The 144,179-nt window shown below is 40.6% G+C and overlaps 1 protein-coding gene across 3 annotated transcripts; it reads left to right on the top strand.

The window, feature by feature from the left end:
• The first annotated feature begins 24,820 nt into the window (after window positions 1-24,820).
• LCLAT1 (lysocardiolipin acyltransferase 1) lies at window positions 24,821-142,790 on the top strand. Of its 3 annotated transcripts, XM_005151856.3 has the most exons (7): window positions 24,821-24,960; window positions 25,089-25,200; window positions 66,093-66,261; window positions 69,103-69,301; window positions 80,664-80,810; window positions 89,548-89,664; window positions 138,724-142,790. In XM_005151856.3, exons 3-7 carry the CDS (start codon window positions 66,097-66,099, stop codon window positions 139,230-139,232), a joined length of 1,137 nt encoding a protein of 378 aa, XP_005151913.2. In that variant the 5' UTR covers window positions 24,821-24,960; window positions 25,089-25,200; window positions 66,093-66,096; the 3' UTR covers window positions 139,233-142,790. The 3 variants fall into 3 exon arrangements, with proteins under 3 accessions (XP_005151913.2, XP_030907456.2, XP_030907457.2); XM_031051596.2 differs by lacking the exon at window positions 80,664-80,810; XM_031051597.2 differs by lacking the exons at window positions 24,821-24,960; window positions 25,089-25,200; window positions 66,093-66,261 and adding an exon at window positions 69,403-69,526 and having other exon boundaries at window positions 69,183-69,301.
• The last annotated feature ends 1,389 nt before the right edge of the window (window positions 142,791-144,179 follow it).

The following is a 144,179-nucleotide window of genomic DNA, read 5'->3' as shown; positions in this document are numbered from 1 at the left end:
ATCGCTTAATGGGAGTCTGTTGTATTTAGCCACATGCTTTCTTGGAACAGCATTTTTCCATGGCATCATAGTTAAAGAAGTGGCTGTTAGCACATTCACTAATTCATGCGGCCTGAACAACTTTTCTTAATGGAAAAATAGCCTTATGTGTTGATTCTCTTTGCTATTGTTCCTTCAAGTCATAGTTTGCTGTTTGTGATAATTCTATATCCTTGAATTCACAGAGCCTGAAAAAGGGGGCAAAGGGGAGATGTTGGTGTGGTTGTAACTTCCTACACAGACATGGCTAAACTTAAGGAAGGGCTTGGAGCTCCTTAGTACACTATGGAAGTAGTGTGGCATGTGGAAGTAGTGTGGTACACTATGGAAGTAGTGTGCTATGTGGAAGTAATGTGGTACACTGTGGAAGTACAAAAGGCTATCATACACAAAGGGTGTTTGTGTAGTGTCTTTCTGCAGTGATCACGTCATGTATCAGCAGATGAAGTGATGTGCATTATCAGGTGTTAATTTTCCCCAGAGTGACAATATGCTCACTGCAAATAAAGACTGAAAGGAGCCTTCATGCCGTAACTCCTCTTTCTCTGTACCAAGAGTGTATTGAAAGGACTACAGTATTATCTCTCCTTGTGAAGTCTTAATTAGGCTGTTACATCAGTATCTGTTCAGAGATCCTGGCCTCTGTATTTATAGGACTATGTTGTCTTGAAACGTGTGGATCATGACTGTGGGGAGCCCTGAGCAGTCCTAGAGAGAGGTTTTAATCAAAGCCCATTGAAGTCTTTGGAATTCTTTGTACTAATGTGGATGGGTTTTAGACTGAGGTCTCAAAACCCAGCAGGTTTAGGTAAACTGGCATGAGTAACAAGATGCTTCTCAAAAGCTCATTTTGTCGTCAACAGGGAAAATGCACTGCAGATGCACAATTCAAACAATTCAAGAAGTTGGGTTTTTTCCTTTTAAACAGAGAAATACTTTTTCTCAAAAATACTGGAACTGTGAGGGTTCTTATCAACTTCAAGCAAAGCTGTCTCCACTTCCTCATCTCTCTTCTGACTGAAAGCTACTTTTTACTCAGTATTTAAAGTAGAAGGAGATATACTGCTAGCACAGCGCAGGAAGATCTGCTCTGAAGGGGGTAAAACCCTGTAAATATGGGCTAGACTGGAGGTCAACATGTAACTGGCAAGTAATCAGCCTGTTCTTTAGTGTAGGTTCAAAGTTATCCTCTAGTTGGGCTCTTATGTTTGATTTTATTAACATTCCCATCAAGCAACACTGATGGGCTAGAGAGCAGCCAAAATATCCTGCCTGAACACCTGCAGACCTTGGACCTGGAAGCACAGAGGGCTTTGGCACTGGCTCTGTGCTGGCGTGATGGGTGAGATCGCAGTCAGGTCTGTGTGGTTTTCAGGGGGGTTGGGTCTCAACCTGGCACTGAACTTTGTCTTTTGGGAAAGGCCAGCTCTTCCCTGCTGTCCCACCACGTGCCGGCCGGTGGGATGAGCCAGGCGACGGGGACAAAGCGTCATACAACACAATGAAGAGTGTTAATATGAGTAATTGTTGCAGTATGTCACTGTGCTATTTTAAGGCTGCTTGCTGCATGCCAAAGAGTGCTCTGGGCAGGGTTTTCATTACAAAATCCTGCCAAAGCACTTCCTGAGGGGATCATGATAAATATAGATAGCAGAGCCAGTCTGAATCCATTGCAGCGAATAGCAGTGGTTCACATGCCTTAGGGTCCTCAAGGCCCATAAAGCAGAAGATACTTGAATTGGCTGATGTCCCTGAATAATTTGGCTGACTCCAGTGAGGGATTTTCAGGTAGCCTTTTGATATGGTATATAAGAAGCACAGGGGAATCATCTCCCAGCTCTCCCTACCAGTGCTGTGGGGGTCACTTTTATTTCTGGCTCTTGATTAATCGTGATGGAGCCTTGTCTGATGTTTTAGGCCAACCGCCTTTCTCTTTTGTTACACAGCTTCATTGCTGACCATCTGTATGACATTGCTCTTTGCGTCATGTCATGGCAGAAAAATAAAGAACAAAGGGGAAATGTCTGGCTGTTTTTAAACTCTCCCTTTATAGCAAGATGATTCCCAGTTGCACATGTATATGAGCAGCACTGCCCCTTATTTTGCAAGCAGCTTTTTGTTCTCCTCGCTCTCCCTGAGGCTGCCAAAGGTGCCTAACCCAGCTGTTGTATCTACAGTGTTGTCTAGGGATTACTGAGAGACTGTTCATCTCCCAAGGCTGACAGACCGTAACGTTTTATTCAAGTAATGCAAAGTAATGACTGCATTGAAGAACCTATATGTGGGGGTCTGAGCAGGTTCATCTCACCTGGACCAATTGGTGCTGCTACAGTGGGACTGCTGTTAACCAGTGACCCCATATGTGCAGTGAAGGCTATGATGGCTTTGGCCTCTCTGAGAGCACTTCTGTAGCACAATGGCATGACTCATGGGATCTATATGCATTTCATGAAGGCTGATTTTCACCACCAGTCCTGCAACACTCAGATGTGCCAAGAGGTGTTTTGTGTCTCAGTGGGGTAGTGGAGTTGAGGAGCAGAAGCACCCCCTTGGTGATGTGGGAGTGGAGATGTGACTATGCTAACTTCTGCCTGGAAACCTGTAGTCCTTTCTTCATGCTCTGTCTCTAGTGACTGGTGTAACTTGTTTCCCCATATTGTTGTAGATTGTGGGCTGTTGCCAGTGTGTGAGACTGACATTCTATGAGCTTGTCCTGGGTTTCTGCTCCTGTTTGGCACCAGCGTACCCTTTGCTGAGCTCTCTCCTGTTCCAGACCTGGTGCCTGAGGCTGTTGTGGACTCTAACTTCAGGAGGTCTTACACATTCCCTAAACTGAATGTTGATTTAGTTGAAACTTTCTTGTCTCTGTGTCTGTTGGAGTCTCCTGTGGAATGTTCCTCCAAGAGATTCTTTTGAATCCTCCTCCCATCCCAGCCTCAAAAGTGACTTCATCTCCTCTCCCAACAGAAACCGAGAAGCTTACTCAACACATGAAGTCATGAGGAGCAGTAGGGAAAGCTAACAAAGCGGGCCTATTCCTCCTGCAGGACAAAAGCCATTCCATTCAGGGACACCAAAACACCCCTTCTGTAATAATTCCTTACTGTATCTTCCCTTCTCACCTAATTTCTCTTAATGTCCTGGCTCTGAAGCCACCTGAGAGAGCTCCAGCCCAGGCCCTGTGGGCTCCTTTCTGCCTTCTCTGTTCCCCCATCCTGACCAGGCACATGTTTCATCACCTCTGCACTGTGAGTGTGTACAGGGAATGGAAACATAGCAGCAAGTTAAAACTTCCCATGGTTTCCAATGAGAGTGTTGTGTGTGCCATATGCTTCTCCAGAAAATACCTGTGTGCTTTGAAAATAATGCTACCATAATGGCTCTGAATGCTTGAGGAGAAGTAAAATACTGGTCAGCTCACTGAGAGGAGCAATAATGCATCAGCAGCAAATGAACTTTGGGGTCTGTATCTAATAAACCTCATAGCCCCGTGGGCTGTGGGAGGGAAGACATGAACTTTGTAGTTATTTTCAGTTCTTTTTCTTTAAAGGGTAAAGTTTTAATCATTTCAAATTCAATGGTTATTGATGTTTATTATTTATTTTCTTGTTCATGACAAGAATCCGTGATGGAAATCAAAGCCCGTTCTCTTATCTCCTGTATAACTATTTGGGTAAACCAAACCTCAACTGTCTTGTTAAAGTATAAGAGATGTTAATTTTCCCTTAAGTTTGTTATAGAGCAGACAAGGTACCTACTAATCAGTCTGAACAAAAATGCAGAAAAGGGTGTTCTGGTCCTCTTTGCAGCATCTGCATTGCTTTCCTTGTAAAAGAATAACAAGTGACTTTGTAATAGGGAAAATGTCTACTCCAGCAGTTTTGCTCCTCTGCAGAGAACTCCCTGTACCTGCTGGGAGAGCTGGATCAGTCGACTGCTACCTACTCTATTTAATCACCTGTTTTTGTGAGTGCTGGGAGCTGGAAAACAGGAATAACAACATGTTTAGAGGTCTGATCCTTTCTCATGACCCACAAGGACTGTTTCCACCATTCATTCCAAAGGGAGAATTGCAGGTAGCGGAAGTGGAAAAAGTTATGAGGTAAGATAGCTGTGAAGGTTTGATTTGGACATGTTCATCCAAGCTGAAAACAACGATTATTTCCACTTCCCACCCTCATTGTCCCAAACAGCAGTCTGACCTGCAGTTGCATGTGAAGACATGCTTTTGAAATACTTCTTTGTAATACACAGAAGACAAGTCAGCTGTGAAGGGAAGATTTGGGGTTCCCACCTCTTTTACAACCTAACCCTCTCCTGTTCCCTCAGCATCTTCTCTTCTCCAATGTGTGCCTTGACCTCTCTGCGTGGTGCTTAAAAGGAGCAATGAGGTATTCCAAGCCCCAGAGGTTGCCACCTCTTAGCCACAAATAAGACCAACCATGGCAGGGAGCATGCACCAGGTAAAACACTGCCAGAATGACTCCAGGGACCTGTTACACTAGTGTCATTCCTATTTTCCTTTCATTTTATCCCTTGGTTTCACCCAACCAGGCTGATGCAGGGGTGGACCGAGTCTCAGGCATAGAGAACTGGTTTTGGTGAGAAACTGACTGTCTCCACAGGACGCTGGTGACCTTCAGACTTGCGTAGTTGCTCAGCCTACGGCTGTCTGTGACTGACAAAAAAGGCTTCTTGAATAGAAAATACCAATTGTTGACCTCATCAGGACAAAATTCATATTTTGGGGGAGAGGGGGTAGAAAATAGCAGTGAAGAGCTGTAATTGGAAGCACAATCTTGAGCTGTGACCAAATGGGAATTGGAAAAACCTGGAAGTTCCGAATGAAAGTCATATTCTTCCCCTTATACAAAATTTAGTATTGCCCCTAGAGAAGAGTGATCTGTTTTTACTACATAAAGCTTACAGCAGCAGACCTCAGAGCTGCGTTTTGGCTTGTAGAGCCTACATATTTCCTAGCAGCACTGTTCTCACAGTGAATCCAAGCCTCCTGGCAGCATACGCACTTCTTAGTGTCCTATGCTGGTCCCCCTGTAGCTCCCCCAAGACCCTTAGGGACCTGCAAGAAGTAGGTTGAACACCTCTGTCCTCCAGCTCTGAAGAAGTATCCCAATTGGAGGTTTCTTTTATAACCTGGATAGATCACATGGAGCTTTGGGTTGTATTGGAGAAAGTGGCGCTTTGCATCCTTCTTTACCTGTCTATGAGAGCAATATATTGCTGAAGAGCAGCACGTAGAGAAGCACCAGCTGCTGTCATGGCTCAGCAACCTGAAAACTCCCTGGAGGCAGAGAACTCCTCCCCAAATCGTGTAAAAACTATGTTTGAAATGCCTTTTCTTTATATTTAATTAAAAAATACCGTTCTGATCCGCCTTTGCCGTGGCACAGATTCCCTGCAGGCTGAGCAGTTCCCATCCAACTGAAACACATGTTCAACAACAAGAACATCCCTCACCGCTTATTTAAGTAAAGTGCCTAGTAAATCTGTGGGTGTTGGAGCTGACTTGGTGCAGACAAGCCTGGAGCTTGTCTGAGGGATCAGGATCTATTTGCCAAATCGCTGTGACCTCCAGACAGTGACACTGGCTTGGTCACAGCCACTTGTTTCTTTCCGTCGTACTGACACAGAGCCAAGCACAAGACCCTTCCGGTCTGAGAGTGCTGGTGACCAAAAGCAAGGCTGATCTCCTATGGAAGTCCCAGCAGTGACTTGCTGTGGGTCCTTGGCTGAGTGGTGTAACTTCTCAGTGCTTTGGTTTTCCTGATTGTATAGCTAAAGTGAAAACTTTGAGCTATTGTTTGACAAAAAGCTGTAATAGTCTGGGGAACTCTGACTCCTTCTGCTCCAACAACACAGAATAACTCACTTCAATCAATTCTGCTGCATCTCAAGGGTTAGTCAATATTTGTATGCCTACAGGATCATATTAAACACTGTATACATGCTATGGAGTGCTACCGCTGCTCTTCTCTCACTTGCAATTCTTCTCTTTTTTTCTCTCTACTTTTGTCTATTATATAGAGAATATATAGGAAAGGCAGGAAAATAGCAGCAGAATGTGTGAATAATTCTAGGTCTTCATGTGTGGGGGTGATCCATGGGAAGTTCACATCAAGCGCTGGTTCCCTAAAACTTGGAGAAATTCAGAGTTCAGGTGGCTGCTCGACTCTTAGGACTGCAGAATCACCTAATAAAGAGACTGATTCAGGAACCACTGCTCTTCGAAACATCCTCCTTGCAAATTAACTTTCAGACCAAAGCCTAAAAGCAGTAGGTAACTTCTATGCCTTCCTCATCTCACTTCAGAAAACAGTTGTCAAAAGTCATAACAACTAAACCCCAGAGGAACCTACAGCTCCTGCCCTGTTCTATTTGAAGGCTTCACGTCTTTTGAACTCTCTGGTGACAGTCCGTGTGCTTCACTACAGCAATAGAAAGTGGTGAGTGCTTTGTTCAGCACAGTGGTGGTAAAGGGCAAAGTCAAAGCAAATCTGGCTTTGCCTGTTGTGGAAGCAGCAGCCAGGGGTGAGGCCCCTCAAAGGAGTGGGAGGGAACAGCTGTGCAGATCTATGTTAGATCCTGGATGGTGCTGGCAGTGCAGTTAGAGCAGTGTTCAGCTCCGTGGGTACCACTGCTGTCTGCAGACTCCAAAGGATATGCTTCCAGACACATGGGTATCTTCCCAGTCACTAGGTAACCAAACTTGCTAGCCCCCTTTAGAGACTGGGAGAGGGAAATGACCCCAGACACACATATCACAGCGTACGCAATATTCAACAGAGGAGGGATTCTGCCAGAAAATTGCTCAGTTATACCAACTTGTATGCCTGAAGTGCCTGCACCTGTATTGAAGGACTCTGTAGTCAAACAGCAGCCTGTTTATCAGAAGCCCTGAGTACCCATTACTGTTGTCTTCAGTAAGAGCTAAATGTTGCTAAAATAAAGCAAAGGAAGTCAGACTATGGGAATGATGAGCCATGGTCAGCATGTAGGGATGCCACACACTCTGCTCATCCCACCAGCCACTGCACAAGCTTTCAGTGACTCTGCAGCTAGCTGCCTGCAGATGCAAACCTTTGGGATCTTGATTCATCATGCTCTCACTGTGTCCTGGCTGCACGCTTCAGCTGCAGACATGCATTGATTGTGGTGGCCAAAGGCTTCTGGCTTTCCTTAAGGGGTTTTGGTAGAGAAGTCTGTGATGTTTTTCCCAGTCACCATAGGTTTTCCTGGCACAGACAACCTGCTTTGTCACCTTCTTGTATAGTCACACACATTGGGTGAGCTTGGCATTAAGTGCATTTTCAGAGTGTTTTTTCTACAGCTGTGCTTTTCTCTTCCAGTGGTAGGATACCATAGCCCTTCACCCCTCTGCCATGAGCTCTGCCTTCTGCAGTCTGGTCCTTGCCTAATCAAGGGAGACAGCTTTCCTGTTGTTACTGTTGAAGCTGCAATAAATAGCATATCCATTTCTCCATTTATCTACTTTTTGAAACCCAGCCTGTAATGCCAGCAATAATTACTCTATTTCTATATTTAGAGATCATCAGCACCTCATGAATATCAAATTGTACTGTTATTATCTCTGTACAATATGGGCCAGTCTCCTATCCATGTAAACATTTGTAACAGTGATTATCTGTAGCACTGCAAGAGATCCCAAAATAGACAAGGCTGAGCAGAAGTCTGCCATTATTTGTTTACTGCGAAGGCAGGGGCAGAGTAGAAGAGTTGGCTGAAGGTCTGATAGCACAGAACCCATCTACCGCTGGTGTGGGAAGGCTGGTGCATAGGGACCTCTACCTGGTGGGCCCATTAGGGGCAAGTGTGGAGAGCCCTCTGAGCCCCAGCAGCAACTTAAATCCTTGGCATAGACATCCTGCCCCACAAGCGAATTCCTTTGTATGCTTCCTTAGGGGCTGTTTTTAGTCTCTTCCCTTGTCTGTGAGAAGCTGATGTTTAAAGCTCTAGTCTGACTGGTTTGGCAAATCATAGAAACTTAATTTCCAAATTATGGCTTCAACTAATTTTGCTGTCAGCATTAGCTGGCAAAGGGGAAATGGTTGATGTCTCTTCTGTGCCAGAGAACGGTGGCGTCTGAAAGCATTTGGCCACCCCTCATGGCAGTGCCTGCTGTTGGCTTGAAATGAAACGGTGCTCTTGAGCTCAGGCAAATGGCAGGATGCACAGACAGGAGGGCAGTGGAAGACTGCTGAGCATGGGAGAATGCCAATGGGTTTCTGCACTCATTTGAGGGGTTTTTTTTGCTTTGATGGATGTGCTGCATTGCACTAAAAAGGGCTAATCTAAACCTCTGTCAAACAGCTGAAGCTCAGTGGATCTGGCTGCCTCCTAAGAGACCTTTTCCACCTTCTGGATCTCCAGCTGAGGAGGCTCCCAAGGATGGGTCACTCCCCATCACCATCTTTCAGAGCTGTCAGGATGCTTCAGCAGCTCAGCCCTTGGCATGGCTTTCCAACCTGCCCCAGTGTGGCCCCGGTCACATATATTGTTTTCCATTGAGATTGATACCTCCTCACAGTAAAGGATTATTGTCATTAATAGTGGCAATGCTTAATCAAGTTACCTGTTTCTTTCCCTTACTTTTCCCTGGAATTATTGGTCTGGAATGTTTACTTGGTAGCTCTTTTCCCACCTGGGCATGGCTAGGCAGAGCCACCTCCTGGCAGGATGCTAAGCACCCAGTACTTACCTTTGCACAAATACTTGCCCACTCTCAGCAGTGTGTCCCCAGTCTGCAGGCTGCGAGGGCAGGGTTACATCTCAGTACCTAACTTTTTCCACCCAAAAGGGTATATCTATGCTTCATAACAACTGTTTTGTATATAAAGTGGGGGTGCCAAAGTATAGGTAAATGAAAATAGTGGCTGGTTCATTACTAGACCATACAACTCAGGGGTCGGCAGGTGAGCTGCTTGGAGACAGGGCTGGTGGCTCTGAGGGACACCAGGAAAATGGTAAAGCCTTGTGAGCACAGCTGATGCTGTGAAATTGCAGGTCCTGTGTTTTACTCCAGGACATTGGCACATGCACACCCAAACCCACCCTTTAGTTTCCAGTTCAAAACACTTTAGTAACACCGAAACCAGGCCCCAACATCATGTTTTCTGCTCCAGATAGAAAAAAAGCTAGTAAACAAAGCTGGCCTCTTATCAATTCCTCATCCATGAAAGTGCTGTAATACACCCACCCAACAGTTTCTGTCCCAGCTAATTTCTAGAATCAGCTCTCTTTTCAGAGAAACCTCTGCCAGAAGAGGACATGACTAAGCAAGAGGAAGCTCAACTACAGAAAAATGTGAGTGAAACAGAAAATAATCACTGAGTAAACTAGTGCTTATCTGTTCAGTGGGAAACAGATTCTAGATCGTTCCCTGCAGCTTTGAGACTCCGCTGGCTCTAGCACAGCTGGACTGGAGAGGCAAACAATGTATAAACCAGGAGTTAAGGGCTCCAGGGCTGTGCATGGCACCTAAGCTCTCACCTTTTGCACAGGGGGATGTGTCCTTCCGACAAGAGAGCTCTTGTACGCGTGTTTGTGCTGTGAGAAAGCTGTCTATGTTTGGTTTGGAAAAGCTACGCTTGCTTAACAAAACCTGAATTTATCCCTGTAATCCTTCCCTGCATCTCCGTGGCCAGATTGGAGCAGCCTGTGGAAAAAATTCCTGTCTATTTTCAGAAATAGATAAAAGCATTCAGATTACAGAGTGCAAATCTCAGCTCGAAATGGCTGGAAAAATCCATTCAGCGCCACTGTTGCTGACCCCAGCGACCTCTCCAAGTAATGAATTTCAGTCGCCTCTGCCTCCTTCTCCTCCTGCTGCCGCTGCCGGAGCTGCCCACATCTGCAGAATGTCAGCCTGTGTCCCACTGTTTATCCCATGAGGAGCTGGGAGGGAGGTGTTATGTAAAAGAGTGGAGCTTGTGGAAATCATATTGATTTCACTGCTCAAGACCATTGTGAGATCTTTTTAGGCTGGTGCTCATTCTGGCAGAGCGCTGGTGCACCAAGGTTGAAGGGCTCTTTGCACAGAAATGAAATGCCAGGAATTTGCCTCATTGCCCGCAGCCACCTCAAGGCTCTGCTCACTGCTATGCCTAGAGATGGGTACAGTGTCGTGCTCTCCACTGCTGGGAGATCCCAAAGCAAATGAGCCTTTAGCATCATTTATTAGTTCATGAGAGCGAAGATTCGATGGAGGAGATTACTGCTCATTTAGAGGGATTGTGTGCTTTAGGTAGCCCCTGAGGCTTGATGAATTCCTTCTTGTGGTGGATTAGATGCCCTGTTAGCAAGCAAAATATTAAACACAACTGCAGCAAGTTTACATATCACTCATATTTCACTTGTGGATTACAGGGTTAGTATTTGTAATTAATCCCAAGGAAGAAGGCATCCAGATGGACTGCAGCTTTTGAAAGATTAATGTTAATGAGATTTCTTTTTTTTTCATTATAAGCTCTGTTTTTATTTCTGTGATGTTCAGAGCAGACCTGAGATGCTGATAACTTTGTGCCTGGCTCATCAAAGTGTCTTAACAGCAATTCTGCGGTCCTCCCTTGGGGTTCATCCATCTGATGGTCACTGCGCTTTGGCAAAACTGGGCTGAATCCTGGGATGTTCTGAGCAACCTGGTTTAGACCTGAGGGTGGTTCAGATGTCTTTCTTTCTGTTTCAGGATGATGAGCAGGATATGAAAATCTAAAGGAGTTCTGTGTGACAAAATGAGATGTTGGAGAGATTGCGTGCTCTGATGATGAGTACGTGGTTCAGGATGATAACACTTCTGGATGCAGCTCTCAGCCCTGCTAACCAGTAAGGAATGAGCTCACTTGACTAGAAAACTTATAAATATACCTACTTTGCAACAGTGATGAGAGGCTTTAATTTTCATGTATCTAGTGTGAATAGAGAGAAACATAGAACTGAGCACACTGCTAGTGAAATATGTGAACAGGGACAAAGTATAGTAGCACCAAATGACTAAAGCAGTGGGATATTTGATTCTTAAATTACTTGAAAATACTTTGAGATTTTTGATTTAAATACTTCAGCAAGGCATCAAGCATGATATAATCATAAATTATGCATCTATTGTTTGTGTATATTCAGAGCTGGGTTTATACCTGTGTACATACCTGTGTGTGTGTATTTACACGTGTGGTTTGATTATCCAAACACAGCTCAGCTGAACATAGAAGTGAAGGAAAGGGGAATCTGTGTGTGTGTGTATATATATACATATATATATACACACACATATATACATCTTGTATATTGAGTGTAAGTGCCAAAATATACTGGAAAGCACAACACATGTATTGTACTCTGCCTGCTAGTCTAATGCTAAGATCAGAATTTGGTTCATCCCACTGCCTCATTTTTAAGGCCTAAAGAAATACTCACAGCAGCCAAAATCATCTGACTCTTGAGCTCATTTCAGTATTTTCCATGTTTTTCAACCTGCTGTCAGATGAAAACTTCAGCATTTGTAAATGGTTGCTCAAACGTTACAAAATGCCACAATCTCACCATTTAAAAACATGCAAAAGTGCTCTTCTTTTAAGCTAGTATAAGCATTTTTCATCATCTTTAACAAAGCCTATATTGTTATTGAAAATAGTATACCTGAAGCAAAGAGTATAACTTCAGATAATGGTGCACCAACAGGGATACCATAGGAAAGACTGCTATTGCCTATGAAGGTTAATTAATTTAAATCCCCTTAAAGTAGTCATGAAGGGATATGTATTGATTCAAGGTTTCTGGATCTGCATGCATGCAATACAGTCTGAATACATAAACCTAAACTGTATCTGTATAGGAAAATGAAGTTGTTCATTGGTAAATGGAACCAAATTGCAGGTTGTAACAGATTTATTTTAAATATCAGAAGATTTGGAAGTGTTCTCATTGCAATTGTGAGCCTGAGAACTATAACAATGCATTCCTCAAGTAAAATCCTGACCTGTTCAGAGAAAATATGGAAAGCCAGAAAAAGATTCAACTCTCACCCATTTGGAAGATAAAATAAGCTTGTGATATCCTGTTTGCTCACCGGGGAGTCATACTTATCATTGAATTGCTACAGCTAGCCAGAATACAGGTAGTTATATATTCTGTATGATCCAAGTCCGTAAAATTGTTCTCATCTGTTGACTTCAGCAGAGATGAATGAAAGAAATTAATAGGACTGCTGTGATCCAGGCTCTTCCTGCAATGTGTAATGATCCCAAGAATACCTCCTGTGTACATTATTCCTGTCCATTCCAGGAGTTCCCAGGGCATTGTGCAAACCCTATGGCAGAGACATCACCATAACTACAGCTGGGGCCAACTGATGGTTGCTCAGCAGGGAACAGCTACATGATACAGGTAACTTGCATCCATTTGCTTGGGGACCTTTTGGTAAAAACAGGGAAAAACAGGAAAAAAAAAAAAGAGAAAAGAACAGAACTAAGATGAAACATCTCAGGATGGATGAGGAAAGACAAGTCCTGTTCCTCACTGAAACTGTCCAGACTCTCTTACCTCAGTCCACGTCACACGATATGTTTGGACAGCTAGGTGAGTGACTGGATGTGTTATCCAAACACTGAGTAATGCTTGTCACTGCTCTGCTGTGACACTGACCAGTCAACACAGCTTCCCCTGGGCATCAGCCACATGTGATGGAGGCAGAGAAGAGCGAATCTGCCTGAATAATGCCCACAGACAATTCGTGTTGCCTCTTTGCTGCTGTTTGGACTATCTCTGTCTTTTCTGTGTAGTCTCCTTCTTCAGTCCTGACTCCTGCCTGTTGCTTCTTGCTCTGGAGTCAAGGCCATGTGTTGTTTTAATGGGGGATTTCACAACAGGAGAAAGCACCTCCCTTTTCTTCTGGAGAAGGTAGGTTTAAAGGGCCTCTTCAAAATGATTCTCTTAGGTGTTCTGGTTATGTTCCTTGGTTCAGGATGGGCAAATTGTATAAATTAGGCAAAAGGCTGTAGTGTGCAAAACCTGGAAAACATCCAAACCTCCCACACTTAGCATTTTCCACATACACCTTCCCAAAAACCTTCACAGCTTCATTGCTAAGATTAATGCTTAGTTTCGAGCTTAGTTGTATGTGGCAAAGAATCCAGCCTAAAGCTAACTGAATTAGTACCCAGCCCTTGGGTAATTCAGTAATCTCCAAACATGCTCAGTAAGGCAGGATGGAAGGGGAGAGCAATAGATTTTATAATTGAAATGCTGTCTGTCTCCTAAGGTTGACTAAATGAGTTAAATTATCTAGACCTTTCAGATTGAAGATTAGCACTTACCTCTTCAGTCCCAAATTATTTATAAGCAGTTGCAGATGATGGTGCACATATAGAAATACCTCTCATGGTAAATACTGCCTTGGGCAGCTTTCATATAGTTTGGAGTTACAGTACTGGACAGAGCAGGTTACAACAACCCAACAGACAGGAGAAGTGAGCTTCTTGCCTCTGAACTGGAATGATGCAACCTCCCAGTCAAGCACAACCGATCAGATAGAACAGTTTTGGAAACCACATTTATTCCTTTCCAGCCTTAAGGAGCCTTGTGCTCAGGACATACTGATGTGGACACCTGACTTGTATGGCAGTGTATTGAAGAAAGCAGCATCACAGTTACGCAGGAAAGTGGTCAGTCCTTTGCATACCTGGGCTGCTTTAACAACATGCCATAAAGGGGTCTGGAATAGTGCTTCTTTCTCAACCTCTGCCTGTAGGCTGCACCAGGAGGCAAGAGCGCAGTAAGAGTAAGCGCAGTGCAAGAGGGTAGACCACGCTCCAACACCAATTTGTTGATAATTGGACATGGGTTGATGGCACTCTGTTGCCTAAAGTCCTGCCTTGCAGCTCCATACTACATGGCTGATTCATTCGAAGGGTAGTATGGAGCATCACCAGGTCTTTGGGTGATTGTGCAGCAAAAGCTGAGGGCTCTTCTATCTATAGTACCAGTAGCAAAGTTGGGGTCTTCCATTGCTGCCTTGGCTAGGACTGGTCACTGATCCTGACCCCAGGGTGGGGTGCTGGAGCCACAGGGTTCTCCCTGTGGGACTCTTTTCAGTAGAGGGAGGTGGACCCCTGCCAGCAGGTCTGAAAAGAGGGGTCTTTTGCTCATTATCTGGATGTATATTGCCATTGCTGGTTTTGCTTGTCTTTATGACTGTGCTCCCTCTTGCCTAATAAAGATCCAGGAATGCAAGTGAGTGGTGGAAATCCATCTCTTTAAGAGCTCTCGGGGAGGATATTTTAGTTTTCTCAGGTTTCTAAATGGAGATTGGAATTTAGTCCTTTATCAAGAGGGGCCATGGGTATATTAAACCCAGACGTTTTCCTCTGCTGTTAACCACCTGGCAGAAAGGTTACACTAATTACATCAGATGTATTTTCTCAGATTTTCCTGCTTCTATTATGAGCATGAGGCTTATGTCAGAGGAACCAGTCTGATGGCTGAGAAATGCAACCTCTCTTATCCATGTCTCATTTCCCACATTAGCCAAATGACAGACCCTCATGGAAGGCAAGGTGTGGAGACAGAAATGGACTGGTCAAGGGAGATGAGCACAGAGCCCCAGGTCCGTATGCACAGGGCAATGGGCTGACAGGCACTGTGCTAGCAGTGTGCAAGACTCTGTGACTTGGACTTTGGCTTAGTAGGAGCAATGAAAGCAGTTTTTATGCTGTGCAAATGGCTCTCCACCTTCCTCCTAATGCCCAGCAGACATTTTTAGGGGTTGCCATTGTGAGAATGATTGGAATGGTGAAGTAGATGTTGGCTTGGTCCAGAGTGGGAGGAAGAGAAATGAACAAGAGGTGGGAAAGGCCATGTTTATGATACTGAAGATGAGCCTTTATATCATCCAACAAATCTGTGCCCCTCTATCAAATGCTATGCTGTAGCTAGCCATCACTCAAGCCCTTCAGTACGACTCATGGGAACTGGGGTATTTGGCCTTTCATTACTTGTGTAGTATTCAGTACTTTTTTGCTCAGGGTGCAGCAAATCTTGGACATGTTAAGCTGCGGGCCAGGCTTTGGTGGAAACTTACAGTGCTTGGATTTTCCTGGAAAACTGTTAGTTCTTATCTCCATCCAAAACCAGATTGCCCAGAAGTGAGAGTGGCAAAGCCAGGTTTTGGTAGGAAAGAAAACCATGCTTGAAAGAGAAAAGCACAATAAAAACTCACTATTGAAAAGGGAGGAAAGTAAAACATGATTTAACCTTGTTCTTCCAAGATGAGACTCAGGCATAAAACCACATTGTGGGTTAAAGCTTTTACATTTAAAGGCAGATCTTCAGACATGCTCCCACCAGATGCTTCAGTAGGTTGGAAATGAGCACCAGGGAAGAAATATGGTATTTTCTTTACATGATGCAACAAGATGTTGTATTTCCTGGCCACATGTAAAATGAATTTACAACGGAAACATGCCAGAAATGCCTGAGGGTAATGCTAGCCATAGCAGAACACTAAGTCTTTCCTTTTTTTTCTCCAGCTTTTAATAATGGGACTGAATGTCATTTTTCAAACAACCCCCGGATGGGTGGCTGGAGAGGGAGATCAAGGGTCCATATTTCCTAAGGCACATCAGGGAAAGGTTCTTGTGTAATCAGATCTCATATGCACGTATGTCCTCTGCCACACATGCTAAGATAACTCTTGAGGTTATTTGTTGCAACAGACCCCTACAGTGATGACAATTTGAAATTAGTATTATTACGATGAATAATTGCATTGTTTTCTCTGATCCTAGTTATTGTTGTTTTCTGCTAATACATGCATGTCAATGCTGCTAATTGCTGGAGTGACTGTAAACATTTCACATGGTTTGCAGCGGGTAGGTTTAATGTCCTCCAAGCAAAGGGGAAAATACCCTTTGACACTTTTTGGCCTCGAAACTATGCAGCTGATTAGCACAATATTTAAGCAAGGGGCTGTGTGATCTCCGTTAAGGTCATTGTAACCTATAAAAACACTCCCACTGATTTCATTAGGCTTGATGTTACACTGAAAGGACCAGAGCAGTCAGAGCTGCCTGCTAGTACAAAGAATGGAGAAGAGGGATAACCAATCTTGTAATGCATGTACGACAGTAAATTGACCTGCACTGAGTCCTGCATGTCTCAGAGGGCTGAATGTCAGTGCTGAGCAGGAGGTGATGAAAATCCATATGGTGAGAAGGGTGGATTCAGGTGCTGATTACAATAGTGCAAAACCTCCCTTTCAGCATAAGCAATGCTTTACACTTTATGCAGGGAACAGGAGAAAACACCACTGAGGAGTAAGCTGAGAGACCTGGAAGATCTTAATGCCATAGATAGGGCTTTTTGCCTTAGTATTAGCTCCTCCACACTGATGCACATATGCTTTCCTAACCACAATGCTATCCGAAGCCCCCATCTTGGTTAACATTTCATCATTCACACTCTGGGAATTATCATTTCCTCTAGACATGCTGACAAAGCTCATTGTTTATTGCTCACAGCATGTCAGAACTGCTGGTTTTGCTTTGGACTGCAAGATATTTGGAAAGCCACACGCTTTTTCTGAAGCCGGTTCCATCCCCTCCGTGCCAGCCTCAGCTGCTGTGTTTGCTTACACCCAGAATGCCGGATCCTGTCCATGATGAGAAAGAGCAGAGGAGAATGTCAGCTCAAGACTGACCAAACAGCACTGGTTTTCATGTAACCATGGCCAAATTCTTCCTGGCAGTCACTTGTACAGCCTTCCCAAACCGATGGGTAAGGCCATGGATAAGAGTGAGCCAGGGAGGGTGTTCTGGAGATACTCATCATGCTGATCCCCACACACTGGGGAGATTACAGCTCTTCCTGGCAGCAGTATTGCCCATGGATGGATTATAACAGGGGAGGAGACCATGCACCACCCCTTCTGGAAAAGGAAGTGATCTTCAGCAATGGCTCTGTGCTCTAGGTCTCCCTGTTCAGAAATGGGGGCAATATTTGGCTGCTCACTGACCTGTTACAACACTGCAGTCACGAATGGTTGCTAAATATTGCATTTGGAGAAATGCAGATCATTATTTATTAGGTACTGCATTTTACATGACAGGACATACATAGGCCTGTGGGTGGTTACATCTGGCTGTGCATTAAGCCCTCATTTCAGTACAGGAGGAGAGAGAGCTGAGTTTCTGATGGAGGCTCCATTTCTGTTTTACAGGGAAAGTCCTGAACCACATAATCTGATCTCCCACCTAAAACTTCTCCTGGATGACCTGTCCTGCTCGAAGCAGTTCTGCAGGCAGGAGAGAAGATACATGGCACAAGAGCTGCCTGGGTTCCTGCACATGAACTGAAGCCACCCAAATGCAAGTAGGGAGGGCAAGCTGGCAGATGTATGTGATGAATGGAGGCAGAGCAACTGATGTGGAGACAGTGTTCTCATAGGAGGATGGATATTTGGCACATGATATGGACCAAGCTATAAGTTCAGCATCAGCCAGGGGCTGACCTCAGCAGATAACAGCTCATGGCCAGAGGTGAGCAGGGCGATGGTAGCACTCCTTGTGACATGGGGCAGACGTGCTCAAAGGCACAGGGCACATCCTTCAACAGGATGTAGGTCCCTCTGCATGCAGTGATTGCTCTCAAGGTTGGGTTGCTTCCCCCATGATAACCCTAAAGGGACTATTCTAGGCCAGGAAGATAAGGAGAGATGGTGAGTTTGTTACCACTGGGAAATCAGAGTGTGTTTCAAATAGGTTTTGGGAGGGCAGAAAACTCCTTAGGGTCACTGGTGCTGATGACAAACAGCAGCTTGACCACGAGCCCATAGGCAGGTATGGGTTACTGGGAGTGCTGTCTTTTCTTGCTCCCCACCAGCACTCACTCTGTCTCACTTTGCCGCATTGGCCTGACAAGCCTCTGCAGGTGTGACCTGTCTCTTGGAGCTTGTTATCCCACATTTTATTTGTATCACTCTGGGTCTGTCCAGGTGATTAAACCAAAGGCATCTTTTTATTATTGTTGTTGTTTTTACTGTGCAATTGCTATGTCCTTTATTAGGGCTTTGCTTTTCCTGTGAGGAATAATCTCTGGAAACTTGGACAGGATTCTTTGGCTCACACTAGAAAAGGTAATAAAATCCTGGGAACCCAAAATGCTTCTCTGTTGTTTTCACCAAACATCTCTTCCCATCTTGAAAAATGTGTTTCTCTGTTCCCATTTGTGTCCTAATTTAAGGAAAATTTCTTCCTGACCTGCCAGCTTTCCTCCTGTCCAGGAGACCTGGGCATTTGAGAGGCTGTGACTACATGCTCAGAGGGCTCACAGGCCTTAATTCTGTTCCCCACCACACTTCTGACTCTCCCCACAGTTACAAGGAATCCACTTACTTTCTCATTGCTCTGGGTTCTTGATCTGCCACCTTATCATATACTATTTAGTTCCTTTTTCAAAGCATTTTAAATCTCCATAGGAATGCGTTATAAAAGTACATTAGTATTATTACTATTCTCTATTGTGTAACTTCAAGAAATAGCTTATGTAAGGCTGGCTCCTCTATCCCATCTCTCCAACCCCCACCCATTGTCCCAGTGTTGCTGCTTCCTCCTCCCATGACAGCAATAATTAAGCTCTGGTTTCCCAGTACCTCCCTAAGGCTCCTACCCAGACCTTGGGGAATAACCATTCAGTCCTCTCTGTATCAATCCAGAGACTGGGAGCTTTAGATTCAAAGATCCTGCTGCTTCTCTCTGCACCTCTGTCAAACATGCCTGCATATAGAGTCCTACTCTATGTTTTCAGAGGCTCCAGAGTTACTTGTATGATCTCAAAGCCCTTTTTTCTGGCATCTCTAAAGTACCCCATCCACAACAAAATTAGGTATTTCCTTACAACTATGACAGGAGTTGTACTGGAGGATATTTGTAACCTTTTACCCCCACACTCTCTCAGACTTTCACAAACCAAGTGTAGTAGGAGCAGAAGAGCAGTCAGCCAGTAACCTAAAGTAGAATGTATTCACATAGTATGGTGGGAAGAGTGAAGCTCCCAATGAGGATGGCATAGCTGAATGCTGATGTGCTGCTGACTGTGACCTGCTTCCTCTGCCACAGCATTTTTCTTTTTAGTAGGCATTTTTTTTTGGTCCTTTCATTTTCTGTCATACCAAAGCACCTATCTTCAGTGAGATAAAAGCCTGTCAAAACAGTAGGTACTTGAACTAACAACACCGTGTAGCAGTTTTCACTAAACAGGATGGTGACAAGAATCCAAAAGTTGCAAACTAGTGACACTCCTCCATGCTCTTTCTCCTCTTTCTCTTCCTCCTTTCCTGAAGGATATTGGTCCGCATCCTTACCATTTTATGTGAAACAGCTGCCAGGTTTCATGCCAGAGATGACTGCATTTCAGAGACAAGCAAATGTACTGCTGTATTGCTGCCAGTTACTGATCTCATGTACATTAGCTTTGGTTTTCCAAACGGCTCCGTTGGACTTCAGTGGTGCAGTTCCAGCCTGACCCCAGTGGAAAAGAGATCTGAGCCTATTCCGCTATTTTTTGGCATTCAAAAAATGTAAAGTATGTATTTTATAATGATGTACCCGTACATTCTGCCATCCTGTTAACTCCTGCCTCACACAGGCATTCTCTCTCTCTTGTAGCCAATTATTTAGACAAGAACTGGTGACTAATAGGAGCAATTTGTAGGTAACATGCTGTTCTCAAGTGACCAACAGCAAATTGCTAATGACTGGCATTAGAATGACCATTCTCCAAAGAGGAACAGTTGAAAGCCCACTGTGCACAGCACTGATCACATTTAACAGCAAAACAACCCTCCCTCACACTGGCACCAGCTCGTTTTGCTGGTACATCTGCAAGAGCAATTACACTGAAATGCAACGACCACGTATTTGTTTACACAAACAGGAGATGTGATTTAAAACACTTCAGTAATGTGACCTTCTAAACTTGATGGACAAAATATTAAAGCCCCAAATGCACTATAGGGAGCAATTCTGCACTGCTCAGGAGGTGGATCGTAAGGCTTAATAGATCGTTTCCATCTCTGAAATTTCTGAGTTGTGATGAATGGAATTTCTTAGTATTTGAAACAGGAGAGGGGCACGTTTAAAAAGACTGGAGAGGACTGCAGTGTAAAATCTTTGCACTATAAAAAAGGCAGCCTTGGCTTTTATTACCCCTGTGGGGAGTCTCCTGTGAACCAAACAGCAACTAAATCAAATAAACATTTCTGAATTAAATCCATCTTCTCTTTAGCTTTGGGGAGTTGAAAAACCCCAGTAATTTATTGAATTGCCTTTCATAGTTATACCTGCAGTTGCCTTTTGAGTTTGATAGCAAAAACATTTAAACTCAGTGTTTCCCAAATCAGCTAAATCCATTGTATCACCTGTGCCAGTTACTATATTTGTAGGGCAGTAAACAGTGGCCTTTATTGTTTGCTGTTCATGGGGCTGTGCATAAGAACGAGCTTAGTCTGTCTCCAGAGATATACACCTACCTTACTGGCACCAGAAATATTATACCAGCTTAAATCAGTGCAAGCTTTCCATGCTGTCACTGCCTCCCCTGTTTTGATATAATCTCTTCTCACTGCTGTGCTGATACTCTTTGAGCCAAGGCCCCTTCCCTACTTCTGCTGTTTAAGAAAAGTAATTTAACAAGTGCAGCTTAGGCATGTTATGAACAGTTAGCAAATTTCCACACCTAGGAAGGTATGTGGGCTCAGATATCTGCTTTTCTTTGCAAGCAGATGGAGAGGTGGAAATCCTTATGTGGGCTTGTCACATCCTTATCTCAAACCCTCCAGAAAAGTAGGAAAGTGAAGGTGAGAAGGTGAATGATCCAGACATCAAGTAACTCAGCTCTTCTCACAGGCACTGAAATTTGCTTAGAAAACCCAGGAGAGAAGAAAAATTGGGTAGATATGGAGCACTGCAGTTTCAGCAAATGAGATCTATGAGGTGTGTTAGGGCAGAGCATGGAATTAAGGCAGAGTCAGCCTAAAGGGTTTTAGGGGAAAACACTGTAGAAGCTCTGATGAAGGTATGTGCACTGCTCTCAGGGGTGGAGATCTATGGGGAAAGCATCATCAGCTCCTACCTCTTGCATTTATTATGATCCCTTCTCATCTTTCCCTTTACTTCAGACAGATCTCTTTTTTCCACTCTTTCAGTAACATCTCTGGGGTTAATTCTTCAATTGTTTACAAGTCATAGGACCATTAGGAAATCATTTAACACGTTCTGATATGATTTAGGAGGTGGAAGTAGCCGTGTGAACAGCAGGCTCTTGGCAGACCCATAGTAGCCTGTGGGTCACAATTGGAAAACCTTTTGATGCAAGCACAGCCCAGGCCATTTAGCAACAAGAGCTCCTAGAGAGTCTCCTCATTCAAGTGACTGAGGCTTTTGCTAGGAACAGGAGAACATGAGTTTTCTTTCTGCTGTTTTTTGGCAGCTCCAGGGAGGCGTAACTGGCTGCTTAAAGATATTTTCCATATTGCTTATCTTTTCTCTCCTTCTGAGTGCCACATGGTCTGTCATTTCTCTCAGCTCAGATATAGGCCCCAGGGGGACTTAGTCTATGAGTAAAACACAGAATTAAGCAACAGTGATTAAAACTAAAAAGTTTTAGGCATACTGCTGTAGTTAATGACACGCTGATATCGAGTGTTTTCCCCTCCTCTCTGTCTCCCCGCTGTTATGAGCTCCAAAATGCCACTTGTCATCCAGGTGAGCTATGCCAACAGAAGATGGATGGAAGGGTTCCACTGCACAGCATATCACTAAAAACATTTTGTAAAGCCTACCCCAGCTATAGCCAAAAACCTCCCTTTTCCTGTTCCTACAAGATCTGTTAGTACAGCATGCCAGCACACCAGAGGAGTGAGAGCTAAATTCGTGCCCCCACTGAGCAAACATTATTGTTTCTTTTGGCAGCTGGTACTCACTGGCCAACCCGCACCTACTGCTTCTTGCTTTGCGGGGCTGTCATCCATGGTATGGGGAGGAGACAAAATTAATGCAGTAGGGACAGAGACGACGGATACAAGGAGTAAGTTTATTGGCAATCAGGCCTTGCTGTTTCCACGTCTTCCCACAGGAATCGTTTTGCAGCTAAGTTAAATCTATATTGTTTCGTTTTAAGCATGTCCAAAGCTTGACTTCAGCTTGAAATGGCACTACTGGTGTGGAGGTAAAGCCAGTACCTTGATATTATTTCAACAAAGCCTTCTGAAATGCACATACATTTCCAGTCAGCTGGATTCTTCCTTTTTTGCTGAATAGTGAACATTCTTTTCTTCCCCTCACTGTTGTCTTTGGCTGTAGAAATTGTACTTTCCACTTTCACAAAAACTGTAGGGGCATTATGAATGCCTGTATTTTTCTTGAGCAGACCTTTTGCTTTCTAACAAGACGGTTACACTAACTCACCTCAAGCAAGTTCAGCGTTAAGTGTTGTAAAGCACAAGGTGCTTATCTACTTTGCCTGTGTAGCTGCAACCGAAAATGAATTTCTCCTCTGTATTTTCTACTAGCGTGCCATGGAGAATGGTTGAAAACATGTCATGTTCTTCTTCAGTCGGCTGCATGTCAATGTGATAGGCAAAATGATTTCTCTACAAACAGTACAAAATTGCTTTGGGCTCCTCAAGGAAAACAAGAACACAATTACTCGCTGTTATCTGTCTTAGCAAATTGTTTTCTCCACAGTTACAAGTCAAATAGCTTAACTGGAAGCTTGTATAGCCAGGTATTGGTATTGTAAGGAGAGCTGGATAGCATTTCACTTTTTCTACTCAAATAACAAACTTTGATTACTATCTCCTGTCAGCAGTCTCAGCAAGAAGGAAGTGTCATTATTCCTGCTACACTTATAGGGAGAGGGAAGTGATTTTTCCAGGGTCACCCTGGAAATGGCATAGGGTGGACTGCAGTAAGATTCAGGCCCATGTTTTGGTGCTCAGTGATACAGACTGCCAAAGCTCCTTACTTAGCTACAAGATCTTCAAGATTCTATGAACCCATTTGAACATGGATTTCTTCCATACAGAGAGATTCAACCTGACACAATTAGCCACATGCATTTTTCCCTTTATCAGTTTATAAAAACCAATGAACTGTGACTTCCCTGCATTGCGAATACCAGAAGCCATACATAGATTACTGCAGTTTCCCCTCTCTCACCTTCCTATACAACAGCAGTAGAATAATGTGGGACAGCTTTCCACTTAGCATTCCAGGGCTGTACCAGGAGGCCTGTATTGCAGATGCCATCGCTGCAGATGCCCTGATTCAGTTCAGACTTTTGAGGCTGCCCAGGAGCTTGGCCACAAGTCAATGGCTGACAGCCCAAGACATGCGTTCCCCTCGGAGGCAGACTGCCTGTGTTATTTCTTCCATCTTAAGGCTTAGTGACTTTAAATTCTGAGGTTTGCCTTCCTTTTACCCTTATTTTCAGTGAGGATTCACTTCACCTAGCTTTAGCTGTCTGACCAGTAAGAGCACTACCAAAGTCAGCCATTTCAGCTCCCCATGTGCTGAGCTGCCTTAGACATCGATTTTAGGATAGAAGGGTCACTTTATGGAGCTGCCTAGATGGGGACCCTCAATAACTAAGTCTGACAAACGCAGGCTTTATATAGATAGCACAAGCCAGGTAAGCTGAATCACAAACAGCCTCCTGACACAAGAGACAGTAGTTGTCTTCATTGCTTCAGCTAAGTGATTTTGAAGGCTTTAGGATGCTATTATGACTTTTACTGAAGACCTTGTCCATACCAATTTTGAGGCTGCACAAGCTCTTTGGACTTTGTACAAGTCTCTTCCACTGCTTGAATTCAATCCCAACGTCTATTTGGCATTTCTCTGGCTGCAGCAGGGAACCAGTGTCCCTCATCTGCCTGCTGTGCCCCTCTGCGAAGAGTCTGGCTCCAATTCCCAGTAACGTCCCACCAATGGAAGACAACAGCTGAGTCCCCCCATGGCCTCTATTTCTCCAGTCTGAACGAACAAATTAGAGCCCTCAAAAAGGGCTGACAATGGAGTGTCAAACACATTTTAATGACTTTTAGGGTGAGATTCCCTGAGAGCTAATTCCCTACTTTTAATTTTATTTATTTATTTATTTAGTTATAATTTCAAATATTGACAAAATCGATGAATGATTCTCGGCTGTGCAAATTAAAGCAATGAATTCTCCCTGGATGACGGTAGGCAATTCAGAAGTGCCGATCTTGTCCTCAGTACTAACTGCAGTATTAAAAAAGGGATCCCACCATGGACAAATATCCCTAAACGGGTGCGGGATCAGGCTCTGCCCTGGTGTTTGTATTTCGCAGGACATGTTCGTCTGTGCATGTTAAATGCTCGTGGGGTCAGAAAGAGCCTGGGTCGCTTCGGTCCTAATCCAGCAGCTCTGGACTGGGCTCACTTTGCTTTTACACGTGCTTAAAACTTTACTTAAAGCCTCCTGGCGTTTTCCTTCTTGGAATCTCAGGGCAGCGGCATGTTCCTGTGTGGGACAGGACCTGCTTCTGTTGCCCCCATGGCTCCTCCGAGCACCGGAGGCTGTTACCCACCGCAGGTGCGAGCATGAAGGAGGAGGTGTAGCGGTGTATGGGGTGGCTGCTGGCCCTTTAAGAGAGGCCGGGACAAGGAGCGGTGCCATGGCAACGGCTTCACAGCCGTGACCGGAAGTGATTGACGGGTTAAAGGTCGCCGGTGGCAGGGAGAACATGGCGGCTGCCTTGGTGATGCTGGGTGCCGGCTGCGGCGCGGCCGTGCTCCATTGGGAGGCTGCTCCCTGAGCGGGACGGGAGCCGAGTCGAGCTTCTTCCCGTTGCGGTGCTGTCCGTGTGAGGTGAGAGCGGTGGGCTCGGGCGTTCCGTGGCAGGCGGCAGGCCGGGACCATGGCCATGGCCCTCCGCCGCTGGCCCGCCCTTGCCGGTTTGTTCTGGCCTCTCTCACCCGCCTCCCGTGTCTCCGCAGGCATGGTCGGTGTGCTGTAGCGGGGCTGAGGGCCGCGGCGATGCCAGAGGAGGAGCCCCGAGGGGAAAGCGCTTGAGCCGGCCTGAGGATACGTTCAGTGTGTGTGAAACGTGTATGTTACCGACAGTGGGGGTTTGGTGCTGCTGCTTCTGTTGCAGCTAGAGCAACGAACGGAAGCCTGTTCTAATCTCATCTTTAGTATCGCTGTTTGGGAAGAGCAGAGCCTCTTGTTCTGACTTGCACATACACCAAAGTCAGTTTTTGCCAACTGTAGCTGTGTAGTTTCCCGTGTTTGCTGTGTGTGTTGTCCCTTCTCCCATCCATGTTGTCGTGTAGGCTGCTTTCTCAGCAGGAGTTGCCCTCTGGCAAAGCTAAACTTTGACCCGAATTCTGTCTTGTGTAAGAAGCACGGGGTGAGTGTCAGAACAAGGCATGTAATTGGCACAACCAGGCTGTTCAGAGCATAACCCTGGCTGCAGAAAGCTGCAGACTGAAAAAAGAATGCTGGAATTTAACTGTATGTGCAGCCTGACATTTGTGCTTATGTGAATTCATTGTGATATAGGATTTGCTTGTCACTAGATTCCTTTTTTAATCTTTAGTTGTGATAGTGGATGGAGTGGACTATACTTGCATGATGGGTAGTTTGCCTTTTGTTTACTACAACTTGCCATATCTCACTCCATAGTAGCTTGTTTTGAAGACACCACCCACTCTCTGCTTTTGGCCCCTTGGACTTTTTAGCAGTAGTTACCACAGCAATATTTTAATGTTTCTCAAGCACAAACTTACTTCACTGAAACACAGATTAACAGATGGTCACCACCAGCACCCCCCTTCTTCTTACTTTACAAATGAGGAAATTAGGATTAAAAAAAAAGGAGAAAAGCCAAAGTATGCCTTAAATTGAGCACAGAAATCTGAAACAAGTTGTTGGACTTTGTGATCAAATTTTATAGTATCATGTAACTGAACATGAAGCTTTTGTGGCAGCTGTAATACCTGGCTCCTCTGCAAATCAAGGTACAGTTTAACAGTGTGAATAGTCTGGTCAGTGTGCAGGCTGCACCTGAAGAGTGTGGTCTCACTCGTTCACCATGCTTACACATGGTTATGGGTTACTGCTACTCTCTTTGTAGTGGATTAATGGTTGGATGATTTCAGGGGCAGCTGATCTAACAGGTTTATGGGGATGGCTCTCTGTCAGATGGAAGTTATTCCAGTGAGTGTTTGCTCCGATATGAATAAGAGCTCTTTCTTCTGCACTAACGTAAACTAGCTGTGGGTTAAGTATAATGTGAAAATGTACCTTGAGAAACTAAAACTCACATTGGCAATTCAGAAAATCAGGGCTAGATACAAAACTTCTGAAAAGTTTGGATTTTAAAAGGAAAAACAAACAAAGAAAAAGCCAGCTATGTGTAGGAGCATGTGGTAAGAGTGAAGGGAGCATATAAGCCTTGTGAAGGCTTATGTGAAGGAACCTTCCCATCTATCCAGAGTATTTTCTCCATTCACTGCATGGCACTGAGCTTCTGTGCTGAAAAAATGGAAGTCACCCAAAGCCTTATTTAGACTTCAGGGGCTGGTCCACCATGTGTGCTCAGTGAGGCAGGAATATTGAAAGGAAAATAGTACTGTATTACAGTAGGATGCCTTATTGTAAAAACCCAGCTGAGGTTGTGTGGTGAAACCTCAATTCTGGTATGCTCCTCAGTCTTGATGAGTTTTGCTTTCTTGGAGTGTCCTCCCCTCCTCACAAAAACAGTCCGAAAAGAAAATCGGAAGTGTAATGAGGTGTCATTTCCACATTCACCTGGGGTTTTAGCAGTGTAGGGCTACTTGATCCAGCAGATCTTTTCTGCAGTTGCTCGTGTGGCAGCCTGTCATGGTTCATCTGTTCCTGCAGAGTCTCTACTTCTTCAGCAGCTATTTTTAATAGTGCCAGGCTAGATTCTTAATCACCTGAACAGTCTTGGGTGCAAATCCTCTTGTCCTTCTACTCGCTTTGTATTTGATTCTGTACAGGACTTCTTACTGTAGAGTTTAAGTGTCTCTTAATTTTTGTTTAGACAGTCTCCTTTCTTACCTGTCACTTCTCTCGTCCTTCAATGTGCTGCTGCCCCACATGCCCCTCACCTCTGCTTTGCTAAAACACACCTTTTCCTTTTCTCGGCTGCTTCTCCCAGCTTCCTGGGACATGCAGAGTCTTTGTGTCAGTTTATGCTTTTCTCATACCAGGTCATCACTTATGAACTATCTCTGTTTTCCTCTGTCCTCCTTTCTTTCCTTATTTCATTCTCCTGTTCTCTGCTTACTCTTGTTCAAGGCTGTCCTTTCCTTCTTCCATCAGGTTGTGATGCTAAGAACATGCAAATAAGATTCCTCATGTTCTGTATGTGATATTGAGTTCCATAATCTGGTTTAATATTTTATTAGCTAGGAACTGAGGAGAGCTGGCTTGTTTGTGTTGCATGTGTGTTGTTTAGTCAGGTAAGAGCTGGGAGGAGGAATCTAAGAGAGGGGAAAAATAGAACTTTTAGAGTTGACTTTTTGTAACAGGTCCCTGCAGAGCGTGGGCAAAGGCTTGCAGTTTGGTTTTATGTGATATTTGTTGATCTGACTGAAAAGTAAATTACTGCTGGAAGACAATTCTGCATTATCATAGAATCCCAGACTGATTTGTGTTGGAAGGGACCTTAAAGCTCATCCAGCTCCAACCCCCTGCCGCAGACAGGGACACCTTTCACTAGACCAGGTTGCTGCAAGCCCTGTGCAACCTGGCCTTGAACACTGCCAGCGACGTGGCAGCCACAGCTTCTCTGTGCCAGCGCCTCAGCACCCTCACAGGGGAGAACTTCCTAATATCTAATCTAAATCTCCCCTCTGTCAGTTTAAAACCATTCCCCCTTGTCCTGTCCCTATCTGCAGTTGTCAAAAGCCCCTCTCCAGATTTCTTGTCAGCTTCTTTAGGCACTGGAAGCTGCTCTAAGATCTCCTCAGAGCTCTCTTCTCTAAGCTGAACAACCTGAACTCTCTCAGCCTCTTCACAAGAGAGGTACTCCAGCCCTTGGAGTATCTCTGTGGCCCCTTCTCTGGACTTGTTCCAATAAGTCCATGTCCCTCTTGTGTTGGGGGCTCCAGAGCTGGGTACAGTTATAAAGTCCATAGTTGCTGCAGGACACAGTGAGATGTGAGAGAGAAGTGTTAGCAGACTTACTGAAACATAGATGAAATGCCTCTTCTTTTTCTTAGTTTTTTTCTCTTAGCTGAAATAGTTTGCTTGTGAACTTGTTTTGCTTTAATAAACTTAATTTACTCAATTTGCTTGTATTAGTGTTTCTTACATGCTTGGGCACACAAAACTGGGGGAATCTTTATTCGATTCGTCAATACAAAATGAATTGCACACTAGGTTCACGCTCTGTCCTTTCATGAGTTTGGGAAAATTGAGTTGCTGTTAATCTGACCACAGGTTTAGTTTGGGTTTCATTGTTTTTTGTTTTTTTTTTTTTTTTTTATTTGGCTGAAACAGAACTGATTTTTTTTTTTTAATCTTACTCCTTTTAAACATGCCTTTCCAAGTCTTTTCATCTGTGATATTAAAGCTCCCATGACTCTTGGTTTTTTCTTTGGGCATCCTTTGGTGTAATACCTGCTATTTATGTTATTATAGGTATCAAGGGAGCAGGTATTGCTTTCCTTCCAGTGGCTCTGAAAGATATTGCTTAATCTCAACTGCATTCTTATTGAATTTATGGTGTTTTTGTTGTATTTAAGGCATCCAGCATATCTTAGGTTTGAAAGAAATCTATATCTCTTTGCTCTGTTCTTCAGAGGTGCCATGAATTCTAAATGAAAGAGGATTAAAAATGCTATGGTCATTTATGAGATTGCTGTTTGAATCATGTAAGTGTTACTCTGAACTGCAGTGTCCCCAGGCATGCTCACAGTTCCTGGATGCTTTCATATATGAATGATAGATTGTTTTGTATTCCCTCACCAAATCAACGAGAGGACAAACTGGTTGTGGTCACAAGAGTGAAAAGATAACCAAACACCCACATTTTTATAGGAGAACAGGAAATAAAACACAACTAAGCTATTAATTTCTCTTGCTAAATCAAAGACAAGCAATAGCAGGCAATGCAGGTGCTGGCCAGTACACTGGTCCTGACTTTTAGACAGCAATTTTGTCACTTTGATTTCTGGAATCCTGTTAGTTGCATCAAAATGGTAATGGTTGTTATAGTTCAAGATTTAACTTACTGTTCAAAGTAACTGGAATTTATTATGGTTTAATATAGAATGAACATACAGATCTAGAGTTACTGTGTGATTATATGCATATATATATGTATATAAAATTTTGTTTTAACTTTTGCATGGCCAGTATGATAGTGATTACATCCACATATAAATGTTAATTGTAAAGTAACGGAAATATGCTTCCAATCTTTTACAAGATTCTCTCTGCTGTTTGAAGGTACAAATGTCACCGTTTTGCTACATGTGAGATGTTGTGTGAAATATTTTGTGTGGCCACTGGTGCAGTTTTAACGGTGATAAAGTGCTGAGAATCCTCTGTTTAGCTTGATCTTGGCTCTTGAAGAGTCAGAGGCAGTAGGTGACAGTTTCAAACCCTTTTTCTTTGCCTGAAAAATGATGTCTAAGTAATTAATTCCACATCACTTGGTAATTTTGCTCTTAGGTTTCATCATGGTTACTGTTATCTTAGTGCTGATATTGATTCTTTAACATCGATTTCCCAAATTTTCACGCAAGCAACAATCTGCAGCCTGCATTTGTTCAGATCAAGTATTAGCATTATGTGTTTGAATTCAGAAGATAATTGCATATCTTGCAAATTACCCAATGTCTGTTTCAGCTTGAAACATTTAGAAATCCATTTTAGTTTCTCGTAATTACAATGTTTTAGTCAGACAGGCATCTAAACTTAGGACAGCACTTTGGCAGTGATCTGCTTGTTTTTCTAAAATGAGCACAGTTTCTGTGGTTAAATTTTCCTTTCATTTAAATATAGATTTTAATCGGCGTAGGCCAAACTTTTCCAACCATGTTTAAAATTAGCTCAAGCCATATTTTGGAAAGTATGTTGTCCTAATGGGATTTAACTTATATAGAAAAATGTATGCAGAAATGGATGTTTTCAAGCTGATTAATGCTTTTAAATTTATTTTTTATTTGCAAAAAGGTTTATAGACTGACTCAGATATGACTTGATACTAGTAGTGTCTTTATAACAAATACCACTGAGAGCGCTTCACGCTGTGCTTCTGAAATCTGAAAGGTAGCTGTTCAGAAAGAAACTATAAATTCCACTCATCAAGCAGCTAAGTTACATCAAAGTAAAATGCTTGCTGTTCTTCCAGACTTTCATGCAAGTGTTGGTTTGGGGATTACTGATGTTTTCATTGGTTGCCTTGTACTTCTTTAGGCAAGGTATAGTTACCATTTTCAGTTGGTAAGTTGAAGTTGTAAATAGATGAATAGCAAGTGTTGAGCTTTGTGCAGAGGATATTCAACATTGTATGTATTGTGAAACAGAAGTGGGAATAAGTTGACTCTCTCTGGTGGCTATTGTAGCTTCCTGAATTAGTGCTAAACATTTGGTAGGTTAAGTTTCTAGAAAAGGATTAAAAAACCCCAACCAAACAAAAATCAAACAAAAAGTCGCCTCTGAACCGTTAGCAATGTTTTATCTCAGTTTTTACGCAAAGGCGGGGAAAAAAGGTCTTTGCTATACCTAGAAAGTTTTGCAGTTGACAGAGAGTTCAAAGATCATGGGATTCAACCGGTCAGCAGATTTCAGATAGACTGTTCCTACTGATCACAGGTCAGGTGAGATGCTTCCACAAAAAATTGGGAGAACACATGTTGTAAGAGGGAGATGAATTGTGTGGATTTCCATTCTATGGAATGCAGTGTGTTTTGATGTGAGATGTGCTGGTTAGCTTTGACACACTGTTTCTGGATATGTAGAAAATGATGTAGGAAAGAAATACTGTCATGGTATGGACATGAGACTGTAAGAAATCTGACTTAGTTTTTCAGATGCTTTATTTTATTATTCAGATGCTAGAAAGAGTAGGATCCTTCTAGGTTTTAATACATAATCTTACAGTAATCATGTGTGTGTTCAGCTGGTCAGTTCTCTTTTCTATCAAGATCATGTTTGTTACTGTGATTTTAATGATCTGCCATAATGCAAAGTTGGTTTTGAGAAAGCTGATGCTATGGCAGTAGTAAGCAATTGCAAATTTATTAATGACTGGTAAATCTTACCTCTTCCCAGTTGTTGCAGCTTGTGGTATTTTAACAAACATAAATGGAACAAATACTTTTTAACTTCACTTAATGATTTTTCTTAACTAGGACTAATTCTTACCCAGAATTCATGTGGTACAGTGGGAATTTCTCAAGCATTCATCTCACTGATGAATGTTACCTGTGAATCAGTAGTTACATGTTTTATGCTCATTGAAAAACAACTTTTAACTCTTCTGGTACGATAAAGCCACTAGACATTGATGACCACATGCTGATCTATGGAAATCAACTTTGTTCAGAGTGAACCAAACTGCTAACTGGCTTCCAGCTTTCAGGCTATGATCAGAGCTTGGAGCTTGTCCCTGGTTCTGCTAAGTAAAGAATGTGTATCAGCTGGAGTTGGGTGCCACATGCTCTAGGGAGTTGTCACCAAGTTCTTTGACAAAGCCAAGGAAAACTACCAAAGGCTTCTCAAAGAGCAAAACAAGTAGAAGAAATACGTACCTGTTATGTCTCTGTTGGGTTTGGAATCTTGTCTTTTTTGTTTTGTTTTGTTTTAATGCTCCACCCATGGAAAACCTTTTTCTCTGGAGTACATTTCGTAGAGTGTGAGGTGATACACTCCTGCCATGGTCATTGAGCCAGAGTTTGGTAAGGAGACGCTAATCATATCCTTTTGGCCTCTTGACACACAGTAGCTTTCTTCTGGTCTTCCCTCTTCAGTGTGAAAACCACTAAATCTGTCAGCTGAATTAGTGTATTTCCTTGAAAAGAAAACAGTTTTAGCCATTTTTCAAGGTCTCTTGCCCAGGTCAGTAGATTTGCCCTTAGGACATGTAAAAATGATGCACTGCCAGTGCACTAATTTTGTGTAATTCATCATCAGATAGTGGAAACAATGTTCTGGGAATTGGCATGCCTTTCACATTTGGAAAGGGGATGTTTGGTTTGGTTTAATCTCTCTTAAATAATTGCAGACTGTTTAGGAAGATGGAATTTAATGTTCTGGGTACGTTTGATCTCTTTAAACTTTGAGGATAAACTGTTTTAGAACAGGATTGGTCTTACTGTGTTTTGTGCCATCTCCACGAGATGGATAGATTTTTGCATTAGAGTTTCTTTACAAAAATACTTGTGTGCCAATCTGGTTTATAACAAGTGTTTTGCAAACTCATCTATTTCTAACCCCTGAATGTGACAAAGGGTGTGTCTCTCAAAATTATGGCTTTGATCAGAGAAGTGTGTTCTGCTATTGAGAACATCGGGTTTAAGTTTTCACTTGAATACCAAACTTTAAATAAAATCCTGACAGTTACCCACTGTTTGCAGTGATTGCATGGGTCTGCTGCTTGTTACAGAATGGATACTTCATTGTTTTGTCATAAATGGAGATTTGGATCTAAGATATCATCAAAATTTGCTTAAACCAGTCATTTTTGTAAAAGCTTTCTTTGCAGAATGCTTTTTGGATTTTAACTTCTATTGTAGTAAAGGTAGGCGTTGTACTTAACTGTATCTCAGCCCTATTCTGAAGAAAGAATCTTGGTCTCTTTCTTAAATACTGAGAAGCATTTAAGTTTGCATCTGTTGGATACAGGGTTAGGTGTTGAACAGTGTCAGGTCCACTAAGCAATAAAAAAAATCCCACTTGAAGACAATGCTTTAACTGAATAACACATCTTATTTAGGTTTTGACAGTGAGTAAAAGAACTGTGTGTTTATCTTGTCTGCCACCTTAATAGCTTGCGAATGACAAATGCCTGCAAATATGTCCTGTGTTAAACAGCTCTATCTTTGTGTGTTGCTATTGTAGTAGGTCATTGAAGGACCTTGAGAGATAACTGATCTGCTAAATTGAGGCAAAGGCTCTGTAGTTATGGCAGTATGGAAATTAATTCTAAGCAGAGGCAAATAGGGCTTGAGTGGTCACAATAGGGATATTGCTGAAGTGATTGTTGATAACATGGGGGATACATATTCTCTTCTGTTCAAAGGGAAGATAGGTAGGATTATGTTTTTGTTGTTGAAGTAATTTGCAGTAGGCTAGTCTAGTGAAGAAGAATATGATGTGATATGCAGAACACTTGTGCATTAGAGTATCTTTGAAAATATACAAATAGCAGTTATTTTTAATTAGAGAAAGAACCTTATTTAAAGTTTAGAGGATTCAGTAAGTTTTGATTGGGTCAATCACATGTTAGCAAGATTTATTTTACATGTAGGCAGTGGCAAATAGAAGTGGTGAACATGGCTATTTTTTATTCCTTTTTAACTTTGTATAAGACATCCATTCTTTTAAGACTGATACTGCACATAATTGTCCATAGCTTTAGCATGAGCACTGGGCGTGCAGAATTAAGCTTGCTTTCAGAACAGAAGTTATCATTGCCGTAAGCAGAAAGGTAGAATGAGTTTGCGTATTAGAAAGAAAGATTCCATTTCCTGTCTTTGTCACCTCTCATTGTGTCTTGAAAAGCTGAAAAAGACATATTTATGACAGCATTTTGCTGAAGTTTATATGCATGTCATTTATTCATAAACCTAAAATAAGCAAACTTTAAAATTTAGGGAAACGAGTAGCTGTAGCTTTGGATTTCAGTGCAAGATTGTCATCTTTGTTAATACTGTACATAGAGACTTTGTTTACTAGCAGCATCACAAAATGACATATTGGATAGGAGATACCCAGAAATGAAATATAGTAGTGGCACAATATTTTTGTACATATAGTTCCACAGGCTGCTGAATATTTTAGAATGGAAGTTTTTAGCAGTACTGAAAATGGTGAAAGCTGGCAGAAGAGTAATATTTTAATGAATACTTATAGCATGACAAGAGGAAAGAGAAATTATCAGCAGGTATTTCTTCATCACTTAAAGACTGCTGTTACTGCTGTATCTCCTCAGCCATTTAGCTAAGCAGTTTGCAGGTAGTATATATTACAGATTGTAGAGCAAATGCCTTTGTTTAGCCTCAATATGCTGTAAAGTTCCCATTTCCCAGAGTTTTTGCATGTGGGACCTTAGCTCTTCTGCATGCAATGAGGGCAAGTCTTCCAGCTTTTCAGAACCTGAGATTTAGTGTTTGTATGGAGGAGTGCCTCCCCCCTCCCGAGGAGTTGCATCTCAGTGTCTGTTGTTCTTATGAAAAAGGCTATAAATGATTTTCATGTTTAGAGTGAAGTAATCAGAACTTTGATTTCTGGTTTGGGATCTATTTGATACAGAACTGTCAGTTCTGTTATTATTAATTATGATTGTTTTCTTCTTAACATCTCTCCCCTAAGCTGAATCTTCCTGAGAGCTTTCAGGTTTCTACCAGGCATGTGCTGAAGAGCTAGAACATAAAAGTGAAGTTCATATTGGAATGAGATCTGGAGAGAAGCAAAGTTGTGGGCAAGTATTTTTCCTTTTTCCAAATGTTAAGCTGCAGCCACATTAATAATATTTCTACAAAAACATTACTGGGCTAATTTAAAGCAAAACTCTAGAACTGTTATATCCCACATGGCATGAAACATTCCTGCATTTTTTTCCCTGGTGTATTAACTTCTTACACAGAAAGGAAATGAATTTTAGAAAGAATGTTATACATAAACCATTTGAGACATTCTCTGTTAAGGAAATACCAGCTGTCAGGAAAGATGCAGCCAATATTGAGTTGTATTAAAAACACTGTAAAGGAAATATTTCTTAAGGAAAAGTGGATTAATTAAAGCATTTTAACTATTTTTGCTCTGGAAGAAGGTTAAGGAAGTTCTATATAACCCCCTTTTAAATGCAGCCATTATTAAAAGCCAGGAATTTATTTTTCCAGAAGGAAGTTGACTTAGCTAAGTTGTTCCTTAATGTAGAAGAAAGAAGTTTGCTGACTAAAATATAACTAGTAGGAGGGGCAGGGGAAAAGAGAGAGAAGAAAGACTTGGGAGTTATTATACTTTATTACCTTCAAATTCTATAAGCTGGCTTACATTGGTTCTTCTCGATGGGAAGAATTTATATCAAAAGGAAATAGGTTACATTTTAGGATTTTCATAGTAACACCTTTATTTAAAAATCATCTCTTTTATGAGCAATTATTAGCACTAGGAGGCATTATTTGGCTTCTGTAGAGGAGAATAGTGAAGTGCACATAAAAATGTACCTGGATCAGGCGTGTGAAACATTAAATATGATAGGATTTACACTTTCTGTAATTCAGCCTAGCCTGCTGCCTTTAAGGAGTTGTACACTGAATATGCAGGTTTACTGTAATGGTTTAAAAGAGCAGCTTTCAGTTTAGTTACCAGTTCGTTCTTTTCCCCATTAATTTGTTGATGCTATCAGAGCCACCTTGAAATGTAGCAAATACAGACACGGTTGTATCTGTTACATTATAGACAATGCTCCAGTCTTTTTTAATTATATTTTTATTTATTTCAGTGAACAGGATGAAGGGGGTGCTTAGATGTGATGCGACCTATTGAAATGCTGAGGTTTTGATTTTAGCATAAATAACGTATACAGGAGTGTTAGGTCTTTGCGTGGTTTAAGACCCTACCTGTTCATTGTAATTATTTTCTGGAAATTCATGAAGGTCAGAGTGTTTTGGTTTGTTCCTTGAAAACATTAAAATTGCATCTCTTAAGTTCTGTGATTGCTCGTAGAGATGAGCAGATGTTGTTCCCCAAATTCTCTTCACAGTAGGTTTATGATCTTCGGTTTCATTAAAATACCACCAGAAACCCAAGTACCAAATGATATATGGGCTAAATTTTAGAATAGCCCCCACATCTCCACATTTGAACTGACAGTCTGTAATTTCATTGACACATTGCCTCTTTTCCCCTTTAAAAAACTTGCTATTCAGGATGGCTTGTATTTTAGGAATGCCTTAAAGATTTAAGGAGTGGGATCTGTAGAATGTGTTTTATTTTGCATATGCTTGATGTTGTACAGTGAATTGAATAAAGGATCGAAGAAGATGGTCATCTGAAGGTTTAAATGCCAGTGAAGAACTGGATTTTGCTTTTTACTTGATAAGCAAGACATGTAATGTAATTAACAATAACTAATTTTGATCCTTGTATTGAATAGTCAGGTTTCTATTTGGGTACTTATAAAAAATGCAGAGCTTTCACAGCTGTAACTGAAACTAATAGTGTCTGTGAATTATGCTTCTGATACACTGCACAGTGACAGATACTCTGAAAAACAATCTGGAAACATTCCAGATTAGACAGGCACAATTCATATAGTTTGATATAATGACTGATAAATGACTGGCATACACTTTCAGGTAGCAGTATAATGTGCATAATGTGGAGGGAAAAGCTAAAAATAAAGGGTTTTAATAGCTTAGGCTAATTTTAGCACTGTACTATGAGAAGGGGAAAAAGCAATACAAAGTAATTTCTCCCTGTTAACCCTGCTGTCACAGCATGTGCATTGGGTGAGGCAGGGTTCCTGTTTGAAAAAACAAATAGCATGGCCATGAAGGAACAGCCTTAATTCTTGTGTTTCATAACTTCTATATGTTTGATTGTGCAGTTTCAGCATTCCAAATATTTTTTGAGTGTGCTATGAAGGTAACTATTCACTAACAGTGTGCTGGGTGGTGCCTGACTGCCCTGATCTTTTAGCTGTGAACCTAGCGAACTGTAATCACACTGTGATAAACCCTTACTAAAAGTGATGTTCTCCCTCATGTAAATTCCAGTGGTGCAGTATCAGACCTCAGCTTTTCAGGCTAAAACTAGCTATTGTATGTTAGACTTATCATAGAATGATTAATGTTGGAAAGGAACTTAAGATCCTCTAGTTCCAGCCGCCTGCCAGGGGCAGAACCCACAGAATCTCTTCATCAATATGCTTCATCAGTATGCTTTACTGACAATCTGTTTAATCGTATGCAAACTGATAGATATAGTAGATGGATGCAGACTCTAAAGAGAACTACACTGAGTTCCTGAATATAGCATCAAGACCATTAATCATGTCAGGGCTAGAAAAAAAATAATCCAAGTAACCCAGGTTATTTCTGCAAAGCAGATTCTGCAGTTTGCTGAATTATATAGATCCTACTTTATGCCTATCACATAAATCTTTCTTTTGTCCGGAATGAAGTAGTTCTTTGTGTATCATGTATGCATGATTGAACATGTGATTATTGTTCCAGGAAGAAGAAAGAGGAAAAGAGCCTCTTTCTAATTTGTCAAGTCACATTCTGAAGTTTTCTTTATAGTGAAAACTGTATTAGCCATCTAGGACCAGTCTGATGACTCTGCAATCAAGATAAAGGATGTTGATTGGAATGCCTTTCTTTTGGGAAATTAATACTGAACCACTATGTACGATTGACTTTCACTGTCTAATTAGTGATAGGTTTGCCCAGTCTTTGTTGGCTTTCACAGTGAAGTTAAGCCTGAAAAGGTACTTGAAGTTATTTGATCTAAATATATCTTCATCTTTTGTGATACTTCGAATGAGATAAAGCCTATTTGATGAACTGGCAGGCATCTTTACAGGTGGATAACTTGCAGGGATGCATTTTGATGAGGCACAAAGCTTGGAGTTGTAGTTTTATCCCAGTTTATCTTATTTGATGGTCAGTTAAATCTTTTCTTCAGCTGTTGATTGGGGAAAAAAAAAGATATTGCTACAAAATATAATTCTGACCTGAATAATAGAAAGTGACTAAATTATATTATCAAAATATATAGCAACTTTACCAAAATTGCAGGTTGTAGATGTTCTTTCATGGATCATCTTGCAACTGAATTGAGGTGCTTCTTAATGTATAGAAAAACCTACTTTTGTTGTAAAAGGGTCAGTTATGATATATGTTAATGTAATTTTCCGTCTATATATGCTTGATATCTTTATCTGACGTTATAGAAGCTAGAGATGGAAAGTTATAAAGAGAAATGATTTGACTACATTAACTGTTATGGGACAGTTGATAGATGAGTCCCATTAGCTGTGTTGTGTTGAACTGCAGCCAGCCATTTTGAAATATTTTAAATCCTTAGCATTCCTGAACAACTGGAGGAGAATCCTCTTCTAATATTCCTTCCAAAAGTGTTTATTACATACTTTTGTTGTAGTTTGGTGTAAGAATTTCAGTAAAGTATCAGGAAATGATTAAATTTTTCCTTAGTGACTAATGGAGTTAAACCTCATTTAAAGCTTCAAATCTGTTGCCATTAAAAAAGGCTTATGATAATTATTATTAATTTATGATTATTATTATGATTACCTGGAGTATTGTGTGCACCTGGAGTATTGTGTGCAGTTCTGGTGCCCTCAACATGTAAAGGACATGGAAGTGTTGGAACAAGTCCAGGGGAGGCCACGAGGATGATTAGGGGACTGGAGCACCTCCTGTATGAAGACAGGCTGAGAAAGTTGGGGCTGTTCAGCCTGGAGAAGAGAAGGCTGCATGGAGACCTCATAGCAGCCTTCCAGTATCTGAAGGGGGACTACAGGGATGCTGGTGAAGGACTCTTCATTAGGGACTGCAATGATAGGACAAGGGGTAATGGGTTAAAACTTAAACAGGGGAAGCTTAGATTGGATATAATGAGGAAGCTCTTTACTGTTAGGGTGGTGAGGTACTGGAATGGGTTGCCCAGGGAAGTTGTGAATGCTCCATCCCTGGCAGTGTTCAAGGCCAGGTTGGATGAAGCCTTGGGTGACACGGTTCAGTGTGAGATGTCCCTTCCCATGGCAGGGAGGTTGGAACTAGATGATCTTAGGGTCCTTTCCAACCCTAACTATTCTATGATTCTATGATTATGCTGTTAGAGGTTTTAGATCTCTCTTAAATTTCTTATTTCCTTTAAAATACCTAAAGTCCCACCAGTATAAGACATAAGCTATTTATCTATATACCTTAATTTTATTGGTTGAATAGAGAATCCTATAAGAGCAATCTTGTGCAAAGCTAGTTTTGCAAGTTATGCTTTGTTCTATTCATTACACTTGTGCTGATGTGTTTCCATTTCCAAACCTCATCAAAGTTTCCACTTTATCAACATTCTGAGATGCAGAAAATGATTGGTCTGAGTGCCTTTGTGGTGTATGGTTTGAAGATAAGATGTGTCTGTAGCAGCTGCCAAACTGAAGCCTGAAGCAATGCCAGGACTTCTATGCCAGGAGTTTTATGCTGAGTTTTCTAGAATGGCTTTCTCTATTTCTTGCTCTGTCACCATTAATCTTTTTTCTTTGCCACAATGGTACTTACTAAAAAAAATCTGATGTCCTGAGAAATGCTTGTCAAATAACTTCTAATTCTGTTTGTCTGTTATGCACTTCTTGCATACTGCAGATTACTGTAGATTGCTCTGGAAAGCACTATGAAAAAGTCATGGCTTAAGCCATGTTGTGGCTTAGTTGGCTTAAGCCAACTAAGTGAAAAAGATCTTTCAGTCATTGCTTATGTCTTGTAGTCTACCTAGATGTTTGGTATTGCATCCTCTTACCCAAATATGGGAGGAAGGGAGAAGAGAGAGAAAGAAAAATACTGGAAGTTCATTGAACCTTTTTGTTCCGGAATATATTTACCTTTTCCCAAATTAGTTTAACTATTTTGTTAAACCATATTATGACATGGAATACTGAGAGCTTACACACATTATAAAAAGCTTTAAAATTGGGAACAGTTTTACCTGTTTCCTTCTTCTAATTTATTTTTGGCAATGATTGGTATGAAATAGTTGTCTTTGTCTTGATCTTCATGTGCATACAGTCCTCACTGGTTTGAGATCACCCGTAGGAGATTAACAGGCAAAGATAATTCTCCTTAAAATAAGAGATACCTTCTTTATTCCTTTAGAGGTCTTGTCATCTTCAGGGGAGATAACCACTTAGCTTCAAGTAAGTTGCAGAATGAGGGATGTTATTTGGGAGAGAAGGTTCCTTTCCTCTTTTGAGTCTTAGGAGGCATGTGAGTTGTGAACTGAGGCTGTTTTAAGTGGCCGTTAGAGCAATTTAAACATACGTTGTAACTAGGCCACCACAGGAAAATAATTTTCTTTCCTGAGGGAGGAAGAACAGAAGCACTTGTTATGTGCTCTGCAGTCAGCTTTGCTATAGGCTGTTTCCACTCTTGTGTAATGGTCTTATGCTATAAGAAGAAAGAGAAGCACTTTAAACACAGGAAAATGTGGTTGTTAAGCCACAAAAAAAAGAAGAGGTTTCAAGAGCATGCCTAGTATCACAAACAGTGTCTCTCATTCCTGATTTTGCTTTCAGTTTGAGAGTGACAGTTTAAAGAAAATGATTTAAAAAAGTGACTTTCCTTTAAGTGACGGAAATCTCGTTGTCATTTCTGTAATGAAAATGCTCCCACTTTGAAATACTTGTTTATTTTCACAAGTTTGGAGTGGCTCTAAATTCAGCAACTTCAAAACGTGCCTGTAGGTTTGAATTGGCCTTCTTGACACACACTTTGTTGTTAAATAAAACATTTTTATTGGCACAAACATATTTGCCTCACCTATTTTCATTTGCTGGTTGTGGGAACGGTAACATTAAAGGCTGTTTGAAATACATGAAGCAAGTTATGGGGTCACTCCCCATCTGTTGTTTGTTTTGGTTTATACAAGAACAGTGAAAAGTAATCATGTTGGTGAAGTTCTGTCATATAAGTTGTGGTTCTGTGTCCTGCAAGGTGTAGATGTACACATCAACAGGTTTGTCTGGCTGCTTCAGGCAAAACTTGGGACTTCTGGGATGACGAACAGTGAGTGTTGGCAAAGAAAGGTCACTTCTTAGCTTTAAAGTAACTTAGAGTACACCTTGCTGCATTATGGGACAAAAGACTGTAAATACAGAAAATCTTTGATTAACTTCTCCCTTTCAGAGTGTCTTGACCTTTATTGAGTTCCCCTATCTGACATTTTTAGAAGACTTTTAGTATTATTTCCTTTCATTATAAAGGGTTTATTTGCGTATTTGTTCCCACATATTTCGTTGTCATCTTCTTTGCCATGTGATTTTTCTTCAGCTACAACGGCATCTGCATTTCATATCAGTAGGGTTACTGTAGTAGGGTAGTGAGGTAGGCCTTTTTTATATAAAATTTTACAAGTGCATTTGTGTAAGTAGATGTTATCTTGGTAAGCAAAAGAAAAAACAAATGAGTGAAAAGGGGAAAAAATAGCAAAGCTGGGAAGTACCTACAAAAGCATTTGAAAGGCAACATAATATATTCAAATTAGGAGTAAATCACATAGGTTTCACATCGCATATCTTTCTATTTTTAGTTTTGAAATTACTAGCTGCATTTTCTATTTAAAGGTAACATATTTAGACTTCATGCAAGTGAATCATAGTATTGCATTGTTATTGTATAAAATAGTGATTGTCAGTTGTGCTTCCTATACTCTTAATCTTTTAGAGACTAGCAGCATAGGCTGTATGAGATTACAGATAATTATTTTACAAGGAGTCATTACAGACTTGATCTTTTTACATGACTGTTCATAGTGGTTCTACTGTCTCAGCTAGTAGCTCCCAGCTGTTCCTTAAAGGTTGTGCCAGCAGTGCCTGTTAATACAGCTTTGTCTTTCCTTTCCCCAGTTCCTATCCTGCTGTTGCTGCAGCAGAATGGGAACTTTCTCCAACAGTTGAAGGGTGATTAAAATCTTAGTGTTTGGTGCCTTGGACAGCTGGCTAGCTCAACAAGATCTTCCTGACAGCATGTCAAGAACATCCCTTGCTCCATAATAACTGTCTGAACAAATCCCAGATGCAAGAGCTAATTTTCTCCTGCCTGCTTTCTTCCTCTGATTCTGTGTTCCCTGAAGCCTTTAAGTTGTTCTACACAGAGTGATGTTTACAGCTAACTGCTTTCTGGTAAGATAGTGCATAAAATGGAACTTTTCCTTAGAACAAGATAGAGAGTTTATACTTTTAAATTTTATTTTCAAGATTCCAGAAGAGGTTGGGGGGTGTTGATAAGAATCACTGGTCATTTGCCTTTAAGAAGGTTACAGGATCCAGGGATCGATCCTGTAGGGGTAGAACTATAGATGATTTTTGAGGTTCCTTCCAACCCAAACCATTCTGTGATTTTAATCCACTTGCTTCTGAATGACTACCTGCTGCTGGTAGTTGAGTGAAACTGAGGGTGGGATTTGTACCTTTGTTATTTGAATGGACAAGTTGTCTGGCTGCTGTCAATCCCTTTTCTTTGTGGGTTTGGATACTCAGAACAGCAAAGAAGGTTTTAAAGATTGCTGATAGAACAAAGGGATTAGGTCTGTTTATATAGAAGACAGGATCAGCCTGCTAATGAATGACGAATGTTGAGAAGGATATAAGCCCATGTCTTTTATAGCTTAAGATAAATGTTAACAGACACTAAGAATAAACTTGCCATCACTGCCTAGTGCAGGCTTTCTTCCTGTACCTTCTTATGAAGGACAGGGTTCAAGACACTGGTAGACAAGATGACTGGGTGGACTACTGCTGATTCGGTTTGGCAATTTCTGTGGGTTTTCCACTGGTCATTTTGTTCTTCAGCATCATACAAGATAACAGAATCTTTTAGGTCAAGACACTGCAAATACTCATTCTGCATAAATGTTGTTCTGTTAAACACAAGTAGATCTGAGTTTATAGAATCCTTTCTTTCTTCAGCCTGGGCAATTTTCCAGTTTTCTGAGGGCAGGCAGCCCAGCAAGCACTCCTTCAGACAATTCCTCATCTTTCTCCTTTTTTCCAGAATGAAAATCCAAAAATATCAGCAATGGGGGCCAAAATAACAAAGGAAAAGTGGGTGTTGCCACTTCTTGCCAGTTTTTTTGTAAATATTCCTCTCCTTCCCTGTCCCAGAATAATAACAAAACTTCCCAAAGAATCCACAAAATAAACCATATTCCTTTTCATCCTCTGATCTAATCCAGAGTAGGTGCCACAATAAAAATGCTGGAGAATAAGTACTGTAGCAGGTATACTTTTATCAGACTATTAAGGTTTTATTCCTCCCCTGTTAAGGTTGCAAGAAATTCTAGGGCATGTGCTAGGTCCTTTATGCTCAGCTGTTATTCTTGTTTCTAGGGTATTGATTGAGTTGTTTCAAGTTGCTTGTATTTTATGTGATAGTGAGGAATCTTAACTGGGATGTGAGTGTGTGGATTCTGTAACTGAGGACAGACTGGGGTGAAATACTGTTATGGAGAACTGGAAAACTAGAGAATATATGCTCCAGGGAGAGTGATCCTAGGCTACAGGTTCTCTGATTCGTGCCTGCTTGTTCCTTCTCCAGCTTCAGTGACATGATCAGAAGCAGTAAGTAGCGTGAAAGGGTGTGATAGGAAGTGAGACCAAGGAATCAGTGTGAAGCAGAACAGAGGTGGGATGCGAAACCAAGGCTGCACTGGCACAATTAGTTAATACAACTGAAGGGCCAAAGACCACTGCTGAGAAGCAGAATCAGAAACCAAGACCAAACAAGAGAGACAGGAAGCAGGTTTTTAAAACAATAATTGGGATGTTATCTGCAGCTGCAGAACAGCTCTTTTGGTTTCTTCTATACCAGACATGTGTGACAAACACTGTGAGTTCACAAAGTCAGTTCATAGAATCATAGAATGGTTTGGGTTAAAAAGGACCTTAAGATCATTCCAGTTCCAACCCCCCTGCCTTGGACTGGGACATCTTACACTAGATCATGTCACCTAAGGCCCCTTCCAGCCTTGCTTTGAACGCTGCCAGGGATGGAGCATTCACCACTTCTTTGGGCAGCCTGTTCCAGTGTCTCACCACCCTCACAGTAAAGAATTTCTTCCTTATATCTAACCTGAGCTTCCCCTGTTAAAGTTTGAACCTATTTGTCCTATTGCTACAGTCCCTGATGAAGAGTCCCTGTCTAGCATCCTTGTAGTCCCCCTTCAGATACTGGAAGGCTGCTATGTCATTGAGAACCTCAACCTTCTCCAAACTGAGGGTAGCCAGTTCTCCTGTTTCCTTCCAGAGAGGGTCCACATTATCCCTAGTCTGTCTTTTGTTTCTTATCGAAGCCCTTCCTGTTACCTTTGACATCCCTGGCCAGACTCAGTTCTAGCTGGGCCTTAGCTTTCCTGACCTGATCCCTAGCTTCCTGGACAATGTCCCTGTATTCTTCCCAGGCTGCATATTCTCACTTCCACCTTCTATATTTTTCCTTCTATGCTTCTTTTTCCCTTCTAGGTTTTCTCAGCAGCTCCTTATCCATCCTCCTGGCCTTCCTGCTCCATTTCCTTCTTGTTGGGACGCAATGCTTCTGAGCTTGGAGTAGGTGATCCTTGAATATCAGCCAGCATTCTTGGGCCCCCTTGAATTCTAGGGATTTATGCTATAGTACATAACTGAGGAGGTTCCTGAAGAGGCCAAAGTCTGCTCTCTTGAAGTCCAGGGCAGTGAGCTTGCCATGTGCCCTTCTCGCTGTCCTGAGGACCTTGAACTCAACCACGTCATGATCACTACAGCCAAGGCTGCCTTGGAGTGTCACATTCCCCACCAGCCATTCCCTGTTGGTGAGCACGACGTCAAGCAGGGCACCTCTCCTTGTTGGCTCCTTTATTACTTGCAGAAGGAAGTTGTCTACCACACAATTGAAGAACCTCCTGTATTGCTTGTGCCGGTCCATACTGTCCCTCCAACACATATCAGGGTGGTTAAAGTCCCACATGAGAACAAGGGCCTGCAAGTGTGAGGCTGTTCCTATCTGTCTATAGAGTGCTTCATCCACAGAGTCCTGCTCAGGCGGCCTGTAGCAAACCCCCATGGTAATGTCCCTCATTGCAATTCTCCCTTTGACCCTAACCCACAGACTGTCAGTTGGCCCATGAGTTCTTCGAATGTTGGTGGCTGGCTGCAGCTTATCTGTCTTGAGTCACACGTGCTGCTGTTTTCTAAAGGCTGTTCTTAGTTTTCAAGTTGTTTCAACCTAAGTTGTTTCTTAGTTGAAATTCTTGGAGTTACAATGAACTCCCTATTGTGAGAGTTTAAAGATAATTTCCCCCCCCCCCCCCAAGGTGTTTTTTATCAACAAGTCATTGAACTTAATCATGTTCATATATATGATAGCAAAGAATAATTTCTTCATCAGTGGATTTACTAAAGGAAGTTCTGCTGCCTTGGTTTATGCATTCAAACTCCATGAGATCGCTGCTTTTTGATGTGTCACATCTACATGATCGATCTGTGTAATGTAATGATTGTATGAACTGTGCCATGACAGACTCGGAGAGCTAACATCATTCCTCGAAACCATTTCTACCCATGTGAGTTGTGGTGGGACTTGTGACCTGCTTACAATGTTTTTGAGGATCCTAACTGTGAACATTCTCCAGAGGGCAAGTATCTATGAAGTACTTCCTCATCAATGACTGTCAGACTGGAATTCTCAAACCAGAAGGAACAGCCACCCAAACTCAGACGTAGTCTGGAATCTGAGGACCATGTCTGTAAAAGAAAAGAGCTTCTCAGTTCTTGTGCTTCTGCTTCTATTTTGATTGCTAATAAAGTTTCTGTTGTGGGTTTGGGTTTTGGTTGTTGGGTTTTTTTTAATAATAAATTTATTTATTTTGGAGAGTGCAAAAGATAGAAAATTTGATTCATAAGCTCCAGGCAATGTCTCCTTGGAAGACGCTTGGAAAACCACACTTGTTCTAGAGACAAACACGATGTCATTTCAGTAGCAGATCCCTTTGTGAGCCTCCTGGAAACAAATGTTTTGCATGAGGCTCAAATTTTCTTGTTCTGAATTCATTCAAACAAATTACCCTGCGGACTCTATTTGTGATAAACTTTTCTTGAGAAAGCCTTTTCTTGAGCCTTGTTCAGAATCAAGACTGAATCTGAATGCTTTTTAGCATGTGAACAGGTAAACCTATCAAGCAGAGCACTGTGCCTCAGTCTTCTGAGAAGCTCAGATCAGTGTCCTTCAGTGCTTCCAGCTGGTGTCTCCATCTGTTCCCTGAACTATTGTGCTGTCCATAAAAAAGTACATTGACCTGGAACAGCAAAGCAGCTTGCTTTTCTTTCTTTAAGTAGGTGATGACTTAAGATATTCACAGGCGAAAGAAGATAATTTGCTTAAGTAAAGCCAACTGATAGTAGAACTTCTCTTCATCTATAGGGATCTTTTTTCCCCTTCTGCATCTGAACAATCCTAAGTGTTCGGTTTCTCTAGGGCAGAAGCAAAGATAGAAGGCTGGCTTAGAGTGTCAGGGAGGGAACTAAGACATAAATCCAGATGACCTTGCTGAGACTTTGAAACATTTGCTTTCCAACTGATTGAGAGCATAGTCATGAGAAGAACGTGCTTGGGAATTTTCCACCTGCCCATTTGACGTCGAGCAAGAAAGAAACCATTCATTTCCTGACAGCATGTCTGAAAACTGGAAGCGGAATGGTTGGTGAATGTGCCTGTTTTTTTGGCAATCTGATTCATAGTTTTTGAATGCTTGTAGTTGCCAGTTCTTGATGCAATACATTTTTTTTGATTCCATGAATAAAAAGATGCAACAGGCAAGTCTTGAGGGCGTCAGAGCATACTGTGCTCCATTCTCTGTTTTGTTCTGCCTCGAATAGCAGGATAAATTAAAGTATTTTGAGGCCTGTCCTCTTCTGTCAAGGCTCTGGGAAAGAAAGAAGAAAGGGTGTGTGGGGGGGGGCAGACTGAGCATGGAAAATTTGATGACATTGCTCATGGGTTTCCTTTTCATGTGAAATTTCCCTGAAATTTTCCCCATGACTCATTTCCTTCTTGATTCCTTTTTAAGTCCATAGTTGGGTCTTTTTTTCCCCTTCTATTTCTTTTTTTTTATATTTTTCCTTTAAGACAAGCAGGTAGCTTTTTCTTGCCCAGTGTGAAGTGGACTTTGCAAAGGTATATATTCAGTGTTGAAGCTATTATTCTATTTTCCGTAAGGGCAGATGCTCTCTTTTCTCTGAGTTCTTTCTATAGCCCATGAGCAAAGACAGGAAGCAAGGAATACACTTCCAAAGAAAACGGATGTTAGTCAGAGCTGTATTGTGTGAGGGAAGAGGTGGTGGGAAGTAAGGTGTTTTATATTATTTATATGGCTATTGATGATTGCAAAAATCTTGTATCGATGGAAAGTTAATGAGGGAATTAGTTATGGTTTCATAGCTTCTAACTTGCAGTTTTCAGTTCATGCTGATGTACACTTTTACTGCTGGATACAGACTTTCCTATAGCTCCTGTGAAATGCCACCTGCCGTCTTCTACAGTAGGAAAAACAGCTCTTTTCTGGATCAAAAACTTACATGATGAATTCCTTTTTATTGGAGAACCAAGAAATATTGGCCAGTGTGAGAGATATAAAAGGCTGATGGCACACCACAGTCCTTGACAAACCTGGAGTCATTTCCACTCATAAAATAAGTTCTAAGGAATCCATAAATACTTTATTCACTATGAGTAAATTTACTGTTACTAGTCTGACCAAACACTTGGATGTGCTTAAAGCTCTGCAATGTAGCTTTTCTTACAAGGAAAAGAAAATCAAGACTCTCTGGGTTTTTCTAGTAGGTGTAAGATATGTCTTACTTCTGTTGTAGAAATGTCCACAAAGTATATGTTCTTCTAGTGCAGCTAAAGTTTAGCATAACAATTCAATGCATCTGAAGCATTGCAAACCCTGGAAGAACTTGGCAGCACTTCTTGGAATATCTTATTCCATAAACGTTTGTATGATCTGGTCGCCAAACTATCTGAATCCTCCTTGCAGTGAATTAAGGCCTGTCCTCTTTTCCCCTTCTTTCCCTACCCCCTTCCAGGGTTTGTATAAACCTTATTATTAACAAGACCTGAGTCTTTTGAAAAAGCATGCAATCTTCCTAGTGAAACTAACGAAATCATTTAAATTCTAAGTGATTAATTTGCTGGAAAATAAAGCTTAAATCGCCTAAAGAGGTTAATTCAGTTTTGATCTGCACATTGGTATTATCTTTGGTTTACGTAAACACATACTACTTTCTACTAGCTGTTTCCTTTCTCCAAACTTATGAACAACCAAATGGAGAGCCTTGAATGAAGAATGTCACTTACTCTTTAGTTAGAAGCATACCTACCCTGTCCTCCTCATAGGCAAAGCAGTCTTCCTAATGTTGAAAATTCCATGGTTAAACTTCCGTATCCTTTATGGAAAAGGAGCTTGTTTTCTAGAGAATTGAAGCTGACTTATTAGCTATGCTGTTCCCTTATCACTAATAGCATCATTTTTAGTTGGATTACTACGTATGAACCAAGTTTGGGATACTTGAAGTCTGAAGAACGAGCTAAAAACTGAAATCCAAAATAAGATTGAAGTAAAATACTACGACTAATAATAAAAAAATAAACCTACCTCACTCATCCTCTTACCTGAATATAAGTAGCGAAATTTTCCTTGCCTTAATGTACATTATGTCAGAGGAACTTGCAGATGTGGAGAGAAAGTGACAATTTCCTCGACTGTGGCAATTCTGGCTTAGTTCCTCTTTCTAAAGTGAAGGGGATTTTTAGGGACTAGATGATCTTAAGGTCCTTTCCAACCCTAACTATTCTATCATTTTATTGCAGCTCAGTTTTGATTTAGGTGTATTTATACATTTCCGATGTAAACTGTAAATTCTTAGCTTGAAGTATCAGTGTATCTAAATACTGGTGTTTGCTCTTCAGCTGTTTGTTCAACTGTATAGGAACCCTAAGCAAAAACTTGCTGCTGTGTTTGAGTTTTACAATCCTGTTTCTGTGGTTTCATCTATGAACGTACAAATAGCTATAAGTAGTTGTTGGAAAGGGCAAGTTCTTGTAAACTAGATGCCCACTCAGCAAGTCCCTGGATAAACTAGGCAAAGTCAATTTTCGAGCTTGGTCTCTGTTCACTTGTTTGAACTGGGAATGATTTTGACTGGAAACAAATGTGGGTGTTCCTGAGTCAGGAGGGAAATTGTCCATTGAATATAGTTGTCATGACAAAAGGAAGAACATTTTTGGAATCAGAGTGGTACTTAAAATGTTACCATTTTAATCATTGTATTAAATAGTCCATTATTAAGGACTGGTATCCTATTGCTAATGCATTGCATATGTAAATAGTGTGTCTGTGGAAGGAGGCTGGGGTACTCATGGCATTAGTAATAGTTATATTAGTAATAGTTATATCCTTGGGACTATTAGAGGGTAATAGATTAACCTCATAGCATACTGAGTAAGGAGTCCTTGTGCCTGGTGTGTTAATCATCTGTAGATTACTTCTTTTAATTTATAATATCTTGTGAAAATCAGACCATCTAAGGGAAGATTCTGGTGGTCATGGTGATGCTTGGCCAGTGTGCGTCTGGCCTGGGATGGTCTTTGAATACATACGATTATATGGAAGATAAGTTTGGTTGATCAAATTCAGTAATATTTGTAACGTGTTTTACTTAGCTGTTCATGATATATGGTTACCTTTGTCCAGTTCATCTAAATGAAAACTGAATTATCCTTATGGAAGCAAAATTATTAAATCAAAATATGGGTCAATAGCAGAATAGAGGGAGATGTTAGATACCTGCATGCTAGTATTTTCAAATAGGACAACCTTCTGGAATGTTGTCCTAGACAAACCATTGTTGGCTAAGTGAACTGAATTGAATAGCCTTCCATAAACATTTGATTACACAATCGAATGCTCTAATCTGGCTTTAAGTTTTGAGGAAGGTAACCCCATGACAACTAAAATACAGTCTGACACAGTTTTTCCAAATATCTTCTGGTGGCATTGATGAGGAGTATTCCATTGTATGTGTAAGTCGGGAGGAACAGAGAAAACTGAAGAGGGAGCTGTGCTGCAGAAGCGCTTCATCTTGCACCCTTTCTTATTGCTGAAGTTTGTTGTGACTCTGCACGTGTTTAGTCACTTCCTACAAGTAAAAAGAAAAATGGTCTTTTCCATCCTCACTTCTTATCCTCTTCATACATAAATGTTAGTGAGCCTGATAACCTGGGCCTTGAACTGATCTCTAAAACAGCTTGAAGGGGCTAAACTTCATTATTTACTGAAACTCTGCAAAACTCTAAGCTGTGTGGATGTACAGCAGTAGTTGTATGTTGTTGGAGGAAGACCTTTATTCATAACAGGAAACTCTTCCATCTACCTTGTTCCTTCCTTTTCTCAGAAGAAAAACTCACAGCCCTCATAGTAGTTTTTGGTGGGTTCTAAAGTCACAAAAATGTGAGGAGAGTGAGGCATCCCGGAGGTTAAGTGTCTCTTCAGCTTTTCCTACTGTGCTTATGGATTTTACTCAGGAGTCCTAAAGTATTAACCCCCTGTAGATCAAGCCTCCATGAAAATAAGTTGTGAGTTTATTTGCTGCTTCCTAGGAAGAGAAAGGAGAGCTTTCTTTTGTGAAGTTAGATTATAGGATCAGCCTACTGAATGGAGTGAAATGAGATGGGGAGTAAGGGGAGATAATTCTGATGACCCAATTTAAGTTACTTATGTAAATGCCCAAAATGAAATGAAGGAAATCCTTCTTTGACGGATTGGTACTAGGCTTGGCAAACTCCAAATTGCGTGAGGTAGTTTTGATCTGGGATTTAAAAAAGTCTGTACTACTTTGCTGGTAGGAAACAGAAGGCAGCTAATTTCTTTTCAATTTAATCTTTTCTCTCAAAGATTTGGGGAAAAAAAACCAACCCCAAACAGCAAAAACCTTATTCCAGAAACACAGTAATGTTATTGTGATATTTATACAAAAGAGGTGATAGCTGACTTAAAGGCAGTTCTTAAAATCACTTCAATCCTTTTGTCCTCAGTGTCTGTTTGAGCTAAAACACTGGAAGAAACGTGCTCCTTTACATAAGCATGTCTTGCTCTGGAAACTGCTTGTGGTTTAATGTTTCATCACATAATGGCAGCTTATATGTGCTGCCAAGAGACCATTACTACTTCTTCTTGTGCTCAGGCTGTTCCAGGGCGATACCTTTAAGGTGAGAAAATGCATATTTAACAAATCCTGTCATCACTGCCTGTGCAGTGAGAGAGCTTTGTGTGAACTCTTACCCCATTCCACCAAGCATAATTGCTGATGTTTCTGTGGAGCAAGTTTCATTTAAAAAATTAAAATAAAAAGATAAATTGAAAGCAAATACTGGAATCAAGATGTGATTTACAAGGAGAGGCTTTAGAAATGGCTTATGTAAATAATGAAGAATATTTGAATCTAAATACTGTAGTCTGTCTAGAAAAAGTTCTGCTTTCTGCAAGGAAACCAATGGGCAGGTTCATCTGATATGGTTAGAAACTTAGAAAATGGGTTGTTCTATAATAAAAACATGATACTTTGAATTGTTTTTTGTTTTAGTCCCTAGTGTTACTCTTTGAAAGCACCAGCTCAGCTTTACCTCCACATCCTTTGCCTATTGGGAATATATCAAAGAACAGCACATGCTGGGACTAGCGCACAGCTATGCACGTGCTATTTGAGCAGCCATTGCTTCCAAACAGAATTACTGCGGCTTATGTCATCTCAGCATACTCTCTGAAAAGGCTGTTATTTGTCATAGAATTAAATTGATGGTTGAATTTGTTTGTGGAACAAACAAATTAAAAGAGAACTTTGATTAAGTAGTATGGGTAGCAATATCTGTATTACAAACTGAGTTAACTCTATGCATTGCCTATAAAACTTCTATTCCTAACTATTGATGTAAAAAGTTGGTTACGTTTCTTGATATATTCAAATCCAGGGCAGAGGGAAAATGAAGACTTAAAGAATAGTTTCACGGACATTTGTCTTAAGTATATTTTTTTATGTGCTCATCAATACAGCAAAATTAGTAATCAGCTTTAATTGCTCAGCAGTCCTCGACAGCACATAGCCCAATGACTGATTCCTCTTGCCAGCATTACTTTAATAATATATCTGTTTGATACCAAAAGAAGAGATATTTTAAAAAACTGGTTGTGAAAGCTGCTTTTCTTACAGTAGTGGTTCAATAAAATGTTCAGCTGTGGCTGAATTGGGAAGGAAACACACGTTGTAGCTTGTATCTAGATTGGGAAAAAACCTGTTGATACAATAAACCTTGGCTGTTGTTGAAAACTCAGGGCTCAGCAGGAATCCACGTGTCCTCAGATTTTCTCCTTACTGTGCCTTTGAAAACTTTTTACAACCAGGTTTACCCCTCCTTCAGTGAATGAGACAAGGGTTCTTGGGAAAGATGGGCAATGGAAAACTCTGGCTGATACATGCCTGAGTCAGGACATTCATCTTCGGGGTGTAATTGGCTTCAAATTGTCTTTGTTAAAAGGCATGTTGTTTTGCCTTGCTTGGCTGTAATTGTGGGTTTCCAGTTTGACACAGTAAGTTCCTTTATTCCCACTGCTGCATTGTTTAGGCTCTTTCTGTCCCCTCTCTCTGGTTGTTAACCTGCATCAACAGCAGGAGCAGTGAAAATCATTGGTGTGAGAAGAAAGTGCTGAGTGTTAGTCAGCTTTATGTAAGATTAAAAATGATATGTTTTAGCCTTGAGAAATTATGGGCTTAATCTAGATTCTTTGTGTTAATCCAAATATATAACTGATACTATAAAAGTATTTTTCTCACAACACATTTGTAGGTACCACAGTAGAAGTTGCATTTATCTTCTGTATAAGCCATGAAAACTGTATTATTAATCTTTAAATGAAACAATATAATTCTCTGTGTATTTCTGTAGAGATCTTTTAAGACCATCTACATACTAAGAGCTACCCTCATGGGAAGACAATGCTCTTGTATAAGTTCAGATCAAAGTACATATAAGAAATCATGTTTGTGTTAAGAGTGGAAGTATTCCAAAGAAGTGTCTGTCAAAATTAGGAGTTTTAAACTTAAAACCTTGCTTTTAACTTGACAATCATAGCTTAACTTTTCCAGAAGTGTCACTGTCTCAGTCATTGTTCAGCGTGGATGTGCTAAGGGGAGGTATCAGAACTCTAAAGGCAGGACCCTTGCCTTGCTGGCCACTGGGGCTCTTATTTTAGTGCTGTTGTGGAGAATTAGGTTTAAGGGTCTGCTTAGGATGAGTTAAGATATAGAGGAGTGTTTTTCAATTAGGTGCCTCCAACAGAGTAGAAACATATGCTATTAATTCTGCCCATGAACTTGGAAAGCAGCATCCCTACATGCTGTCTTGGTTTTATTCCTCTGGGAAAAATGTCAAGTTGACCCAACTACCAGTTAATTAATTAATAAGGTTTTAGTAAGAGAGCAATTTTACTGTCTCTTGCTTTGATGAAGGTCTTGTAACTGTAATTTCTCTAAATAGTTCCCATGCTTTTGTTAGTATTTGCTTATGGTAGCATGAGTACCCTTAACAGACTTCAAGGTAATACTCTGTAATATCGGTTCTTTGATCCTTGTGTTGCATTATTTGCCATCACCACTTTTATTCTTGTTTATCAAGCTGTTTGCTTTATGGTCATGCTGGCAACAGAAGTATTTCAGAGCTTAACATCTCAGTGTAGGGTAAGATAGCTGCCTGTTCCATGCTCAGATGAAGCAGACCTCAGAAAAATGTCTCTTAGCTCTGGGGCATAAGAACATTTCATAGTCAGTGCTGTTATTTTTAATGCTAGCACTTCTTTGTAGCTGTGCTTGTGATGTTTTCTCTTAACTTCAGCATGCCTTGCAGCCATGCCAGAAGTGGACTAATTTTTTTGAGGCTGTATGGTTTTGGATGTAAGGATGTGCTGTCCTTTGGTTATTTGGGAGTACTGAGAGTTTCAGCAGTGTATTTACTTGCATAAGACACAAGGAGAAACCTCAAACTGATGATAAGGGGAGGGAAGCAGAATGTCATCAGCATCTGGTTTTGACACATACATGGTTTAAAATTTCCCCAATAAAAATACTGCTTCCACAGTGACCATTGCAATGAGCTCATTAAACGCATTTCAGGAGCTGTGATTGCGTTTGGGAATTCTTCTGAACTAGAAAGATGTATGTGCTTTCTCATATATCCTTAGCCAGTTGTTCAGGTACTTCACTTATTAATGAGTGTCTTTTACAGCTTGAAGATAAGCTCTTCTAGCTTTTCTTTCTGTGATATGTCAGTGTGCTAATCAGAAATAGCACATGCTTTCCAGGAGTTTTGTTTTTGTGTTCTCTTCTCCTGAAAGTTCAGGCCACTTGGTAAAAGGGAAGACATATGCCAAGGTGTGTTCCCACTTGGAAATAACTGAGAGAATGCTGGATCTTCTTGGAAGAGAAATTCTTGTAGCAAGAGGTGAGGAAAAAAAAAGAAGAAAAACCTTATAATGAATTGCTCATGAATTGTTCAATCCTTAAATCTGTCTCGCTCTAAAGAAAATTCTAGCTATAGCTGATATAAAACATGTTCTGTGACTATATAAACAGCTATGAGAAGATTCCTGGTTTAGGTATTTCTGGTAGCATTTAGGTATTTCTCTACAGCCAAATCTAGACAATATAAGTTCCTTTTTTGGGTATGATTTATCTGGTGCAAAGATTGAGTCGCTGCATTTCCTCTTAGATTCCTTGTTTTATTATTACTACTTTTAAAGGGAAGAAGGGAAACCAATAAATAGCCTTCTCTAGACTATATCTACTTTGCCAGCTTCTGCTTTATCTTCCACATGATAGCGTTGGTGTAGGTCAGGGTATTCTTCTGGCTTCTCACCCTGAGGTATGAGCAGTGTTGTTTCCTTAGCTATCCAGACCATTTTTACTTCAACAATCAGAGTCTTTTAAAAGTTGTTCTGTCTTTTTGTTCCTTTCTCCTACCACTTTGCAGCATTTAAGGCACTTTTGTAGCAACATTAGCTCTACTGAGTTGGATACTGGAAGTGGTCAGCTGCCCCAGATGTGCTCATCTATAGCTCTTGTGAGGTTTTCCTTCTTTCCTCCCCCTTTTCTTTGCTTGACAACTGTTGTTAAACTAGATCATTGGTCAGGTGTAAAATCTAGTAGTCCCTGAATAGCCATAATGGCTTATTTCCCTGACTAGGTCACTTGTTGTCCTGTAATTATTTCATGGATATTTTATTCTTGGATTGCCTAGCATTCGTGTGTCTGCCACAACATGTTTATCTAATGAATCGGCCACTGACAAATGTATTTGCAGCTGACTTAAAACTCATTCATATTGTAATATTGACTTGGCCTCTGTGATGGGAAATCCAATACCTGTTAAACCACTTCTAATTCTTTTCTTATAAGCTCCTTTAAGTTCTGGCAAACATTATTAGAAGCTGAGGTTCTGTTTTAAATGTGCTACTGTTTTACTTAATACAAAGCTAAACAACCCAGATCTTAGTTTTAGATGTTGCTTTTTTCCATTTGTCTTCTGGCAGCTTAGTAAAGTATTGCATAAGCCCTGGCAGATAACTTCCCCAGTTGCTTCAGCATTGAATTACTTTATTTAGCTTCTTACACTGGTAATTTGTTATAGGCTAAAGTGACCTGCTAAATGTTCATGCAAAACATTTTGTTAATTCATTTTTCAGTAGCACTGAGTCCTTTGCACCTAAATGCAAAACACTCTGCAAGTAAGAAGCGTTTGTTCATGTCTTCCTATGTGTTTGAGGGACCAAAGCCATACAACTTTAACAAGAAACATGAGTTGCTTTATTAAGCTATATTGGTAAAACATTTTCTGGCTTTGAGAACACTGAAGTTTAAGGAAAAATGTTGTTTGTTTAATAGAATTGGATTCAGTAGCCCTGGAACCAGAAGCAACATATCTGCATCAGCTTGCTGCTGTGCATGGGCCGAGAATCCCTGCTGAGAGATGGAGCTTTATTAGCTCGAGTACAGATCATCTAACTCAGCTGTGTGTCTTCCCAGCAAAGCTTGCTTCCGTGCACAGCACCACGCAATGTGTGAAGGAGGTTTTTACACGGTGAAATGCAGTGCTCTGTTAGAAATGGCTTTGAAGACCTGTATTGACTTGAAGCCCCAGGACACCCCTTTGGAGTTCTGTCAGAAGATACACTTCTCTTTATAGCTGGTGGAAAGAATGTATTGTGGAGCTGAAGACGGGGTTAAAGATACAGTTCTTACCACTGGTTTGTAATGTAATCTTATAAATATCCAGATATGCTGTTGACTGATGCTGCTGGAGAGCTATGCAATTGAGATTTGAAGACTGTTCTCTAGAAGGCTCTGAAACGCACAGCAGAACTTCATCTCCTACTGTAAGGTCTTGAAGCAGAAATATTACTAGTTAGTAGTGGGACAGTAGTTTGGCAATGTGTGGGGTTTGGCTATATCAGTTTAGGTGTTCCATCTCCACCAGAACATAGCAGATTGAGAGCAGGATTTCATGTCCAGAAATGGAACAAATGCCAGTAAACTGTTTCTGATGCTTCTTGTTGGGGTGAAACGTTTGTAAATCCTCTGCAGGACTGTTGCATTTTCCCTCCTTTGCTTCAAAGCCTTCCAGGTAACACACCTGTTCTTGCTACTATACTTACCTTGGAACGCAACCAGCCTGTACACGTAACTCATTAGAAAACTACAATTTATGTGGCTTTTAAAGGTATTCTAACCATGTGATATTTGCTGATGTGTAAGTACGCTTCAAAGTGCCGTGTATTCCTGAGACAAAGGCAGCCCTGCAAAATTTCAAGTCCTCTGAAGAATGGAATTTTCCAATTAAGTGGGTAGAACATTTTAAATGTTATTTGCAAACGTGAGGTTTTTTTTTTCCCCTTTCATATTTGTCTTGGAAAAATATTGAAAAAGCCTGAGGCAGTTGCGCAGACACAAAGGCTTTGCAGAGCTTCTGCAATTGATAATAGCAATTTATCTTTATCATTATTAAAAAAATCCCAAAGTGACATAAATTTGTCTGTAGGCACTGTTCACCATCTCTCACACAAGTACTGTTTAGCCAGAATAATGTGCATGGCAGGGAAATAAAGATAAGTCTCTCTAGTTTTTCTTTTCAGCCCTTTTCAGAGTAGGTAAAATCTATAAGCTGATCTTGCAGCTGATTCTAGGTGGAGACTCACTGGCTTCAGTGAGTTTGCTGTTAGGGTTTTTAGCATGGGGCCTGCTGAAGTTTCACAGCATGTAAAGTGCTACTAAAAAAAGGAATAAAGTAGTTTAGCGATTCTGTTGTTTTACAGGTGATGGCTTTCATATGATAAAGAGGCTTGAAAAGAAAAGAAAACAGCTTTGGTTAAAAAGAAAAACAATACACAACCAACCATGCCGTAATATTGCCCATTGAGATTCACATTCATTTGCAGCATACATTATAACTAGAGAAGGAGGAATTGTGTGGGGTTAATAAATTTTTTTCTGAGACAAAGAGTTATTTTGTAGAGGATGCTCACAAATACAAAGCTTTCACTGAAACTTTACAAGTTAGGTACCTTGCTTAAGGCCTCTAAAAATCTGCTTTTACATCCCCCGTTTTTATTTTCATATTTGGACTCTTTGGGATAATATGAGTTAGCACAAGTGTTCTGTCATGATTACTATGCTAGCGATGGTTGGTGGGTTTTGTAGTTTGTTCAATAGGCTGTTTGAATTTTGTTCATGCACATCTCCTGTGTTTCTTTTGAGTTGTTAACCTGATGAGACAATTCCATTGTGATGGGGGTAGAAAAGCCATTAGAAGCTCCATGGATGTATCCTTACACATAAGGGAAATGTGAGGTACTGTAAGTAGGTTGAGAAAAGACTTTATCTTGGACATAGTGAACATGGCAAAACTTTTAGAACCTTGGAAATTCAACATCTTTTAAAATTGTGCATACAGGATCTGTTTGCAGTGTGTATCAATAACTTGAAGAGCTTTCACTGTTCTCAGGCAGTGATTTTGGTTCAATGCCAGCAGCAGAGATTTTCAGATACTCCGCTAAACACTCTACAAGTTTTGTCTTTGAGTAACTGTTCTTCAGCACAGAGACCTTGATTTCTGGTCCTCAGCTGAGGATTTTTGTGGGAAGTAGGTACTTCTGACATTATAAATGCCACCCTTCCCTGCCAAGAATAGCTGTGAACTAAAGTGTTGGGGTGCTCTTATGCAGGGGGAAGAAACTGTTTTATTGGGTTGCTCTTAACCTTTCTAATTACAAAGTGGAACATTTTATCTGGTTTTCATATTTTTTCACTTGGACTTGCCCTTTGTCAAAGTTAGTCAGATATTTGATCTGTTGTAGACTTTTAAAACCAGAGGACTTAGATTTGCCAGCTGTTGACCACAAGTAGCTTTTTATGGTAGGTTAGACTGGGTCTAGAGCTGACCTGCAGCTTTTATGTGACATACCTAATAAAACTCCAGAATTGACCACGGCTCCATGTTTGTGCAAGGTTATGGGATTGTTTGGTTTTATTTAAAGACAGGGGTTGAGGGAGATGGGAGGAATACAATACCTGCCAAACCTATGTTTGATGACTTTTTATATTGGTTACTGTTTAATATAGGCTTGTGAGGCCACAGTAACTTGCAGGGTAGTACAGAGTACAACTATACGCGTGGAAAGCCATGAAGAAGTAATTCACAATTATTTGTGTCTGTGTAATATACATAATAAAAAATGAGTTAGCTTTTGGCAGGAAAAGCTCTTGTGTTCTTCCTGCAGCAGCTCAAACTTGTCAATTAATCTGTATTTCCTGAATATAGTAAAGGATAAAAGTGATCTACTTTTCCATAAATCATTCCTTTTTCTCAGGAAGCAACTGTAGCTGTTGCTTGATACCCTCTTACAAATGATTTTAAATACCTTAGCTCATGCTCTCTTTGATCTAATGGTAGTCTGCAGCAGCAGTAGAAAGAGCACAGGTAAACAAGAGTTGAAAGAGCATCGGCTAGATTTGATGTCTGTACCCTGAGTGAACTGTCTGCCCACACTATCAGAGGGCTGTACCACAATGTATCTTAGCCAGGTCTTTTTGCATTTGGAAAGACACAGTTACTTGGAAGAACAAATTAAATATTCTATTAAATTTTTTATTGAATTATAATAGTCAGATTAAGTCATGGCAAATAAAAGAGTTAATAAATTGTGAGATGCAGCAATAATCATATTACTGGTAATATTTACGGAAATTACACATTAAGTATGGTACTTTTTATTTTGTGCATGTGTAAGCTAATACCTGCTAGACTGTTACAGAGGGTGAGGGATGTGGTTTGTAATGGTAATTATCTTTTATTGCCCTATCCTATATTGTTTTACGATACACGTTAAATCTCTTACAGGTTTTTAAATGCAAGAACTGAATAAGAGGGAAGTAGTTTTAATGGTCAAGTGCATGTTTCTTCGTGTTTTTTCTGTGATAGTGATCCGTGCCACATTTGTGTGTTCCTAAAATACTGAAGTGCCCAAGAGAAGGATCAGAAATAAAATATACTTCATAGCCTGTGGAGGCTGATGGAGCTTCTTGCCTGTATCATGCGGGCCACTGATTAGAGTGGCTGTATGTGCAATTAATAATTCAGCTTCTTGCTGTCATTGTTTCCCATATAACCTCTGCTATTTGTGCAGTTTTTTAATTGAGGCACAAGTGAGAAGTTATGTGGTCAAAGAGGTGGGTTAAATTGTAGATCTGGCAACACCATGGATTTGGTCTACAAAAGCCTGCTGTAAGCATTTTTCTTTTTACAGTGCAGTGCTACATCAAACCTGGTGTTTTGTTCTGAGTGCAAGAATTGGTAAAAATTTCCTTTGAAATGTGATGAAAAAAAACCCATAAAATGCTCAAACAGAAAAGCCCAGTGCTTTGTTGGGCTTGAAACATTCTGCTGGGGACTTTGCCTGGCTAATGTATTGTCACTTGGCTGCTGGCTTGGTGGTTGCTGAGACCCCTGTGTTGTTTCCCTGGGAAGCTGGGAAGGATTTTGTCCAGCTGCCTGTGCTCCTATCTTAGTGATTCTCTTTAGTAACCTTAGTAAACAGTGAGCAAGTAAAAGTTGGGGTCATTCATTCGATGGCTTGTTTAATGGTCACCCTGATGAAAGTTTGTAAAAGTTGTTGTGGAAATTGTATCTTCTGACTTGGAAATTATGTTTCAGAATGCAAAATTGAACAGAGGAGCTGGAATTTCCAGCTTGCCTCTTTCATTTGCCATACTTCGAGAAGTGCAGAGCTAAATGAAGTCAGTTTGCAGCTGACAGCTGTCTTTCTTTGCAGAGCTGTTAGAGAAGAGGCATCATTGGCTGTCTGTGTGAGTTTCTGCTTGATTTTAATTGAAGGTAACATTCACCTCTTCCAATGGTAATTGACTGAAAGAAGAATTAAACCCAGTGCCTAGTATTCCCAATTCAGTTCTTGAAGACTAATGAACAATTTTATGGCCTGTGCTGATTGAATGGAAACATACTGACCTGTAACAATACAATGTTGTTTTATTGGCACTAAAGCGCCTTTCTTTATTTTTTCAGTAGTGTAATAAAACCTGATCTGCTGACTGCGAATCAGTGCTTAAAAATCTCTCCAGTTATCAAGCAGCTGGCTCTGTTTGTCCAGGTACTATTGCTTAATTCCATGCTGGGCATTAAATCTTGTTTTATGTTGAACCTGGAAGGTGAATTAACCTGTTTGTACAAGAACTTTGAATTAGCCAGGAACTGTTGCGGGAACGTGAAGCGTGTGGTGAGTCTTGACTACTGTGAAACTTCTACACCTTTAATTTTAGAACTTGTTTTGTTTCTTACCAAGTAAACCTATTTTAGGGTGATGAGGCACTGGAATGGGTTGCCCAAGGAAGCTGTGAATGCTCCATTCCTGGTAATGTTCAAGACCAGGTTGGATAGAGGCTTGGGTGACATGGTTTAGTGTGAGGTGTCCCTGCCATGGCAAGGGGGTTGGAACTTGCTGATCTTAAGGTTCTTTCCAACCTTAACTGTTCTGTGATTTTGCATCCTTTGCCTGTTTATAAGCCATAGAAATGGTTTTGAAGAAAACCTAGTTTTGTTGGAGAGAATGGGCTGTTTAAAAGTTTTCAAATCGTCATCGTCATAACAAGCTGTGGTTTGTCTGTCATTCCAGCCGTACCTTGAATAAAAGCATGTATAAGATAAGCAAAACAAACCCAAATCTGATCACATGGTGGTGCCTCTGCTTTATGTTACTATGCAAACAAAGTGTTTGCATTAGAACACCGAGATAATTTCAAGTAAATATTCTAATAAAGGTTAAGTTTACAGTAATGCAGCCATTTTGGAAAGCAGTTTGTCCTGTTGTGGCCAAGAATCTTTAAAATGAACTGAAATGTGAAACAAAAATTGTATTTTAAGAATTACTGTTTCTGGTTACCTGGAAACAGAGCATGTTTTCCTTCTGCTATGGCAACGAGGACATGTGAAGTACAGTACCCCAATAACTTGGAGTTCTGCCACTAAATAGATGCAGAATGACAAGCCTGGTATGAGGGTGCTGTCTTTCTCACAGATCACAGCTTTCAGTCTGAATCTTAAAAGAATTTCACTGTCTCTGACCCACACAGCAAATGGAAAGTAACTTTAAGATGCATAAAGACTGTATTGCATACAAAATCCAGTGCTGAGAGTGATTACTGCATTAGGAAGAGATAGCTGTCAGCAGCAGGAAAGGAATACTTCTGCACTTTGAAAATGCTTGGGCTCTTTTAGTCAGACTTCCTGTTGAATCCTTTAGTTAATTTCTCGGGTGTCTCATCTCCGACATGAATCATCTCCCAGTTTCTTTGGTTTGAGATTTTTCACATTTGTTTTAGATCATTTTACAAGTCCTTATTAAGTACTCCCTTCCCTTTGAGATTATTTGGTTGTTTTTAAAATCATGTTTTGAAGCTGCTGTATTTTGCATCGATTTGTAGCTGTTACTTTTCTTGCTGAATGCATGTTATATTTGGGATGGGTGACATAGCTGTAAAGTTATTTTGATTCTAAGCTAGGTGTTTTAAGGGGCTGATAGATGCAAAAGGATGCTGATAGAGTCCATTCCCTGTTATCTTTGGTAGTAGGTGTCTGGGAATTCCTCAGGTGGCTGGCACAATGGTAAACTGCATACAGTAAACAGCCCTTCTAGTGCCAACACAAGTTGACACCAGTGTGCAGAGCCTGGCCTGGGCTGGAAGGACTCCAGTGCTGAGCCTGCATGCCAGTTGTGAAATCCTCGGCATTACAGCGTTCCTTCTCAGCAGGGTGTGTGGCTACTTGAAGCCTTCTGCTCTTTGCTGGCCCAAACCAGCTTGTTGGATGGGACTTGGAGCAACCTGCTATAGTGGAAGGTGTCTCTGTCCGTGGCAGGGGATTGGAACTGCATGAGCTTTAAAGTCCCTTGCAACCCAAAACATCCTAGGCTTCTGTGACTTTCGCTGACTAGCCCAGGGCATGTGCTGGCAGTGGCCAACACTGAGCATCATGTGGTGAATACCCATCCTTGACTGTTGACTAAAATGAGAGTGTGTATATAAATGTTTCTAAACTGACATGTATAGGTGACATGCATTTTAAATCATGTAACCTATTGCCTGGGCTGTAACACCACCACGTGAACCCACAGCTGAAAACACGTGTGTTGAGTGTGTTAACAGTTTCACCTTCTTGCTGAAATGAGCTTGCTGAGCACTGTTTCCAGAAGGTCAGGTGGATTGGATGGTGGCTTTCTGCTGTAAGTTCTTCATTTTATCATAGGTTTCTCATTTTGCAGTTTTGCTCACGTTCATGAAGGGGGAGTTGTTTTTCTGTTCTTGTACCTGTTTGCATGTTCTGTGCTTTATTGTGGTGGAGGTGATTCAGAGACAAAGTCTATCCATTATTTTGGGTAAATGCACACATATATGTGTAAAGCTATATTATATTCGTTATATATAAGCAAGAAGCAAAATGCATGTGGCACACTTTTAAATGTGGCTGCAAGAAAGATGAATTACATTGATTTAACACACATGGTATCTTTTGTTTCTAGAAATTTAACCCAGTAGAATGCAGTATAATTTATATATGCATATACTGTAATGTTAAAGAAAATAGTGCTGGGGTGCTGTTTGAAGAAGAGAAACCTCAGACCTTCTCAGGGTTTTTTTTTTTTCATAGCTCAGATGCCTTAATCTTAAAAAGAGTTTGCAATAATCTTTCACATAAAAGAGAGAAAAGATGGGTTTTTTTCCTTGAATATTTGGCTCTGTGCTATGACTTGAGGGAGGGACCAGTATAAACTGTGAAGAGCCCAGCCTGTGACTAAGTGACCTACATTGCTTTCCTAGGAGTCCAGGAGTATGAAAGAGTGATGTCTTCCCTCATTAACTCTGCGGTTACCTCTGTCCAGTAGCCAAGTATTTGGAGCTGGAACATGCACCTCTGCATTGTCCAGCACCTGCTTGGAACCAGGGTGTCTGTCTGACAAATGTCGCTGTGTCTGACCCAATGAGCAGTGGCTCTGAGCAGCCTCGCAGAGGACCAGAGTTGCCTGTTGAAGCTAAACAAAGTAATGTTCTGTGCTGCTGGGGGGTTTTACATGTCTGAAAGCTGTCCCTAGGTGTTCCCAGATGGTTTGTTGTGTGACTTCCTCAAAAAAAGGTTGATTAGATCAAGCACATTGAATTTTAATCCTCCCTACTGCCTTTTGCAGTAGGTCTCAGATCTTGATTTGTCAGAGGGAAGGCCTTTTCTTCTAGGGCTGCTGCAACTAATGCTTTTCTTTGCCTTTTCTATAGTTCCTGTCCTCTGTTTTGTTTTCTTTTGTCCTCTGCTACTTTTATTTTGGACTTTCCACACACAGGTTTGCAGTAACAAACACAAGAAGGCAGTTGGATCATTGTTCCTTCAGTGCAGTGCTCTTCAAGGATCCCTTGATATGTCAAAATTGATTAGTGTGTGCGTATGTAGACAGCTGGTTATTTAGTTCCTGCTTTTTGGCAGGAAAGAGAGTGCTCTGTGCTCCAGGATGTGAATAATGTGTATTTGTTTGAATTCAGATTTCATTGTGGTAAAGTATTTCTGATATAGATATCAGCAAACATTTCTGTTTAGTGCTACTTTATTTGTTGCTATGCTGCAGGAGTTGGGCTAAATACAACTAGCTGTGTCCTTCTTACATTAACAGATTTGCACGGCCTCTTCTTTTGGCCTTCCTCCAAATATGTACAGCTTAGAAAATTGTTTAAACCCAGAAGTATCCTAAAATAGAGCCACTTTCTTGTCAACACGAAATAGCAGAATAAAATTGGTGTGCTAGCAACATTAGTGTTGCCATTTCTCAACTTCTGAATGCTTTGCTGTGCAAACATTATTGCTGTGGACATTGCACAAAACATGCTTGAGATAAAGCATGTATGTTACATTACACAAGGCTTAATGGATTACTTTTCCATTGCTCATTTTAGAATGAAAAACACCAGCTTCCTGTTTTGCTTGTCTTGAAGTCCTGTCCATCTGAGCTCTTACAGTTTCTAAAATAGCCTGTCAAAAAGGCATTCAGTGAAGTGACTGAAAAGTGACTTCTACTTAACCTTTGGTCTTCTAAACAATTGGTTGAGTCCTAAATAGATGAAACCAGACTATTTTTAGGCCCTAATCTAGAGAATTGATATTTCCACATTTGCTTTGTCATAGCTGGTAGCAGTTGCTAAATTGTGAAAGCTTGTAGCTATTGCAAATGCTTGGAGGATTGCTGAGTGTTCCACCATAATGCATTAAGAAGCTCTGTGCACTGTACATTTCAATTTATGAGGGAGTCTGGCTGGTAGCACTGAAATATTCCCAGTCTAGACTACTGTCTTAAAAACCAGAGGATATTGGCTTTTTGGTGGCATAAGATGGAAAATAACTGATAAGGGCAGTTGAAGTACAACAGACTTCAAAAGGTCTCAAATTCTCTAAGCCAGGGTGGGTCGGGAGGTTTCAGCCGCTGCTTGCCTGCCCTGCAGAGATGAAAAGGAGCTGGTGTTTGAAATGGTTGAGCAGTCTCACAAGCTTTGAGTGGTTTCTGAAGGAGGTCACACGTAGACCCTTGTTAGGTGGGGAAGATGAGTTTCTGCAACACTGTGTTTAGTAAGAAGAAACAGAATGGATACAGAGAAAAAGCAAGGTTCCCTGTCTTGAGAAAATGCTACTGTTGATGCGTTGCCAGTTACAAAGACAATGGCTGAAAAATTCCATATAACAAGTGTTCCTAGGTGGTTTTAGCAGGGCCTGTTGTGATAGGATGAGGGGTGATGGTTTTAAACTAAGGAGGGTAGATTCAGGCTGGATGTGAGGGAGAAATGTTTTACAATGAGGGTGGTAAAATCCCGGCACACGTGCAGAGAGGTGATGGATGCACCATCCCTGGAGGTGTTCAAGGCCAGGCTGGATGTGGTTCTGGGCAATGGGATCTGATTTAAAATGTCCCTGCTCATTGCAGGGGGTTGGACTGGATGAGCTTTGAAGGTCCCTTCCATCCCAAACTATTCTATGATTCTGTGATTCTCTTCTATACCTCATTAATACCTCTGGAAAACTAAAAAAGCTTGCTCAAGAGTTTAGAGTGGAACTACATTGTAAGTGGAGGAAATTATGATGTAGCTGATACTTTTATGATCCCTTTGATACCCTGTTGCCCCTTACAAATCACTGTGTTTATGAAGTCACTCACTTACTGCCGCTTGTGAAGTAGAGCATCTTGATTGCGTTTACTGTCATCATGTGTTGTTAGCCATGGGAAAAAAAGGAGGAATATTGCCTCAAACTAGACTTATGGACTTGAAGAGTTATGTATTTACTTTCAGTTTATCTAACACAGTGCCAACTTTCTTTTTTCAGAGCCATGGTGTCATGGAGAGGGATATACTTTGTACTTACACTGTTCTTGGGAAGTTTTTTTGGAAGTATATTCATGCTGGGTCCTTTTCTACCTTTGATGTTTATCTCACCAGCCTGGTATCGCTGGATCACCGATTCCATTGTGGCCACTTGGTTCACGCTCCCAGTGGTAAGTTGCAGTTTGATGGGTCAAGTTCTGGGCAACTGTTTGTAATCCCACAATTTAGTTTGCTCACTTACACTTTTAGTATTTATTTCTTTCCATGCTTTTGTTAAAATGGGCCTTAATACACTTACAAACTGTGGAGACTTAGGTTTTAGCTCAGTGGTGGAGATTGTCCCCCTTTTCTTTAACAGTTTTAATTTAAATGTAAGCTAATACCATGTCTTAATAGTACTCTTGAAAAGGCCTTGTCATGACATCTCCATCCAATGTCAGTTAGATGCTGATCAGAGGAGTGTAGGTGAAGCACTAGGAAGCAGGATGACTTTTTTACATTACTTACTTCCTAAATGAATAGTCTAACAAACTATTCCTTTCAAGTGTGCTTCAACTATCTAATTAGGAAAATTACTCACTGTTTACACTGTTGCTGATCTTCACTATTCTCTTAATCCCTCTTAGAATTTAGTCCTTGTAGTTGAATTAGAGCAAATTATTTCAGCTGAAGAAGAACTGCTCCTAGAAATGATGTCTTCCTCACTTATAATGCATCAACGTTTCTGGAAATATATATTAGAAACCAATAACAAAGCCCTTCCCTGAATTGTTCCTGAGGAAAGGCAGTATGAATGGGATCTGTCTCTTCATCCGTCCTCTGAAAACAAAGGGACTTTGTTCCTCTAGACCTTTAAAGATTTGTTTAATGTTTTATGAAGTACAATGCTATATTGGTGTGCAGAAATACATATCTTGTGGCATAAAGGAAGTTTTATCTTTATTACGTATCAAATAATTTCTGCTTTCTTTGTTTCTGTCTTGTGTGCTTTAAAAGGGGTGTGAGCTGTTTTCTGTTCTAAAACTTTTGTCCTTTTTGTCATTACTAAATGCAATGAAATTAGGAGGGAAGAAATATAATAACCCATAAAGGGAATAGAGGGATTTTTAGTTCCTGTGATGATGAAATTTAGCTGAGCACTGATAGTGTCACAAATTGACCCTTTCAGTGTTTGTGTCCCAGTTCTTCTAAAATTGCAGCTCCCCAAATCAGATACTGGTCTTCTATCTGGTTAGCTGCCCGAGCTTTATAATTCTGGATCATTACAACTAGTTTGTGATAACATTTGTTGTCCAGAAGTTTGATTTTAGCCCACACTGGACCTAAACCAAAATAGTTTGAATACTTTTGTGAAAAAAGATTGTTTCTTAAGGATCTTGGGAATTTAGGTTCAGGAAAGAGGTCTAAAAAAGATTTAGAGCCATTTTGAGGCTCAGACCTTGTCTGCATTAAGTTTTCTGTCTTTATTCCATTGTTAGTTAGGAGAAGCAGGTACTTGGGTTTGTGTCTCCAGACAGTAAACTAATATTAGACCAGTTGAACTCCATCAGGGAAACTCTGACCCTGACCTCTGTGGTGTAAGAAAGACACTTCCACCTTCCTCACTCCTCTGCCACATATTATTGCCTTTCTAGCAGGGTCTGTAGGATGGGACAGTGAGATGGGTCTTAACTGTTTCAATTTAGTTTGGCTCATACTAGCACTAGGGTATGTAGAACATATCTGTTCATTATTATGGTTAAGTAGATGTTAAATATATAATGTGATTCTTATTAAACTATCAAAAAATCCCTGCTTCTTTCTTTCCTGAAAAGAAGGTAACTGTTTACCATTTTGAGCTCTGCAACCTGTTCTGCTTTTGCAGTGGTCCGCAGTTACTCCTGACAGCAATACCTTTGCCAGAACTGTAGTGAGCTATGAATAGTATTAATATTTGGCACATAAAATGCTTTCCATTCTGAGAGCTCAAGCCATTTGCAATTGTGAGAATGTTATTCCTGTTTTACAGGTGACTTAAACTGAGAAATGTGTGTTCTTTGAGGTTCTGTGGCACAGAGGTGACAGAAATATGAACAGAATAGAAAGTTGTTTTTTACTTCCTAGAGCTCTGATTAAATCCCCAGACTTTGCTTTTTTTTTCTTTATTTTTTTTTCTGGAGAAAGAATGGGGAGGAGAAAGTAAGGATGTAATTTGAAGTTTTGTATGTTAAGGCCAAATGTTTATTCCTCTACATGTCCACCCATGTTTTGATGGTTTCTTTTCCTGAACTAAGTAGGTTGGACAGTATCCTGCCAGTGGCCCTGATCTTAGGGCTTCAAGACTTACCTCTAGGTAGTATCCATTGTCTACATCTGTTTCTTGGGATTTTGTACCTTTCCACTGTTTTTCCTTTAGGCTTTAAAAGGTTGCAAGGCACTAACATTCAGCCAGTTGTGGGGTAGAAGTAGGTTTCTAGGTAGCAGTGTAGACCTGTACAGACCTAGGTCTGCTTTAATGTACTGTGTCCAAGCTTGTTTGGGATTTCTCTCTCTCTGCTGCTCTTTGTGCCATTAGGTTCTAGCTATTTTTGCAGGTGGAAGTCTAGCACAAAGCTGCTGACCATTTGGATCCAAGCAGAAATCAAGGCAGCTTCTGATGCCTTCCCAGCCCTGACAGTATTGAGCAATAGATTATTTGTGCAACCAGTCCCTCCTTAGATTACCTACCAAGTTATAACTGATTCACTTACTTTTATTCTTATGTGATAGTATTCCAGGAAAACCAGGGAAAGGTAATTTTAATGTTGGACATTGCTTTTTAAGAAGCCCTATTTAATTATTGTTTCCTCTTCCATTAAACAGCTGACTGTTACTGTGGGAAAGCTGTCTGCTTTATTAGAAAGCAGTCAGAAATTTGTTTACCAGTGATTATGTGAGTGAATAAGTAAAATAATTCAAATGAGTTTTTATTACTGATGGGCTGATGCTTGTCTTTTGGGAGTACAGCCATAATATTGAGACATTATTTCTAGGCCTTGCTGGAAATGGTGTTTGGTGCCAAGGTGGTTGTCACTGGTGATGGATTTGTTCCTGGAGAAAGGAGTGTCATTATCATGAACCATCGCACACGAATGGACTGGATGTTCCTGTGGAACTGCCTGCTGCGATACAGCTACCTCAGACTTGAAAAAATCTGTCTCAAATCCAGTCTCAAAAGCATTCCGGGATTTGGTAGGTTGCTAAACCCTTTCATTTGAAGGGAAAATGTGTTTAAATTTTGCCTAGCACTGCTCATACCCTCTTAAATAACCTAGGTTTAAATTCTGTTTCAGTACTTTAAAAGCAAATTGTGCACAATATTGAACGATTAGACCATAGACCTCCCAGAGGACACCTGGACTTCATGCTTAAGCATTTCTTTTTAAAGATACTACATGTGCTGCTGTTTGCTTATAGGTAAAAATATTTCTGCTTTATGTACTGAAAGCATTTGTCAAAAGTTTGAAGAAAGATTTTGAATCTTTTCAAAGTCTCTTCCAATGCTTTGTTTTGATGCTGTTTCACCCCATGTTGCAAATGTTCTCATCAAGCCTCTTTCTTCATTATCAAATTGATACTATTGAGAAGATTTATAAAAACCAAAAAGCCCTGTAGGCAATTGCAAAGTTGATGGTTCATTTTAATAACAGTAGTTTTAAATTGAACTTGGTTATGCAAAATATGCTGTACAGGATATGAAATAATCAGTATTTATAATGGTGTAGGCTGGAAATGGATCCGAGTTGCACATACTCAGAGAAATCGTTTCAGAAAGGCCAAAAATTGATGTTCAAATGGTTTCTGAATAAATAGGCAGACTTAGCTGAAATAAAAGCATCTCTCTGCTTCTTTTTATCTCTTAGATTTATTTGCTGTTTTATACAAAACTAGCTTGGGTAGGATATGCATCAACTTTATGATGTCAAAAGAGTAACTTTATTTATGGTTCCCTTTTGTCAGGCCATTTATCAGAACAGATCATTTTGGCAGGATTCCATACTGAGGAGCTCTCATACTTTTGTGCTGTTATTGCATTCACTTGCTCAGCCTTTAGTCCTCTTAAGTAAGAGCAGCAACTAGGTAACATACTTTCCTAACCCTAGCAGTCAAACATTAGGGTTAGTTTTACCTGACAAAAGACATCACTTTTAACATTACAGGTAATGAGAAAATACATATTTAGAGAAACGTTTTAGCTGTATAATGCAGCGGAGATGTTTTGAAATCCTTTCTGGAATCAGCTGGACGTGCAGCTTTTAAAGTAGTGATGGAAGATGCAATCAGGAGTATCGGCTGGAAGGTTCACAGGTTTCTCTCTTTAAAAGTAGCATATATATTGTTTGTAAGAAAACATTTCTATATATGCTTGTTGATACCTTTAATGAAACTGAAAGGTCAGCTCCAGGAGCTTGAATGCTCCATTATGCTTGACAAAATTTGTATCCTGAAAGGGTGTTAGGAGTTATTTAAAGGTTGATTTTATTATACTTTTTTTCCCTCTAATTCTCATTTCTTTGCGTAAACTAAGCACATTGGCTAGACTTGATGAGTAGGCTCAGGCAGATGGAGCTGTAGCAGACAAGTGTTAGCAGACTACAATGCCATCTTTGTTCAGTCTGACAGAGTAGCTTAAGGTGCTAATGAAATTCTGGGCTTATGCTTCACTTTGTGGGCTGCGATGGTAGACATTTACTCCTGTTGTCTGTGCTATAGGATTACAATTTCTGGCAGTAGAGTAGGTGCCTGGATCCATAGTGTTATAATCCACTGTTATTATGCCAAATCCCTAAGTACCCTCCACAGTATATAGGCTTTGAGTGCTTTGGTTGCAATGTTGTGAATTACAGCTTATTTTTTAGTAAACGTTAGTGTTGTGCTATTAATCAGAGGAAGGGAATTAAACTAAACAACATCCTTCACTCGAGCCATAATTTGGTGCCTAAAATTGTGAATGATCAACTTTTCTTCTATCATAGTGTATCTAAAACAAGGCCTTAGAAATATGTGTCTATGTTCAGTCAGGTTGTGTTTTGGGTGCCAGGTTGTTGCAAAAATAAAGTATTCCCTATAGCCACATAATCAGGGAATAGCTGGAGACTCTTAGATTAAATTAAGATTGCTGGAAGAAGATGACTATATGCAGTGCAGTAGGGCAGTGATATAGTAGAGGATGGTGTCTGAAGAGGACAACTCTGAATCTCGTAGGTAAGAGTAGAATTTCTCCTGCTTATCTCTGCTATGCTATGTGATAGACCTTTCATAGCTGTTTGTCAGATTTAGTTTTGGGTTTGTTTTGTGTTTCTTACATAAAAGTTTTGTTTGTTTTATGAGCTTGTCAAAGTGAGAAGATAACTTGGTAATCAACTAGATACTGACTATAACTGATCTTGAGATGTTGCTCGTTTAAGGTGTAGTATTTGTGGAAATTAAACCAGCTACTTTCATCATGTCTTTCAGTTGCATCTTTTCACATATTTACATGAAGTAGTTGTACATAGTCAAAAGTATAGGATTATGGACATACTCGTCTATTCACTAGATGTAGCTTAATGGTAATTTTGCTTTGAGTTTGAGAAATATTTTAAAGAATATAGTGTACCTCTTTTTTCCTGATATTTCAAAGGCTTTTTGTTTTTAATAAGCATTTAGTTTCAAATTATGTGTAAGAGAAGGTTTATAATGCAACCCTCTCATTTCCCCAATTCTGAAAACCTGGCTAGTATTAAGCAGAGCACATTTGTTGTCATAAGTACTTTCTCATTTGGGATGTAAAAATAAGCCTATGAGAGATTATGTTCATCTGAGTGGTGTATAAGATAGGTGAAGAGCAAAGCTTGGCATGGAAATAGATCCGGAGTCCTTGTTGCCCCCTTTTGTAGGTTAAAAGTACAAGGGTATCAGATTTAATAAGCCTGTGTTACATGTAGGCAGTTATTTTCTAGTTAATGATAATTAAAATTGGAGGAGTCAGTATTTCAAGCAGTCTGAATGAGTCATTTATCTAGTTCTTAAGTTATTAATTCCTTGCATTCCAGTGTATGAAAATACTTTAAATTGATTAAAGGTGAGCCTTAAAATAAGAAGTCCGAAGGAAAACAGATGGTCCTCTCTTCCTGGAACTGGGGCTTTGGCTTGATAAATTGTGTGCAGTAAAGTTTTCAAAAAGAGGTATTATGTTTCAGTAATCTCAATTTCAGATACATTCTTGCAGTGTTTCAGTACAACTTGCCAAAGTTGGTGTCTCAAGAGAGGGCTGCTCTGCTCATAGCTGTTGCTGCAGTTTCTCATCTGACATCATCAGAAACTACTGACACATTCTGCAGTGTCAGTTTTCAAGGAGAATTTCTAATGGCATTGACAGTTTCCTGAGGAGTCTGACAAGCCAGGATTTCTCTACCGTGCTTGTAATAGATACCTACAACTTGTACTCTCGCCTATTCTCAATTAAAGAAGGAATAGTACTGGAAGTGATGCGGATGATGATGCAGTTGTGTTCAGCATGTAGTATGGAAACATACTGTTCGAGTAGGTACCAAGGGACATACACAGTAGTGTCAGATGACCCGTTAATGGCTAGAAGACAGTTGCATTCTTTCTCTTTTATTTTGCTTCTTAGTTTCATTTGTAAAAGTCTTGTGATATGAACCAGTGGAAATAGAGATCGTAGAATCATAAAATGGTTTGGGTTGGAAGAGACCTTAACAATCACCCAGTTCTAAGGCAGGGACACCTTCCACTAGACCATGTTACTGGTGTAGTTGCTGATTAGTTAGAAGCAAAGATAACTGAATAACTCTGTCCAGATATTCATCTCTGAATTCAAGGTATTCCATAGCTAACATTGCTCTGGAAGATTACACTGCAAGGTGTAGGAATGTTTTAGCTGTTGTTTTTTGCTTGTCTGTTTGTAGTAGCTCTCAAAGGCTCAAGTTATGTTTGCTCCTTGTTTAAAGCGCCAGGAAGGGAAAAAATACAAAGGACTTGTGCTCTATTTCAGCACTGGCCTTAACCCCACCAATCTGTTACTGCATTTCAGTTGATCCATTATAGCTGTCCATGTGTGCGAGCTTTGCCTGAAGCAAATTCAAAGTAATTTGAGTCACCTTAGTTTTCAATGAAGCAAAGCAAAACAACTCAAATGATCCTGCCTTGGCCACGGGCTAAGAGCATGCACACCGACAGCTATGATGGATCAGCTCCCCTGAAGTAAAATATTGGTGTTGCTAAGCCTAGAAAATTTTAGCATTTAACTCAATTGGAGTATCGTTAAAGCAGCACACTGCAGGGAATCTGTGTGCGTTTATATTGGCATGGAAGTGTTTGTGCCGCTGCAGCTAATTCCATAAGCAGGCGTATAAATACTTCAGCATAAAGCGTCTTTGTTCAGGTTATAGCTGGATTTGCTTTCAGATCTTTATCAATAGAGCAGATTGGTTTAAAAAATCAAAATTGTAACCTACTGAACTTTCTAGTAGAGCACATGCCTTGAGTGTCTTTGTTATGCTAAAATAGGCTGAAATGAGGGGTTTGAGGAGCTGTGACATTTTGTCTTCTAGCAATTCAATTATGAGCTGCCAGACTTTAATTACCTGAGAGTTGTTATCCTACCTGCTTTTGAAGTGGAAGTTGAAAAGCATGCTCTTTAAGGGAAAGGACAATTGTTATGCTAACAGTCGTTCACAGTGAAGACTCTCTTGAAGAAGGTTTAAGTGTGAGGAAAGGATTATTACTTGGAAGCAAAAATGCAGTTTAATTTGGTTGTAATTCTGCAAGCATTTTTTTATGGAGAAGAAAAGGCTCAGGTGCCTGTTTTCCAGTTTGGCTCTCCCAGAAAAGGCATAATAGGAATAGTTTCAGAAGTATGCTACAGAAATTCTCCTGACTCTGTCTGGGCACGGGAAAAAAGCCCCCAAACAACCAAAACCTCCCCAACTTTCATTAAAACTTTCCTTATGCTTTCTATATGATAAGGACTCCATTTTCTCTCCATCCCCTTTGTCTCTCCAAAATGCCCATCAGAAGAGTGATTTTGGATGCTGTCCTTTCTCATTCTCCCCATATTACAACTGACAGGTGATAGAGAGTGGTTATTTTGTCCAAACTCAGAGAACAAATAAAAGAAGAATTAAGGTGGCATGTTTTCCCAACTTACATTCCTTTGATGGTATCAGTGGGTTATGCAGCATCTGCACAAATTAGTGTATCAGGCTGAATTAGTTTTGTGATCCCCTCATAAGGAGATAGAGCATCTCAAGAGGATGCAGGGCTGCAGAAGAAATAAGGTATAGTGAAGATAACACATCCATGGCAGAGACTTGCTTTGTTTCATACTTGTACTTCCCAGTGAACTAACAGCCAAAGGTTGTTTCTTTTCTGTCTTTGGAGATTCTGGAATGACATGGGGCTTAACTTTGGGTACACATTGAGCAAGACAAATCTTTTTGTTTCTTTGTGATTCTTCATGTGTTGTTTCACTGTATTGATGAATTAAAAAAATGCATTAGAAATGGCAGCTTTCTGGTCATACAGAGGTTCAAGCCTCTGCTGTAGTTTGCTTTAGTTTTTACTGATCTTGTATTGTTCTGATTGTCCATATCAGGGGACACCTTTCACTAGACCAGATTGCTCAAAGGCCTGTCAAACCTGGCCTGGCCTTGAACAGTTCCAGGGATGGGGCAGCCACAGCTTCTCTGGGCAGTCTGAGCCAGTGCCTCAGCACCTCGTAGTGCAGATTCATCCTAAAGGGAAAAGATAGACTGAATCGGATGTTTTACTGTAAAATTGGGAGTGCTACTGTGAATGTGTATTTGTGGATTTTATCTCTTAGCTAGGTTTGTAATTTGCTCAAAGAATTCATTACCTCAGATGGTAGATGTTCAATTCATTATACTCCTATTAACTACATTATTGGAAATGAGCATGGTTTTAAAAAAAGCATGCCAGGAGCACAGATTGTGCTTTACAAGAGTGTTTCAAGAAGCTTTTTTATTTTATTTTCCTAGTTTTTGCATTCAAACCATTACACTGAATTTAAGAAAAATCTTTTAATTTTCATTACTAGACCTAAAACAATCTAGGAGAAAAAAACCCAAACATACCCCACAGTAAAATGGCTGATCCTAAGAGAATTTGCAGAAACCTGTTCAGCAGACTATACTGATAGAAACTTAACTGTAAACCCTGGCTTCCTGTGTGATTTTCTGTGTGCTAACATCTTTCCAATATCTGTAGATCTTTGAAATAAGAAATAAAATAAGAAATAAGAATTGTGTGGTTATTGTCTTATGGGTATTTTATGCAGCAAAACACTTGCCATAACAGATTGTAAATGGGCCCAATTATTTGTCTGTAGTGGGCTTCTGCACTTCCAAGTGATTTCCCTTATTAAGCATAGATGTCTGGTTCTGTGTTGCCTCAAAAGCCTTGATCAGGACCAGACCACTGTTGTATGCAGGCACACTGAATAGTGCTTGAATTTTTGACCAAGATAATGCTATTCATAGTGAACAGTGAATTATGCAGTCGAAGAAAAGAGGGAGGATGAATGAAGTGAAAGGGGGATAAATAAGAGTGAAATCCCATAGTTAGGCTTCCTACTTTCCGACTTGTTTCTATTTGTGTGGGGGGGGGATAGTATTGTTAGCTGTTTTGTTACATTGCTATAGGAAAATACATAGATACCATTCTCTTGATGTGTCTTTGCTTTCAATAGAGCCTCTTACAGAGGCAGGACTCTTTTGGGAACATCTAATTTCTGAGATGCTTATGGAAATATACATAAAATTGTGATACTAAACCAACCGCTTTCTTTGCATAACTCACCTCTTTCTCTCTTTTATTCATTGCCACTTCCATCCTTAGTATCTACTTCGAAGTCACCTCTGCAATGAAAACACACTTAAGACATTTCAGTTTTAGTGTTATTTTCTTTTGAAGGAGTTTGGGGTGAGGAAAATGGAAGTGCAGGGTCTTAGGCTTTAAAAGCTGCATGCTTTCAGCTACCATTTTTAGTACAATGCTGCAAATTCTCAACCTGCATGAGCTATAATTTGCTTTATCCCTGAGGCTAGGAAGGAAATGCACCCGTAGAGCACATTTCTCTTGTTCAGTAACAGGCTTTTTTGTGTGAGTGTGATTTTTGCTGTGTTATGTCCTGACAGAATATGTATCATTAACATGTTACTGGAGATTTGAAGTTGCTGTTTCAGCTCTGAAAGGTTGATTTAAGGGTCAGGGTGACTAGTTACTCTACCTGGTAGGTTTTTGCACTGCTGTTTTGCAGTTTTGAGCAGGAGCTGTGCGGTATGAGGCTCTCTGTATATTCTTCCAAGTGATGTTATTTATCCAAAATGTCAGCTCCTACAAGAAGATTGTCTTAGCAAAGAAATTGATTTGCATTATTGTGATTTCTTTAGCTTCACTGTTTCTCTGCTGTGTTTTTGTAATCAGTCATTCCTCAAGAACCCATAAATCAAAAGGCAACCGTTTTTCCGCCATCAAGTAAATGTTGCCTTTGCTAGGAAAAATTCCTGTTGCCCAGGAGCTTTTAAATGACCAAAAATACCGTGAAAAATTGTAGCTTTTGTTGAACAACATGTTGACCTAAACTTAATAATGAACTGTACAGGATGTCTCACTGCAGGCTGCATGTGCGAACGTGCTTCCTTCTGCTGCTTGTTCAGAAATCTCACTGATTAGCAAAACCTTTCATTTTGCCCATTGCTTTACTGGGTTCTTCCCATTTCTCTCTGCATTCCCGTTTGGATCCCACATCGTGCCTCAGACTTGTTATGTGTTGTTTTTCCAGCAGCACAATGCAGGCGCGCTGTGCAATGGAAATCAAAGGAAGAGTTGCTTTTGCTTTGTTCAAAGGCATGCATCTGCAAGCCTGTGCTGGGTTTCCTCTCCCGCTTGAATCTGGTGGGGTGGTGAGACTTGTAAACAGCAGGCATTTTTCCCCATCAGTGCTTGATTCAGGGCTTTGGTTGAAGGCAGTAATTCATCATTTTTGTTGCCTTTCACTGGAGGCCTTGAAGCTTGAGCAAAATGTGGAAGATCCTTCCACTGTCAGAGGTGGTAAAATAGTTTGGTTCAGTGTCCTGTGCTGGGCTAAGTAGGGAGAAAAATCTGGGCCCTTTACTATTAGTCATCTAGGTGTTAGATAATCTGTTCTTGTTTGAGCAGTCAGGACTGTTTTGTCTAATTGGACATACACTTAAAGATAGAACAGTTCTTCCAGAACACTGGATGTTATCTATTGGAAAGGTGAGAAAATCAGACCTGTTGTTTATGTTTAAAAACCGGATGCCTCCCAGCTCCCTTCCCTTTATTTTCTTTCTCTTTCCTGACACACTGTCATTACATTACTGCCGCTGTTTAATATTTCATAGCATATATAGAATACCAACACTTAGGACAGGAATAGGAAACTTCTGCACTATATCCTCTGCTTTAAGAAGTTCAGTCAGGTAAAATATGAGTCACCCTAGCAGCAGCTTTCTTGGTAGCTAAAGGTGTTTATAGTTGGATGTTCACAGTGCTGTAAAAGAATGATTGCTAGGAAGAGTTTATATGCAAGTTTCCATGTAACTTAAAGCCTTATGCTGCATGAAGAAAGGTAGGGGAGATGTAAGGAAATATCAGTGATGTTTTTTTCCATGCTCCCTCAGTTACGGACCAAAATCAACTCTTCCTAAGGAGCTGCTGACCAAGGAAGTTATCAGCAGGCTTTTACTTTGCTTCTTGTTTCCCTTCTTTCTGCCTATGGATTCTGTTGCAATGAGAACACAAGGGCTGAATAATTTAGGTATGATGTGTGATGCCACACAATAAAATGGTTTTGCACAGTACAGGTTTTGCATAAACTAATTTAGGTGTAGTGCCTAGGATGCATGCAGAAGGTCTGGGCTGAGAGGTGAGAATGACTGGAAAACACCAAAACCACAGCACAACTTTCCTAATCTTTATATATTTTTCTTTTCTGTCCCATTTCAGAGTTGTACATGGTACAGTACAAGGCATCTCTGTTTCTGCTTTGAGGGCTTTGTTCCTTTGCCATGTCTATGAGTTTGGTTTCGGATGAGTATCGTAGAATGGTTTGAGCTGGAAAGGACCTCAAAGCTCATCCAGTTCCAAACCTCTGCCATGGGCAGGGACACCTTCCACTAGACAAGGTTGCTCCAATCCCCATCCAGCCTGGCCTTGAACACTGCCAGGGATGGGGCAGCCACAGCTTCTCTGGGAATCCTGTGCCGATGTCTCATTATCTTCTCAGTGAACTGTGGAATATCTCAAGTTGTAAGGATCATCAAGTCCAGCTCCCCGCACCTTGAAGGACTACCTGAAACTAAACCATATTACTAAGAGCATTGTCCGTATGCTTTTTAAGCTCTGGCAAGCTTGGTGCCACCATCACTTCCCTGGTGAGCCTGTTCCGGGGACCAACCACCCTTTCACCTTTTCTTAATGTCCAATCTGAACTTCCCCTGCTGCAGCTTCATGCAGTCTCCATGTATCTTCTAGAGAAAACAAATACTTTGGTACCATTCAGTACTTGGCACCAGTGTAGTGAAATTTATTGTACCAGTAAGAGATGACTGAATGCCAGAAGAAAGCAGAGTTAAATTATGGAAGTTATATTTCTGTTGCTTTAAAGTTGACTGGGGTTTTTTTTTTGCACGTGTTTTGTTTAAACATGGATAGCCTCTATTAATAAAGCTGTATTGATACTTCTTGACACTGCAGATGTAGGAATGTGCTATATGCATAAATGCACATAAAACGTTGTGGTCAAGGTTTAGTTCTATTTACAGAGGGTTTTTAGCAAGTACAGCTTGCAAGATTGCTGAGACTGCATTCTGGCCATTTCTTTTCTTAATTCATATAACGACTTCCAGAATGCAGTTATCTGGATATCATTAATTATCTCAATATCTGAGACTCATTAGGTCCAGATTGCAGAAGGCGTGTTAGTTATGCACGTTCCATCTGTTCTTTTGACGTAAAACCAAAAAGTATCTACCCCATGTTACACATTACACGTCTTTAACAGTACAGTTAAGGTTCCTAAGCAATACAGAAGAGATTCTGCAGCTTGAGTAATGCATTGTCCAGGCTGACTTATGTAGTTGTTTTAAAAATTGGTGAGTTTAATAAGTGATGTCCTAGTATATTCTCCTTTTAAGATACTGACACAAACAGAATAGAAAGGAATCACTGTAAAGGGGAGCTGAAATAAAGTGCAAGAATAACATGCTGTAAGTCACCAGCAAAGGAAAAACAGACTTTGAGGATTGTGGTGAGCAAAGGGGAGGATGGGAAGCTGTGATGTTTTCTCTTTGATGTGGAACATCCATCTGCAGGTTTTCTGATGAGATACACAAGCTAGCCAAGTACAGTGGTAAGGCAGTGTCATGCTCTTCTGAGCCCTGCTGAAGAAGGGAGCAGAACAGACATGTGATAGAACTGGAGCCCTGATTTTCATCCTGCTTTCTGAACTATTGGACAGAACTTCTAATATTAGGTGATATACTATATACTAAATTGTGCCCAAAAAGCCAAAAACGCTTATTGAAGACAATGATCTGTGACCCCAGAGCTGTAGGCCCAGCAGCAGTTCCATTTATTTAACTGCCCTGCATTGCCCGTTTGTCAGGCTGTAAATCAGCACAGTTGTCTTATGTTTTAATACAAAAGAACAGATATACATCAAACTCTTTTATAAGCAAGCATAAAGAGCAACTTTGTATTTTCTTCTATTAGTAATGAAAATGGTAAGAAGGTATATGTAATAAAGCCTTCAAAAACAATAGACGTTTTCTGTGCAATGCACATGGTTATTGTGCACTACTAAGCACAACTGTCTCCATATAATATAGCTTTCTGTTGTGCTGCAGTGCATTTCTGAGATGTTTGTCCATAGGGCAAATCTGTGTTGGAGTGATTAAGGGTATTATACTGAGGGACATGGTTTTGAATATTTCACCTCATAGCATCATAAAATCGTTTAGGTTAGAAAAGACCTTGCAGATCATCAAGTCCAGTCTTTAACCCAGCACTGACAAGTCCACCCCTAAATCGTGTCTCTCAATGCCACATCTGCAGGTCTTAAATACCTCCAGGGACAGCGATTCCACCGCTTCCCTGGGAAGCCTGTTCCAATGCTTGGCCACCCTTTCAGTGAAGAATTTTTGTTAATACCCAGTCTAAACCCCTGAGATAATTTCCTCTTATCCTGTTGCTTATTACTTGGACAAAAGAATGACACCCACCTTGCTACAACCTTCTTTCCTGACAGCATTGACTCTATTCTTGCTCTCTCGTAACTTGAGTTTTGCAAAACTGTAGTCATTCCACATTTATTTAGACTTACTTATTTAGATTATGCAGCCTTTGCTTCCTATCCAAAAGTCCTTTTCAAGGTAACTAGGTGCCCTTGATCAGGGAGCAAATAAAATGTTGTGTGTCAGACAATTTATAGAACATTTTGGACTAAGAGGCACCATAGAAGTGTCAGTGTGAAACGTTACTAAAGTTGTGTGTTTTTAAACCTTAGGCTGGGCGATGCAAGTTGCTGCCTTTATTTTCATTCAGAGAAAGTGGGAAGATGACAAGAGTCACTTTGAAAAAATGCTGGATTATTTCTGTGACATTCGTGAACCCCTGCAACTCCTCATCTTTCCAGAAGGAACTGATCTCACAGGTAGGGTGCGTTTACCATCTCCTCCTGAAATGCTCAACGTGGAATTTCTTGGTTGTTTATGGAAAGAGTTAAAAGGAGTCCAGGGTAGGAGCAAGACTGGGCTCTCATGGACAGTACAAATCATAGTAAATGATCATATGTGCTGATTCATTTAAGAGGCACAAACATAGTTCCAGTGAGAGGCTTTGCCAATCTTCCTGACATAAGTTACGTTTCAAAGCATTGATGATTGAAATGGCTTTTGATTGTCAGTGCTGTATGTACATTGCATTAGCAAAAGTAGGTCTCCACATCAGGAATAAATCATAGGCATGTTTTCCTTTCCTTCATTACTATGGCAAACAGAGCAAAATCATTTCAGATCCATGGAAGAGGAGCACTAATCTAATAGGAGACTTCTTGCCTAACATTTTGAGAAGAGAAAATTGAGATACTTATTCCTTGGGCCGTGTAAGCAGTCTGTATCTGCCTGTGTAAGAAAAATATCTCCCTTCAACAAATGCTGACCTTATCGTCAGAGTAGATCTAATGAGTTTAATCCTTTAGTATTAATTCTTAATAAAATAAAATCTACCTTAATACAGGTATCTTATGGCATCAGTAGCAAGCTGCTAACCAGTGTTGAAGACAATTCAATTGCCAATAAAAGATACAACACTGTATGAATATTCTCTGGCTGTTCATGCCTTCAGCATGATTTGATAAGCATCATCTTTAAATAGAAAATCAATTACAATTAAGCTCCTACCTTTTATTGTGTTTAAAAGATTTTTTACTATGCTTTCCACTGCAGATATTTTCAAATCATATTTTATCACAATGCCAGATCAGTAAGTACTAGACACAGTATAAAAATAACAATCATATACTGCCTTTTTTCTTCCATGTTTCTGATATCCATAAAAATTATACGCATAGTATTCAAATGCTATCACACTGTAGGGAGTTGTCATCACTTCATCAGCCTTCCTAAAAGAGGATAAATTCATTGTATGTTATTGGGCTGCTTCACATGATATCTCTTGTTGAATCAGTTATTTTGTATCTAAAATTAGGGAGAAGGATGGAAATTATCTCACTACAAATGATTTTCTTTTTCCTTTCGATCCATGAACAACTGTTCCCTCCTAGCTTTGAGTTACGAGGTGAAGTCTTTATCTTATTCATGGAGTCAGGAGGCCTCTCCTTGGATCACTCACACCCTCTTTCTGAGCAGGTGTTTCCATCTCAAGATGACTGAAGGAATTCCATTGTTTCTGGTTTATTCCATAAATAATGTAATCCCTCCTGATATTCCTCAGGGCCAACAGATCTTAAGGAATTGAGGAAGTTTCATACTGAAGCTTTAAAAAAGAGGAACTAGCTGTGGACTGAGACAGCTACTTGTGCTTCACAGTCCCAAAGGCAGTGGTGGGGATGCTTCCACCTGAATACAGAATTGCTTAAGGAAACACAGGGTTTTTTTTCTCTGCTGTTGTAGCTGATTAGTATTCCTGTTCTGATTTCCTTCCTCATACATGTGTAACACGTCCTCTTTAACTTTGCATTGTCAAATGAGTACCTGCACTAATTGTGAAGCCAGCACAGATGGGTTGTGATCATTTCCCCCTGGGTTGTTGAGCAGCCCAGGGAGGAAGCAGTGCAATGGGAAGGAAGGAGTGATGGGCAGGAAGAAGGGAAGATGATAGAGCACTGCTTCCTTGGGCAGTGGTGCTGGTTTCTGACATGTCAAACTGTCTGGTGTTTAGTGCTCTAACTCACCATCAGTAATGAATGCACCTTGAGATTATATCTGAGCATAAGATGTATAGAGACAGGTAAAACCCTAGGGCTTTTTCTGGGAAAGTAAATAGCTCTACCTATCTAATTGTCTTCTCAGGAAACATTAGCTCATATATTTTAACATATTATAGGAGACAGGGCAAAATCCCTTGCCAAGCTAATAGGTTTATGCCATATGAGAATGATAGAACATAATGTATTTTATGTAATGTTTTGAAAAAATGACTTTCAGCAACCTGTTACATTATTGACACATTAAGACCTACTGCAGCCTCACATTCCATCTTTTACAATAAGAAATAAACCACAGTTTTGTTCTGAATGGTCACTCAATAGGACATTCTGCAAACATACAGGTAATGGTTCTTGTTTTCTGACCACATTTCAAACTGCTAATTACCTCTGAAGACAAAATTCTTCTGGTGCTTAAAGTGAGAAATGATATTCTACATGTACTTCACTGGAAAGCAGAATTGCTGTGCAGCCCTGTGCTCCTGTCATTGTTTTTATCCTCTAAGTGGCCACATGACAATGATAGATTGACTTCTGTTGTTGAGAAATTGTAGGATGTTTTCAGGTATTTGACAAGAAAAGATGTCAAAGAAGTGTGAATTATGACTATTTATACATGGGCCATGCCTGAATGTGGGTTGGTGAAGTACTTTGCCGTGGGAGATGCTATGTCAATAAACCTTAGAAATAGTAATGTCAGGAACCGTAAGCGATGTATTTGCCGCTTGGATGTATAGGGTGTGAGGTAATAATTATATACTTATTTCTAATAGGTTGGTCATCTTTTCACTCTGGAGCACTTCAAGGTTAAAGCTAAGTGCGTCAAAGGTATTTTATTGTGATTGCTTAAAAAGAAGCCCTCAGCAGATAAATGTGTAGCCAGACTTTCTGAAGCCCTGAAGCAAACAGAGCAGCCATAAGTCCAATGCTTCTAGAAAGCTGGAATACAACCCACCATTTTGCTTGTTCTTTTGTTTTTCTTGGGTGTTCCTTACAAGACTCTTTGTAGTAATTCTTCAGAAAGCAATAACAAAAAATAGTTATTGTATTGCTCTGCACCTGTTAAAGCCTCATTTCCTGTGGATTCCTGTCTGCATCCCTGTACATGGACCCTTCTTCACCCCGATTTCTCCTTTCTCTTTGTGTTTCCTTCCGTGTGACATTTCCTCTGCAAACCTCTTGCTGCTGTCTCTGCAACATGTGCTCTGGCTCATCCTCACCAACACTTGTGTTACCCGATGGCCTGCTGCATGCTGTGCTGAAAGCCCTGATGGAGCCTGCCCTGGCTCTTCCTATTGTTAAGATCTCTACTCTCAGAAGCTGCCTTTACTCAGTCATTGGTTTTTCTAAATCTCCTGGAGGCTTAGTCATCTTTGAATCTCTTGTCTCTGTCAGACTTTGTTTGCAGGTGGCAATAGCTTCAAAAGTTAAGGGGAACAAACAGGTGGACAGAATGTGATTGCACAGACCTTTTTTACTTGAGGAACAGCTAAAAAATAGGTAGAAAAGCTTGCTAGAGTCCAGATCTTGGCAGGAATTTTTGATGTCAGTCACAGAAGGTGACTTTGTTGGATTCTTCTCTTTTCTAGTAATAAATGTGATGTACTTTGGTAATGCAAAAAAAGATTGCTCAAAAGTATTGGTGGAGGTTGGTGTAGCATGCCGTATTTTGAAAGTAGCACAAATAAGAACAATTGCTTAATGCCTTTTATGTTTTCTATGCAAACCTCCAATAGATAAATGAGGATTTTTAATTTTAATTATTTTTTTCTTTAAGAGAGTTTTTTTGAGTACTTGCTTATTCTTTCATTATCTGGTACCAATATAATTTGAGAGTACCTGAAGTCATAGAAGTACATGTATGCTTTTATCACAAGTTAAACTAAAGGAAAAAGTAGTACTTAATATTCAAATATCAGTGCACTAGTACTGGTATTTCAGTATTAAATACTAACAAACAAAAATAAAAGTAATGGATAAGTGATCAGAAATAGTTGTGTTAAAGTTACCAGATTCAGCTTTCCAGTAGGATGATGAGGGAAGCATAGGAGGATGAAGGAAGTTTATAGCTCTTTTGGGTGACATCTGGCAAAACACATCAGCCTGGACAATGCTGGATCTGTAAAAACATGTGAGTGTGTTTGTTTGAGAGGAGCTAAGTCTGCATATGTATTTCATGGGGACCACAGACTTAGTTTTGTTGGGTACAGGTCTTGGAGGTTTTGTACTCTTTGTACTCACATGAAGTACTCATACTCTTCAGGCTTATATGAATGCAGCTTGTTAGTGCATTATGGCTTTCATCAAAGTCAGAATCAAGAGATTTCTGTTTTAATTCAAAACTAGCTCACAAATTAAAAATATAATTTGACTTAAAAAAGGCATTTGTTCATTTTAACCTCTGGTTTTCAGGAGCAAAAGCAATTTAACTTCTTACCAATCTGTAGCTCAAAATGAAGAAAATGTGTTACCGTAATTTCTTCTCCGGTTCCTTGAAATGAAATTCTGAAGTGTAGTGCTTCCAGAAAGTGCTGACTTTCTGAGCGTTTCCAGCCTACACAATTTTGAGATAAATGGGGAAAAGTGTAATCAAATGATGTACCAAAGGCAGCAACCGGAGCAAAATAATTGTAAGAGGTTATGGCCAGACGCCTTAAATTCTTGTTATTTGTGTAGTTTGACAATTGCTCTGCAGTAATGTCTAAAGACTCAAATAAATTGACTTCTTGTACTTGTCACCACCCCAAAGAACATACCCCCTGTGAGGCAGTATGTAGTCATTGAAGGAGATGGAGGGGGAGAGGCAAGTCAGTGGAAGACTGGAGAAGACAGAGCATGAAGCAGTTCTGGATCAGGAAATGTCCCATATCACCCTCTTTTAATAAATTGGTTGCTTTGCATGAAAATTGATTATTCTACTTGTTTGGGGTTTTTTTTTAATCATAGGAGCAAATAGAACCAAGCGGTTAAGATTACAAATACATGTAAAAGGAGCTATGAGCAAAAACTCGGGGGGTAGGTTTACTTTGGCTTGAATACAGTATAAGTAAGAAACTACTTGTTTCTAGACAGCAACACTTACTTGTATTTGTCAGACAGGGTGAGCAAGAGTGGGCATTACACTTAGCCAAATGATGTGAGATGCATTTTGGGATTGAGGAGACTCAAACTGAATTAATTTCCAGTCCCAGTTTCAAAAGCTGCATTATGCTATTTGCGTGTATTGGAAGCAAAGAAGAGAACATGTGTTTCCTCTTTTTAAGGAAGTGTTTTCACTATCAGCCTGACAAAGCCATCTTTCACTTTTTCTGTTCTTTCACCTGAGGATGTGATAGTCTGGACTGATTATGCAGCTGACAGTGTAGCCTGATCTTGTCGGTTAAGGGATTTTAAAGAGGCTTTGTTGTGTGAATTCCCTCACGTTGGAGAGGATATAAAATGGGTTTCTAACTTCCTGGACATCTAGGTTTCACATAATGGGGAACATCCCATTTTCTGCCTTAGGCTGAATACAATTCTAAGCAGGAGACTTGCTCTGAATGTTCCCCATAAGGTTTAGGTACAAGTATCTCTCACACAGGGGCCCCAAACACTGGATGAGATGGTAATCAGTGCATTTGTTCATAAGCAATAGCAGAGTAAAAAACTGTTTTCTTCAGTTGCTGACAGTAGCAGGAGGGGAAGGAAGGGCACTTATTCTTACTCTTCAGTAGAGCTAAGGCATATCCTCGCTTTGCTTTCAGGATAACATCAAAACCCTTTGACCTTCCTGACTTGCGGTAAAAAATACAGTTTAATGCACAAAGACCTGTGGCTTGATAGTTGTTAGGAAGGGAAAAAGGAGATGATGTTTCCAGATGACAGTGATCATTGTATTAGCTGGGAGTGTTACTCTAGTTCTAAAATCCCATTACACTAGAATCATGCAAAAGGGGAAAGGAACAATCTCTGTTGTATAAAACTTAAAGTCCAGAGGCAAGACATAGATACAGATATCAGGAAATAGCTCAACAGTGTTGGCTGATGTGCCAGCATCCAGCTGTTCACACGTTTGTAGAAAGGCATTGCAGTAAAGGGAAATTTGGAAGATGTTTTGCAGATGTTTATAGTGAGTTCTTTCCAAATACAAGGAGATGCATTAAGAGGAGGTTTGAAGATGATTACTTCAACGCAGTGGGCAGTGGAGGTCCCAAACCTTTTCTGCAGCATCACTTATGTCTTGCTTAGAAAGCAGAACTGTGCATTTACTCTTCGTTTTTCCTGCAGTGGAAGTAGGAGTGTTTTGCAAACACCAAGGAATTAATTTTCATGCTCCCTCTGAAACAGAGCACTAGTGTGAGGGTTTTTCTGAGTGCTCATTAAATTTGTGCAGTTCAAGATGCTCAAGACATTTAAGACTTAAAATTCTTTTGACTGCTTAACTTCATGTAGATTTACATAGTGCTCGTGTCTCAAAGCTTTGATTGACTTGATTTGCAGATTGTAAATGTGCCAAAGTGAAACCCAAACTTGGATATGCAGTATGAAGTAGATAACTTCTGTCCTTTGGAAGAAACAATACATTAGCTTATAAACTTTGTAGTTAATTAATTTAGAACGTTTACTTGAATCACCACAGAATCTGGAAAAGAACTCTTGACTTGTATACTTTTAATGGGGACACTCTTGGTGATCAACGTCATTTCTTAGAAAATGGAGTCTTTATTGAGCTAATAGTGCAATGCAATTATGTCTGAGAGGTGGAATCCGCCTTTTCAGAGGAACATTTAATAATTAGAAGATTGCTTTTGCCATTTCTGCCATTCCAAGTCTTGTTCAGAACTCACTTAGCAAATTCTATTGTTGTAGAGGTAGGGATCCTAAAGGCAAGTTCCCTTCACTCATTCAGAATAGTCCATTTTCAGCATTGAATTGAGTAGTAGTCGAGCAGACAAAAATAGATACTCCTATCATGTGGTTAAAGACATATGTCCAAGGAAAGATAAATTTATGTACCCAAGTGTAATTTTAGTATTTCACACATTCTGTAATTTCAGCAATGCTTCTTGAAGATGTAATGTTTTCAAGTGTTTGTACATTCTGACTATTTGGCAAGAATTAAGTCTTTGGATTCTCTTTGCTGAATCACTTGCTTGGCTACCATGCAACAGTTTTCCTTTCCTCCAAATCAGGAAATGGGTGCACTGAATCTCAAGAGTTGTATGTATGAAAACCAGTGCTTTTACACATGGAAACAGTAGGAAAAAATAATATACTGATATGCTATGGCATTTATTAATAGGTAGATAGTCCTTTAGGAGAGACACATGCATTTTCGGATATTCAAAGGGCTCATGTCATTTAGTAAAAAAAGAAATATGCAGAAAAGTTGCATCACTGCTAAAAGGACATCTCACACTACTGTTGATTTGTCTGCTTGTGCTATTCTTCCTTTGCAGGAAAAAATATGATGATTATAAGGGAAAAGACTTATCTATAAGTATCAATTCTGTTAAACTATTAAGCAGTAATATGTTTTCATTACTCTCTTTCCCATCTCTGTTAAGGTTAACTGCGGACTCTTAAAAAAACTTCTTGAAAAAGAATAGATACTGCTTATGCAATGATCTTGTTCCATAGATCTGTTGCAGGGATTTTGTCTTTTAAAACTGTAAAGCTATACAAATACACATCGTTTAATAAGATAGTTGATCATATTAAAGCTAAAAGAGGGGAGATTTAGATTATGTATTAGGAAGAAGTTCTTTACTACGAGGGTAGTGAGGCCCTGGCACAGGTTGCCCAGAGAAGCTGTATCTGCCCCATCCCTGGCAGTGTTCAAGGCCAGGATGGATGGGGCTTGGAGCAACCTCATCTAGTGTGAGGTGTCTCTGCCCGTGGGTGGGGTTGGAACTGGATGAGCTTTAAGGTCCCTTCCAACCCAAAGGGTTCTATGATTCTACGTTGCTATGAGACTGATGATATCTGTGTTGCCAGGGGAATACTGCATGTTCCATTGCCTTTGGCCCCAGGGGATGCACAGCAGAACACTCAATGATGGAGGAAGTATAGCTACCAAAGTCCATTTGGCTGGTAACTGAGGCTGCTTGAAGAGCCTCCTGCACATATCTGGAGAAGAAATTGCTTCCTTTCCACCTGCCTTCAGAAGTTTTTGCTGTAGTGTATGTGTCTTCCTTGCTTAGTGAGCTCCGTTAGCAATTGCTTCTGAAAAGCCTTTGTTCGGTTTCCTCATGAGAGACTTCTTTGTGCCAGAGGTTCGAGACACGTTTGTCATGGGGTTTAGCCACGATGCTTTCCAGATGCCTTGCATGTACTCTGCTCCAGCAGCAAGCATGTGTGGTGACACTAAGGCAGTTGGTCAGAACATTAAACCAGGGTATTTATGTGCAGCGCAGGCTGAGGGATAGTGTGTCAAGTTCAGAATGAAGATGGAGAATACTATTCTAATGTATTACATTAACTGTTTTCCTCCCTTTAACATTTTGTTTCTGAAATAAGTTTAATGTGGTTAAGCATTGACCTCAAGGTGTTTCTGTACGTCATAGCAAATCTGCATTACTATATCTTGTGTCTTTTGAGTTTAAAAAAAATAATTGAGCCTGTTAACACATTTTACTGTAAAATAGGTATTGGAGTGTACAGAGAACCTGTAAGAGACTTTAATTTATAGATTTCAGAGTCCATTTGATAAATATGAAAGCTTTGCTGGTTATTTTCTAAAATGAGAGGGTAAAAAAGCTTTTCTTGCTATCCACATGGGTCTTCCTCATGCCATACTAGAGCCAAGAAAAGCGCACTCACTGTCTGCCTCCACCTGAAAAGCTATTGCATATTTGTACTGTGTGAACTGCTGTTGTATTGTTCCTGTTGTATCATAATTACATGTAATTCTTGGTCTCCATGCACACTAATTGAAAGTGGTGTTTTTTATTCTCCCCTTCAGCCAATACCAAAGCTCGCAGTAATGAATTCGCTGAGAAGAATGGACTTCAAAAATACGAGTACGTCTTACATCCGCGGACTACTGGCTTCACTTTTGTGGTTGAGCGTCTAAGGGAAGGTATTGCTTTGTATTTACATGTTCTTTTTGTCTTTAAGATAACAAATCTCACCCAAATCTCACAAAAATGCTTGAAGATCCCAAAGAAGTTCAGCCTTATTGTCTGTACCAGTCTTTACTGAACACACAGACACGTATAAGACTGCCTGCTCTGAAAAGCTTCTGTTTTTAAGTCTGAGAGCAGGGATGAATTGTGATCTTAAATGGGCAAATGGAAAGTGCAGCAGCATGTGGGTGCAGCAAGTGAGCTGCACAGTGTTGCCAGGTTTTTTGGGTGTTGGTGATTTGGAGAAGCTGTGTAAAATAGTTGTGCTCTTGGTAGAGTGGAGAGGAAGAGAACATGTTATACTTGCTTTCTACTTGGAAATGGTCTTCCATCCCTTTATGAATCTAGAAGTAAAGGTCAAGTCCCTGTTACAGGGGATCAGAATATAAAGATGTGGTTGCTTGTTAGATCACTACGTCTGTGGGTCTTTTTGGGAATGGGCATTTCAATGAGATTTGAGGCCGTAAATAGTGTAACCATTAAATAGTACTGATGTGGCAGTGATTCAAATACAGATGAGTTGGAATGTGTGCAGGGTATATGAATGTGTGGTTGAAGAAAATAAACCTATACAGTAGATATGAAGTAACTTATTTATAAGTTAGTTATTCAGAGAAAAGTGTTTCTAGATCTTTAACACATGCTGGTTAATCTGATTGCCAAAGGAAGAAGTTAGAGATTATTAAAAGGAATAAGGGCCTGTGGGTAGGTTTTCTCCCTTGCTGGAACCCTTGCTTGGATTTTAGGAGCAGAGCTGGCTTGCATTTTGCCTGATTCCAACTGAGCAGATACCCTAAACATCACTGTAAATGCTTTGATATTTTGTCCAGCTGGACAGTCCTAGCTGGACCATGTATCTATTTGACCCTATTTATTTTGGACATTCAGTGATGGGTATCTTAGATTTTCATCTGTCTTGAATGTTTATTACTCAATTTGCTGTAGCAAAAAATTGCCACATATGCAATTTCAAAAGCTTGTTTTACTTAAAACTTTATAGCACCAGGTTAACCTCGTGCATAATAATATTTCTAGCCTGGAATACATTTTCACTTGAAGGAATGTTTTCCACTCGAAATATTATCAACTTGAAAATAAAACCCCAAGTCCTGTATTTGCTGTAGGAATGAGCTTTGTGCTCGTACAGTCATTTTCTAATTTGATCAAAATGCTTTTCCATTTCTGTATGAGAGATCTATGCAAATTAGCCAGTTGGGTTATAAAAAGGAAAATATTTGAGGCTGATTCCAAAAGCATTCCAAGATTTTTGGGGGTTTTGGTTTTTTTGTCTAGTCTTTCAAATGCTTGAAAGCATTTTCTTCAAGGCAGGCAAATCTGGTGTAAAATATTAATATCCCTTTAGCACTGAGTTTGCTACATGTTGGGAACCTTGATAGGCATTATAAACTTATATCTATTATGACTGTGTGCTGTTATGTACTAAATTATGGGTGAGAAGGTAGTACTGCTAGTGTTTTAAATGCTTAGCTCTTAGTTATTAGTTTAAGAATTTGTTTTCAATTGTTTGCAAGTGTGCCAAAATCAGACCATTTGTGTTGAAATGTTTTATTTTTATGGACAAGTTGCTTGACTTTAAAACACTTCAGTACATTATATGCCTGCATATATCTATACATATAATTACAATATAGATATCCAGGTAGGTTTTCAGATACAGATGGCCTAGAGTTATTGAGCAACTCTGCTTTATCTTATCATTTATACTATTTATACTTAATTCCCAGTACTAGCAGTAATAAGAAAACCAGGTTTGTCAAGGATATGGTGTTAACATGGATCCTTGTTTATGGACTGTCCTAATGCTACAATAGCATTGGCAGTAGCAATAAGCATAAAAAAAGACTTGTTTCCTTTTTTCCTGCTCATTACTGCAATCCCAAAGCAGTGTGTGTGACTTTAACATGCAGGGAGGGAGTGGTGGAGAATTTAACATCATATTTACGTCTTTGAAAGTATTTTTGTGCATAGATGACAACCTCATTGCCCTATAGCTCTCCTGTGAATACATTTTGGCTTGTGGCTGTTTTTCATTCCTGAGGCTCAAGTGTCTTCAGGCCTGAGTACATTATTTTACTCCAAAAATAGGTTGATGAAGAGAGGGGGAAAATGTCACTAGAAGTTTAACTGCTTTTTGGATGCTGAAAAAACTAATTTAATTTGGCAAGAACCCTGATTAATATGCATCACAAGCTGTAGCGTGAAAGAATTACCTGTTAATACATAAAAATAACCATTAATGACCCTTCTCAGTAGGATATGAATAAAAGAGGAAAAAATAACCTTCAGTAAAATGCTGGTTTTATATCTATAGGAGAATTTCTTCCTGTAGGAAGTACAGTCAGCACCCTGACAGCATAATCTGTCAGTTATCAGTCCTGTGCTTTCCATAGGTGTCAGAAATTTCTGAACAATGTGATGTCAGTGATCACCAACACCCACATTCCTCTGGCTGCCTTCTTGCTCTTATGCAGTCATTATTTCAACTATTTGATCTGTTTTACCTGTAGATGATGCTATGATGGTTTTTAAGTCATTGCTGAGATGATGAGAGATAAGAAAAAAAAAGAGAACTATATAACCTCCACCAAAAAAAAAAGCAATAAAAATTATTTAGGCAATACATTTCCTTGGCTTTCCTTATTTTCTTGTACCTTTTTTTCCCCTACATTCTAGCTCTTCATGAGTGATAGCTCTTACCCTGAGAGCTGACTGTGCTAAATAGAAGCCCAGGTAAAAGCTGACTGGTTTTGACTTTCCTTATGCTCAGGTGCCAAGGCAGTGAAAATATTGTTTTACTTGTAAATGATCACATTACTGTTTTCTTATTCATATAAGCCTTAGAATCACCCAAGAGTAAACACAGACTATGAACATGCTTCAGATGTATAATTAATAGTACACTCAGGAGAAGAGGCACTGCAGTTGTAGCTGTTTTTTAAGCAGGAGATTCAGGACTGATTTTTGGAGAAGTGTGCTCTTTGGCCAAATAGTATTATTAAGTAGGATGGTTTAGTATAATGTCATGGTGTATGGTAAGAGAAAATACAGTATAGACATGAGAACACAAAGAGGGAAAGACCGCATGGTAGCTGGATAAGGTCAGCTTGCTACCTGATATGCAGTATAGAGTATTACCTGAAGATGTGGAAGTGAGTGAGAGAGGAACCAAAATTTCAGTAAGGATTAATGAAGATGGAAAAGTATTAAATATACTTAGGTTAAATATAGACTAACATAATATATGTGTTTTTCACCCCTGCAAGAAGATGATACCTCTTGGGGACTATTATTGAATTTCTAGTAAATTATGCAGTCTCTGCAACAGATAAATCAGGTTTCTGAGATTCTTCATTAATCTTTACTGATGCATGTTACTCAAAACACCACTAGTCTTTTCTCCTGGCATGCTTTAAAGTTTGCTTCTGCAAGCACTTTGGTCTTAGTTTATCAGAATACTTAAAATATATGAGCTTACTTAATTTCACATTTTCTTAGCGCTGAAGCACATTTGATCACTTACTGGGGCAGCCAGAGGAATTGTGCTGTGGAAGAGCAAACCCTTGTTGACCAGGGTGACCACTGCAATCCCAAGGACTATCACATCTGGCTGGTTGGCTATTGATGGAAAGCAAGGAGAAAAAAAAATAGTTGATTTGCTTCTTTCTAATTCTGTTTGCTTGATCAGGTATATATGAGCAACGGAAAATGAACTCTAGACACCAAAATGAAGGTTGGGCATGGCTCCTTTTCTCTTTTTAACTCGTCATCACATACCTCTCTTTAACCATCTCCCAAAATCATATTTAATCCTTTTTTTAAAGCTTGAAACTTTGAACAGATGTTAAGTATGGAGTAATTTTTGGCAGAACTCGGGTTAAGGCAAATCATCTCCTTTTACAGAATGTGGGGTTTTGATAATGACAAAAATGTGCAGGAATTTAAATAAGACTTTTATAGAAGCGTGCCTTTAACAATGTTAATTAAAAACATTGATGGCTCATACAGTGCTCCTGAAGATCTAGTTTGTGAGATCCTGCTATGAAAGGTCAGGAGGCTACACATACATTAAGTATAGGTTTTCAGGCCTGGTTGTATTTTATAAAGTTTCTTCTGAAGTGCCAAATGACATTGAAAGTTCAGATGGCTTGAATGTTCTGTTTCAAAGAGATGGAAAATAATACCAGTTGATTTGATTCAATATTGTCTGGATTCATTGAATTACATATATTATCTTGGCATAATATCTGTAATTGTAGCCAAATAGTCTGTCAAGAGAAAATAGTTGTTTACAAATGTTTTCTTAAAATTGCTTCGTGGCTTTTAAGTGTTTTCTCTGGACTAAATAAGCAGTAAGTGTTAAGACAAAGCAAAGGTTTTAAAGCATCATTAGAAGATTATTCATACGTTTGTAGTCAGTTATTTCTGCCAGTATTAAATTCTACCTGACCTCTTATTGACATTTCCTTATATCCATCAGCAGTTTAATATCTGAATACATTGGACTGGGTGTTCCTTTTATGGGGTTTATATTTTACTGGTTTTACAGCATGATGAAGACTCAGAATTATTTGCCTTATTATAGTGTTTCAGCCTCAAATTTATTTCTGGCTCATAATTAGCCAACTGAAAAAAAATATAGCGGATAACAGCTGCCAACTACAGCATTCTAAAATAAAGATACAATTTTAACATGTTTGCCTTCATTCCATATCCTTACTGATGGAAGGAAACTGTGATTCTCATCCTGCTTCCATGATTGCTTCAAAATTGGTCCTTTTGCCCTAAAACAAATGTTTATATATGCACCTTCAGAAACCAGTCTGTATCTTCTGTTATTTATACCTGAGCTTTACAGTTGTACAGCATTTCAGTATGCGAGTATCTCAATCTGGTTTGTTGCTAGGGAAGGAAAATTGTAGTTAGGTGTTCAATCCAGGATATCTCTTTATAACTAGGTAAATGTTTTAATCCTTTGATACTTATTGACTACTACACTTTTCTGGGAGTTCTGGTATCTATGTATATTTATGTACTTAATGCCATTGATTTGGGTTATGGTACAATGTGTTTATGTGGCATTTTAGAGCTAATAATATGGGGAGACAGTTTGTGATTTGCAGCTTAATATATACCTAAGTTAACAGGAGATGACACTCAGCAGGTCTTGAAAGCTCACTCATACGGTTTGGTTCACCTTCACTGGGTTATGAAGTAGTCCAAGGCTTACACAGCAGGTCCTTGCAAGTGGTATCTGAATGTCCTCACTCTTCATGGAGAACATAGTGAGCTCCCATGTAAAGCCATAAATAGCTTATGGATCATCTTAAAGAGGTGATTCTGTCGTGACCCCTGCAGCCGTCGCATGAGTCAAGGTGCTCAAATTTGGCGTATTTGCGTAAATGGTGTTTACAGTTGAGACTCTTGATTTAGTAATTCATTAATGAGGCCCTTCCAACTTGAAGCAGCTCCCAGAGCTTTCTTTTTCTTCTGACTTGGAAAGATAAAGAGGCAAGAGGCTGCTTTTATGAGTGGCTGGAATATCAATGAGGAATGCTACCAAGATACTGCCAGAGACTTGTCTTCTGGTGTAAATGATGCTTCTACTCTTTGCACAGTTATGTCCAAAACACCTACATCTTATAAGACAGATGCCATTCATTCTTTCAAATGAAAATTAAAGTAATACCCATTTCTAAGTGTGTTATATTTGGGTTTTCTTAAGGGAAAATTGATGCAGGTGTAAAATCCAGGTCTGTAATAGCTCTGTTCATTGACTGAAATGCTCACGTGATGATGGGTGTATGAATGAATGGATGTACGTCTGACACACACTGCTTTCTAGTTTGATACACAAAGTTTCTTCCCTCTTCAGATTAATCTTGAGTGAGGCATGTGGGTCTAGATCACAGGAGTGTCTGCTGAATTAGCTTCAGAGGTTTTTTGAGCACATAAAACTTCAGCAGTTTTCAGGTTCAAGCATAATTTGTCTTCCACATAACAAAGGTAGAGGGCATAGAAAGGCCCTGTACAAATGACAGTAAGGGTTAGATCTGTTGTTTTAATGCAATCTAGCCTCCCTTTTGGTGACGGAACACATTTCTCACTCCCAGGATGATATGCTGGGCTGCTGCCCAACTTTCTGTGGGTTCTGGCAAGGCTGGAGCTTGCACACTGACTGGCACTGCCATCTCTCAGAGCAGCTCTCTCCTGTTTGTACTGGTTGCTCGGTGCACGTGTAAACCAAAACCGGTCTGTTTTGGAAATAGGAAAATATAAGTGGCCACACGAGCATTAACTTCAGGTCCCCAGTCAACTCATTTCACCCGTGCGTCCTTCACATTTGCAGAGATTAAGCAGCAGCTTTAAACTATAATTCTTCAATGTGAGGAAATTCTTTCTTCCCTTTTTTTTTCCCTGCTGTGCATGTGTGCCTCCCAGAGTCATGTTCCTAAGTAGACTGATACTCAGAAATTACGGAGCTGTTGGGAAAGAGCTTTGTGCAGGTTTTTTAGCTGAAAATGCAGTGTTAGAGCTTCACTGGCTGCTGTTATAATTGAATTTGTGCTTTTAGGAGAATTGGATTCCATGCATTAAATAGCATAGCCTTTGATATAGAAATATTGGTATGTAAATTGAGGTTTGCGTGCCTTTTATGCCTTTTGTGTGTTGGTAGAAAATTCGTGACAAATCAGTAAATTTAAAATAACAACAAAGACCTTGTTCAAAACCACACATTTATCTCTTGGCATGGCTGTGAAATCCAGCAATGCAGAAAATCCAGTGCAGGCTGTTGTGCTTTATTGTGAATGCTGACAGTTGTCTCTGTAACCTGGAACATGGGAAAGGGCAGTTTGACTTTTTCCAGAATCAAGTTAACTGTTGATGATTACCGTATCTCGCAAGCATCTGCCTCTGCTGGCTTTGACGTGCTTCTCAGAATGAGCACCAGCTTTCTGTTAGCCGATTTCTGGCCTTTGGTACTCACTGAAGGTTTTGTTACTGTCTTCTTTCATCTCTTTACTGGAGCAGTATGCTGTACCACTTGCCCCACCATCGTGGCAAACAGGCCAAAGTTCTGCTCCTACAGGGAAGGATTTGTTTTTTCAAATACACCCTTTTCTCTCAGTCCCCATCCTTTCCTCATTCCATCCTCACTGCTTTGGAGACAGGAACACAGCCTCTCTCTGAAGGGTTTACGGTGGATCCATGCAGTGTTTGCAGGCTGACTTGTTGTTGTTTGTGTCACCCACATAACAGCGGTGCTCATCGGAAATATCTCAGGTTTTATGTTCTTGAGCCTATCAAGATCCATCTACGGAAATAATCTCCTTACGCTCTCTTACGTGTGACTCATGGCTTGTGACAAGCAGATATACCATGAGAGTGGATTATTTTCCATTTACCTCCTTGCAGGTTATTAATAGTCGCTGTGGTAACCATATTAAAGGATTATTATTTGCCAGCAGTTACCCCACAGTGGTATTAGAGCTTTCCACTGTTTTCTCTTAACTCAGAATACACAGTATCTGTGGTAACGATGTGGTAATGTTTGGCAACTGTGGACTTATTTTACTTGCTTCAACTGGAGCATGGAACAATGTTAGCTCATCAGTTCGTATATGTAGAAATGCAGCTTGGCCACAGATGAGTTCAGGAAAAAAGGATTGCTCAGTAAAAACTAGAATTTTCTTCAAAATGGAAAATATGCCCCTGCCTTTTTTTCTCTTTCTGTACTATTGAAAAGGTTTGCCTGGTTACGTACATGGTTTGGCCGGGTGGACCAACAGTGTGTGTAAGAAGGTGGATCTGCTGAGCTAGGCTTGGTCAGCATCTCCCTGGGTGTGCATTTGGAATGGTTATTAATCTGATTGGGATATTTATTTGGTTTGGTTTTTCCTGTCGTGTCACTCGTGGCAGCACAGTAAGCAAAGCACAGGGCCTTGCAATGCCCTTGCTGCTCCCTTGAGCCTGCATGGAACACCAAACAATCCATTTTGTGGGCTTATTCACTACATCCTTGTGTCAGGCTTGGTACTATTGAAGTGTACTGAATACTGCAGAAGTAGAAGTTGTGTAGAGACCTCATAGCAGCCTTCTAATATCAGAAAAGGGGGGGGGGGGGCTGCAAGGGTGCCAGAGAGGGACTCTTATCAGGGACTGACTTCATCAGGACAAGGGGTAATGGGTTCAAACTTAAATAGGGGAGATTTAGATATAAGGAAGAAATTCTCTTCTGTGAGGCTGGTGAAGCACTGGCACAGGCTGCCCAGGCAGGCTGTGGGTGCCCAAGCCCTGGCAGTGTTCATAGCTAGGTTGGACTGGGCTTTAATCTGGTGGCAGGTTTCCCTGTCTGTGGCGGGGGGATTGTAACTGGATGATCTTAAGGTCCTTTTCAATCCAAACCGTTCTATGACTCTATGGACTGTCAAGGGGATTTGAGATTTTGTGTCAAAGTACTGAGCTTTGAGGTTGATTTTAAAGACTTATGACTGCAGTACAGACTATAGGTGAGCCTCAGGTAAAGTTCAAGTTTATTGATTACCACTTGTTCTTGTCAGCCAAGAACCCATGATTTTGTAGGTCATGTTGGTTGGATTGTAATGTATTTAATTGTTATTGAAGTTGAAATTAATTCCTACAAGCAGGGGAATAGTACTGGTACCTATTTATTTCACATGGCATTATCAGATGCTCTACACAGCATACCCACTTCTCGTCTCTGTTTAATAGTAAGGCAGATAATTGCTTTAAGCAGTTTTGAGTAGAGAGGAGCTTAAACATACTTTTACCAGGACAAAATACTGCTTTAGTTTCAGGTAGGAGATGATGTTTCCTGATGTGTTTTATTAGAAGAATAACAGCATCTCCAGGCTGAACAGACTAATCCCAAATCAGAGCCCCATTGTAGAGTAGATTCTCAGTCCTATTTGATGGATTCCCCACTCTTCCACTTTTTGCAGATGCTAGCTGTTTTCATTTCCAGCTGCATTAAAGTTGCTGCAAATGTATTTTGTGTTTTCCTGATACCACTTTTCTATGTGAGTAATTGCTGGCAGGGGAGAAGATCTGTGGAGTATCATTTCAGTTACTGGAAACATTGGAATCCTCAAGCTGTTCAGATACAGCCCCCAAATCTATAAGTTAGTAATACAGCTTTCTATGTTCTCTACTTGCAAAATTAGTGGCTTATGTATCATTAAACCTTAAGTAGATTGTTTCTTTCATTCCTTTCTGCTGTTGCAGCTTCAGCTCTTCTTACCTTTGCCCTCCTCCCAATCCCCTGCCATTATTTTCATTGCATACAAAAATCACTCCAGCATCATGCTTCTCCAAGCTGACTTAGATCCCTGACTATGGCAATCATTTGCAAGGCTCTGCTCCAGAGATGTTGAGAGCAGTGCCACATTCATGAGTTCTGGATGTTGCTATGGGACTGATACTGAAAAACGAAAAACATAAGAGGGCAGAGGAGCTTGGGAAAAGTTGTAGTAGAGTATGAATGCTTTCTAAAATAGATTTTTATCAAAACATAAACTTCAGCATAAATTCAACCCTTTACCTCATTCATCACCTTATATGTAATCTGAAATATTGCTGTCTTTGGGAGTTATTTTGTCAACCTTTTCCTGACCTAGAGGGCAGGAAATAAGGTCTTGGCTCTCAGTGTTCTCACTAAACACTGGTAGGTATATGGAGGGTTTCCCTTTACTGCCTGTATACCATGCCAGTTATTTGAAGTGCAGTATAACGTGAATTTACTGTTACAATAATGTATATTACAGATACAAAGTTTGAATATATTTTCCCATAAATTAATTTTTCTTTGGAACTGGAGAACTGTTTTTAATGCACATTCAACATGGTAGTGTCTCTCCCTAATCATATTTCCTGCTGGTAAAAGCTAATAATATCTTAAAATAAGCATCTCTGAAATGCATAACATCTATATTTAGACTTATGCACAACCCGGGTTTTGTTTGCATTGGTAGTCATTGTTGACCTTGTAGTGTAACAATAAAAGTGAGTGCTCTTGGTGATTATAGAACAGTTCCAGAAGCAGGGACCTGAACAGTCTTCTGGCTGGCTTATTCCAATCACCAGTCCTTCACTGCACTGCTCTGAGAGAGGCCAGCTTGTCCTGATGGTTTCTGGCATGGCACAGACAGTAAGGACATCTATTAGGAGAACAGCATAACATACATGATAAATAAAAAGAGGAGAGGCATTTTTAAGAAAGCTTCCGAGACTTTGGAATTTGTGAGCAATGGCACGTTTGTGTTGCCTGAAAGTTGCTATGGGTACTGATGTTGAAAAGCCAAACACACAGAGGACAGACCTTAGAGACAAAGTCCCATTCAAAATCCTGTAAGAATTGGTGTTTTTTAGATCTGCTTGGATGCTCTTGAAGAATCATCCCCCCAAAAGGATTCTTTGCCTAAGTACTCTCCAGGTTCATCCCGTCAGCAGCACCATTGTGATTTAATGAGTCCTCTTCTGCCTTCAGTTAGCCAAAGAAACATTCCTTCCAAAAGATCTAAAAGCTCCCTGGCTTCCTCTATCAGTCCTTTGCTTTGCTGCTCTTGTAGCATGGATCAGAGAATTCAATGAAACATATGCTCAGCAACTATGGCTCCTCCTTTCCTTCCCATTCTTCACATACTGTCTGTTAGCACCGTGTCTTTTTGAGGCAGATACTTTATTTTTGTACATTTGAAACATCTCACTGGTATATTAGCACTGTTGAAGCAGGTAGCAGTTAAACTGCAGCTGTCTTGAATAGCATGTCCACAGCATTGCAAATATTTAATAGATCTGTTAATACATTCCAAACCATACTGAGAGGCTGTGGAGATTCATCAGGATTTATGCTACCTGTGGTGCTGACAAATTCAGTCAGCATTGCACACAGAGACACGCACATAAGCAGGCATTCAATGTTAAAATATATGCATAATTCCTGATTTATAACAGCAGTGTTGTACAATAGGAGAGAACATTTTCAAGGGATTATTCTCCTCCTTGAAGGGATAAATTCTCTTGACTTCTAGTCTTGCGCCTTTCTGTATTCTTGCACATTGTAATCAACCAGCAGCATATTCTTTTTCACGTCTTCTTGTTTGGACAGCAGTGGACAGCACAGAATTCATTAAAACCCAACAGCCAAATGCTGGTGGAATATAATGAGCCTGTGACTCAGATAATGGCGTTTTTCCTGTAAGGTGTGAGATATTGTGTACGTACAGAGCTGTGTATACGTAGAGGAATTTTGGTGGCTGATTTGTCTTTCTTAGCAAACTAGGATGGGGATTGTATTCTAAAACGTAAATACAGCTAAGGAAAACAAATCTTACCCAGCCTTTGTGAGTTTAAGCAGTAAGGATATATTCCCCATTATTTTTTACAAGCAAAATTACTTTGTCACTCCCTCTGAACTGACCGAAAGCACTGTGTCCAGGCAAGGGCTGCTTTACACCCAAACTGAAGAGATTGTGGTAATGAAGCCAACATGGGCTTCAGGTAGCCAAGACCATGAGCAAAGGGAGTTCACTCAGTCTGCAAAATGTTCTCAAGCATCCCCAAGCCAGTGTAGCAGTGTTGTTCAGAATGAGTGTCACTGGCTTCTTGCTAGAGGTCCATTGCCACCTCATAGCTGGGTGAGAGGAGGAACATCAGCTGAGTAGTTACAGGTCACTTAGAAAACATTCCATGATCCACTGTAGGGATGCTCTGTCTTTATCTACAAGTCAAACAGTCACATAAGGCACTGCATCTTTTCAAAGTATAACAGGAGAAAAATGTGGAACATTCAGACAGCATAACTAAAAGCTGAGAAATAGGAATGTCAAGAAGTGAGATTGAATGCAGCCCTCTTGTGGTGCATGCTTTAGAGCAAGGAACAAATGTGTTTTGCAGGTCTGGTATTTCCTTCGCTTAGAATGACAAACTTTTAACATTGTATTTTGTGCTCTTTCATTTCAAACAAAAGAAAGGTACATTTTAAAAGAAAAAAGACAGAATGGTGAGCTTTTACTGGCAGGGCTTTGAGGCTGAACAAGAAGCTATGAAAAAATAAAGCAAGTTCCATAACCTGTAACGTTCTCTGGAAGAGCCCGAGGAGGGTGAACATGAGGAAAACTGAGAAGTGTCTTCATAGAAAAAAGGTGGAATTTGGGAGTCTCTGTTTATAACTCCTGAAATATTGCCTTCCTTTTCCAAAATTCTATAGAAACTCTTTTACAGCTGTTATCTCACCATTGTTTCCTTAAAAAACTTTGCTATCCAGAAACACATTCCTAAAATATTTCCATTATTTTAGTAGAAAAGTATTGGAAGTAGCTGAAAGAAATGAGAGAGGCTTGGAGATGTATACTCTGACAGCAGATTCTCAAATCCAACTCTTATAAATACAAGAATGTGGCTTATGTCTGTGAGTAATCCAGAGTGCGCTTTAAGAGACGGTGGTATATCAAGTGTGATATTTAGACATGCTGACATAATTATCATCTTCTAGCTCTCAGATTTTGTTCACTTCACAAAAACATGAAGAAGACCAAACAAAAAACCCACCCACGAATGTTTTTCTAATTTTCAAGTGATGCATTTCTTCACTAACATTTGTTACTAAATTGTACTTCTCTATAGAGCAGAAATGTCATGGTGCTGTTTCCTCACTGGAATTTGCTGTGTATGTCTGGTGTGGACAAAAATCCAGAGTTATCTTGAAAAGCAGCACCAGCAATCCCAGAAGTATGACACTTCACAAAAGTCTTTCTCTGAATAAAACAAAACACACTAAGAAACCAATTAGAAACAAATAAGAACATGAGCAATATGCAGGTCAGGCTTTTGTCACAGAATAAACAAAACCTATTGAGAACTGCATGTAAAATATATTTTGTCTGCTGCTTAGCACACAGTGTAGCTAAAATGGAAAATTCTGTGGAGCCAGTATACTCTTAAGCGATAGCACTAAGTGAATTGGCATTTGCAATTAGTTTTCCAGTGGTTTGGCGGCATTAATAATGCAGCAGAAGGACAGGATATCCTTCAGCTAAGTTGGTATGAAAAAAGCTTTTCATTAGCATTACAATGAACTCTGAGAACCAGGTATTCTTACTCACTGGAAAAAAGGTTTGGGGAAGCAAATTTTGTGTTTGAAAATGTTTGGTGAATATGATTATTGTCAGAAACTGTAGGATAGTGTAGGGATAAAGTATCTTTCTCAGGCTGTTATTGTAATTTGTAAGATGTTATTTTCAGCAGTGTTTATTATACAAAAGAATGTTCAGAACCAGATAAATACACTTGGGAGCCTTGTTAAATAAGAATAAACCAAAGGAGTTACTTAAAGTTACAAGAGAAACAAAATGCTGACATAGATGAGATAAATTATTCTTTTCCATAATAGTCTACTTCGGGCAAAAGAAAGAGCAGTCACTAATATAGTTGCCTATATGTGGGCAAATTTAGATGAAGATTGCGGATGTTCTGATTTATGAACCAAGGTAAAAAAAGACTGAAGAGGAGCTGATGTTTATCAGCAGAACCTTGGAGCTAGGAGAGATTAATTAGAAGCCATCAGATGCAAGTTGATGTCAGTGAGTGGACAGATGAGGAAGTAGCATGCCTTTTCATAATGCTTGTCAGGACAGACCACAGGGCACTTGTGTTTGTCAGAATGGTCAAATTAGCCCAGCCTTCAAAACAGAGCATGCAGTTCTGCTCAAATGGAGATAACCATCTGGCAGCCTACAGCAACTTTGGAATTTGCTGCCTTTGCCAGTCTACCCCATTCTGAATTCATAGAGTCACAGAATGGTTTGAGTTGGAAGGGACCTTAAAGATCATCTAATTCCAACCCTCCTGCCATGTGCTGTTTGATGCCCAGCTGCATCTTTATCAGCCAGTAATATCTTTTAGGTGAATTATAATGCATTCTGTTACACAATAGCTCAAGAACATCCAAGTTCTTAATGTTTTCCACATATTTGGTTAGGACACTATCAGGGTATTTTTGAAGGATCTCTTCCTTCAGTGAGCACTCCAAATGCACTTCCATGTAGTCGTTCATCACTTAGTTACTGCGATTCGGTCCTCTGCATGTCCTGGTGCCTGTGCCTGAGGCCTGAAGGAGTATTGGAAGTGATCTCACCAGTTCTCCAGAAAAGTTAATGTTTTAATGCTCCTTCTCTCTTATGTCATTATGTCCTTGTTTCTCTCTTCATCTGAGAGTGGAGAGAGGGAGCTGCCAACTCTGAAGCTCAGTAGAACTGAGAAAACTCAAGCCTTCTCAATCTTGTCTTTTAGATCTTTCTTCTTTCGACGCTCTGTGCACTCACCACCACAGTCTTGCTCCAGTGCTGACTATGGTGCAAGTGAATTACTAGGCATTTCTGTATGTAACACTCAGCTTGTTCTCCTCTTGAAAGAGGCTGTAATTTGGATAGGTCCCTCTACTGTCAAGCATGAAAAACAATGATTTGCTAACTTTCTTCAGAAAGACACTCCACATCAGGTACTTGTCAGAAGGACCCTTGCACAGCCTCTGTGAGACTTTTGCTCTACCTCCACCCAAGGCAGTCCTGGTTGTGCTGATGCCTGGCAGTTGCCCTGTACAGTAGCATATGAATCCAGTGATGAATCAGATTGATGGATCAGATTTCTTGTGACGTGGCAGACACTTGTAATAGTAACATTTCCTATTCCACTGAGATATATTTGTTTCCTTTTTCTGTTGTTCAGTGTACATAATGCACCCTATATATGACATTTTGAGTGAAATTCAATTAGCAGCAATACGAGTAAGGTTGGTTGAGTTCAGAAGGTTCCCCTTGTTTACCAACAGAGGCTAGAGGTTACACAGTGGAGGCAGCTTTGGGTTGCTGCTCTCTGTTTTATAAACAGTCGTGAATAATCAGGTCCTGGCTGCCAAACTTGTGTTCTGGATGACAGCCGGCCAGCTGGTTGCTCTCAAAGGAATTGGCTTTGAGTGGGTTATATGCTTGAATGGTCATATCTATCAGATTTGAAGTCAGATCCATGTTGAGTAAAGCTCCCAGAGGATGTGAGTACAACTCAGTGAAGGACAGGAAGGTCAGTGTCAGAACCTTGAATGGTGTGATGGGCAGATTGCAGACACCTGGAGTAAGGTGTCCAACTTCAGCTTTTCCATGAATTTTTGTCTGGGCTTGAAAATAAATGGCTGTAACACCAAGTGTGGAAAGGAAAAACGATTAAGCCTCCACTAGCAAACAAGCAGCAGGTAGTCATCTTGTTAACCAAAGGTGAAATTTGGTCCAGAGTGTCAAGCACAAGACAGTAGATGTGAGTGGAACTAATCCCAGAACTGCAAACTGCTTTAAATATCTTAACAGGGAGGGAAATGGCAAAATTGTTGTTATTAACCCTAGCTATTGCAATACCTCAGTATTCCTCAGTCTTAGTGTGCTGTGAGAATAGTATCATCTTACAGGTGGTTTTGAAAATAAAACGGTTCTGTCTTATTTCATCACAAGGCAAAAGCTGCTTTGCAAGAATTTCTGTGGCCTTTAGTGCAAGGTTAAGTTAAGATAACTTTGTCAATTTTGGCTTTCAGAACTCTGGCAGAATCCCTCACTTGTTGAAGTCAGCAGGAAATCTCATACTGACTGTACTGGGAAGGTATTTGGATGTGTTGTTGCACAAGACAAGAATTGTATAATGTTGATATACAAAAATGTTTAAAATCCCTGGTGTTTCCAATAGATACTGATATGTTTATTCTAAATCACAGTGAGGCTTCGTCTGTGTAACTGTCTTGTATGTCAGTATGTTGAGATAGGTAGTGTGGCTTTGAGAAAAGGTGAATGAAAGGAGGTGAAAGTTAGCATTCATCTTCCTGAATGCTCCTTTAACTCGGTTAGGCTGGATGGCTGTGAAGTTTCTCTTTAGTAACTGAAATGTGCATCCCCTTTAAGTGTAAAGTATCAGAAAAAGTAAGTATCAAAACGCAGAAGAGGTGAAGATGAGTGGGAAATTGCTACTCATCTGTTGAATGGAAACTTGATGTTAAATAAGATCTTCTTATGTTTCACCGTTTGAAACATAGTAAGAGTTACAGGAACTAATTATCTGGCAATGGATGATGACATGGAAATATATTAAATATACATAGATAGCTAACCATGAATACTTGATGCATGCAAAAGAAGAGTCTAGTTAATTTTTATGTAAATTAAGCAACACTGAAAGTGGCAATATAATAAGCAAACCCACTGATTTGCATTTGAATAGAACAAAGTGGCAAATTTGTGCTTGAAACAGAGCCTTTCTTCTTAAATTGTCTTTTGCTGGGTAGATATTTAGATGTAAGCTTTATTCACAGTAAAATCGTGGTCTTCATAGGTATCATCTTGTCTGGAAACAATCAGAGCAGTTAGCCTTTTGAAAGCTAATTTAATTCATTGCTTCATGTCACATCTACATTATCGCTTTTAATGATTAAAGGGACTAGTGTTGAATCAGTGTGGTAAGCAGGCACAGTTAATATCAAGATTGTGTAAGGACTAGCTTGTTACCAAAACTTCATGGAAGTCATGAAAAGACGTGCTCCCTACCAGGAAAATAGGAATGTTCGGTCCTGGCAGAGGTGGGGATGTTCCAAGTGCAGGCTTAGCTTTGGGACACAGCTCCAGCATGAATTCAGTTGAGAGGTAGCATGGTATCTGAAAGATAGGAAACTCACCTGTGGGAACTGGGCTTAGAAGGAAACCTGAGGAGACTTGAGGAAAATGTTCAAAAAGAAGGTGCATTTATCTTTAGCCTTCTGCTGTGTATTGCTTGATACATGGCAGTGCTTGTCCTGACTCTTTATGCATGGTCTATTTGTGTTGCTTATATTACTGCATTTCAGAATTGTCCATGGATATAAAGGTCAAATGTTGAGAATGAGGGAGGAGGAGAGGATATTAAAGCAATTATTAAGTGCATTTTAATATGCACTGGTAGACAAAACTCAAAAACTGTTGAAGAACAGATGCCTTTGGCACGTTTCAGTGGTAAGCATATGGCTATTCAATTTTGAAATACAAATCCCAAAGCATTTAGATCAGTGCCTGTCAAATAGTTTGTCATGACAGAGGGTTCAGCTCTGAGCTGCAAATTCAGTCCTATTCCTTCTTTCTAATCCACTGCTGAATTTGATTAGTTGAGCCACCACTCAGCTCCCTCTAAGACAGGAGTCCTTAATCAGTGGTAAATGCACTGCCAGAGGCACATGGGGCACAAGCTTTTACCTCTGTATCATACAGTGCTGTGTGTTATGAAGGTTTGAATACCTTTGGAATGGCTCAGAATGTTAGGGATAATTAAAAATTAGAAGCATTAACTGAGCTCATATTACAATGCCCCAGATAAGAACATGCCCTTATTGCAAACAGTTTATATGCACAGTTTGTAGATGAGACTTTATCACTTGAGCTGCAAGTCAAAATGACAAAATCCTGATTTTTTTGCCTTAGCTTGTTTCCAAATCTACCACTTTCACACAGAGTTCAAGTCTAAAGTGAAAGAATAATTTCATTTTATGAACGTCTGAGAAGCATAATCAGAAAAATCACAGTGAATCAGCTTTGTAGTTGTTGATGCGCACTGCTTTTATAAATGGAAAGCTCTAGGACTTGGTCATTGACATTACAAAATTTGAGTCTTCCTTCACAGGCCAGGTTTGGGCTTTGAATTTAAAAGTTGATGCAAACCTGACTACTTGAAGGCCTACTGCATTCTCCGAAGCTGAAGCCAGATTTCTTTATCATGTATCAGCATCCAGTATCATTAAATCTTAACGGACTGTTTTAATCCATTTGTCAGGAGAATGTTAATTTTCTATGGATGAAACCAACAATGAAAGCAAAATTAGAGAAAAAAACACATTATAATGCTTGGAAAATGTGACGCTCGTAAGTCAGCAAACATCACAAAGCTGTTTGTGGCATCTTAGTTTGGCTTTCTTACATGTATATACGAGATGATCTGGTCGTCAGCTAAATGGGTGCCATACTCCCCACGCACACATCCTCTGCCTCATTGAGCACTCACTGAAGGAGCAGCTTTAAAATAGTTTGGTTTCTCTTTTTCAGCGTGTGGCCCCAGGGCTGATCTGCTGCACTAGTCAAGCTCTTCTAAGCATCTCTGCTCCTTGCTGCTTTAGTAGGAGAGTGCTTCTTGATCTCGAAGGAATGTATTGTCACTATGTCTGTATTTCCCTCATGTATGTGGGAAGTTGAAGCTCAGGAAGACTAAGATCAGATCTACTGCCTGATTTTAGACACCTATGGGCTTATTTTTCAGTCTGCATGCAGCTTACAGCTGGGGATGCTCAGAAGCACTGTAAAACTGACCCTAGAAACTTCCAGCCAGCCGGACCAGAAGATGAGAAATTAAGAGTCTGTTTATGAAATAGGCAGAAATAGCACACAGTTCTCTTGGGTTTTATTGAGCAGGAAGATTGGTTTGAGAATCAACTGCCTAACGTTGAACTTGTCCTCTTTCCTTCCCCTTTGCTCTGTTCGTTGCAGACCTTTCTGGTCCTGCAGCAAATGAAGCAGAGCTTCTGCATTCTCTTGTTACACAACCCTGATTCACTGCGAGTTCGGATCCTGGGGCAAAGTAATATATCGTCACAGAACTGAAGATAATATCCATTATATAGGCAGAGGCAACCTTAGATGTGGCGTTTTCCTACATCTGAGTATTGAACTTTACAACCTAATGTTCTTTACGACTGCTGCATTTTATGTTATTTTAAATGTTTTTAAACACTAAATCAACAGCTGATCATACAACAGATACTGCCACCATCCCTCCCCAGGCTGGGTTTCAGTTTTGATTGCCAAATTCCCTTCCAGAGCTGTTAAATAGTTGTTCCATTTGCATTTGAATCAGATGGCTGCCTTCCCCATGCTGCATGGGTGGTCACACGCAGGAGCAGCAAGAGTATAGCACGATCTTTTACTCCCATGAACTGAAGGCCAGAAGTTGGGAATGCTCAATAAGGACAGATTCTTCTTACATTTCAGCTGTAAACTCTATAAAATGTTTGCTGAGCGTGTGCAAAATTAAGATTCTTCAAAGGCTCAAAGTTGTTGGCCAAATTTGGGATGTTTTCTTGGAAGCTGGCAAAAGGCGTATTACTGACACAAATACCATCTCCTGCCAAACTTCAAGTCCCAGTTCCAAGGCTTGGGGATGTTAGTCCTTTCCAAAGAAGAAACCATCTGAGATTTTCTTTTTTTGGTGACTTTTTAAGTAACAAAAACATTTTTTTTTCCATAGCCTCAGTCTTTGATAGAGCTGAATTGCTTCAGCTGAGATTGTGGTGCCCCTTCATCCCTTCAGAAAAATACAAGAATCTGAGGCTGAGAGAGCCTGGAAATTTAAACCACTTCAGTCCAAGCGGTTTAAACTTGACGTTGTACATAGCAATTACAGTAGAGTCTTGTAATGAAAGGGCTAGGAAATTGTAATGTGGAGCTACTGAGCCTGCTTTATAGTAGAAGAAATTGGCTGTTGTCATCTGAGTTGTTTCATTCTAGCATAAAACTCAAGAATTTTATTTTTAGCCCAAATAACCCAATCTGGTCTGGACAGCTTGTCCTACTTTGATTTTTTACTTGATCAGGAGAATGTGTGATATGTTGGCATTGCATTGTGCAGACTCCATCCAACCATCTAAGGGCAGTTTGTTAGGCTATCATCCTGAAATATGAAACGTCTTTTCATGAAAAGAATGTAAAGAACTTTTGTTACTAATAACATCTTACCCTTTATGGGTGAAGTTATTTTACTCCCTTTCAAGATGAATGCAGCTCTCACTGACTTCAGTGAGGATCTGCTGCTTCTCTGCCTGCCTGGTCTTGCAAGGCTGGATCCTTAGCTGGGGTGAGTTACTTTAGCTCTGTTGAAATATGTACGGCTTTGCTGCTGTACATCCAGTCAAGTATTTGCACTTCTTTTAACTAGAATGTTTGGGTTTGCACTTGGAAGTTCAGGTTTTCATATCTCAGATGAACTTTAGTACAAATAAACCAGGAAGTGGTTCTTAAATTGCTTTCCTTCTCAGCAAGTTGCACAACTGGAGGGGATGGGGGAGTTGTTAGTCCACCCAAAAACTTTGTAACCAGCCATGTAGTTTTATGTACATGTAAACCAGCAACTGCCACCGGGGAAAAATACAGGAAAAGGGTTGTTATTCAATGGGAGAATTCTTCTGATGTGATTCACCATCTGGCCTGCAAATCATTGTGTCATAGCAGTGGTCGTGGGGGGAAGGAGCAAGCCTGCAATGCGAAAGCCAGGGAGCAAGGGATGTGGATGAAGCTGTTCGATTTTGATGGTAATGAACAATGCCAGCCTAAGTGCTGCAGCTTAACCTAATGCAGCAGGGCAGTCAAACCAAGTTGGCAAAAGGAAATAATTGATTCTTACAGATACAAGTAGGCACTTGACTCAGTTTGATACATCTGGAAAGACCATGGGGTGTTGAACATCTGCCCTTTTGTGAGAGGTGGGCATCTGATGCGTCCAGGTGTCCACAAAACCTTCTCCTTGCATCTGTGCATTCACTGGCCTCAAAATAAGTTGGTAAATCTGGCACATTGACCATTTTCTGGGATACTGTTTTTTCTTTCCCCAGTTGACCAGCATCTTTGGAAATTTAGTATTGTTTTATATATGGGCAGAGGTTGCTGAGAATTTAATGGTTTATTTGTATTGATCAAAGAAAATAGCTGAATTTATTAGAAGTCAGCTTGAATATTAGTTGTCAGACATTGCTATATTTTAATTGCTGGCACCTTGTTGATACAGTTCAGTGTATACATGTAACAACAGTTAAACATTTTCTTTGGTAAAATATCTTTTAGGGTTTGGAGAGGGGTTGGTTTGCTTTTAAAGCTTAACAAACGCAATATACCTGGTATAAAATAAACTCGGTAAAATACTGGTGATCTCCATTTCCAGATTAGTCTCTCTCTGAAAATGAATGTGTTAGTAATACTAAGTGAGTAAAGGTATTTACCAGCACTTATAGAGCTTTGTCACTTGCTTTTTGTGTTATGTTTGCTCTTTCATGTACAAATATTAGGGATATTGCATGATAGAATTCCTGTTCTGCTATTTAAACAAAAGGAGTCAGAACAAAAGAAACTAAACGCTCCACTAAATGTGGCTGTTATCCCGTATTTAAAACTACTTAACTTGAAATTAATAAACCGGCAGTGGCTTGGGTGTTGTAATGACCATAATAAAGAAATGGCTCTGATAAAATCAAGACATGGTTTATGGCCTGCTGTACTTCATGCGAGACAGGATCATTCTAAAATGAACAATCTCCTCCTCACCCCACACAAACAAAACCCCTTAGACAGAAACAAAATAACTTCTTGTACTTTAATGCAATTGTTTGGTAGCTTTACCAGCAGTTGCAGTTTTAGTGATGTTTATGCAAGAGATTGCATAATGGCAATTTGACACAGGAACACTCTGAAACCAGCTATAAAAGATGAACCTCTGGGTGCAGCCAACTTCAGGGACACAATGGAAGCCCACCTACCTCTGCTACAGAAACAAGCACCCTTCTTCTCGACCATCTCAAGAGTTTAAGTAAGCAGAAGTATTTACAGAAGATTGTTAAGATCTTTAAGATTGAGCAACCTGCTCTAGTGGAAGGCAGGGGGTTGGAACTGGATGAGCTCTAAGGTCCCTTCCAGCCCAAACCATGCTGTGATTCTGTGATTTGAAGAGTGTTTGTCTCTGGAACACCAAATCTTTCACCTGTGGTGACTGTTCTGGAAACTTAAGAAATCAGTTCATTTTGTGCTGACCACTGTAGCTTCTCTGAGAACATCTGATGAATTGAAACTCCTGAGGAAATATGCAGTCAGTTGTAATAAGTGAATATAGAAACAAATGTGGGTTTTGGAAGACAACAAAAGACATGCTAGCTCATCTTTGTGAAACACTGATAACCTTCTTGTCCTCCCAGTTGCCAAAAAAAGCACCACTTGTTTGTTTTTCTTTCGTGGCTGGAGCTTGAAATTCAAAGCCTAAGGCAGGGAAGGGTTTCCTTTAAAATAATGTCTTTAAAGGTCCCTTAATCCATCAGTGGTTTTGATACAGTTTCTTACATGAAGATTTGTTTGGGAACCTGACTTTATGCCAGTTTCAATTCTGGTTAGCCTCCTATCCCTTTTATTCTCTCTCGTTTTCCTGCAAAGGGAACATGTAAATGTTTGAGTTAAAGCTTCTATTTGGTGGTTTCTTGAGTTAGATCTTTCGTCCCCTGTGCTCCCACTCCACCCAGCTTCTTCTTCATGACTCACACTAATTTGTAGGTAGTAAAAGTATTGGGGTCTACACATTCTCCCTTTGCCACCACTGACTTTCTTCCAGGAGCGATTTAAAACAGTAATGGAACCTATCTGTGAGGCCCTCTGCAAATTGTGAATGGGTCTCCACCTCTTAGTAACTCATGTAGTCTGCCTCATCTAGGGGGAATTGTTCTGGGGGTTTTTATATGACACTAATTCTTTCTCAGTTCCACTGTAACTTTAAATGTTGAACCAAAGAGCTCACAGTCAGAATGAAAAGACAAGTGCCATCATAAGGAATACAGAGTAGTGACAAGGGTCTTTTAAAGGAAAATAACTAGTATCCAGACTCCTTCAGGAGCTGCTTCAGGGAGAGATGCAAGAAACAATGAAGCTGTGGAATAACCAGCTCAAACAGACAGCTTGGAGTCTGCTGCTTAGTTCATTGACGGGTTTGCTACAGAGAGAGACATAGATTTGTACATGTTACAAGCCTCTGGCTAGCTAAGTTTGCTTTTGTGAGCAGTGTCAATGAGCTTGTGGGCAGACAGGCTGGAGGGACATATTCTGCAGCCCTACAGCATCATGTCCCAAGTATGTGGGGAAATGGCTCAGTTTTACGGTTGGGATTTTCAGTAGAATAGCTCTGAGATGTCTATAAGAGCCTGGCAAAAAAAACCTATTCACAGTATTCTGATTCTTTAACTATGAAATGGTGGTTCTACCATCACTACTTACAGCCCTGTGGCGAATGCGACATAATCTGCTTTATTGTGTGTGTGTCTGGAGTTTTTACCCTATTCTTTTGCTACCTTAATGGGACTTCAGTATTCGTGTATTGTCTGTTCTTATTCAGTCTTAATTCCTTTGAGTTTAGGTTTTCTGGAGGGTTCCCATTATTGATGCATTGAAGAATATCATGGACAGAGGTTACCAAAAAAGGGTGTGACTTGGGAGTGGAGTAAATTTAGCACATCCACATTTTATTAAATTTATGACTTACAAAATGCTCAATATTTCACAGAGTCTCCAACTGACCCTCATTTTGCTTGTGCTGATGGATGTCCTGAAGCTTTGCCAAATAGTTTTGGAATTATATCCTCCAGAAAATGTTATTGCCTGTTAAAAGCTTGAATGTGACCTTTTCTCCTTTCTCTTCTCTCTGACCTCTGTCTCTGGACACATCCCATATTGAAATTCTTTTTCTTCTCTGTCCATTTGGCAGGAGGATTCCACCTCCTGCACACCCTCTGTTGTGTTTTAATAAAGATAAAAATGGACATTCTTGCACGCAGCACCATCTTCAGAGTGACATCTGTCTTTGTGCATCATCTTTCTTTCTACATCTGGACAAGCTGATGATACTTTCAGATATGGATATTTGTAACAAGCTTCAGCTATTCCAAACCTCTCTAATTGTTAAAGGGTTTTTTTTAAGTCTTATGAAATGTTCCCTTTCTTATGGTTTGGGCTTTTTTTCCATACAGCTGTTGATCTTGTGCACTGCACGTTTGCAGGGATGCATGCATCTGCAGCATATGATGCTCTCAGCTTTATAGTAGCTTTTCCTGTTTATGGACTGGAGAATGTTTCAGATGGAGAAGACCAGCTGCAGTGAGAGCAGTGTCAGCATTCCCTATGGCGGTTTTGATCACGCTAAATTCTGTTAATAAAATTCAGGGTCTGTGTATCAACATATTGGAAATGTTATATAAACATTTTCTAGGGAGGATGAAGGGTCTGTGAGATGTAACTTAAAAAGTCTTTCCTATTTCTTTAAGTCTTTTCATTTCAGAACTCATACAAAGCCAAGGTTTTTTGAAGCATCACCAGCAGATTTTTCAAAACAAAGATTTAGGAGTCTTTTTTGGTAAATGTTAGAGGTAATACTTTTAATCAGGAGCTAAGCCAGAGCTATCAAAATAACCTTTAGTGCTGGTTTTAAAAATGATAGCAGTAAAGATAGGTGGGGTTAAAGCAAACTCTGCAGGTCAGTATATGCAGATGTAGTTTCCAAAATGGCTTTATATGGATGCACTCACCTGACCTGTGTCCTATTACAGGAACCACATGTGCAAACTAAAAGGACATTGGACCTGTATTTCTTGTTCAATAACCACGTGTTCAGGAAAACCAAATAATATATGTGAGGAGAGAATAACATGTTATATATTGTTCTGCTCTATAACACGGTGCTTCTCTTATTCACTTAACTGTCTCAGCAACCACATTCAGCCACTTCATGGCTTCCTCTGCTTGCACAGAATATGGTTTGTGGATTGCAGGAAATACGGAGAAATGAAAGATATAGTTAGCACAGGGAACATTAATAAGTATACACACAGGGGTTATAAACTGTTCAAGGCACTGGTGACTGTGCATATGAATAAACAGGTACAAGGGATTAAAGGAGGTTCTTTAAGTTTTAGATCCTAATCTAGCAATTTCATTTGTGGTCAAGGGACTGCACAAATACACAGGGCAAGCTGTGCACATCTGATTCCAGGATTGTTATTACATTAGGTTTCTGAAAATAAAGCAATTTATATGAAACTCAAACAGCATTCTTTATGTAATTCATCTTCTGCAGGCATCTCCTTTCTTTCAAACATGTCGAAACACAATATATTCTTATTAGTTACCCTGTCAACTGAAAAAAAACATGCTTGATTTTTGTTTTATTGTGTTTTTCCTCCAAATTTATATTGCACATTTAATAGAATGCTCGCAGTAGTCACTTTCTGTCCAATATGAATATATTTTACTCTAAAACTACAGGAATAAAAAGCATCAACTTGCATATTTTAAGACATGTAGATAAACAGTTATAGCTACCTATATATGTGTATATATGTAGTTGTCCAGATTGGGAGTTGCTATTTCTTTATACTTAATTTTAATAACTCAATTTGCATTAATTTTCAGGCTTATTTAGTAGTTTTGATATATGGAAAAAGTATTTCCAGAATGCCAGAGTAAGTTATATTTGCCATTGCTTTTCTCTCTGAATCAAAATCACCCATCTTTTTCTGTGGTAGCTGTGTTAGGGTCTTTTGCACACACAGGACATTCAGTGCTATAATGTGGCAAAGGAATTCAGGCTTTGATGTAGCCAAATGCAACTCAAGCATCTTCGTTTCAGAATGGCTGCATTTTTGTATATATTTTTTCCAAATAGCCTCTTTCTTTTCTATTTTTGAGGGGAATATAAATAACTTTTGTGAAGCCTTGGTTGATTTCCTCTCTAAATGTATGAGGTTAACATTTAATTGCAATTCTGCGCATGAAACAAGGAATTGAACATATAATTTAGTTGTGTGATTGTGTTTCCACTTAAAAAATGGAAAAGTACAAACTCAAGTTCTGTTTGAACAAGACATCCTTAAACTGTTGATTACTTTAGTGAAGCAGCAGAGAAAAAAGTGGATCTACCACACTCAGGAGCTTGATTTTCAGAAGCAGGAAGTGAATCACCACAGAAACTATTTAAAAACCTGAACCAAGCTTTTCAGCCACCAGCCTATATCATTTTTAAAGATAAATCATGTCCTCTATCCTAGTGAGAGCCTCCCTGGAACCCACTGGATTGTTTTGAGATTCATCCATAGAACTAAAAGTTGTTGTAAGGAGCTGCATTATGATAATCTTCTGCAGGTCCCAACCAGGACCAATATGTTTGATTCGTATCTGCCCAATATAGTGAATACATGATAAACACACAGAAAGATGGAAATCCTTCCTAAACAAAAGGTTTCATACAGAATTTTGCTCATTTTCCACATGGTGGGAGTATTCCCAAAAAGCAGCATGGAACATCTTTCAGCTTTAACACTTTGGAGATTAGGGTGGTGGGTGGGAGAGCAGGGATTGAGGTAATTCACGTGCAATAGTGCCAGTAATGTGCCTGGCATGCAGTTGCCTATAGTAAGCAATTCTTGGCACTTTGTATTTACATGGGTGAGTCACATCATTTCTAATAAAGAATCCTGTGTGTAATTTAGGATGGAAATTCTAGGTCTGCTTCATAAAGGCAGAAAAGATAATTAGACAGGCTTAAGCATGCATGGGTTTTGTACACACTGTGTATGGAGCAAATAGTCCTCCTCTCCTAAAAAGAAGTAAATTCCAAATATCAAATGCACAAACTACAATCTTATCTTGAGAAAATGTGTTCACCATCATTTATAAATACATTTCCATAACTGTAACAAAAGTCATAGAACAAAATGCCTGTGTCTGGTTCAGGGTTGTCATTTTCATGCCCCTTTGACTGGGAACCTCTCTTCTTTTCTTTGGCTGAACCAGCTTCTTTGCAGGGTTGATTATTGAGTTTTATTAGTGAGTAGATACATGCCTCCCATGAACCTTAGGTAGGATTCAGAGCTACTGTGCCTGTCTGTGCAGTTAATTCTTTGATCAAGCACTTGCCATTTGTAAAGCAGTATACTGCCAGGGGAGCAAGACTGAGGCAAAGGGGGTTTGTCATAGATGCAGTATTTGACGTACAGTGGGTTATTTTTAATTGTTTTGAAAAATGTGTTTACTTATTTTCGACAGTGTTTTCTGTAGCAGAAGTAATCACATTGTGTTAAGCGTCAGCACCGTTCGATCTGTCAGTTTACAAATGTATGTATTAAGCACTCAGTAGAAATTCTGATTTTTCAAACCGAAAGGCACTGAAAGCTTAAAATATGCTGTTTACTAAAGACAAGATCGTCTTAATATGTCATAGAAGTAGCTTCAAGCATGTTGCACTGTAATAAGGAAGACACAATGTTTTGTCAATTTGCAGTCAGTTACGATCATCATGAAAGAAGAGGGTGACTGATGGGAGGCAGGAAGCGTCTTGTAGAAACTGCTGTACTGAAACATAGCCCCTCAGTTTGGTTAAAAAGAAACAAGAAACCCCCCCAAAACCCAAAACAATAAATTGAAGTAAATTCTGGCTTTGTTCTGCTGAGAAGAATGAAAAACCTAAGGAGCTATTCCACTTGGGTTTCTTTTTCTTAAAGGTGGACTCTGCAAAACTCAAATATCGAGGAGTTTAGGGCTAAGCACATCTGGAAGTGGTGGCATAGCCCAGTCTTCATTCTGCTCTTCCCTTGAGGCACTGTACCCTTCCTTGAGTATCTCCTGTTGACAATAGAAGTGCATTGTATGTGTGAAGGTGTCAGAGCTGAGCACCGCCTCATGGCAGGGAGTGACATTTAGTATGGATTTCTTCCTTCCTGGAAGTTTTTAATTTCAGGAATCTACTGAAGCTGTTGCTGCTTTAGATAAATAAATGCATAGAGATACCGGGGGAGAGATTAAACAGTGCTAAACCCCACAGTTTTATCACATCTTTGGTACAACATTGCTATTTTCTTCCCACCTAGCTTGGAGATGTTTGTGCTAAAACACAGGAGTCATGTACCTATTGTGTAACCAAAACACTGTTGTGTTTTGTCAGTGGTGAAGAAGTTTAGGTCTGAATGGTGGTGAGATGTCCAGCTGATGGGCAGAGGGCATTCCCTGCAGGAATGAAGCAAGTGGCTACACCTCTTGTGGGAGGATGTGCTGCTGAATTCTGTTGGAACTTGTAGCTTGAAGATCCTCTTGGGTCCTTCACCATTTCAGAAGAGGAACAGCTGTGGTTCCATGCCTTTGTTTTTTCCATCCGTTGCTAGCCAGGAATTTGTGAACATCCTTCTCGGATGTGGATCTTGCTGAGGTTATTCATGTCTTTGTCACCTCCCAGGCTGAAATACTGCAATTCATACTTGGAGCAAATGTTCATAAGCCTCCAGAGCATTTAGCTGGTGTGTAGAAAGCAGTGGCATACTTCCTGAGTGAGTTTAATCAGCATGGGCTTGATTTTTCCAGATAGCTTTGAGGCCTTTTAACTCTGTAATGAATTTGCTGAAAGCTGCAGGTGTGTTGTATCTCTGAAAATTAGGTCTTGGGAACACACTGAGCTCATGTCTGTTACTCTCCTTTAGCTACCTAACTTGTTCCAGATGCTGTTCTAGGCAATAGCAGCTAATAGAGGAAAATGCTACTCTAGGCAATGGTAGAATAATGAAGAAAAAATGTTCCAACCCTTGGCCCAGAATTCATATGAATTACAGGAGGACGCTGTGTTCTCTGTAATCTTGTTTCTGCATCTTACCAACACAACAGATGTGAGCTGCTGGTTGGGTTTTCTGCCATGGGAAGACAAGCCTGCACCCACATCTTGGATGGGTGGGGGAAACAGAGAGTGCTTATTCTCTTTGATGGATGAAGAGGTTTCTAATAAGAAAATGTAATGTGTGTATAGTATCCAGTCCAGCCTGATGAGCTCTCTTGTCTCCACTCAGTGGGAATATGTGTCCCACCGGTATCAACAGGCAATGGTACAGATTCCCAGCAGTACCAACATGGCTGTGTGGCAGGGTTACCTTCTGCTGGCTCTGTGTGCTGAAGGGACTCACTGCAGGATCAGGGGGAGCAAAGGGAGCGTTCAGTGTGAGGCAGGAGACAGGAAGATTGCTGCTTTCTGAAGTGCCTTATTACTGGACTGGTTTCACTGTATCACCTGCATCCTCAAAATTAAAGTGGTTTAAAACCTCCTTTTGAAGAGAAATGTGCTTGCTGTCACACCAAACAGGCTACATTCCTCTTTTGCTAGCATGCTTAACAATTGCATTAATATCTGGATCTCTGGCCAGGACAGGTGTCTCAACAACTAAAGCAGAGCAAGCTCTGGATCAGAAGGCTCCCCATTCAAGGTAGTCCCAAAGGCCAGAGAGCAGTCCTGAGCTCAGATGTGTTTATTTGCCCATGAGAACACAGGTCATTCTGCTGATGATACAAGAGCATCTCAAATACATGTCTGCCAGCTGTCACTTTCCCTGCATCCAAGCTCCCATGGGCAGGCCACAGTGCACATTTCATGAAGTCCTTCCGAGCAATCTCTCTGTGTCTCATACATAGTAAGATCTCAAACAGAAGAGTATGCTGGCCTGCATCAAAAGGAGTGCAACCAGCAGGTCCGGGGCGGAATTCTCCTCCTCTATTCCCCCTGCACCCAGCTGTGGGGGCAACAACACAAGAGGGATGTGGAGCTATTGGAGTGAGTCCAGAGGAGGCGACAGGGATGCTTTGAGGGCTGGAGCACCTCTGGTATGGAGACAGGCTGAGAGAGTTGGGCTCGTTCAGCCTGGAGAAGAGAAGGCTCTGAGGAGACCCTGTAACAGTCTTCCAGTACCTAAAAAGGGGCTACAAGAAATCTGGAGAGGGCCTTTTACAAGGTCATGTAGTGACAGGATAAGGGGGAATGGCTTTAAACTGACAGAGGGGAGATTTAGGTGAGACATTAAGAAGAAGTTCTGTACTATGGGAGTGCTGAGGTGCTGGCACAGGGTGCACAGAGAAGCTCTGGCTGCCCTATCCCTGGCAGTGTTCAAGGCCAGGTTGGATGGGGCTTGGAGCAGCCTGGTCTAGTGGAAGGTGTCCCTGCCCATGGTAGGGGGTTGGAACTGGGTGAGCTTGAAGGTTCCTTCCAACCCAAACCAGTCTGGGATTCTATGATTCTATAAATTTCCACCTCAACATTACTGAATTCTCAGATGTAATCCATGTGCAACAGTCCTTGTTCCAAGGGGACAGGAAAAAAAAAGGAATGCAAATATAGATCTTGTATACAGAGATGCATCTTGCCTGAAAAGCTGATGTCTATAAAAGGCTTACAACAGTCTGTTGAAGTAGTAAACATTGGTAGTCCCATCTTGCAGAGAAACGAGGGGTTTTCCATAGCAGGGGATTTTAAAAAGAGCGAAGAGCTGTTGATGGACTTTCCTTTCTTCTTGTTAGGAACCTAAAACTACCTTTGTTATAAAGGGCAAAATAGAGAAGATGTAAGACAAATGCCCTCACTTCTGTTCTTTTTCTGTAGAATAAAGTCAGGAGAAGAGCTGAGTGGGAGGGTCAGCCAGTTCTGTTTTCTCTGTTTCTACAGCCCTGTTGCAGTCTCTAGCACTGATCAGTTATAACAGCAGCAGCAGATTGCATGTCAGGACACTTTATGAAGTGAGAAATTAGGACTGTTGAAGACTACTTCACAGATGTGTGAACTCAGCAGTGAAGTGAGAATTAGATGTAAATAGTATGTATAATGTTATGAACTGAGCCTGGCTTTGGGTTTGGTTTTTATTTTTGGATATTGTAACAAGGGGTAGAAAGGGAAACAGTCCTAAACTTACAGGATTTCACAGAATTCTGAGGGTGTGTCCCCAGCATGATGGTTGTCTTGTTCTCTAGGTAGAAATACTGGTTTTAAAGCAAAACCAATATTGATTCATTCCTCTATTAAGAGATAATGAAGAATATTTATACATGTCTATTCACTATGTATTGTGAAGACAGAAAATGAAATACAGATCTCCCAGGAGCATTTAGGAATATGGAATTTATGATGTGCTGCAGTTGCATGTTTATTGTGTACTGTGTTTCATAATGTATGGTGGTCTCACATTTCCATCACTTTTCTTTAATGTATGACATGCTTCTGGTGCCAAAACATCACACTGGGGGTTATCCACAGGCTACATTGGATTTACGATTTCCTACTTCACCTTTGTAAGCCAGAATGTTTTCTATGTCTTGATAGATAAACGAGCACATCTTGCAGTAAAAATTTATATAGGAATTCCTGGGGCAACCAGTACAAAAGCTGTGGCACGCTATACATTTAATGATAAGACTTTGGCTTTGCACTTATGTTGAATTGTGAAAGGAAGACTGAAATCCCTTTTCTTAACATAAAATATTTAAAATCAAGCATTAATTATGCCTAGATTTGATAAGGCTACTTATCAGCCTAGACATGTTTGCACACAGCAGTATCTTCTCATTTAAATTCAATCACAGTCACAAAACAAGCCTGGCTTAGACTAGCTGAAGATATAAACTTCATTTTCATCTCATTAGGCCACCTGGAAGCAACAATCAGTGAGTAGTCCTGACGTCAATGGTCTTTCTACTTCATTAAAATGTTAATTTCATGGCTTTAATTCCCTTTGTAAAACGTGCTGCTGCAGGACACTCTATGCAGATTTATTCTGAAGCAGACAAATCTGCATGCCATATTCCTTTTTTAGTGCCTTAGGTTCTTTTGGACTTTTATTTTTAGCCATTCCTATTTTTATAAACTGCTGTGAAACTATGATCACCATAACAACCAAAAAGTAAATATTTTCTTAAAACAGCCCTTTGAGAATGTATACTTAGGAATCAGGAATTCAGGGCATCATGCATTTAGTGGTATTTTGCTCAGCTGTTCCCTTTTTCAGTATTCAGAAATGAGGCAGGTATTGTTACTGGCTACCATTTTCAGGCAGTAGATCATGAAGGGAAAGCATCCTGTAATAAATCAGAAGCAGCTACATAGATCAGTTATAGCATCAAGCTTTTTAGTTGAGGGCCTACTGATGTTAGAATGAAATGATGGACTTTTCATTCCATTTAGAATCCTTCCTCAGCATTTAGTCATCATCATGCTTTAGGGGATACATTTCTGGTTTTATAGCATACTTCAACATTACATTGTATGTCATAGAGTTCAACTGTTGTTAGTAGAAGTGTGTCTTCAGTACAGGAAAATGAGAAGTTTCATTAAATCTTTTCCCCTTTTACTGTGTTCAACTGGTTTTGAAGAGACTGAGTACTACTGTTATAGTATGCCTGTGCTATCTATAGATAGATGTTATCTATACTTCTATTGCACATGGTAAAACCAATGTGCAGGGTCTGGATTTCTCAGAACCCACTGCTGATGGAGCTGCCTGATCAGGAGTACTGTGGTGCTGTGCTCAGCTGGGTGGCTCTGATGACACCCTTGGGTCTGGGCTGGCAACAAGACCCAGCAATAGGTCTTCTTCCTCTACAGTGACAGACACTGTCACTTTAGGCTCTGTACAAATCTCACTGAGCCCCCACTGCCATATCCTACCAAGGCCTTTTTGTTGAAGGACCCTGAATAATGTATGTAGTTTGCCTGATGTTAACCTGGCTGGAGGTGACAGAGACCACTAAGTCCCAATCCAGCAAATAAAGGAGTTATTTTCCTAAGCACCAGACACATCTGAAGTCTTATCTCTGGGAATCCTAGCCAGATGCCCCTGGTAAGCAACTGAGAACAGGTAGTCAATTTGGCCTCATGCCCGTCCAGGGACTGCCAGGAGAGCAGTGTAGATGCTGTCTGCTACTGTGTACGTCTCTGCTGGTTCTCTGGAAGATGTGTAGCTCAGGGACCAAAATAGAAATGTGTCCTATAATTGTAAGTGAGAAGTAGCCAAAATAGCTTTAAAGATGGGAACAGTAGACAGCCTTCAGGACCTCCATCAGTTTCCTATTTCAGATTAGCTTAGATAATTTACCAATGAGTCTTAAACCATGTTGGTACCTATTTTGTCACTCTTAGCGTTAAGAGAGAAGTTTTTGAAAGTCAGTGAAGACAGATGGACTGTAGCCAATTCATTTCCATCTTGGGGCTCTTGCCTGCAACATTATTTCATCACAGACAGCGCCATAACTCAATGTACCAGTCAGTTTAAAATGCCAAAGTGTGCCAGGGGTTTACTCTATGGATAGAATTATTCATTCATGCCTGCTGTTGGTGAGAGTGGAGTGATACTATGACGACTTCTCAGATCAGAGATTGATCTAGAAATATATTCCATTTTGTAACTTGAGATTTAGCCATTATTGCAGCAGCATATTCACTCTTTGAACACTGTGTTTTGATTTGACATACATCTTAAAAACTCATCAAAGCATTTGTCACTTTGGTCTGCAGTCCACTTAAACATGGGTTGCTACAGGTGTTTGAACAGTTGTCTTCGGTTTGCCAAATGAATTCTGTTGTCAGCCTTGACATTTGCAAGGCCATTTCTAGAACAGAGCAACATAGTTAAAGCTGCTGTCGTCATTTAATGGACTTTGGACTGTAGGTTGACATGGCTTTGGGAGAATGAAAAGACATCTTTGTGTTTTGTATTTCTTTTGCCTCAGTCTCTAATTATGTGTAGTTCCAAAGATATTCATGTTATAATTGGCTATTGTTTGGTTTGTTTACTTGTTTTTAATGCTTTCAGAAGCAGGGCAGATGGAAGAGTCAGTGGGTGTTAGTTTGTGTCACCACTGCTTAGGCAGAAAACATACTGAGATGAGTGGTGGACTTTGGGTTTCAGCATTCGTCACGCCTTCCATGTTTCAAGAAGTAGGACAAACCTGCTGAAGTCCTCCTTTGCTTGTGCTTGCCTACACAAAGGTTTTTACCAGAGCAACCTCTTAGAGCTAAACTGGCTTTGAGCTCAGCCAAGCTAGACACGATTTTTCATTGCCCCATCATTGATTTGTGAAAGACCATCTGGCAGTTCATCATCCTGCAGCTCTTGAAAAGCCTAACTTTAACTGCACCTCAGATGAGAGACTATGCTCTTCAGGTAAACGTGAACTCTCTCAGTGCCTTTGCTGACCTACCATGTGAACAAGTGGCAATGTCTTTGTTCCCATTTGTAAGGACAGCCTTTTTCCTTCCCACTGGGATGGAAGATAGGAGACATCCAGTTGCTCCTGGCTGATAAAGACATTGTGCTGTAACATGGCAAAGCCTTCTTGTGGGCACTTCAGAGTCCTCTACCACCTCTGGGCCCAGTCCCTTCCTAACTCATTCCTCCAGAGCAGAGGTGCTGGTGTGTTTACTGGTGGTCAGGAGGACTCTTGTCCTCTCCCTCCTGGTCAAAGCTCTCTTCAGCTGTTTGTATCCATAGATCAAATATGAGTGAGAATAGCAATCTTCACCTAAAGTCTGTGCTCATGGTGTCTATCTTGTTCATGGCCATTGAGACTAAATAGAGAGACTAGTAAGGCTGAATGTTGACTGGAGTGAACCATGCTACTTGAGGGAAAATATCAAGGTACTACTGAGGAACATGGAGTGTTATGGGATGTGCTACTGATCTGCATGTTTCCAGTCTTTGTTAGCTATTCCGTGCACCTTAAGATCTCCCGATAGAGGAAGCTGTGTAGTGAGGACTACATGATGCCTTTTGTGCTTTGAGTGGTGAGCCTGGGGGGAGCAATGCGCAGAGACATTGTTTAAGTGGTCTTGAGGGAAAGGTTTCTGACGTTTCTGAACTCAAATCTGTTAGATATATCAAAGTGTATTTATGGAAAACATCGCTCAAGAGGCTCTTCTGCTATGACAAGTAGTTTCTCCCTTTAATTAAGCATTGTCATCTCAATGCACTGTGTGAAACTTAGGGGGCTTCATTTTTCCCGAGTCAAAATATTTAAGGAAAACAATTGTGTGCTGCCAACAATGGGCTTTTTAACTTGCAGGCCATTTGTTTCTGTAATTCCTCTGAAATAATGTGCATTGCTTAAGTTGATTTTATTCATTGTGGTTTAGTTATGTACATATTCATATTTGTGTCAAAAAACAATGTTAAAAACATTTGTAATGACTGCTCCCAGAGCTTTCTAGCACACAGTGCCAACAGAGTTAAATGCTTTGCAGGAGTTCGGAGATGGAAGTCTATAGCAGATAGAAACCAGTTTTGGGCTTCTGTTCAAAGAGGCCTGCACAACAAGGGCTTGCAACATTTTCTCATCTCTGACTTCAGCTGCCAGCATGGGGCTGCCTTCTGATCTGTATAAAAAGATGCCAGCCCACTGCAGCCCACATCTTTAACATAAAGGTGCAGTGCATGGATCATGAGACTAAACCTGGTCATACTTGCCTTGAGCAGAGGGACACATTTGGCTCAGTGCTGGGCCATTGGGTACTGGTATGGTGTAAAAGGTCTCTGTCAACCTTGTTCTTGCAATACTGAGACCAGATCTGAAGATGACACTGGCCTCTATCTGACACTTTTGCTGTCCTTGAGGTAGGAATTCAGTTTTTACTTCTCAGGCTGTCAGGCTGACAGCATCACACGTGTGGAAGTACAAGATGGATGCTTAGAATTCAGTTTCCATCTGGGCACAGGAATGACTGTTCAGGCCTTCTCAGCAGTCTTTGCTCATTTTCATTCAAAGGACTAACTTTAGTGTAGTTTTTCCTAAGCATCCCCTGTGAAGAGCAATTGTTGGAACAAAACTATAAGCAAATAATCTTATTTCTGGAGACAGATCTTTCTGCTGTTGTGCATTTAAAATGACTGCAATCCCTCATTTATGTACAAGGCCATGATGTTTTGTTTTCACAGATCCTGTGGCATCCTTTTTTACTTTGCATTGGACTGTCACAATAACTTCTTATGGTACAACCATTCTCACATCACCAATTGAACAGAAGTGAGCTGGAGCTGAGGGCATTGATTGGTGGTTGCAGCAGCCATCATCAGAGGAAGCTCATCTGCTCGTGGGCTTCCCCATGTCACCTGCAGGGTGGAGGAGCAGCTGCTTTCCATGATTTACCAGGGAAGGGAAGAAATGTTGTTTGAATAGACACTGTACAAGAGTGATGCAGGATGAACAGTGCATGTCCTTCACCTTGGCTTGAGTGAACAAGGAGGGTAGCAGCTAATCTGTTTGCTCTGCAGAACAGGTCTCCAGTCTCTGGTCTGGAAAACATTCTTACAAGGAATGGCCGAGGGACCGGGGGGTGGTTTTAGTCTGGAGAAGAGAAGGCTCAGGGGGACCTTATTGCTCTCTACAACTGCGTGAGAGGAGGTTGTAGTGATGTGGATGTTGGTCTCTGCTCGCAAGTAACAAAGAACAAGAGGAAACAGCCTCAAGCTGCAGTGGGGGAAGTTTAGATTGGATATTAGGAACAATTTCTTCATGGAAAGGTCAGTCAGGCATTGGAACAGGCTGCCCAGGGCAGTGGTGGAGTCACCATCCCTGGAAGCATTTGGAAAAATGTGTATATATGGTGACATGGTTTAATGGTGGCCTTGACAGTGCTGGGGAATGGTTGGAGTTGATATTAAAGGTCTTTTGTAACCTAGTTGATTCTATGATGCTGTGATTTCACTGGGGGAACCAGTGCCATCAAGATGCAATCGGGAGGATGTTTGGTTTTACAATATTAAAGGCTTGAGCAGCTTTGGGGGGTTTATTGAGGAGAAAAAAATAGGAGACAGTTACATGCCACAGGTACCTGTAGGGTGATACCTTCTTAAAGAAGTGCATCTCTATTGAGACCTCACCTGGAGTATTGTATACAGTTCTGGTGCCCTCAACATAAAAAGGACATGGAACTGTTGGAACAAGTCCAGAGGAGGCCACGAGGATGATCAGGGGACTGGGGCACCTCCCATATGAAGACAGGCTGACAGAGTTGGGGCTGTTCAGCCTGGACAAGAGAAGGCTGCATGGAGACCTCATAGCAGCCTTCCAGTATCTGAAGGGGACCTACAGGGATGCTGGTGAGGGATTCTTCATTAGGGACTGTAGTGATAGGACAAGGGGTAATGGGTTAAAACTTAAACAGGGGAAGTTTAGATTGGATATAAGGAGGAAGTTGTTTACTGTGAGGGTGGTGAGGCACTGGAATGGGTTGCCCAGGGAGGTAGTGAATGCTCCATCCCTGGCAGTGTTCAAGGCCAGGTTGGATGAAGCCTTGGGTGACATGGGTTAGTGTGAGGTGTCCCTGCCCATGGCAGGGGGGTTGGAACTAGATGATCTTAAGGTCTTTCCAACCCTAACTATTCTATGATTCCATGATTCTATGATCCTGATCAAGAGTGGTCAGTTGTTCCTGCATGCTGTGGATAGGAAGGGCTGAAGGGATTTGTGCTGGCTGCTCTCTCTGCTCTCCTTCCATAGTGGCTGGGAGGGTGCATGTGTTACATGAGGTTTCTCTGTGTGAGGAGGATTCAAAGGCAGTCAGACCTTTCAACTGTGTGGCTCCTTTCCACCAGAGGAGCTCCATCCACCAAGTAGCTGCAGTAGGGTTTGGGTCTGATCCCATGTCGTTAGGGAGGAAAGGAGCTATATAATCATTATCCTTTTTAGAAATCTTAACCACAGCCTGTGAAGGGATGGCAGTGCTTTATCTGACAAACATGTTACTGTCTTTCATCAGCTGATTATAATCTTCTTGGAAGTTCCAGTGTGGCTGTTTTTCCCCTCTTCTTTTTACTATTGTGTTTTGTTTAACTTTCCCTAATGAGCCCAGTGAAAAGCAATTGTTCTAAATAAATCATGTGCGCTACAAAGCAGTATATCACAATTAGGCTTCCATTATACTTTAATTGGGCACTGCATTATTAAATTGATGTCTTTGGCTTCTTCCAGGTCTCAGACTAATCCTGAAACAAATTCCTCTTTGTGGATAAATATTAGTCAGTCGTAATTAAAGAGTATTCATTGGAGTTGCAGCTTTTCATTAAATCCCTTTCTGATTAAGACAACTCCCCCAAGTACTGGGCTGATTAAATTTAATAAGATTTGTCCACTTGTGTGTATCATGGTCTGGTGGAAACTGTTTTAGCACCAGGGGATTGGGAACAATAAGTTTGTATCTCGGTGCAGGCAGTCATGGGTCTAAATGCCTGTTACGTGCAATGCTGTATGCTCTTGTATCAAGGGGCTCAGTGGATTGTGTGGTTGGTCAGTGAAGGAAACAAAACCCATGGGGATTGAATTAGTAGTATTAAGAGGTGAATATCAACGGGTTATGTTACATCTAGAGGGTTACAGTAAAGAATGGAAGATTAAAGTGTTTTAGAGGCTCTGTTGACTATTTCATGTCTAGGGCTTTGCTGTGTAATTGAAACACAAGTGCCCCAAACTGATTTCACTCTGTGAGTTGTATAGATGAGCTTGTTTCTAGAGCTGGTCCAGGAACCACATGTTCCTGACTAAAGCTCTTCTAACAGCAGAGTATGAAATGCTTTCAGACTAAAATCCTTGTCCTGGGTTTAAAACAAGGTGAGGCAAAAGCACAATGTGGCTTTCTAGTATATATGCATCAGGAAGAAGTTATAAGCTTTGTAATTTTCTGTGTACTGAAATTATCCCCTCTTGTCAGGCTCCTGGTGCTGTTCTGCATTCCTCTTGCTTTGTACACAGAAATGAAAACAAACCACTGTGACCAAGAATGGCAATAGCACAAACCGGCGAGGCATGAAACGCGAGAGACCGGCTCGAGATGGCTGTGGAAGCACTGCATCCAAATATTTGAGGTGGCTGCTAGCAGGTGTTTTTTCACCATCTAGTTCATGCTCTATTTTTGGTGCAGGGTACGTTTTCACCTAGTGTTTTGTTTTGGTATAGGCCATGTTTGCAATAGAAGTCTGAATGCGTTTTCAGTTTCTTCTCGTGTATCCCAAATACAATGGGTATATCATCTAGACTATCTTTCGTGTTGAGAGGAATCCAAGTTGACCCCTAACTCCAGATTCCTCCTCCTGGCGCTGCTGAAGGCTGCACTGACAATGAGTGATGCCTGGGACAGTTGGAAGAGGGCAGGGTTATAAAACAGTGTCAGGTCACTAAGCAGCTAAAGAGTACTCTCTAGCGGTTGACTTTGGGTAGTGATAAGAATAGCGAAGTGCACTGAATTAACATAAGGTTACTCATCTACAGCCATTAAAGAAAAGGAAGAAAACTAGAGTAAGGTGAGGAAAGGAAGCTGAACTTTATGTCTGAATTGTAGAAGAGAATAGATGTAATGCACTAGAAGCCGAGTAAAAATTGAGAAGGGCCCTGAGAAGAAAGAGTTGGGGGTGTTTGTTAATGAGATTTCACCATTACCCAGCAGTGTGCACTTGCAGCCCAGAAACCAACCGTGTCCTGGGCAGCATCAAAAGGAATGTGACCAGCAGGTTGAGGGAGGGGATTCTCCCCCTCTACTCTGCTCTATACCTTACAGTCAAGCATCCAGCTCTGAGGACAGCAACACAAGAGAGATGTGGACCTGTTAGAGCAAGTCCAGAGAAAATTCTTATCCCGCATAATGGCAATTCCTAAACTATATATATATATATATTTGGAAAGAGTATAAACAATGGTTGTGGATGAATCGGGGGAAATAAATAGCATCTAATAGAATGAGCAGAGAGATAGTCCCTTTAATGCTTGTTTTAATTGGGACCCTGAAAGCTAACATATGCCTTTGTGCCACAGCATGGCAGTTCATACATACTGATACTCCAGGAATTCCAGATTTTAAGCCAGCTGTGTTGTTTACCTAGCAGTAATGTCCTGCAACGCTGGGCATCATTGGTATGGCAGTTGTGTATGTAAACTGTGCCAGAGTATTTTGCTTTGCTATTAACTCAGCCAGGCCACTCAGAAATGACAGTGGAAAATGCCGAGGTAACAGCTGAATTCTGGCAGAAGTGGATTACCTCGAATGGGGATGTGTTTTCTTTTGTCAAGATTGATGTTTAATTCAATCTGTGTTGGAGAGAGATTGTTCATCCAGGCAGAGAGCAAAGAAATGTACAGTGGTGGATTGCTTCATTCTCAGATTCCCAGTGATTTCAAATGCCCAGCAAGTAGCAGAGGAATTAGGTGGATAGTCTGTTACATTAAAGATAAGAATAAGCTCTGTGTGTTAGTGTGTATGATTTATTTTAAGGGTATTTGATGTCTTTATTTTGCATAATTGTCATCATACTTAGCCTTCCAGAAATACCTGCATGAAATAAATAAGCTGTTTCCTAAATTTATGTACATTTGACTGTCTAGCAAGACATCTTATCATGACAAGGTAGTGTACATGTGATGCTTTTTAGAAGGATTTCTGTACTGCAGAAGGATTACTTTACTGCAGTATAGTCCATTATCTTTATTTCAAGCATAATTGTGATTCTTGTCTGTTGGTTGTTTGCCAGGAAATTCATGTTAGAGCTTTATGGAGTTGGAGAGCCGCATACCAATGCCTCTCATGTTATATGAAGTATCATTTATCTGTATGAAAAGGTGGTGGTATACTATAAGCCTAGAAACAACATGTCTTCTCGTTCCTAACATATAACATACCTATGAAAACCAAATTCCATATGTGTATGTAGAGCAGACTTGTACAGAAGGTAGGAAGAGAGCAGATATGCAAGTGAAGGAATAAACATGGCATTTTTGTTATCTGGATTTGATAAATATAGTTTGGGAATGATAGGGTGAAGAGTGGTGAGTCAGTTATGCCTGGTCATCCCTAGTGACTGAAAATAACTTGTTATTCCAACCCTTTTATCCCTGAGCTCCCTCCTCTCCACATATTTTTGTGTTTTATTTATAGCTCAACCAGCTTTTGCTTTGCAATCTGTAAAATAACCCCTCAGAGCCGGGGAGGGAAGACCAAAGGGCAGCAGCCCCCAGGCAGTGTTGCGGATGGAGGCACTGGGTTGACCTGTTCCTCATTGCAATGGCTGTGTTTCCCCTCTTTCCTGCACACCCGTCCCTCATCTGCTCACAGATGTGTCTTAAATGAGCAAACTCATTTCCTGCAGTCATTAGTTGGTTTGTGTTGACAGCAGTATGCAGGAACCATGTGCAGTGCTTCACATGAGCTGCCTGTGGCTTTGGTAGCATCTGGGTTGGAGGGCCCATGCTCAGGGATGGGGCAAGATAGAGTAAAACCTTAATGGAGGTTGTAAGCTGTTCCAAAATGCATGAAATCCATCCCCACGGCCCATACTTATATTTATCCCATAAAACATAGCTGTGCAAACAATGCCTGCAGTGATTATGAGCTAAATCTATTGTATTTTGCTTTGGCTCAACTTGTGCTTAAGTATTTTTGTACAGTTTAATCCATGAACTAAGAATCAGTTTAGCACGGGATATATCTTGACTTACAATATACATCTTGATCTGCTCTTAGCTTTCCCAGTTTTCCCACAGCACTTCTGTTACTGTAACTGAACTACACTGTGTCTGCCTTCTTATTATTAGCTCAGATTTGGTTTGCAGAGGAGGAAGGGAGCTGGAAGGTTTATTTGCTGAAGAAAAGGGGTTCCCTTGTATTCAAATAGAAGAGGATAGATCTACTTCTGCCATCATAGTACCACTGGTTTACAGCCCGGCAAAGAATCACACAAGAAGCATTGAAGTTGAGTAGATTTTATTGGCACAACAAGTTCAGTGTAGTGATGCTAATTAAAAGAAGGTATAAATTTGGGTGAATTATTGTTTGCTTAGCTGCAGTGCTCATTTTTTTACTTATGGAGAACAAAGAGACATGTTAAAGCAACAAACAAGAGCCTGACTAGCAGAAACCAGCCTGGGGTGGGAGGATCTCAGGATCTGTCACAAGTGAGAGTGGAAAAACTGTCCCATAGCTTGTTATTTGCCATGATTCAACTGGGGCTCAGAAACCTCTTATGGATGGTTTGCCAGGCAGTATTCTCCTTGCCTGGAAGGCATTGCCTGGAAACCAGGGAGTGGTACTTGTCAGCTTCCTCTTACCATTTCAGCAGGTCTGGTGTGAGGTGGCTGCCCACTTCAGCTGTGGTGGCTCAGCATTGACTTTTGCACTGGAGAATGGTGGGGTTTGCGTCTCAACCCTGTTGTACATCACTTCGAATCCTACCCACGTGCCATCCTGGGACACTCGCTATAGCTTGCTGGCTCCATTGCCTTCTAGGATATAGCAAAGGGCTTTGTAATGATAAACAGGCTGAATATCAGCTCTCACAAGGAGGCTGTAGCTACAAGAAAGGATGTAGTCTTTGGAGGCATAAAAATGAAAACCAAGTGGGCATGTTAATACTAGATGTCTGTGTATGGACTTAATGAGGCCATTTTGGAAAACTCTACCTTGTTCCAGCACCCACACTTTGAAAAGTATGGTGAGATATTAGAAGAGATTCAGAGAGCTCAAAAGGGATTTGCGCTTTTAAAAACACGCTTCATTTTGACATTTCAGAAGCTTGGTAAGTTTACTTTGTTCAGGAGCAACTTCTGTGGCTAGCAGACCAAACAGACACTTACCCACGTGAGCATGGACAGCTCTTTAATTTAGCCTAGTTATATGGTCAGGAAGTAAAAGTATAAATGTAATGTACACATACACATATCTCCCCTCCCATTAATTAAAGGAATTGCCAATCTCATGTTGAAAGCTTGAAGCATTCTCCATAAGCTCCTGTGGCCTGTTATTCAGGAGGTCAGATCAGATGATGATAACATTCCTGTTTAGTCTTAAAATAATTAAAGGGGGTGTTTGCAGAGGTTTCAAAGTCAAGCAGATCCCCTCCCTAGCAACTCCCATTAGTGGTATTGTTTTACACATTAATGAGACATGGCATTGGGCAGTAAAACCATGTGATTTAAATGTATTTATCAAGTGAGTCAAGTGCATGTAATGATTGCTGATAGCTATGAGGGTGTCTTTATATCTCTTGATCTTTGCACCAGCCAGGTTGGAGGTACCCTGTAGATCCCAGTAGTCCTCTAACTCCTCTATGTGGTACCCAGAACACATTCCTTCCTGCTGGGGAGCAGGAAGCAGCCAGGACTGCCCCTTCCCCAGGCTCCTGCCCTCAAGGACAAGAGGTGCAGCTTCCTTAGGCAGGTGGAAGGTCTTTCTCTCTCCTTGTATCACAACGCTGGTGAAATTCAGAGAGCTAGAGAAAGAATTGTATGCAGCATCTCTCTTCTCTGTTAATCAAAGCCAGCATTATCATTCTGTCTTTTTTTGTTTGCTTATTTGATTGCTACACTTACCCAAAAAAGGTTTCCAATAATTACTGAATTGAAAGTGATTTAGATTAACCCTGGCTGACACCACTGCTTTAAAGAGGGCTGCCTGAAGTTCTGCATCTTCACGAGGATGATACTTCCCAGGAGGGGCTGTAAATCCTTAAAGCTACTCCCTCCTGTTACAGTATCTTCAAAGAAAAATGACTCAAATCTCAGGAGCTAAGACAGTAATATTTCCCAGTAAGCAGTTTTAGATGGCTTTTGTTTTAATGTCCAAAGATGTATCTTTGTTTCAAAGGTAATGTACAATACTCAGATATAGTGAACCATAGCTAGTTTCTTCTACTTGTTTCCATCTCTGCCTTGATTATGTTGCTGATCAGTTTATTTACAGAAATGCCAGGCATGCTCCTGTAGAGTTTCCCAAGGATGTTTATATAATGTTGAGGATATTAAGGGATGGGTCAGGGAGTTGCAGTGTGTAAAACAATAGCCTGGAAATGTAGAGCTGTGTGATGAAGGAACCAGTTATATTATGGTGGGAAGTGAAATGAATGGGCCTCACACATGGGTTCCACTTTTCACAGAATAGCTTATTTAAAGGTGGTCATGAATATTTTGCTGTAAGAGCATCTCAGTCTACCTCTTCCCATTCTGGCTCAACAGCTCATCACGTGCTGTTCTGGGATGTACTGTGGTTAAGAATAGCATCTTCTCTGCTGGATCAATGCGGGGGAAGAGACTATAATCCTTGTAAGATTTAAAGTAATGTCAATGATAGCTAAAGTAGGACAAATTACAGCTGCCGAGATCCTTGCTAGGAATGGAAATGGATAATGGCACTGTTAATGCCAAGGAGACTTGGCTGTCTGTTCACCTTCCAGACTGCTGAGAGTTTGAGCAGTTCGTTGCATGGATTTGCCTAGGGCCCATCCTCATTTTTGGCTTACTGGTGGCCATTTTGGCTTTAAAAGCTTCTGTTCTGAATCATCACTTTGGACCATAGTCACTGCTTATATAGATCCCTTTGTTTCCCAGTGAGCTTGCTTAGCATTGTGCAGTCCAGGGTATGAGCAAGAAAGTGTCCTTGCCACTGACGTGAACCAGAACTGAGGAACGAGCACTGCTCGAGCTCCTGAGCCATGCTCATAGCAGAGGGTAATAGGTCCATCCCCAACCAGCCCACTTACTCCTGATGATGCTGTGGGGCTGAGCATCACTTCTAGCAGTTTTCACCAACTGCAGCTCCCTTGCAATATTCTCATTGTGAATGCATTTAGAAGAAGCTGAAAATAGTTTAATCCTGCCTTTTGCATTCATGCTGGGGTTTTTTTTCCCCTAAAATACTGTGCTGACATGGTACTACTGAACACACACAATTAAAAGTAATTTTCAGTTTAGCCTTAACATCTTTATTTTGAACCTGTTAAGAGGCTGATGGTTGTAAGGTTTTTGTAATAGGTTGAGAGATACCACGTTTGTCAACACACATGCAAAGGAGCACAGGGGTACAAGGGCAGGCAGGGCAAACCCCAAAACCCAGGTGGACAAACAGAACCTCTATTCTAACTCAGTGAGGGCTGTCATGGGGGAGCTGCAGCCCGTGAGTCAATGGGAGAGGCTCCTGTCCATCACCTTACAAACTGAGAGGCCTTGCTGCTTGTGGGACTCCTTAGAGGATGCCCAGGAGGAATGTTTATGGATTATACAAGATTTATTTATGGGATATTTAGGGAAGGAACCAAAAGTGGGAAAATGTGTGGTTTGGGAGGAGCAAGTTTGGGAAAATAAGGAGTAAAAAGGGGTTGGTCCCATGTAACTGAGGGTGGTCAGTAGACTTGCCTGGATATGCCTTGCACCTGATCAGCCCAGCCTGCCTCATCTTCTCAGTAACCCCTATTTCTAGCTATTTTCTGGGGTAAGGGAACTCTGTGGCTGTGTGTGTGAGGGCTACTTCTAACATAGAATAAAAATCCTGATGCAACAGCTGGTGTAGTGAAAGAAAAATGTCCTCATTTTAGCTTGTAAATGTTTCTGAAAACAAAGTGTCTTTCTATGATGCTGTTGATTTGGTCATGAGCCTGGTACGTTCTTCCTCTGCCACCTCTTGAGCGCAATGCCCAAAGCAACCAGCTGTGCATTGAAATTGCTTGAAATGATGTCATGTATCAACATAACTCAAAATAGAAATAACTTTGATTGGAGCACAGAAAGAAGAGGAAAAAGTGTTTAAAAAGAAAAGGAACAGTGCTTTTGAGGCATTTTATCATCCCAAAATGGAGACCGCCTCTTGGATTAATCATCAGCTGCATGTTGTGCAGTTTATAGCTGCTTAACAACAGTTGCACATAAACTTTATATTCACTCCCAAGCACTGTAGCAAGGTTTCCTTTCCTGAGGTGCTTTTATAAAGCATAAGACAGAATAGTGTTTATCGGTATGAAGGATATATGGTTGTACTGCTGCAGGAACAAGGTCTTAAGACTGTGAAGCTACTGAAACTGGTGTGTCTCTGTCCTGAAGAGCTATGCTGCCTGCCTGACATCTTAGTTTTAATGGCAGTTTCATAGCTTAACTAGATTTCAGATGCAAAACTGTGAACGTTACTCAATTTCCTCTTCCTTCATCCCTTCCCCAATGGGATGTGGATTAAGACAATCCCTTAGATTTCACTAAAAACATTGCAGCAACTGGTTTCTCCACCAGAAGCTTCTCTGACCTATGAACAAATACACTTGCTTACTTCATTTTTGACCCACTGGAGTAGAATGATGTAGCTTCCTTTAGGGCAATTTCTTCTTACACTGTGCAGAAACACGTTTTTTAAAGTAGAACTTTAAATTCAGGTGGGAAATCAGTGTCTGCCTTGCATCTTCACTTTCCTTTGCTGGTTGATGGCCACCTTGCTATTGATCTGCTGTTAGGTATCTTCACACTGCAGAGGCAAGAAGTTTAAGTTCAGAGGGAAATGGAGACAGTAAAGATGCTCTAGGCAAGGATGCAGGTTCAGATTAAATCTGCCTGATTAAATCTAGCCTAAGGGAATTTTGTCCCTGCTCACAAATGGTCTGCCTGCATCTGCTGTGGTAACTTTCCTTCTTTTTTGCAGATTTCCTTGTAGCACGTTTGGCAGTGGTGCACTGATCCTGTCCTTATTGAAAGATGCCATTGATAGATCAGCAGAGACTCACAGAATCATAGAATGGTTTGGGTTGGAAGGGACCTTAAAGATCATTTAGTTCCAAGATCATGCAGAACCTTTTTGTTCAAGTATGTAGTGTGGATCCTGCAGCTTTACTGCACCTAACACTAGCAGGACATGGTTCTTTCAGCAGCTGTAGAAAACTGATTGAAACGGGTACTCTCCACATGCTTGCCTTGCCAGGGAATTAAAGCTTCAGGCTGCCATTTGTGTGGGGTTTTGAAATATGTATGATCCAGACAAGGGGCCTGTTGAGAAAGGCTCTTAATTCTCATGCGTATGAAACCTGGTGTTCTGGTCTTCTCTCTTTCTGATGTTTCTGTGCTTTCAGATATGCTAAATCTACCTTTGAAGTTTCATTTCTTCTTATGTAAAATACACTTTAATAGGTGAACCTTGCAGCTGGGGATTAGGAGATAGTGGTTCAAGTTTGGACACACCAGTTCATGTAATCATTCTTTGCCTTGGTTTCTGCATTTGTCCACCCTCCTGTACGTGGCTGACTAATTTAGAAGCCACAGTGTAGTGTGGGCCTTCTGCAGTCTGGTGTGAAGCCCTGCTGGAAGATACCTGTCTGGGGATACTACAGATCCATAGGTAAGGAGCAGAGGCTTCCCCATTTCTGAGCAGGAATTCACAGGAAGAAATATATCTATGTACCTGGTGAAGAGATCAGACCAGCTGTGTATGTGTGCAGGGAATCTTGTCTTAAGTAAATCTGATGACTTACTGCCTGTGGTCTGCATGCCAGTGGTCCTTACGAGTAATGCCTTGGTTCTTCAAGAACATTTGCAATGGCAGACTAACTGCCATTGCAAGACACAAACAACTACATGGTGGATGAGAAACTCACGTGGCCAAAACCCCTTCTCATAGAAGACTTTTTTCATACAAGGCTCTCAAGAAGGCTGAACCTTTCTGACCTCCCTCTTGAGATAAAGTGTGTAGGTTTTATGTGCCACTAGGGAGTTAAAGACACATTATGAGATGGGTATGTTTTAGAGGCATATGTAGCAGCCTGGGCCAGGAATTAGGGGATGTCTGTCCTGTAGGATGACTGTCATTCATTCCTGAAGTATTTGGTGTAGGGGGAGGAAAAATGCAAACTGTTCTCAAAATAAAAATGCTTTATGCTAAGGTGCAGCAGGCTGGCTGTTGTTTCCTTCTGTAAGGACTGGGTTTCTAAGACACGTTCAGTTCTGGAAGGAGATCTGACAGGTTTTACCTGTGCGGAATACAGTGATTCTCTGCTTTGATAGAATGTGATCCCATAGCTAGACAAAAGCTGGAGTATTGAGTATGCTCTGATAGACCTCTTAGGAGGCATACATAGCCCTTTAAAAACACAAGCATCCTGCCACAAACCTGTCCAAGACAGATTGCTATAATACAGCAGAGTTATAAAATACTCTGAAAGGCTGAATAGGGTTTTTCCCTTTCTTGTGATATTTGGTGTTGAACTTTAGATACATCATTTTGAACATGGCCTTTTAAAGTAACTTTCTGTTCTGTCCCTGTCATTTTCAGAGCTGTAAAGGAAAGACAAAATGCCAAGGGAGGGGAGCAAATGAAAAGAGGGAGCAGGGCAAAAGAGTAGGTGTTGAGCATCTTTGCAAGAGGTGCCATCAGCTATGAGAACAAAAGTCTTCAATCGCTGCAGCTGGAGACAGCTTTTAGTCTCCAATTGTATTTTGCCCTGAGCCAGCCAGGCAAATAAAAACAGCAGCATAAATCATTGCTGGCAGGACTTCACAGTTATGCAACATCCAGTGCACCAGGCACCTATTTTTAGATCAGTTTTACACTAGCAGAATTCACTTTATGAAATGTAAAAAGAATGTCTGGTCAGAGGCCGGGGGATAGAGAGGGTATTTAGAGAATGCAAAATGTGAAAACACCTACTACAGAGACACACAAAGTGTAAAAATACTTAGTACAAAGATAGCAAACCCCACTTTGGCAATACTGATACCCTTTCAAGAGTGTTGGCTTGATCAGGTGTGGTAATAAGGGTTTGGTTTTTAATAAAGAGGGGCTTTTTTATCAGTATTCCCTTGAATTTCTAGTCCAGAATTGCTGTTTAATGTTAACTATACTCACTTAAAGCTGGGCTTCTCTACCATTTATGCTGGACTTTTGTCTTTACCAGATCTGGGATGCAGTAAGCAGCAGCTCACCTCCTTACAGTAGTGACTGGGCATACTTAAAGCAATTGTGTTAATTGGAGTTCTCTGCAAAGCTGGCTGAGCCTGTTCCTCATCCTTTATGAGATACCCTAAATTTAATGAGCTCCTGATACTTAGCTGGTCAACATTTCACCTATGTTTTCTTAGTCTTCAATGGATTAGGATTGTGTATGCTGTTTGCTCCAGATCAAACTGAATCTTTTTCAGTGTTCACAGGAGCATACACCAAATTGTATTTCATTAGCTAAAAGCAATTTCAGCTTGCAGCACAGGTATGAGTAACTGAAGATCAGTCTCATATATTGTGCTCTTTGCCCAAGAATGCATACGCATCTCTCCTTTAAATTGGATTTTTAGCTCTTACTCACTGTTGTAATTCCATGATAGTTTGTACTGGGTGCGGTTTTGTTCCCAAAGTTTCTTGCTCAGATTTGGAACAGGTAATGATTGGGAAATGTTTGACCTTTCAGCCTTCAGAGATTTTAACAAATACAGCATTCTCTGCATAGCTAATGTACCTTGGGGATTTCTGCCACAATTGGGACAGTTTTCAATCACACCCTGAAGTAAATTAATGTTCTGACCGTTGCATAATCTGTACTGATTTTCTTTCCCCTCCAAACCTTTCTCTAGGTGACAATCTCGATGCCATCCATGACATAACTGTGGCATACCCCCAAAACATTCCTCAGACAGAGAAGCACCTTTTGAATGGAAACTTCCCAAAGGAGATTCACTTCCACGTCCAGAGATATCCCATAGAAACAGTCCCCATTTCTAAGGAGGAGCTGCAGCTTTGGTGCCGGAAACGTTGGGAAGAGAAAGAGGAGAGACTCCGACACTTCTATGAAGGTGGAAAATGCTTCAGTGCAACGGGCCAAAGCATTATTCCACCATGTAAATCTGAGCTCAGGGTCCTCGCAGTCAAGTGCATCTCACTCCTGTATTGGACGGTGTTCCCGCTGGGTATGCTCGCACTGCTGTACCTCTACAGCTTTGCACAATGGTATTTTGCAGCCATGATCATCTTTTTTGTTGTGCAGCAAAAGATATTTGGTGGGCTGGAACTAATCGAACTCGCTTGTCATCGGTATTTTAAAAAGCAACAGAAAATTCATGACATGAAAGTAAAAACCAATTAGTTCTGGGGCAGAGAAAGAGGTAAAAATGGGTGGGTTTGAGATGTCCTGTGAATTTTATGCACAGGGAAGAATTTTTGCATGAGAATTGTCTTTTCCTATTGCCATTGTTAGACATTTGCACTTGATTCTGTGAAGAGAAAGAAAAATGTTAGTTACTGCTACACGTGAAAATGGTAGTTTTTATCTCTGAATGTAATTTTAACACTGCTCTTGCAAGCAGCTAGCAACTGCATTCTGCTGTAATTAGCAAACAAATTGCTGGATTATTGAACAATCATGAGGACATTAATAAATGTGACATGCACTGAACTTTCATGTAGAAACCCAAGCTGTCCAGTGAAGAGAGACAGATGTATGATTTCTGTATGATCATGTTGTCGTAAAGTAAGCACTGGGTTTGGAAATGATGTTTTGATGGTAGGTGGAAGGAGGAGAGGTTGTTTCTTTTTTTCTATTTCAAGTATTCAGATTTCTTATTTTAAAACTATTTTTGCATAAGCTTTTCCAAACACTACTGAACCTACCACTATTCAACCACACTGGCTTGGTCACTAGATGGATTTTTAAGCTTCGCAGTCTTGTGTTGTAGTACAGAAAACAGTGCTGGCTTTGCCTCCACTTAAATCTCAACTGATTATTTCATAGACCTATGCAGCTAAGTTTTGATTTCTCACTGTTTCATACTGTTTTCATCTCCCTGATAGCTGTGGGAGACTTGTTGTACTGCAGTACACAGAGCTGTGGGATAGGGGAGCTGGTTTTTTGTTGGGTTATTGTTTTCTTTTCCTTGTAGAGGCAGAAATAAGCGTCTGTCTCGTAGTAGCTGGCAAATATTTCTCCAAAAGTTCTCCTTGTAGACATTTTTTGATCTAAAACATTGTATTTATTTTTCAGGCTAGGCAAGATACCTTTTTTTGAAGCATTTCTTTTGATTTTTACTTTGCTTCCTTAGGCATTTCAAGTGTCCATATAGATGAGTAGGAAGACTACTTGTCCCATGTGTGTCAGCCAGACTGCTTGAAATGCATCTGATGCAATGGTTGTCTCTTTACAGACACAAGGGATGGGTTTCAGACTTAGCACAGCACAGCGAACTTGAGCTGTACCTTCCTGTGCAGTATTGATTGCCTGATGCCATCATTGCTTTTCCAACCTCCTTTGCAATTGCTGGGGGCTTTTTTGGGGGTTCCCATTATAGCACTTTCCCCTACTTTCATGACATTCAGAAAATCCAAAGGCTTAAACTCAGACAAGGCACTTTCAAGCATATTCCTTGTCGTATATAATAAGTGTAATATTTGTGCTCACATAATAAAAGACCTAAACATTTGGAGGCACTTCAGGTTAGATTTGGATTTAAACCTCAAAAACTTGATTGACTGTATTGCTATGAAACCTTCCTGACTACTCAGTATTTGTTGTTCATTGCATGAAGGCTTGGTTGAGCTAAACTGAGATGGCCTGGCTCCATCTGTTGGGTGACATTGCCATGAAATGTGAAAGTACAGAGACTGATGAATATCTCAAGCATTGGGTCAGCATGGGAGACACGTGTTTTCTTCTAAATTACAATACTAGGCATGTTTGTCTAATGTGTTTGTATCCAGGACCATCTATTGAACCAATCACCAGCTTCTATTCAACCGTCCCTTGCAAGGCGACAAGTATTTTTTAATCTGTGTTTCTAATAACATTGTTTATTATGGGGGAAGTACTTGAAGCCACCTGGGTTACTCTGGGTTTTTTAATCCCCTTTTTCAATAAATAAACCTAGGTTTATATTTAGGGTTATGTTTCTTAATGTTTTTTTCATACTGATATTTGATGGCTGACAACTGGTGTTTCATTGTCACAAGTGGAAGGAGGCCATTTCTGCACTGTGAGGACTTACTAAAGCAGAATTCTCTGATATCAGAGGCATGGTTGCAGCTTAAATCTTCATAGCCTGGTTCTGCTTCGCCTAATACTCTGCTTTGATGCAGTTCCTTGCACATCAGATAACTCGTTGCAAGGGAAAACCTAAAAACCTCATTTATGGTTAATGCAGAGGAGACCCAAAAGGCTTCTTCTAGTCTGTCCTGAGCCACAGTTGTGCTTTCATACCAGGAGTAACCATGGCCAGCCTACTCCAACAGCCTTAACGCAGTCTTCAGGAATGACTTTGGAGAACAGGTTATACATGTTGGTGACATAAACACCAGCTACACTTAGTCAGAGAACTTTGTGGTACCGCCAAATGCATCAGAAAAATCAGTGTGAGTCTTGGTCGTGGAGCGGTGGGAGGTTTTCATCTGTATGTGATTAGATGCAATCCATCATTGACTCTTACAAGGGGTTTTCTCCCAGCTGGAGCCAAACATACAGTGTGGTGAACATCCTGCAGATCTGTAATCCATCCTCCTCTCCCATGTATTTGGATTAAAGAGGAACGATCTTCTTGTCAGCTGCTAATATCACATCTGCGGTGCCTGACTCCATGATGTGGGGCAGCACATGGTAAGTGAAGACTCCTCTCACAGGCAAGGGTGCTGACTTTGTGACTGACAGAGATTTTCAGATTATGTGCATCAATTTCCATCTTACTCAGAAATACAAGATGGGAAAAGAATGATTAAAACTGAAAACACTTTGTGGATATAGAAAGTTCTTTGTTTAAAAAGTGATTAAGGAACTGGGGGAAGATCTTTCCATGAATGCTTTTTTCCCTCTATGGTCAAAATGTAGTTCTTTACTCAAAAGGTTCTTAATATACGCATTTTTTCTAGACTGTTTTGTTCTTACACTTTTTCCCTCTTTGAAGTATACTGAGATGGCACTTAGGGACACGGTTTAGTGGTGGACTTGGCAGTGTTAGGTTTACAACTGGATTCGATGATCTTAAAGGTCTTTTCCAGCCTAAATGATTCTATGGTTCTATGCCAGGTAAATCACTCTGTGCTGTTGGGTTAAAGGTGCTAATACTCCAAGAATCACACACACCCCTCTTCCATGGGATGCAGTTGGCACCAAGACTTGTCTCACTAAGTCACCTCCTCTCACAGTCCCAGCAGCAGCAGTGCTCAACAGCAGCTGCCTTGTCTATGGGAGTTACAGGTCTTGCTAGGTCTTGCTTACATCATTTGAGACCAGTGATGTGCTTTAAAGGCACTACTCTTGTTTGCTCAATCGGATGTTTCCTCATCAGCATCAGGGGTTTCTTTCTCTCTCTGCTCAGAAGGTTGAAATCCTGCCATCTGTGTGTGTCATCTGCGTAGTGGGATGTCAGACCAAGACTTTTCTCTCTTGGCTTCAAAGCTAAAAGGCCCAAAGCTGGTCTGAGAGGTGTTGTCTTGATCATGCAGACATAGGTCCTGATTTTATGCGTTGCATCAATCTGTGTTGTTTAACAGAGATCTGTGTTTTTATAACTTGATTTTATATGTACACTCAATGAAAGGAAACACCAGGATACTACAAACCTACAGAAAGCCTTAGTTTTCAGAGTTCACTGATTATATTAAAATGGTTTAACCATGTACCAGTTACTCTACAGCAACAATAAAGACCTGAAGCATCAAATGTTTAAGTTTGCCATTTTCCTTTTACTATGTGACATACTCTGTGTGGACTCTCTTTCCATTGAGGGTTGTGTTTCCAAGGAGCTGTTGTGTTCCCCATACCTAACAGGAAATAGCCTTGCTGTGACTGCCACAGCCCTACAAAACACCTGCATCTCCAGCAGGCAGCACATGGCACAAAGACTACAAGAAAAGGATGTCCTGCTAGCAGCTTTTACAGCTGGAGATGGTAATCTGCAATGCCTACCTATGCTCTGAGCCTTCAAATCAGTTCCCAGGTTCAATTCAGCAGGGAAAAGTTGTCTTAAATTCCCAAGGACTTCCAATCAGACCACAAACTGCCTCAACCAGAAATTATTCCCTGGAGCAGGGAGCAGTCTGTGCTTACAATGTGCTTGAGTGACTCTCATCCTGGAGAGGGTTTGTGCTGAGGCACACGAGAGGCAGAGCTCACCTCTGTCCTTGCTGGGCCTCTCAGCAGCCCCAGCATCTTTAGCAGGAGTGGAGATAGGCCCTGAATTTTTAAGGGGTTGTCTTTGGTTTATTCCAGTCTGACCCCTGTGTGGTTCATTATCCCATTTTCTGGAGTTATTGGTGTAAGGTTTTCTTTGCTGGTGGGATATGCAGGATGCTGGCAGGAGCTGGAGCAGAAGACTGCCTGTGCTTTCTCATATAGGCATTGCTGCTCTCAGAAGAAGGGTGTTTGCTCCTGAGATCCTTCACACTGGGCTGCATGAAGAGGCAGGCACAGGGGCTGGTGGGAGGGGGATGGTTTCAGTGGTCAGCACCCTCTTCCCTCAATTTCCAGCTTGCTTGTCAGAGGGAGGAGGCAAGAGCCCCTTCACCTTCATCTGCAGGGAGCAGAGAAGCACCATCAGCCTTCCCAAAGGGAAGAGCTCCAGGAGCTTAGGCCTTAGCCTTGCTTCTGCATCCACAGGACAGCACATAGCAGAGGAGGATAAGCTGCTGCAGGGTGCAAGAGCATGAGAAGATGCTGCAGGAGACAGCGCTGGGCATCACTTTCTATAGAGCCATAACCTGGCATGAGCATCATCAAGGTTTTGCCCTCTACTTCCTTGCACTATTTGCTGCCTGCCTTCGAGGCTTGCCCTGCTGCTCCAGCTGCTGGGTGCCTAGTGAGAGAGGGATGAATGTTGGTTGACACTGAAACCAAAGGGAAGGGAATTGTTAGGGATAATGGGATAGTGGTGCTGGGGAATGTGTTGGCTCCTGCAGTGCTGGGTACTGGAGAAAATGGAGAGGGCAAGAACATGCTCCATGGGATAGATCACAGTGGGCCTCACGGACTATCCCGGAAACAGCCTCTTTATGTGTTCAAGGCCAGGTTGGATGGGGCTTGGAGCAGCCTGCTCTAGTGGAAGGTGTCCCT

Source organism: Melopsittacus undulatus, chromosome 3, assembly GCF_012275295.1.
Source record: "Melopsittacus undulatus isolate bMelUnd1 chromosome 3, bMelUnd1.mat.Z, whole genome shotgun sequence".
NCBI lineage: Eukaryota > Metazoa > Chordata > Aves > Psittaciformes > Psittaculidae > Melopsittacus > Melopsittacus undulatus.
Note: the sequence above shows the minus strand (reverse complement) of the source record. Positions and strands in the feature narration are given on the sequence as shown.

Excerpts from the sequence above, each read along its gene's own strand:
- LCLAT1 (XM_005151856.3), top strand. The coding sequence starts at position 66,097 with ATGGTGTCATGGAGAGGGATATACTTTGTACTTACACTGTTCTTGGGA. Across the intron at positions 69,302-80,663 it reads CAAAAGCATTCCGGGATTTG|GCTGGGCGATGCAAGTTGCT; the intron begins GTAGGTTGCTAA and ends TTTAAACCTTAG. Across the intron at positions 89,665-138,723 it reads GGTTGAGCGTCTAAGGGAAG|GTGACAATCTCGATGCCATC; the intron begins GTATTGCTTTGT and ends ACCTTTCTCTAG.